The sequence below is a fragment of the Kogia breviceps genome, chromosome 1 (assembly GCF_026419965.1).
Source record: "Kogia breviceps isolate mKogBre1 chromosome 1, mKogBre1 haplotype 1, whole genome shotgun sequence".
NCBI lineage: Eukaryota > Metazoa > Chordata > Mammalia > Artiodactyla > Physeteridae > Kogia > Kogia breviceps.
In genome coordinates this window covers 163,701,288-163,842,344 of record NC_081310.1, presented here as the reverse complement: position 1 = coordinate 163,842,344, position 141,057 = coordinate 163,701,288, and the positions used below count along the sequence as shown (strand labels likewise).

The window sequence follows — 141,057 nt, the reverse complement described above, 5'->3', positions numbered from 1 at the left end:
TTGGGTGCCCCCAGCCCAGCCCCATGGTTATCCCAATATGGCTCTCAGGGAGTTAACTCCAGGAGCCCAGGGATCCTGGAGCCTTGGAGTCCTGCTTCCTGTCCCTCTCCCCCTCCCCCCACCAGAGCTCCAGCCCTCGGTGAAGCCCACACCTACGCCCTCTGCATGGCCCTGCTTGGATCCCACGGAGGCTGAATGGGGAGGAGGTGAGAGGCTGGTGGCCCCAGCTTTCAGTGAGAGGCTCTCTCGCTGGCTAGATCCCCACCTCAGCGTCACCTCCTCCCATCCCTCCCTTCCTCCCGTTCCGTCCCTAGTAAGTTTGTGTGTGGAATGTGAGATATGTAAAGATATATTTTCAGGCACCTGCCTGCCCCAGGCCCCCTGCCCTGCTCCATCTCTTCTCTGCTGCTCCTGCCTCCACCTGCAGCTTCCACATCTCACTCTGGCCTTCCCTTCTCTCTCTCTCTCTCTCTCTCTCTCTCTCTCTCTGTCTCCCCTTTCCTTCTTCCCTGACCGCTCTCTCCCTGTCTCTGTCCAGTTCCCCACCCCTTCTCTCCCCAGCCTCTGTCTCCCCCACTCTGGATCTTCCCCCATGTCTCTCCTCCCTGCCCGTGCTTTCTTTCTTTGGTGCTGGCTGTGTTGGTGTTGTCAATTCCCAAGCTATGTTGTGTTTGGGGTTGTGGCTTTTTAGTTTTAGTAATTTTGCTTCTTCCTGTTCCTCTCCTTTTGCTTCCTCCCTGCCTGTCTCCTCCCCGCGGGCACCCTCTTGAGGCAGCTGTTCCCTTTGCATCCCCAGTAGAGGTGATACAGCCCTCACTGGAGACCCTGGAACCACTGGAGCTACAGACAGTAGGGGGCACTAATTGCCCCCTCCCCCCAGCCCAGAGTCTAGAAGGGCATGTTCTCTTCTCTCTCTTTTCTAGCTTTGAGACACCCCCATACCCCTGATTGAGGAGGAAGGGAGTGGAGGCACGAGTCAGACTGGGGCAGGCAGTAGAATGGCAAGGCAGCATCTCTGGCTGCCACAGCGTTCATCCAGGCCTGACCACAGGGCTCTAGACCTCTCTTTGGTGAGACTTCCCTGGGTGGAGGGAGGCAGCAGGGAATGGGTGCTCTCAGAGAAGTGTCTTCAGAGGAGTGCGTTCCCACGCCCTGGGCCTCCAGGTTCTGCAGTTAGTGTCCAGGGCAGGGGTGTGGCTAAGCCAGGAGGGAAGGTCGGACTCCAGCTCCTGATCATGGTAAGCGCAAACCATGCGGCAGTGCGGAGTCTCAGGCTTCTTCTGCTGGCGTCCTGTCCCAGGGCCAACTGTCGAAGTAAGGGCTTCTGTCCAGGTAGTCACTGGCTCGGAAAGGTATGCTCCTGCTTATGGCCAGGAACCCAGCCCAGCAAACTTCCTCTCCAGGTGGAGTGACCTTGAGTCAGCCCGTAGCCTCTCTGGGCCCGTTTCTCCACCTGGATTAGATGGCCTGTAATGTTCTGTCCAGCTCTAACATTCCGCACGTCTGTGCTTACAACCTGGCGGGGCAGAAGATTTTAGTTAAATTAATAACAACCACGAAAAGGCTCTCAAAAGCACAATGTATGAATTAGAAAATGACTGTTGCCTTGCTGTGGAGCAGTGGGTGTCGCACGCACAAGCCTCTCCATGGGTACAGCCACAGTCTCTGCATCTCAGTTTCCCCAGTAAGTATAATGGGTCCTTTCAAGTTGAGACAATCTGGATTTGATCCCGTTTTTCTTGAGTTTTAGTCCAGCTTCTGTGCTCACCCCATCTCTAAGCCTTCACATGGTCTCAGGGGCTCAGGGTAAGGGGAGGGAAATGGCTTGCACAGATTCTGGGTCATGATGCCCAACCCTGTGCAGCTCACCACTGAAGCCTCCACACCCTGCTTAGGGAAGTTGCATCTGAAAACCAGGGTAAAGATTCCTAAGGCTTACCTCCTCTCCCAGTGGGAAGAGAGGGGGGGGGTCTACTGGCAAGATTGCTTTGCAGAGTAGTTGATGCCCATTACCCTTGGGGAGTTTGTCTGGCCTAGGGCAGATGGAGAAGGCTTTGGATGGGAGCAAAGTGAGGGGGATGGTAGCTGTTTGAACAAAGTAGTGGAGTGAGACTTTGTGGATGATGGGGAAATGGTGGCTAGCTTCATGAGAGGTGGGGCTGAGGGTCCTGAATCCAAGATCTCACCTGGATATGGCAGGGACCAAGGCAGGCAGGTGAGGGTTTCTTTTTTCTTTTTTTTTTTTTTTTTTTTTTTTTTTTTTGCGTTACGCGGGCCTCTCACCTCTGTGGCCTCTCCCGTTGCGGAGCACAGGCTCCGCGGCCGTGGCTCACGGGCCCAGCTTCTCTGCGACATGTGGGATCTTCCCGGACCGGGGCGGGAACCCGTGTCTCCTGCATCGGCAAGCAGATTCTCAACCACTGCGCCACCAGGGAAGCCCCAGGTGAGGGTTTCTGAACAGAGGGATCAGTTGAGCCAGGATCAGGTATCTGAGATTTGGAAGGTGAATCCAACAGCCACAGGAGATCAGAGAGACTTGGGCAGGGAGACAGGAGGGTAGCAGAGACTCTAGGAGACAATAGGGATTTCTGGTTTATCCTCTGGGATCAGCTCCAGGAAGTTCTGTTTCTGAAATGAAAGCAATCTCATCTAGCCCAGGCATGGGGACTGAAGCTTTTTGCCTGTCCCTGGAGGCAAATGACTGTCACTGGACCTTGGAATCCAATAGCTCTAGACATTACCACCTCCTCCAGGAAGCCTCCCCTGACTTCCCAAGGAGCAAGTCCACCCCGGAGTCATGTTCTATTATGGCAGAACCAGGCCCACCTCCGTCTCAGCCCAGCTTCCCTCAGAGCTTTGTCAATACTTCCTCATTCAATTGACCCAATTCCACCAGCCCAGAAAAGGCAAGGAAAGTATATGTGGTCCCCTTCCCCGGGTAGATCTCAACGTAGCTTAGGGGACCAGCCTCAGTGACTGAAAGCAGCTAGAGAGCAAGAGGGGAGAGTACTTGTAAGCAGTACCCTGCATCTCCTATGAGCTTGGGGCGGGCCTACCACACCTGAGACTGAGGTTGAAGTCTCTCCCAGGTTGGTCTGGTCATCTCAAGGCTGAGAGCCAGAGGCTCTGACTATTCCTTCCAGGAAGGCCTCATTCCTCTTCTCTCCCTCCTGTTTGAGGTCTCCATTTCCCTGCTTCCTCACTTCCCCAGAGCATGATCCAGGGGCCTGGGCCCCCACCCCGACTCCGCAGAAGCGGGCTGTACAGACTGCTTTCCAAACCAGCTGTTTTGTGACCTTTTGTGCTTAGAGGTCGTGCCAGCCCATGGCAAAACCACTGTGTACCGTATTTATTTATTCTGTTAGTTGAAAAAACAAGACTCAAATGCCCCTCCCCTGCTCCACCCCCTGCATGACACTCTGTCCTGTGTATCCCTCCATCTGTCTGTCTGACTTCCTGTGACGTTGTGACCTGTTCTTTGTCCTACTTGGCTAATAAAAGAGAATCTGGCAGCACAGCCCTCGGTCCAGGTTCATTCCCAGAGATGCCCATGGTGGGCTGAGCAGATGTCGTCTGCTCACGGTGATCCAGCGCTGTGGCCAGTGGTCACGGTGGCCTAGCGCTGTGGCCAGTGGGGGAGGAAGGCAGGACTGCCTTGTGATTGGCCACTCCCTCCAGGGCCCTCACCAGTCTGTGGCTGGTGTGCCACTCTGGGGAGGTCATGGGGAACAGAGGGACAAGGGTGGGGAAGGGGTCCCCCATCTTTTCTGGGCTGCTTGGTCCTCACCCAAGCCTTTGTGGCAGGGCAGCTGGGGGCTAGGGCCAGCTGAGAGTATTTGGGGTAGTCTGGGGGATGGGTATGTAGGACGGAGAGGGGTGGGGGTTCTGTGGGAATGACAGGAAGGCACACTGGATCTAAAGCCAGAGCTGTTCTCCAATGGGGTAGGCAGCTTATGGAGGGAGGGAGCCCTTTGTCCTCAGAGGTGAGGAAGCAGAGGGACTCTGCTGTGGTGGCTGGTTGGATTGGAGATTTATGAAGCTCCTCCTTTTAAGAAAAAGACGACTGGCAATTTCCCCTACTCAGCCGTCATGGCCCTTCCCCGGGGTTCTGCACAGAGAGTCTGCACAGGGCCCCTGAGCCAGAAGGGGTGGTGCAGGCTCGGGGTTGGGGTTTGGGGGTGAGAGTACCCTCTGGGGGTTTCCTGGGAGGAGAACACCAGCAGACCTGACTAGTGTGCAGGGAGCTGCTTGCTGGGCTTCCCAGGGAAGGATCCTCAGGCCAGAGGGACCCATGGGGCCCTGACCCCCCCCATTTCCCAGGTCGATGCTGGACCCTAGGAGGCACATTCCTCTCTCCCCAGTGGGGCTGAGGATTAGGGCGGGGAGCACCCCCTTCACCTTGACTTCCCACCTCCCTGATCAAATGTCTGCCCCAAATCTCCTTTCTGCCCCTCCTGGACCTGAGCCCCACCTGCCCCTACATACCTCTACCCCAGGTATTATACACCTTCCCTGGTGGAGAGGGCGCCCCGGGAACTCTGCAGTTCAAATCACTCATGCACTCAGCACTTACTGAGCACCTACTGTATGCCCGGCCCTGTGCTGGGTCCATAGAAATGAATAAGGAAAAGATGGTCCCTTCTTTCAAGACAGTACAAAACAGGGTTATTTGGCATTCAAAAAAATAGAGAACCATGGGAGTTCAGAAGAAGGATCCCTAGCTCAGCCCAGGGAGGTCAGGAAGGCCCCTTGGGAGGGGGACTTTTGAGCTGAGTCCCATAGGTCCAGTGTTCACCAGGAGGGCAAGAGAGAAGAGTATCCTGGGAGGCACAGCACACACAGAGCTGCAGGACCGACGGCTGGTGAGCCCCGAGCCCTGGGGCAGCCAGGGCCTGTCCAGGTGGGGCTTGAGAAAGGTGGCAGGTAGTGTCAGGGGCTGAGCAGGGAAAGGGAAGCTGGGAGCTTAGACTCAAGCCCAAGGGGCGTTGGGAGCTATTCCCAGTGGGGGAGTGGGGTGATCAGATTTGCATCTTAGAAAATCCCAACCCCCCATGCCTTTGCTGCATGGTGGTTCGGGAGGAGGTAAGGAGATGGGAGAGGAGGCCACTGGCACATCCTGGTGGGAGGAGGGTGGCATCAATGTGGACTAGGGGAGGAGGGGTGGGAGGAGGGGTCAGACTGATGAGAGATTTAGGAAGTAGAATTACTATGGTTACTGCAGGCTTGGGAGGGGTCAAGGGTGCTCCTGACTCTCTGGCTTGGTGGATGGGGACCCTTGGGCTGGGGTGAGGGGAATGAGCCCGAGTTAGACTGGTCTTTGGGGCACCTTTAATTTATTCAAGGGAAGATGTTAGGATGTACTAGATCAGGGCACAAAAGAGGGGTCTGTCTGCGCTGCTTAGACTTTATTTAATAAGTACTTACAAAACACTTTCTCCGTGACTGGCACCTCACAGATATTGTCATTTAATACTCACATAACGCTATGTGGTATTATTATCCCCAGTTAACAGATAAGGAAACCGAGGCGCAGAGAGGTTAAATAACTTGCCCGTGACCACACAGCTAAGTGTTGGGCAAACCAAGGTATGAACCCGGCCAACCTCAGAATCCATGCATTTCACCTTGGTGGTTGTCAACAAGAGACAGAGAATGAAACCATGTCACTAAGTAAGATCACACAGGGGACTCTGAGGATGGGACCTCAGGGAAACACTGACTACAAAGCAAAGAAAATTCTGTTATGGATTTGGGACAAGCTGCTCCCGGCTTGCTGTTGACTTTGGGCAAATAACTGCCCCTTTCTAGTCCTCAGTTTCCTTTTCTGTTGACTGGGAATCATTAACTATGTCCAGCCTGCTTCCTGGGAGGCTTAGGTGAGACCAAGAGGAGAAGGGTCTGGAGGAGGCCGAGGGGCTGAGTGGCCTGTGGCCAGCACGCAGTAGGTGCTCAGACAGCCCACGGCGGGTGAGATGAGAAAGGCATGGGGGCTCCCTGGAGCTTCTCCCTGGATCCTCATTTCCTTAGACCTTGGCCCGTGTTTTCCTTCAGTCTAGGGTTCCTTGGGGGCCCTGTGGAAGGGGCACCATCTGAGAGGGTCCTGGGGGATGGATCCCTTTAGGGCGGGGCAGGGCGGGGTCCGCCCCTCCCCAATTTCCCACAGAGCTGCCGGGCCTGGAGCTCCCCCACCCCCACCCCGCCCCATCTCTCATTCTCGGCTCCCTTCTGGGAAAGCCGATTAGGAGGCAGCCTCCTGCCCGCCCCCCTGACAAGTTTGTCTGAACTTCCAACAAAGGCCCTCAGAGGGCTGCGGAGGGAGGGCCCGGCACCAGGAACCTGACACCACTGGCCCAGGATCACCCGGGCAGCCTAGGAGGCGGCTGTGCAGCTCTGCTCACCCTATGCAGGCAAGAAGGTCTCCCAGAGGGGACCTGGCCCCTCCAAGGCCTGGCGGCTGGCAGGCTGGGAGACATCTCCCCCTGGGAGCCCCTCCTAACGGGGACAGGGCCAGCCCCAGGAGGACAGGTGGGGATCTGCATACATTCTCACCCACAGTCACACACATACACTCCCAACTCCCAGGGACACTCGTACCCTCCCCTGCTCACAACCACACACACACACAGGTATCCTCTCTGTGATACACATGGGACGTGCTGACTTCTGCACTGCACCACACAGTCTCAGGGTGTCTGTGTGTCTGTCTCTGCTACGCTTGCACACACCACCCATACAAGCCCACAGTCTTGCCTGGAGGTTGCACACTTGCCCCACTCCCAGATGTGCACTCTTCCTGGCTTACACTCCGGACAGCATCCTCCCAACGCTGGGATAGTGGCTCCAACTCCTCTCTACACACAGGCCTCCAAGCCACACTGCCAGCTTGGTGCCTGGAGGTATTCCACGATTGCTGCCCTGGGCCTGATGAAGACACTGCCCAGATACCCGCACGAGAGTCAGATCCGGGCCCGAGCTGCCATTTAATACCCTCGTTCCCTGACTCCATGCATCCATCCTCACACGCCATCTGCTCTCTTGAGGACACCCTGGGGACACATAGGCCCCTGGGCTCAAAATCCTTAACTTTTAAACAAAGGACCCCGCAATTTCATATTGCCCCGGACTCCACCAATTATGTAGCAGCTCTCACTCCCTCATCACAATCTCCCTCAGTCTGACTCACTCGTCCCTTCTGAGGCTTTAGAAACTCAGAGTCTCCAGAAAGCTCTCAACTTCTCCCACCTGCCCAAATGTCTCCACTTCATCTTACAGCTGAGCCTTCCCTGTCCACCCCCATCCCTCACCAGGCAGCTGAGTGTGATGGGTGGGGGGAACTGCTAAGAATATACTACACACTAGACACCTCCTCCTAGTGCGATCTTGGGGCTCAGCATCCTCATCTGTAAAACAGCCTAATGATAACGCTGACTTTGGGGTTCTCTGTGAGGTTTAAATAACATCTGTAAAACAGCACAAAGCCTGGCATTTAGTAAATACTCAATAAATACTTACTGTTGCTATGATTACATTCTTATAAGTGCTGGCGAACAAAACTAGACTGGCCCTATGATTGTCTAGTGGGTAAAGTAGAGATCACTCGAATAATCACACATAACATAAATGTGAAGTAGCAGCAGTGAATGAGGAGCACAGGTCTCTAACCTCGTGAGGTTTACAGCTTACAGGAGAGGCAATCTGAGGCAAGGATCAGGGATTGGTCTGGAACAGGGCCAGGAATAAGTCTGAGGCTAGAATCAGGGATCAGCCCGGGGCACATCGGTTAGGGGACAGAGGTGGGGCTCAGAATGGGGCCAGGGTCAAAGCTTTGTGTGTGGCTAGGATCAGGGATCATTTGGGGCCGGGGATAGGGCTCAGTCTAGGGCAAATCACAGCTCAATTAGAGGTCAGAGTTGGGGCTCAGAATGGGGCCAGGGCAGAACTCAATTCGGGGCAGGGCTGAGCTAAGTCTGTCACTGGTACCAAGTCAATTTCATTTCTAGCAGTGACTCACTGTGGGGCTGTTTTAATTAGCTGCTAGGCTTCTGTGAACCTCTGTTTTATCATCTGTAAAATGGGGAGATCTCTGTCTACCCCCCAGCCCGTGGGAATCCAGTGAGCTAATAACGGAGGCGGAGGATTAAACCGCTGCCACAGCTGCTAATGATTCTAAGCCTGGCCCCCTGGGGTCCTCCTCCCCCTGCCAGGCTGGGGAGGCTGTGCCATCCTCACCTAAGTCCCCAGCTGTGGGGAAATCACCACCCCAGCCTGGAATCCTTTCCAAGAGGAGTCTGGAGATTTCGCAAAGCCCTTTGAACAACAAAGGCCACAGGAGCGATATTTCCTCCTGGGGGCTGACTGCCCAGAGGTTCCTTTATCTTGGCAACGAGGGTTGAAGAGCCATTCTTGGAAAGAGCTCGTGTGGTGTGTGTGCAGGTGCATGTGAGTGTAAGCATGTGCTTACAAAGCTGCTCTTTGTTGCCGTCCCCCACCTGAGCGGCTGCAGACCTGGAAGCCTGGGTCCTTCAGAGTTCAGCCCACCCATCCCTCACCTCCACACAGATGTACTGGGCAGCCAGGAGGGCGGGAACACTTTTTTTTTTTATCTTAGGATTTTCCTGGAGGAGAGAACTCCAAGAAACAGGAGCCCTAGTGCCTCAGGAACAATGCAGGCTAGGCTGAGGTGGATACTTGACAACATGGGAGAGATGAAAGGGAGTTTTGGTTCTTTTAGCAGGGGCAGGGCATCCTCGGTCCTGGGGTCCCTCCCCAGCAAACATGGCCCCTCTGGAGGCAGGGCCAACAAGATGCCCGAGAGGCTTCCCTCATTCAGACTTACCTTCAGTCTGCTCTTGGTAAGCCACCTAGAGAGAGACCGTGCAGCCAGCAGGCCCCGACCTGCCTCTCGGACTATGGGACATGGGAGAAGTCCCTCTCTGGGCCTCAGTCCCTGGGTTTAAGTTGGGCTTGGGCTGAAGCCCCTGACTGCACTGGGTGGAAGCTTCAGGTATACAGGCAGGACCTGGAGTAGCTGGACCTTCAAAAGTCTTTCTGCCTGTCTTTTCCTCTCCCTTTCTCCTCTTCTAGCTGCCAGGATCCCAGTAAGCCCAAGTGAATGGACAAGGGTGGGCTGGTGGTTGCCTACTGGAGGGCCTGGTGTGTGGATGGTCTGGGGATTCTTGCTACAGGTTCTCAGAACAGACATCCTCAGGGGCCCTCCAGTTCAGTCCCCATTTGGGCAGGAGTCACTAACACCCAGTCCCTGCCCACAAACCTGCAAGGACGGGAAGCTCGTTACCTTGCAGGGCAGCCTGCTCCGGGTCTGACTGGGAAGTTCTTCCTCATTTGAGCTGAAACCTGCCTCCTCCTCATCAGGCCAGGCCTGGGGGGTGGGGTGGGGTGTGCACACAGAAGACATCTATTCACACTGTTCTGGGACATCCAACCAAACTGGACCACGTGGCACCTCCCGCACTCACTGTACCCCTTCCCACCTGTCTGCTCTTGCTGATCAGGCCTTCTGGGGAAAGCCTGTTCACTCTTCAGAACCCATCCATAGGCACCCTCACCAGGAAGCCTCACCTGATCCCTCCTTAGCCCCTCCCTCTCTTGACCCCTCTTGGCCACCCAGGGACACCCAGATGGAGCTCCCTGAGCAGGACTTGGCACGGGCAGAGCCAGGCTCAGAGTGGTTGTGGAACCAATACTGCACCTGTCTAACTGAACTGGAGGTGCAGTGTGAGGGGCAGGCTCTGCATGGGACCCTGGGAGCCCAGTTCCTGTCTGGCCTTGCTTTGTGGCCCTGGGCAAGCCCTGGCCTTTTCTGGGCCTCTGTTTCCTGTGTAGAGGTTGGAGGGTAGTCTATTCAGGCCACCTGCCTGCCTTGGACGGCCTTGCTTTCTGAATGTCCTGCTGAGTTTTCTCTTCTGTGTGATATTCACCCCTCAGTTTCCTCAGTTGTTCCATCCAGGGCCTCTCCCCATGCTGGACCACATGACCCGCTGTGGGTGCAGATGGGGCTTGGAGGCACTCATGGCAAAGGCCCAGCAGCTGCCCAAGGAAGTGGGATGAAGGGGTGTCCAGGGATGGTGCCCAAGGACCAGTGAGCACCCTTTGGCCATGCAGGGACTCGCCCTTCTCCTTTAGAGATGAGGCTGGGCCTGAGGCTGAGGCTGTAGCCCAGTCCCTGTCTCTTCCTGTCTTTTCTCTTCCTGAGGATGTGGCCCTCTCTTGGCATAGGCTTTAGCTCCCTCCTCTCAGTCTTGAGCCCCAGTGCCCACACTTTAGGGACCACCCACCACCAGTCTTTGTGAGGTGGATGGGAGGGGCCTCAGTCAACTAATGTTTATTGAGCACCATCTATGTGCCAGACACAGCCTGGGAACTGGGGATGCAGTGCTGAACGAGACTGTCCCTGCTCCCAAGGCACTCATTGCTGGTGGGGAGACAGACAACAGGTAGATAGGTGCTGAAACAAATATGTTTGGGGTGCTGATTAAAGGTTATGAAGAAACTCAGAGAGTGGGGTCAGAGTGCAGCTGAGGAGATGGTTGGAAGGAGCAGACCAAGAGTGAGGCCAGAGAGGACCAGACAGATCAGATCGACAGGCTGGCGCAGGCCTGGAGGCTCCACTGAAGGCTCCACTGAAGGCTCTGGGGGAGAAGGGGTGTGGGGGGGGTGGGATCTATTAAGCTGATGACTCCAGGCCCTAATCCTGTGCCAGGCCTAGGCGGGTAGTGTGTGTATGGGGGAGGGGAGCACCCCCACTGGGGTGTAATTTCACGCTGAAGGGCCTGATGGGACGTCCCAGGGACTGATCCTTTCTGGATCAGAAAACTCACTTCCCTTTGTCGCATGCAAGGGCGATTAACGCCTTAACCCTTTGTGGGCTGGCCTAGGGCCAGCCCTGCCACCCCCACCCCCACCCCCTGCCCAGCCCCTTGGGACCTAGCTCAGAGCCCTTGCCTCCAGCCCCATCAGCTCCTGGACCTGGTCCTGTCTGCAGAGAGGGAGAAGTTGTGACTGAGGACAGCCAGAGGACAGCTTTCCAAGCAGCTTTTCCATGTCCCTGTTCCCTGGAATGCAGCTGCCCAGGCCCTGTGCCCCCAGAGACATGAACTCCCCACCCCTATCTGCAGGTTCTCTTATAGTTCAGTTCAAGTCCAGTCTCCTTCAGGAAGCCTGGGGTCTAGTCCACTGGCCACCACAGCCTCCCACATGTCCTGCGAAGGGGCTCCCACTCTCTCCCGCGGGGCCCCTCCCAGTGGCCATAAGCAATACAGCCATAACCGCCTAGTCCCACTGACCTCGCAGCGAGGAATGAACACTGCTCCGCCCCACACCCCCAGAAGGCCAGGTCCCCTGACCCTCACAGTCCATGCCTCTAGTAGCACCTCAGGGATAGCCCTGGCCATTCTGTCCAATGGTGGCATTGCAGGCCTGGATAGTTCACCACGGGCAGCCCCTGCCTCTCCGCCCGCTCAAGATCGCGCCCCCACCCCCAGTCTCTGTTCAAAGCCCCACCAGGAAGTTGTCGCACCTTCTTTGGCCCCTCCCCTCGCTCCTCGCGGCCTAACTTCTCCGCATCCCGGGGCAGCCCCGGCGGGTCGCCCCTCCCAAGCTCCCCAGGGGTGGGGGCAGAGGGGCAGGGACCCGGGCTGGGCCTCCCCTAGGCTCCCCGGGTCTCTGAAACCCCAGCCCCATTAAAAGAAAGCCCCTAAATGTTATTTACACTTCGGAGTCTTAAAAACCATTAACAAAAGCCACTTAATTCAATTATCTTCCCGGCTGGCTCGGTTCTCAGAGCTGAGCGCGGGCCTCCCCTTGCTGCCCCCCCCCGCCACCCCCCCCCACTGTCATTGTGTCGGGCTAATGAGGTAAACTGAAGCGAGCCCTGTCCCCCCTGACAGGTTTATGAGAATTTAATAAAGCGTGGCCGGGACCAAATGAGTTGCCTCAGCCTGGGAGAGCTCATTGTCTTCGGCGTCAGCGTTTTTGACTCGAGCCGCCCCTCCCCCGCCCCGGCTCCCGCCTGGCTCGGCCCCCACCCCCGCGCCAGTGCCGCCCAAGGTGAGCCTGGGGAGGGCCCCGCAGGGCCGAGGCTCCCCGGGCCGGCCCTGACCTGGGCTGTGTGCCCTGCGGAGGGGCTGCGTGGTGCCTGGCGGACCTGCCTGTCCTCACACACACACCAGACCCCGGGAGGGTACGGGGACATCCGGGACTCCTCCTTCCTGTCTCCCTGCTCCTGTCTCACCCACCACTGCCAACCTGAGGCTGAGGCCTGGCTGGAGCCGCCTTGAGAGTGATTCACTTTCTCTTGCTTGTCTGCAGTGACCGGCCAGAGCGAGGGGGCTTCTCTTTCTGACAGGGTACACGGTGGGGACACGGGGCCCTCAGTCATGACCTGGTCACCTTCTCCCTTTTGCTCTGAAAGGTAACAAGGGGTGGAGCACAGCCCAGTGAGTGGAAGGGACTTGCCCAGGTTTAAGCGGGAGTCAGAAGTGAAGATGGAAGAGGCCCACAGGCTGGAGGCCCCCAGACGCACAGGCAGGCGGGCAGGCCTCACCGGAGCTCCAGGGGTATCTGAAGAAGGCCCAGCTGTCCTTTGTCCCTCATGTCCTGGACAGCCTAGAACCGGCCTTTCTCTGTCTGGCCTCTCAGGGATGCAATGTCTAGGAGTTTCCGGACCATTCAGAGACCCAGAATTCCTTCTTTCCCCTTCCGAAGTGTTTCCAGAAGTTACTTTCTTCTGGGGCTGAAGCCTGGCCTGAGAACCTCATCTGGAAGGTCCTGAAGTCAATGGGGTGTGTGGGAGCCAGGCTTAGGGATCAAGGCTCAGTCTGTGACCATGATGAAAGCTCAGTCTTAGTTCAGGGTCAGCATTCAGTGTATTGATTAGGGTCAGAGTTCAGGTTGGGACCAGATTCAGGACTCTGTGACCAGCGTCAGGCTCAACCTGTTACTAGAATCAGGCCTCAGTCCATGCATCAGGGTCAGGGCTCAGTCTGTGACCAGAATAAGGACTTAATGTTTGTCCATGACCAAGACTCAGTCTGTGCCCAGATCAGGGTTCAATTTTTGATAAAGGTCAGGGTTCAAGTCAGAACTCAGTCTAAGATCAGGATCAGGGTTCACTGTGTACAGCCCAGGCAGGGTCAAGGCTCAGAATGTGATCAGGATCAAGCTCAGGTCAGGACTTAGTCTAAAATCAGAGTGAGGGCTCAGTCTAGGACCAGACCCAGGACTTACCTGTGTCCTTGATAAAGGATGTCTGTGTCCAGCATCAGGCCTCCCTCTGTCGTAAGGTCAGGTTCCAGGGTTGGAGGTGTCACTTAGTGAATCTGGGTGACTTTAACACCCACCCCCTTCATGCACACCCAACTCCCTACTCCCCACCTTCTCAGAAGAGGAAAAGGCAAAGTTGTGCAGTCTGGCTGGGCTGTCACCTCTATCCCCTGTCATGTGCCCAGGGTGCCCTCTGGTGGCACTCCCTAGCAGTGCCGGTTTCCTCAGTCTTAGCCCATCCATCTGGCCATCTCCTATTTAGGGGAGCCTGGCCCTCAGGTGCATCCATTAATGCCCATCTAGCCAGCTCTGTATCCCTGTGTCACCCCACCTCCCCACAAAGTAGAAAACAGGAATTGGCCAGGAGAACTCCCACATGCATAAGGAGCTTTTCTCCCTTCCTGTCCAGAATCAGGCATCTTGATAAATCCCTATTTCCGGCGGCCCAGAACCTTAGTCGTGTGATAACATTCACACCCTTTACTCATTCAGTCGTTTGACAAATATTTATGGGGCACCTACCTTGTGCCAGGTAGGCACTGAGTGCACAGCTGTGAATAAGCCAGAAGTCCCAATCTCTTCGAGCTCACATTCTACTCACTTCTCCCTGATCCCCAACTCCAAGTGCACAGACCTCATCAGAAAGGCACTGGCATCAGCAGAAGGTTAGGTGAGATTCAGAACTGGGCAACTTCAAGTCCCTTCTCTCCCCCAGAGTCAGAAGTTGGACTACTCTAGGTTCTGGTTCCTGGTCTTTATCTCTCCTCATATGCCTCATCTGGCCTCATGGCTTCACCACCACGCACAGGTCAATGGCTTCTGCATCTGCTTCCCCAGGGCTCTCCATCTGGAACTCAGGCCTGCGGCTCCAGCTCCTACAGGACAGCTCCACTGGGTTTACAGACCTTTCATCTGACCACAGCTCTTGCTTTTCCTCCACCATGTGCCCAGCTGCTCAAACCAAAACTCTAGAACTTCCTTCCAGATTCCTCTCTTTCACTCCCTTAAACTCCCCTGACAGGGAGACCTCAAAAATGGGTGTCACATCAGCCCGGCTCACAGCCACCACTCTGGTCCTGACTCCCAGCGTTTCCCACTGCAATGACCTCCTAACCTGGCCCCTCTTTTCCCCTCGTGTCCCTCAACATCTATTTTCCACGTAGCAGGCAGAGTGAGCTGTGCAATCATAAATCAGATCATGTCACTTCCCTGCTTAAAACCTGCCAGTGGCTCCCATCTCACGGAGAATAAAATCCCAGCTCCTTACCCTGTTTACTAAGCTTTACAGGAGCTGAGCACTACGCCCGCTCCCACCTTCTCCAGCTTCATCTCCCACCCTTGTCTCTACAGCCCTTCTTTCTTGGTCTGACACATGGAAGCCAAGTTCATTCTCACCTTAGGGTTGCACTGGCCATTTTCCTGAGCTTGAAATGTTCTTGCTCTAGACCCATGCATGGCTAACTCTTGTCAGTCAGAGTTCAGCTTAAATGTCACCTCTCAGAGACCTCTCCAGCCATCGAAGTCCCTCTGTCACACCTTCCTATTGTGATTTTCTGCACAGCACTATCAACTAGCTAGTATTTTTTGTCTTGTTTGCTTATTTAATTCTTTAATTCTTCCCCAAGTAGAACGTAAGCTCCGCCAGAGCTTGTTCACCAAGCTATGGGTTCATAGTAGGGCTCAGGAATTATTTGTTGAAGTAATTAGTAAAAAATGGTCCTAAGTGGCCGCCCTCATTTCTTCTAGTGGGAAGAGAGGGAGAGGATCCGAGTTCCCGGCCCTTAGTGGGCTCCCTTGTCTTGGCCCTCTTTGAGGTGGCCTCACTGTGCCACCCCTGAGTTCCCCCAGGCCCCAGGCGGCACCCCTCCTTTCAGAAGGACCAGCTATGTGTCCTCCACTGCAGCCCCTGGACCTCTGAGGACATACCCTGGTGCCTCAGTTCTGAATCTCAGGGCCAGGAGTGGGAGTGGGAGGGGTTAGCCTTCATCCCAGGACCCCTCGGCAGTGGGGTGAACTGGCAGCCGGAGGTGCCAGTCCCTGCTCAGATTCCTCAAGGTCAGGGAGCTTGCTGCCTGTGCCGTCAGAATCATCTCCTCTCCTTCCACAGAAACCTGCTCCCCACCCGGTGGCCCCCTGGAGCCCCTCTCTGCCCTCAGGGCCTGGAGCTGCCTGGGAGGGGACTGCAGACATGCAGGGGCAGGGCAATCCTCCAGCCTCCTTCTGTGTGGAGACTGAGGCTGCCCTTGGGCCTTGCTGGCTCCACGGTGGATGCACTGCCCTAGGGGGCCCTGAAGGGATATGAGGGGAGGAGTCCCCGGGTGTGGCAGGCCTGGAGGGATACTGGGAGGCTTTGCTAGGGCTGGCTGATTGGAAAGTGGGTCCTGGGGTATAGAGCGTATCTCCTGGTGTGCCTGGGGAGGGAGAGGAGGCACAGACGGGACAAAAGAAGATCTTCAGCTGGTGGTGACAATGCAAGGGAGACTCCAAAGAGCCATGCCCCACAACCTGCCCTCTGCTGCCACCTTGATCCCGTTCTATTCACTCACACCATCGATCTGTGGCCCAGTGCCTTGAACCCTATCACATGCTCACTCTCCTCCCCAGCAGCCAGGCTCCAAGACAGGATCTGGAAGTCTTCTTGTAGAAGAGGAAGAAACCCTGATGGTGCAACTCCAGGCCTCTGCCAGCAGGAGGGGGAGGGGTTTGGTCTGGGCCTGGCATTCCTGGGCTAGAATCTGGGGTGCCTCTTCTAAAGAAGGTGGGGGGGGCTTCCCTGGTGGCCTAGTGGTTGACAGTTCGCCTGCCAATTCAGGGGACACGGGTTTGTGCCCCGGTCCGGGAGGATCCCACATGCTGCGGAGCCGCTGGGTCCGTGAGCCATGGCCGCTGAGCCTGCGCGTCCGGAGCCTGTGCTCCGCAACGGGAGAGGCCACAGCAGTGAGAGGCCCGCGTACCGCAAAAAAAAAAAAAAAAAAAAAAGGGGGTGGGAGAAGGGTGGTCCACACCCCAAGGCGGCATCAGCAGTGGCCCCTCTCACCTCCTACTCTTCCAAGGCAGCAGGTGGCGTCTGAGGCTGCCAGTGGACCAGAAGAGATAGGCCTGGAGCCTGGGGAGGTGGCCTTCCTTACACACACACACACACACACACACACACACACACACACACACGCATGCAGGTGGGGGTGGGGAAGTGCTCTGAGAAGAGGTCATCAGCTCCAGGGGCTAGATGCTTCAAAGGTCAGGACCATCGACCCGTGCTAATTAATAGAGATGACCTGCTCAACGCCCACTGAGAGGGAGTCACTGTTCTTCAGGTCAGTGAGAGGGAGACAGCAGGAGACGGCAGAGAGAGGGTCAGAGGAAGGGGGGAAGAGCCCCAGGGCTGGTGGAAAGTGCCTGCGCCAGGGCAGAAGAGCAGCAGAACCCAGCCTGGAAAGAGAAAGGGAGGCTGATGAAGCCAAGGGCAGCTGGGCAGGGAGTCATGTCCAGCCAGGGGTGGGGGGCCAGTGCGTGCCACCATCACTGGGCACTGCTTGCCTGGGTCCCTGAAATGAGAGGAGGGGCTGGCCCAGGGTTGCAGTGTCTTCCCCCCCAGCCCCCAGCCCCTTTGTTTCTTCTTGCAGGGCAGCCTGCATTTCTCTACCAGGCACTCTCACCCCCCTGTACAGAAGACAGGCTGAGCCCAGACTGCAAGCTCAGCCAGGCCAGGAGAAAGGTGTAGGCTTTGCAAGACCTGGGGAGCCCTTCTTGCCTCACCATCCCTGCTGGGTGACCCAGCCCTCAACCACCAACACACACACACACACACACACACACACACACACACACACACTCCCACGCAGGTGTGATGTCAGACAGTGTCACCCAAAATACTCCCACACTCCCCATCTCATAACGCAGCCAGGCTGTCTCACCCACAGTCACACTCATATACTCATCCAGTCCCCCATCCGACACCCTGTTTCCACAGATGTTCACAGGCACCCACAGTCTCAGACAGTCTTTTGTTCACAGTCACACACTCCACTCCCTGGGGCTTCCTTCCAGGTCTCCAAGGGGGGCTGGTGCTGGGAGGATGAAGCACTCCGCCGCAGGGTGGAAGGACGGAAGACTCCAGGGTGCTGGGTCAGAGGCCCCGCAGCCAGCTCCTCCCTCCTGCGCTGCACAAGGGCAGAGGACGACTCCAAAGGTGATTTATTAAGGAGCGAGTGAGGTACAGCGGGAATACACAGTGCGGTTCACACCGAGACTTTCAGGGTGGGAGGAGCCCCCTCACCACGCCTCCCTGTCGGCGCCCAGCTCAGCTCCCCCTGCTCTAGTCGGGCAGAAAGGGTGGAGTGTGCTCAACACAGCTCTGTCTTAGGGATGATCTGGCTCAAATCAGCTCCTCCCCCCATTAACCCCAAAAGGTCATGTTGGGGTAGAGACAAGGAGGGCGGGGAGGGACAGCCTTTCACAGTAGGCGGGGACAGGAGACAGCCCAGGCTGAACCCGTCCTTTCTCCCCCTCTTCCTCCCACCCCTTGGGGGCGCGGGCCTTGCTGAGAGCCCCTCGGAGTGGCTCTGCTCACAGTGCCCTGGGAGGGAAGGGCCAGCAGCCCAGTTTCCGGACGTCTGGGGAGTGAGGTAAACTAGGGCCCAGCAGACCCCACCCTTTGAGGGCCGTGCCTGGACACCATCATCACACTCCCCTCTCCCTCCCCCGGAAGTTCCAGAGATGGGACAGAGGAGGCCACCTGTGCCCAGCACCGGACCCGTGTGAAAATTTTCTTTTTCTTGTCTCTCCTCCTCCCTCTCTTTTTTCCTAATGGCACTGATGGGAGGGAACCGGGACAGGGGAGTCAGGGCCGGGGACCCGGGTGGCTAGGGGGAGACGCGCTCCCGGGGCAGGTCGAGCCGGACCCCGTCGGTGCGCGGCGTGTAGACGGCTGCGGGCGCGGGAGCGTCCAGGGCGAAGGGGCCGGGGCTGGGGCTTCAGCGGCCGGACGACGCGGCCGAGGCGGCGGGGCTGAGCTGCACGGCCGTGGTGTCCTGCGCCGTGCGCTCGCTGCTCTCCATCTCCAGCGCCACCCGCCCGCCGCCCCCGCCCTGGCAGGGACCCGCGGCCGCCGTCGAGCGCGAACGGGGCGCGGGCCCGCGGCGGAGGCTACACACGGAGCAGGCCGCGAAGAAGCCGAGCACCAGCACGAGCAGCGCCGGCCCCACGATGAGCGGCGCGTTGTGCCCCGGGACGAAGGAGGCGAAGGCCCCCACCAGCGTCACGTTCACGCCCGCCAGCAGCACGCACAGGCCGAAGGTGCAGAACAGCGCCGGGCAGCCGGCCTTAAGCACGGCCCGCGGGCGCCCGGGCCGGGGGGGCCCTGGCTCTTCTCCGGGGGCGGCGTGGGCCTGGGGGCTCCGGGCACTCATCCAGCTCCCTCCTGCCGCCGGCCCCGGCCAGCCCACATGTCAGGGGCTCAGCTCACAGTAGTCCTGTGGGCACAGATCAAGGGAGAGGTCAGCAGGGCATCTGGGCTTCCAACCCCACTCTCGGTTCTGTGGCTACATTCAGTGCCTGGGAGTGCAGAGGCCATGCCGTCTTGGCCAGCCCCTGTCTCTGCCTCTGCCTTTGGGAAACAACAGCTCACCTCCCATGGGAAGATTCCCTTATCCCACCAGGTCCCTAGAGTTCCTCGTGGCTAATCTTGCCATCTTCCCTCCCTCCCCACTTCCTTATGTCCTCCAGACAGACACAGGTCCTCCACCTCCTCTCCTCCAGGAAGACTTCTTGGGCTAATTGAGTAAATAGGTGTAAAGTCCTTGGCACAGTGCCTAGGTGCTCATTGATTGATAATCATGATCAGTAGTTCTATTCAGAGGCCAGGTGGCAGCTCTTGGGACTTAGACAGCTTCCTCCCTTGAGTGGTAGAGGCCCTAGAAATCATCTGGTCTAGCCCCAGCTCGTCCAGAAGAAGAAACTGAAGCTCAGAGAGATCTAGTGATTTACCCAATATCCGGGACAGGGACCTCATGACCTGCTGCCTGGCCTGGGCGTCGCCACCCTAGGCTCTGATAGGCAAAGCAATGACATTAACTTTCCCGAATATCAGATGAGGCCCTGGAGTGAGTGACCACATGAGAGTGAGGAGCTCCTGAAGTTTTAGATGGTCAGTGAGAAGAGACAGTCCCTACATGGGTTGGGCTGGAGCAGACCCAAGGCCCCGCGTCCTTCCCAGACTGGTCATTCTATTAGATTCCACTCCTACCCCAACCCCATTCCCCAGGAGTCTAGTGTTGAACCTGGACTCAAAAGCCCAATCACTGGGTACTGGGATCCCTTTCTAGGATTTTCTCATTGTATCTGGTTGTGGGATCTATCACTGGATTCTATAATTCTGGGAATGCATACAGAAGCAAGGGTAATGTCATCAGAGTCTGGGGAGTTTAAGACTTCTATTTGAGAATTCTGCTCTTTAACATGAAATCACAGGTATTAAGGCCCTCGAAGGATGAGATCATAGCCATGGAGCTGTGTTAGAATTGTGAAAAAGTGTCGGAAAAGGGCTCTGAGTTGGGGTGGGAGGGGAGTAATTAGATGGGACTACTGGTTGGTACGGAGCATGCTGGTTGAGTAACGGAGCATGACCTGGACAAGTGGCCTAACTCTGTGCTTCAGTGTTAACACCTGTAATGTGGGGCTAATAAGAGACACCTGATAGGGTGTGGTGATTACTAAATGCTGTAAGCTAAATCAAGTGCTTAGAACAGTGCAGGACATAGTGAGATTTTCATGTTAGTCATGTTGTAGTGGTGGCCGATAAAGAAGGGGCTCTAAGGTCTCAGATCTGGGGGGGGTCAGTCATGTCAAGTTTGGAAACAGAACAGTTAGTCTGTCCCTCAGATGGAAGTGCCTCAGGGACAGGCCCCGAATTATCCTTCCCGAGTCCAAAGCCTGTACACAGAGGAGTTGGAGAGAATTTGATGATGGGGTGTGTGAAAACGAGGACTAGTGCTGGGGAGGGGCAGCTCAGGTTGTCACTCTGGACACAGGTAGGAATCAGCTTGGTGCAAGCAGGTCAGAGGGTCTGGAGGCCACCTCCGGACCTGCCCCATGTGACGACTCCAGGGCTTCCTCCCCTGGCATCACAGTGGGAGGTGGCACCAGGGGAGGTGACAGCTCTCCTGCAACTCCAGTGAGAAGCTCCTGGCTGACACAGTAAGCTGGCAGGAATTCAGAAATCCCCAAATCCTGGCAAAGAAAGCATGTGTTGACCCTTGAGGGCATCTACCAACCACAGATTCCTCAGGAAGCTCCATATTTGCACAAACCATCTTTGATCTGCAGCTGTTGGTTCTGCCAGGCAGCAATAGCAACCGCTGAAGGAGTACAATTTACTTTTTTTAAAGCAGCTTCACATCCATGACATCACTGAATGATACACCTGCTTTATACTTATTAACGGCCACATCTTACAACTGAGGAAATGGAGGCTCAGAGAGGGAAGTTGATCTGGGTCTAGTGGCTGGACTAAAAGGAAGACCAGAATCAGAGAACACATGGTCTAGTTCACACTGTATGCAATCATGCTTCATTTTAAAGAGAAGGGTTTGATCCCCTTGGTGTTGGTGTGGAGGTAAATCCCAATACTTTCTTCCTGTTGCCCTCAGGAGGGGCTGTGAGATTCCCAAATCTCACCCCTTCTGTACCTCATCATTATCTGACATTGTCCTTCCTATGGGGAAGGCTCTGTCTGAGGCTGATGGAGGGAGCCCCTGATGGAGGGGATAGTGTCTGGCCTTTCACCTTATCTCACAGCAGACTCCTGAAAGCTGACACTGGACAAGGGTCGGGGGGCAGGGGGGAGGCCTAGGTGGCTAGAGGATCCAAGGCTCTCCTTTCTTTTCCCTTAGAGAAGACTCTTTATCTTTGGGTTTTGGCAGTTTTACTATGATGTGCCAAGGTGAGATTTTCTTTGTATTTATCCTTTGTGGGCTTCCTGATGCTTCTACAATATGTGGCTTGATTTTTGCCCGTTTTGGAAAATTTTCAGCCATTATCTTTCCCCCTATTCTCTCTCATCTCTCCTTCTGGAAACCTAATTGCATACATGTTCAACCATTTGACATTGTCCCACACATCTCTTATACTCTGTTCTGTATTTTCTAGCCTCCCACCCCCTCCGCCCCACCCCTAAGTTGCCCAACCAGACCAGAGTCAAGAACCCTGGTTATCTGAGGCCCAGCCCCTAGTGTCTGCCTCTGCCCCAAACTGCTTATGGCCTGGACTCCCAAATAGAGTCCACAAGGTCTCCCAGGCCAAGGCAGGGCAGGGGGACTCTGGCTGCCTGACCAGGGTCATATGCAGCTGAATGGCAATGGTCAGAGTCCTGGCTTTGTGGGAAAAAGCCAGGTTCTGGTCTGGCTTGGCCACAGACTCCCTCCATGAACTTCCTCACTCCTAGCCTCGGTGTCCCCCCTCTGTAGATGAAGGAATTGAATGAGATGATCTTTACAGGTTCAGCAGCTTGGGGTGCTCACTAAAGAGAAGGTACCAATTCTAAAACTCAAGATTCAGAGCAATGACCTTCCCTCCTGCTCAGGCAATGGGGTTGAAGACTGGCCTTGGGATGAGGTAGAAAGGGTTTGGAGGAATATTTGAAGGGATAGCAATAGCACCAACTCGGAGGGTCCTGCTTCTGAAATTAAATACTCCATCCTAGAAGTGATGAATGTCACAATTCATTGGCCAGAACTAGTCACACATCCCCACCTAATCACAAATTGGCCAGGAAGTGCAATCATAACATGTGTTCAGAAGGCGGGAGTACCAAAAAGATTTAGTGAACAGCACCAATGACATCCAGAGCAGAGCAAGCCAGAGCACTCGCTGCAAAACAGTATCCAACAGCCCCAGCTGGAGGGCCACAGTCCACCAGATGGAAATGGTGCTGCAGACTGAATTGCAATAGCTGAACGACCTCAACACCTCACCCCTGCATGCTCCAGATCCCAATTAACCAGGGTGGAGGCAACTTCAGGAATCAGCCCTTAGCCTGTTCTCTGCCTTGGGTGGAGACTCTGGGAGTAGTCTGTCTTCCAGAGTCAGTTCTGCCTCCTAGGAGCAGGCAAGAATCATTCTTTGGCAATTAGCCCCTGGAAGCTCGGCCCTTGGGCAGTTATTTGCTTTAGTTTAACTGAGTGTGCTAAGCCAAGGAAGGGGCAAAGTGAGTTTACCTTCCTTAAGAGACACACAAAACACACCCTGTCCTCTGCTGTTGATATTTGAGCAGCATAAGTACTGATTACAGGAGCTTATCTACAGAAGCCTGTGCCCTGTGCTTCTGTCATTCAACAAGCACTTAGCAAACCTAGCGCTATACTGGGTTGAGAACTCAGGCTTTGGTGTCAAGACACCAGTTTTCAAATCCTGGCACCACCACTGCCACTCAATGGTCTTGGGAAACTTGAATCTTTCTGTTCCTCAATATCCTCATACACAAAATGGGGATATGAGAATAATACTTAATCTCATGCTGTGAAAATTAAATTAGATGTTATTGCAAAGTGCCCAACATAACACAACTAACTTGGTTAGCAATCTGAAAGTGCTAATTTCAGATTCTCATCTAGACTTGTTTATGGCTAAGAAAGACTAGCTTGTATCAGACCAACTCACTCACTGAGGGTAACTAAAAAGGCTGGATTAAAGATTTAAGAAATCTGTTTAAAGGCATGGGAGAGCTACCAAGGCAGTAAGGACCTGAGGGGCCAAGATCTTGGAGAGAAGAGAAGTAATATTTTATTTCACTCTTTCCCTTAAGGCATTTTCCAGTTTGTAGGGGGCAGTGGCCATGGAGATGGGAAGTCAAAATTGGAATTTAGGGCTTAAAAAGGGGAAAGGCCCTGTTAAACACCTCCAGATTTTACTTGGGGGCCCCAAAAGGCTATTCTCTGGGAGTACTGGTTAACCAGATACAGACCAGACTCAGGAAGACTGAAACACAGCTCCCAGTCAGTGCAGTCCCAGATTGGGCCTGTCCCTTCCTCAGCTGCATGTCAGAAGCAAAAGTAAATCTTCTCTAAAGGAAGATAACATCATCTAGGGCCTCAAGCTATCTCTACAATGTTGGGCGTTTAATTAAAAAAATGATCTGGCATTACAGGAGATAAAACTTAATGACCCCAAACCAAAAGCAATAAAACAGACAATAGAAACAAGAGATCCAGATGTTGGAGTTTTCAGACATGGACTTCAAAGAGTTTAATATGTTCAAGAAAATACATAAGAGGGAGTTTTTCAGTAGAAAACTGAAATCTATGAAAAAGAATCAAGTGGCAATACTAGAACTGAAAAGTTATAACAACTGAAATTAAGAACTGAATAGATGGATTTTACAGCAGAGAAGACACAGGTGAAGAGAGGATTAGTGAACTTGATGACAGATCAGTAGAAAAATAGCCCATCTGGGCCTCAGCTGCTAAATGTAAAGGGAAAGGTTTAAACAGATTATTGTCTCTGAATCTGTCCTCCTGCTGCTGGTGGTTTGTGAAGGTGGACATGGAAACCAATCAGAAATTACTGCCAATATAGCAAAAGATCTCAAAAAACTGTACACTTATCTGTAATATGGCTGTTATTTGCTTTGGGCTGGGATTAAGGCATTCCCCTCACCCTGCCCTGCAGAAGTAACCTGCTGCTCTGTTGTTCAGGGTGGGGATGGGGTGGGGGGTAGCTCTGATTTTGGGGAGATGGGTGCTCATGTTGAACAGCAACTCTGTGCTAAGCACTTTCCCTGCACTCACACATTTAATCTTTACTATGACCCCATGAGCTGTTGCCATCCTGAACCCAGTTCACAGTGAGAAACTGAGGCTGGGAGAGGTGAAGAACATTCCCTGGTTTACTCAGTTGTGATAGGTAAAGCTGGGATTTGAACCCAGTTCTGTCAGATTGAAAAGCCATGTTGTTTCTGCTACACCAGAATTTCTGCTTATGGAAGGTATAGAGGTATTTGATTATTTTTAAAATTAGTAATTATTACTATCCAGCCAATCATCAACAAGCTTGGGGCCCAGGGAGGATGGTCCTCCATAGGTGGATGCAGAGCTCCTGGAGAGGGGGGTCTCCGTCTGAAGCCCCTCAGGTCAGCCTGACCCACCCAGTCCCTGAATGTGGAATGTCTGTGTTGTTCTAGAGCGGTTACTTGACCAGGGGCAGTTGCCAGGACTCCTGGTCCCAGGTTCCTGCTGCAAGGGCCCAAGAGCCTCTGGGCAAGGGGGCTGGGGCTTAGGTCCAAGCATCAGGCACTGGTCCCAGCCCCCTGTCTTCCATGTGAGATTGAGCCTCTCATTTGCTCAGTCTGAGCTCTTTCCCCTCTCTGTGAAACCCTCTGTTTCCTTAGCTTTGGCCCTTCTGTTCCCCTTCAGTCCCAGAAAGTTTGGGCCAGCCCCCTCCCCTGGCTTCCCCATCCACCCCCCTCCATTCCACCCCCATTCTCAGGGAACCTCCCACATCACCATTACTCAGTGCCAGCTTGTTCACTACACTGGAAGCTCTCAGCTTCTGGCAACTGAATTCTGCTTCCTGGGAGACCCCAAAGCTGCCACCACCCCCACCCTAGCCAATCCCACGGCTCCCCTACTTCTTCCCAGGCAATAGATATGCGAGACAGCATGCGCACGCGCACACACACACACACACACACACACACACACACACACACGAGGCTCACCCAGATTCTCCAGGCTGGAAACAAGAGAATGAAGAGAATGAAATCTGGAGGTGTGGCTTCCCAGCTACTGCATCCCATCTATACTATTTTGTCTAGCAAACTCAAACTACGAACGAATCCACAGCCGAACTATAATCCTGGCCCGGGGCTTACAAATCTTTCTCCCATTAATAGCATCTTGATGATTACTAGCAAGCCTAACAAACCTCGCCCTACCTCCTACTATTAACTTGATCGGAGAGTTATTCGTAGTTATGTCTACATTCTCATGATCAAACTTCACTATCGTCCTAATGGGCACGAACATCCTAATCACCGCCCTATACTCTCTATACATACTAATTACCACGCAACGCGGCAAATATACCCACCACATCAATAACCTCACCCCTTCGTTCACACGAGAACACGCCTTGATAGCCCTACACATCATCCCCCTCCTACTCCTATCACTCAACCCTAAGATCATTCTAGGCCCTCTCTATTGTAAGTATAGTTTAAAAAAAACACTAGCTTGTGAAGCCAGCAACAGAAGATAAAAACTTCTTGCTTACAGAGAAAGTACCGCAAGAACTGCTAATTCCCGCCCCCATGCCTAATAGCATGGCTTTCTTAAACTTTTAAAGGATAGTAGTTATCCGTTGGCCTTAGGAGCCAAAAAATTGGTGCAACTCCAAATAAAAGTAATAAACTTGTTCACCTCCTTTGCCCTACTCACACTACTAATCCTAACTGCCCCTATCATAATATCCAACACAAGCCTCTACAAAAACAACAACTACCAGCTTTATGTAAAAAATATCGTTCTCTGTGCTTTCACTATCAGCCTAATCCCAATGACAATATATCTCCACACTAACCAAGAAGCACTCATGACACCTGGGCCCCATGATGCTCATCCCTGAGTGCATGTGCGCACACACACATCACACGTGTACACTCAGTGGCCAGACATATCCAGAAACACACACACAGATGCATTACTCACTGAGAGTTGCAAACACAGGCCAACACATAGCCAGACAGAAAGATACTCTCAGTTGCCTGCCTATCTGGTAGAAAGAAGCTGTTGCCTAGCAGAGGTACCTCTGAAGACTTCTCTTTGCCTGGGAGTGTGGAGGTGGACTGCAGATTGACTGCAGTGGAACTGCCCTTCCTGCCCACCTCCTTCCAAGGCTTTGGGAGGCGCTCTTTCTCCTCCAGCCCAAATCCCCTGAGGGACTTCAGCATCCTTTGCACGACTGCCCCACCCTGCACCCTCTTAGTTCCTTGGCTCCTCATTTCCAATGCCCAGTTCCTCTGTTCCACCCCAACTATGCTCCCCCTTGTTACCCCAAGGACCTCATCACCCCTGTCATCACCCTGAATCCTTCCACCTCTGAGAAACCCAGCCATCCTACTCTTGACTAAACCCCACTGTTACCACTATAGAAACACCTGCACAGCACCTACTATGTGCCAAACACTGTTTTAAGCCCTTTATATTATTAACTCAAGCCCTATGACAACCCTATAGATAGATGCTATTGCCATCTCCAGTTTTGGATGGGGACAAAGAGGCTCAGAGAGGTTGAATCACTTGCCCAGGGTCACAGACATGGTGATAATATGCGGCAGAGCTGGGATTCAGACCTAGGCTGTGTGTCTTCTAAATCTGTGTTCTTCACCACGACTCCACAGCCTCTTGCTGTAACAGTGCTCTGATCAAATGCAATCCTGGAACTCTCTACATTTTCTCCACGAGCCTCTTGCCTCTGCTTCTTTCTGCTTCCACCCGAGAACCCCCACTGCCTTACTTCGCTTACCCTCTTGCAGTTTACCTTGTCTTGCAACTTGTTCCTTTGTCCTTCTGCCAAAGCTGCCCAGTGATGCCTCGACCCTGCATCAGTCCAGCTTTCTGTCTCCTCCACGTTTGTGCCCAAACTGCTAAGCTTTGTAGGTGAAAAGAAAATCACCAGCTGGGCAGCAGGGCCCCCGTGCATCCCTGTCTCTGGCGCGACTCAGGCCCTCAAGGCTCCCGGGGAACGTCCCCCTTCCCAGTCAGTGCTCAGCCCTTCTCACCGGCACCTGCACCTCCTGGAGGCACTCGAGCCTCTCCTTCTTGAAACCAAACAAAGCCCCCACCTCCCCCGCACCTGCCTGCATCTTGAGAGCACTGTCTGCGCTCCCTACTGTACCTCCTTCTCAAAGGTCAGTCCACTCCCATCGCGCTTCTGTGCCACCACGCTCCGAAGATGCTTGCTCCAAGGCCGCCAGTCACCTCCTCGGTGCTGAATTCAGTGAGGACGGTTCAGTCCTTAGCTAACTTGACCTCTCCACAGCTTTGGACCCCTGAACCCTCCCCCCTGGGAACATTCTCTTCCTCTTGGAAACAAGCCCATTAAACTTCATCTTCTCCCACAAAGCCCAGACTCCCAGCCAGAAACCAGCCCTACAGATTCTTCCCTCCAGAGGTCTAGAACCCATCCCTTCCTCTCTAGTTTCACTGCTACCCCACTCCACTCTCCTCCTTCATCGCTCCCTGCTGAAACCCCTCCTGGGCTCTCCCAGACCTAGCTTCCTCCAGGCAGCCCTCTAGATTTTGCTGGAGCAAAGCAGAACTCGCCAGGTGTGGTCGGGTGGCCACGCTGCTCCTGTTGCCTCTACGTTCACCTGGCTAACTACAGCTCAACCGTCAGAGCGCAGCTGGGACGTCGCTTCCTTCAGGAAGCCTTCCTTTGCCTCGCTGATGGGGAACTGCTGTGTCCAGGTCTGTATCCCCGACTGGTCTACCTTGAGGACCAGGATTATATCCACCTTGTTTGCTGCCACATGCCCACTGGAGTGCCTGGGTCTCCCCAGGTGCCCAGGAAATATTGGCTAGACAAATGGCTAAGGCCAGAGGGGCCACTGCAGCCTGCCTTTATCTGTCTCCTGGTTTTGAAGTCGCTCTGTGCCCACTTCTCTCTATTCCCTCCTCACTTTGGGTCTTGGGAGGGTGTGGTGGACAGCTGGGTGGGGACTGGAGGTGGATTCTAGGGCAGATTCTTACTGAGTTAAAGACGGGGGAGGGGGGCTTCCCTGGTGGCTCAGTGGTTGTGAGTCCGCCTGCCGATGCAGGAGACACGGGTTCGTGCCCCGGTCCGGGAGGATCCCCCATGCCGCGGAGCGGCTGGGCCCGTGAGCCATGGCCGCTGAGCCGCTGGGCCCGTGAGCCATGGCCGCTGAGCCTGTGCTGTGCAACGGAGCCTGTGCTGTGCAATGGGAGAGGCCACAACAGTGGGAGGCCCGCATACCGCAAAAAAAAAAAAAAAAAAAAAAAAAACCACAAGACGGGGGAGGGATCAGGGTAAAGCAGAGGGGCCCAAGGCAGCCTCTCCATGCTGTGTGTCCCCCTTCTCCTGTTTCTCTCTCTGTCGTTCTCGTCTCTTTTCAGAGAATTGTGCTCAGGGCTACATGTGCTTGGCCTCTTGTCTGGGCACTACTCAGTTCCCCTGGGGTTTAGGGCTGGATATAGAGTATCTCCTCCACTCCTAAAGCTACCCTCCCCATCGTCTCCCTTCTCCTTTCATCCCCTTACCCTCCCTCCTGTAGCTTGCACTTGCCTGAGCCGGTCCAGTGGACACTTCTCTGCCGGTCCTGCCCCCGGGAAACCCAGGGGAGGAAGAATCCCTAGAGAGGAGGGCAGCCAGGGGTGTGCCGACTTGGAGGGGGGTGCTGGGGCGAGCGGCGGCCGGCTCCCCTCACTCACCCGGCAGGCGGCTTGCAGATCCCGGGCTTAGCGGGTGGGCGGGGGCATGAGGGCGGAGGGGCTCCAGGGAGCAGCTCCCGGGGACCCAGAGGTGCCGGGAGGGCCCTAGCTGTGGGCTGCGCCGGTTCGGAGGGCCCATCTCAGCTTCCTTGCGGCCCCTCGTCTCCCTTTGACCCCCCATGGATCAGCGTTCCCACCAAGTCTCCTCTTCTCTTTGGTTCCGGCTCCGCACCGCCCTTCTCCCTCCCCGCCTCTAGGTTTTACGCTTTTCAAGCGCCTGGCAATGAACTCCCAGCCGCCCACACACTCTCCAGTCTGGACTTTGTGAGTTCGGGATGGACACATTGCCGTTCACTCTAGAGCGAGGGGTGTAGGTCTCACTGGCTCTTTTCCGGCGGATTCCCAACCCTGGGCGGGGGTGGGGCTTGGGGGGTGGATGGGAGGGGGATGGAGCGGTGGGAGCAGGAAGATTTTTCCAGGGATGGGGCTTGCTTTCAGCAACCCTTCTCCAATCACCCTCCACAAATCTTGCATCCTAGAAAGAGGTGTGGCCACGAGCCCCTTATACAGCTCCTGGTGGGATTTGTAAGGGTTTCTTTGGGGGTGGGAGCGGGGAGGGAGTGCTTGGCCTACCTCCAGGCTAGATTGTGTTGGCGAGGACTGGGTGGGAGTCTGAGGTGCTGATTTTCCAGGACTGGGGGGGAGTTCAGCTGGAGGAGCATCTCCAACCCCCTCTTCATTCATTCACTCATCCATTCATAAATCGACCCTGATGTGAACCACGTGCCAGGCAACCTTCATCCTGACAGTGGCCTGGGAGGGACCACTCATCTTCCATCTGCAGATGAAGAAACTGAGGCTCGAGGCCTCACAGTCTCTTGCCCAGGCCCTGGAGCTGGGAGGGGGGTTGCTGAACCAGTACGTGAGTCTTATCCCTAGACTCCAGCTCCAGCCTGGTCAGTCCTCCAGGTTGGCCCAGTGGGAATGTGACTTCCAGGGGGCTGCCTGGACCAAGCACTCCCCACCTTTGGTATAGTCTCAGCACTCAGCCCAAGGCTGGCTAGGCACATCCACAGTTGAGGTCAGAACAGGGCTATTGGATAGAACTGATTTCATTTATTGAACAGACTGCTGTCCTATAACCTGTCCCTGGCCCCCCACCCACCCCCACGCTGAACGGAGGGTTCCGGACCTGCTCGGAGGGGAGAGGGCGCTTTCCCCTAACACTACCCACCGCACCACCCCTGCCTGCTTGGCCCAACCTCAGCTTCTTCCAAAGCATGGATGGGGAGAAGTTACGTGTCTCCACATGGCCACTACTGGGACCAGGTGAAGTGGGTGGGGGTCAGGGGTAGAGATGCAGTTGGGGAGGAGGTATCTGGACACTCACCTGGACTGGGAAAAGGGAGTTCTCAGGAAGCCCACGGCAGGGGAAGGAGAGGAAACAGGCCCAGGCCTTGAGAACTCCCAGAGTTTCAAGGGTCCTTGGAGCCCCACCCAGTTCTTCCCCAAAGGACACAGCTCTTGCCTTTTCATGTGTTCATTTCCTAATTTAATCCTCTCTGATGCCCAACGCTGCTCTGTGCCTGGCCCTGCCAGCCATCTGGGATACCATAGCCCTGCCTGGGGGAGATCATGGCTGGGAAGGGTTGATGGTGGGCGAGGGGGGGACCACAATCCCTACAGCTCAGGCACCACCTTCCCCACTTCCACCCCATCCACCCCTAGGCATCCCTTTGGGGTGCTGCTGGTGAGGATGAATATGGACCGGAGGAAGCGTTTCCTTACGGATCAAGGAAACCAGGACCGAGTTATTGTTGATGACGATGATGTCGAGGAAAAGGAGAAGGGAGAGGGAGCAGGCGGGAGGGAAATGCAAGGAGGGGGACACTGACTTCCCTCGGGCTGGAGGAACAAAAGTCTCCCCAGCCCACCAGCATTTGTGAAATTTGTTCTATCCATGGAGGTCTGTCCCACTGCGGTCAGGGAGTTGGTCCCTGGGGCCTGTGCAGAGGGCAGCAGAGGGTAGAGCCGTGGGTAGGGAGAGAGAAGAGGCCTGGATGCGACGTTTGGGACAATCTCTCACCATGGGACTTGATGAGTCCTTTTCCTGCAGGGCCTCAGCTTTCCCATCTGTACAATGGGGTGCTCTCTCCCGCTTTTGGTGTGGTTTTCCAACATCCGCTGGGTACCTTCCACGTGCCTGGCCCTCAGAGCCCCCACTCTCATGAGGGGGAAATAGACAGAGGCCACTCAGAGTGCTGGGGGCTGTGATGGAGGGGAGCCCTGGGGCTGTGGGAGCACAGAGAAGTCAGGGGAGGCTTCCAAGAAGAGGTGTCATCTGCGCTGATTCTTGAAGAATGAGACTCTTCCTAGCTTGTCTTTTGCTCATCAGCCAGGACAGAGGCCACATGGAGAAGATGTCTCCACAGAGGTCATACAACTCTGCTTCACCCTGAGGTCTCAGGTGTATGAGGAGTGGCGTGGAGGGGGAGCAATGTTTCCTATACAGCCTGGCTCCAAACCCTGTACCTATGTGGAGCCTTGAAGTGGCTCTCCCGGGAAAGCCTAGGGAATTGTTTTTCCACTAAATGTAAGCCATTTAACATTTATTGAGCACTTACTGTGCATCCTGATGGTAACTGGAAAAGGGCAATAGACAGTAGGTTTAAACAGGATTAGTAACTGTTTTGTGAAAAAGAAGACTTCAACCTGCCTGGAGGGTGTTGAGAGAGGGAGACAGAGGCTGGTGGAAGAGGATGAGGAGGGCATTGTGGTTAAGGGGACACTTGGAAGGAGGCCTTTAAGGGTGGGGGATTTGATAGGCAGAGAGGAGCAGAGTGGGGGGCATCCAGGAGAACACAAGCCAAGGCTTGGGAGCTGGAACGTGTTTAGACGGTTCAGGAGCAGTGAGAGGGTGGGGAGGAGAGGAAGGCTGGAGGTCTTGTTTGCAGTCAGATCATGAAAAGCCTTAAATAGTGGAGTCAAACCCCAAGAGTCTCAGCGCAGGGCTCAGCTCAGGAGACACCTCCTCCTGGAAGCCTCCAGGCCCATGCGTCACCTGGGCTCCTGTCAAGGCAGCGACCATTTTGTTTTTCTAGGCTATGCCGCTGTCTGGTTCACTGCTGCTCAGGGCCAGTTCCTGAGGATCTGCCTGGAGCTTTTGATATTCAGGGGAGTCTGGTCCAGGCCCTCTATGCAGCCAGTGAGCTCCTGAGGCCCAGGGCCAGGCCCAGACCCGGTGTGGTTCCTGTGAGCGTGCGGTTCACTTCCCTGGCCAGGCTGGAGCAAGAGACTGGGGTATCACTGGGCCCCAAATCCCAGAGGATCCAGCCAGTAGATCAAAAAGGGAAGAAAGCCGAGCTGCAGTTCAGAGAGAAAATCCAGGTCAAGAGCCTGAAACCAGAGACACTGTGGTCCAGGCCCCACCCCACCACAGGGAATCCATTTCCAGCGGCCTTGGTGAAAGCAGGTCTGGCATCTCCAGGACCTGGTTCATCTCTGGTTTGGACCCAGGCAGGCTCTGAGATTGGGGTAGCGGGGGGGAAGAGAGGGAAGGGCAGGGGGCAGCCCGTCAGCCCCTGCCTCAGCCTTCTCCAGCCCCCCGGCCCCCTGGCTTCAGCTTCTCCAGGGTTCTGCTCACGGTGGACAGGCTGCTGCGGGCTCCTGCGGGAGAGACCAGGACAGGGCTTGCTGAGTAGATGGGTCCCGGGTCAGAGCCACCCAGAGGGACCCGGGGTCAGAGCAGGCTGGAATGGGGAGGGAGGGAGGCGCGGATGGTGAGAGTGGCCCTTCTGGAGGCCAGCAGCACGGTGTGGGTGTTAGAGGCAGGACTCGGGGCTGAAGGCCTGGTTTCTGGCTGCACCACTTCCCGGCTGCCTCATGTAATCTCCCTGTGCCTCAGTTGCCCCATATATAAAGTGGGGCTAATTATAGCACCTGCCTCATATGGCTGTTCTGAGAATGAAACAAATTAACATGTAAATTGCTTGGCAGGGTGTCGGGAATGGAACCTTCTGCTGAGTACTAGGCACCACCACTGGCAGCAGACACTGAGGGTGGAGGCATCTTTGAGAAACTCTTGCTCTGGCATCTTCCAGTGTGTGGGGATGAGGGAGGAGGGAGATGCCCAGTTTCAGGTACCAGCTCTGAGAGATGGATTCCACAATGGCAGAGGAGAGTGAGAAAATAAGCGGGCATGGGGCCTAGGGGAGGGAAGGGGGCAGTGTGGTGCCATGCTGAGCCTGACAGAGAAACCCTGGGGACCAGAGGAGCTGAGCTCAGCTGAGAGCAAGAAGGGTTTTGACTAAGCTCATGGAAGAAATACCCAACGCTGCTGCCTCCCTGTGACTGGAGAAGTCCCCTCTGCACTTCCCTCAAGGTTTCTCTGGGGCCCCACAGAGCTGTGCACCCAGAGGGGGAAGATGGCAGATGGACTCTGGGATTTCTGGAACTTACCTTCTTTATTACCATTGGCGCTGGATCTTCCTTCCCCGTGGTCTGGCCCTGGCTGGGGGTGGATTCTCAGGCTCCCTGTAGGATGAGACCACCCCAAGGCCCCTGGTTACCAAGATATTCTCAAATCAAGTCCAGCTTTGGGAAGGGAAGTCCTTCCTGTTGTCTACTCTCCATCCCTGCTGCTGTCTTTGCTCTACTACATTCCTTTACATCTCCCACATGATCTGAGCTGATCTGGGGAGAGGAGCGAAGGTGGAAGAAATGGGCCCTGGAAGGAGAAGGTGGCAGATTTTTAAGGAGGTGGAGGTCCCGGGGAGACCCAGGGATACGTAGCCCCACAGGATTGAGGGAGATGGGAGCACGTATGTGGGGAGCTGAGAAGAGGAGGGGAGCTGTACAAGGGTCCTAAGGTCTCACACACAGCCAGTACCAGTGACACACGTGGGCTCGACTCCACTGCAGAGCGGGCCACAGACTTACAAAGTGTCTCACCCAGTCCTTGGCAGGGGAGTCTGCTGGGGGCCGGGGAGAGGACTCACCTATTGTAGGCAGGATGCGGTCCAAGTTGAACCGAGCCTTCAGGAAGGGGTAGGCCAAGACGAGGAGCCCTGAGAAGAGAGACACAGAGGGGTTCCGTGATGAGGAGGGAGCCTGTTTAGTCTGAGCTGCATGAAGCTGTGGGCTGTGAGCCTGGGGGTGGATTATGGGTGAGCATGGGAGGAACCCCAGTGGCAGGGTTGGGACTGTGGGTGTGTAAATGCAGCCTGTGAGTGTGCGCGTGGGGGGTTCCCCAATACCCGGCCCCAGGAGGGGTTGGGGAGCAGTGCCTTCCGCAGAAGGGGCTACAGGCTGTGAAGGCCCAGGCTCCTGGCTCCACACCACCCAGGTGATGAGCAGGTTGGCTTTCTTCCTTCCCAGCTGGCTGGAAATGGGCCCATTGACACTCCCCAACTCTCTGATGCCCCACCCTCCCCTAGGGCCCCGCGGGCAGGACTGGGGGTGCCCCTCCGTGTGCTCCTTTTCACCCAGACCTGGGGAGGGGGTAGCAGAATAGCGGGTCCTGCTCTGCCCACTCCCAAGGGTCTGTGGCCCTTGGCCTGAGTTCACAGGTACAGATGCCCAGAGCCCACCAGCCTCGTGCTTCTGGTTCTGCTTGTGGCCCAGGGTGGTGGAGTGGGGCGAGGGATGGTACCCAACACCACTGAGGGGAGGTGAGTGGGACTGGCCCAGATAGACGGATAGATGCCTGGACAGACAGGTCTGCTGCTGCGACATTTGGGAAAAGAGAAGGAAGCCCTGTCTCTGAGCTGGATCCTGTCCTGGCTCAAGGAGGGTCCCACAGAGAACTCTGTCCTCTTCCACCTGCCCCCATCAACTCAGCCCCAACAGGCTTAGGAGTCCCAACACTAACCCCAGAGCCCAGGGCTTGGGACTGGGAGCCCGAGCTGGAGTAGCTCCAGAGGAGCGGTCGCCAGCGCCTCCTCCACACCTCCTGGCCCCTGCAGTGCGCTGCGGGAATCTCACCCCAATCTCCCGCTCCCTCCCCGTACCCCCGATGGCTGCCTTGCTCACACCTCTTGCTTCCATCCTCCCCAACCAAATTCCTGATGGCCCAGCTCTTCCCTCCATTTCTCATTCACCTGACCATGGCCCCAGCTCCCTCTCCGAGCCCAGCACCTGCTCACCCAGAGCAGCGGCACCAATAAAGATTCCACCCACGGCAGCTGCAGCTTTGGACACGGAGACACCAATGATGATGCTGCCGGCCAGCAGGCCGAGGGCCACGCAGGCCAGCTGCAGGCAGCGGAAGTCTCTGCTGCTGATGGGGATGTCCATGCAGGCCCACCCGGGGCACAGTCTCCAGCCAGCGGAGCCTTTTCCCCTGAAGAGCCCTGGAGGTCTCAGTCCTCTTGGATGTCTCCTTGCTGGAGCCTCCACCTTTAGGGAGGGAGTTTCTGGGCAGTAAGATTCTGGGCTGGTAACCCTTGGCTTTATCTGCAACCCTATCCGACAATAGTCTTAGCTAGGATCTCTCCCAGGTCGCGCCAGCTTACTCTTCCAACCCTAAAGGCCCCTGAAGCTGGAAGCCACTCTCGGAACTTCTGCCTGGTCACATCCTGCCTTGGCTGCCAGAGTTCTGGAGAGCTGGGACTGCCCCACGGGGTCCTCCCCTGTCAGCCTCCTCTCGGGAGAGCTCAGCCCAAGCTCCGCTGCCCAGGACCTCTTGCCCCAGCTCCCTGGAGCCTGCTCAGCTGCCACTGAGCCTCGGCCTATTAAAGTTTAAAGCAATGGAGGTGGGCGGGGGGGGGTGGTGTCCAGAGGACGTGGCTTCCTCAGAGATGCAGGCGGCAGGAGGTGCTGAGTTATTTATGAGGTTGCAATGTGAGCTGCTGCCCACAGGCCCACTAGGGCAGTCAGCCCAGGTTCCACTGTTGGTCCTGAACGGGGCAGGATGAGCGGGTGGCTTCACATGCGGCTCAGCAGCCAGAGATGTGAGGAGACTCCTTGGCCACATGCTCAGGACCCACTCTGCTGTCCCTTTGGTTGGAGGTGCACCTGAGGGCCTCTGCTTGGGGACTCAGAGACAGAGGCATGGAAGGAGACCTGGACGAGGCTCAGGAGAGAGGAACAGCGATGGGGACAGGAGGAGGAGTGGGAGAGGGTCCTTCCAAGTCCCCTCGCTAACCCCGCCTCTCCTCCCCTCCCCCCTCCCATCAACCTCTGGGCCCCCAGGCAGGGCTGAGAGGTCCTAGTTTGAGGACGATCTCAGGTGACCCTCTTCTCCTCAGGTAGGCTTCCTTTCAGTTGCCAGTGGGCTGAGAAGGTGAGCCCTTCCACCTGCCCTGGGATCCTGGGTGGGGGACTGACAGGGAAGAGCGGTGGGTGCAGGGGTGGGAGGAAACACATGCAAACTAGGGGTAGGGTTGGGAAGAGGAACTGACAGGAGCTGGGTGTCAGCAGTCGGGGTCAGGAGACGGGGACAAGGCTGGCGCCTCCTGACCTCCGGGCTGAGCTCTGCCCAGCCTGTCTGACCTACTTGCAGAAGCCACCAAGTCAAGGCCGGGCAGCGGTAATCCCACCCAGCCTGGCCCCGCACCCCAGCGCCAGCCCTCATCACTAATTGCATTCCCTGGCCCTTAATGAATCAGCACAGTTCCCAGGGTCCCGTCACCAGCCCCACTGGCCTCTCTTTGGATCTCCTGTCTCTCCGCTCCATGTCTGCCATCCGATGCAGCCAGGCCCAAGGCCTCTGGCCTCCACCTGCCTCCACAGCTCCTCCTGCCTCCGGCCCCACCTTTTCCTCTGCGGCCCTTCTGCTGAGTTTGTACCTGGCCTCTGCCATCTGGAGAACCCTCATCCTGCAGGACCCTGCTTGGGCAGCCGCAACTCTGCAGAGCCATTCCTGATGGCACCCGAGTGGCTGCATGCCCACGCTGAAGTGCCTGCCACCCGTCCCTGCACTCTATCTCCGCTGTAGACGGTGAGCCCCCTGAGGGCAGGTTCAGGGAGTGAGCACCACTGAATGGCTAGTGGGCACCTGGGCTGGGCTTCTGGACACAAGGACAGAGCTCGGGGAGGGCTTGGACCTGTACGACCACCTCGGGTTGGCAAAGAGGAGGGCCGCGGGCACCATGGGACCTCTGTCTCCAACAGGAGACTTTCCTGGGTGGGGGTAGGGGCCTGGGAAGGCCCGGGTCATCTGACTGAGCTTCAGCTGAGGGAAGGCCCTGTCAGGAAGCTGGAGTGAGGCCTGGGCGGGGACACGTGTGAACTCAAAGGTGTGAAGAGAGGAGGGGTGACCGCAAAGCACCGATGGGCCCCAGGGCCATGTTCCCGGCCCCCCCATACGAGGAAGGCCCTGGAGGTGGGCATCTCAGCCACAGCTGCTGCTGCCAATATCCCCTGTGCCTCTCGCCAGGATGAGGTCTGATTATTCCTCTAATTAGGCATCAAATGACAACCCATGTCTCTGTCACACATAATTTATCCCCCACTGACTAGTTTTAGAAAGAGCCATCAAAATAGTTGTCCATGAAAACGTGTTCCTGAGACATGAAGCTTTGGGAACCTGAACACCCTCCCCAATGCCCCCGGCCCCTATTAAGTGTTTGCATAACTCTGGCCCGGCAGGGCCTGTGCCGGCTCCTCTCCTGGTGTCAGGCTGAGGGCGACGCTCCCATATCATCAGCAAGACAGAGGCTCCCCGGCCACATCTCCGAGGTGGGAACCTTGCACTGTGGGACTCACTTTGCTCATCTGGTGAATGGGGATGGGGATGGCAGGGGCCAGAGTCAGGGATGCCTGTGCATTGTGAGTTTCAAAACACCCTGACCTCTAAAAACTGGAGACAAATTCTAAATTAGAGTTTTCCTTTGACACTGTAAATCCTTCAGGGCACAGAGGCAGAGCAGAGCATATGGAGGAGAGACACATTAAGCCACTATCAGTTACAAGATCACAGAACCTCCCAGCTCCTTTCCAGAACAGATGGGGAAACCGAGACACGGGGAGGTGGAAGGACAGCTTCAGAGTCCATGATGGAACCCAACGTCCAGATTCCCCGCTCAGCTGGGAAGTACGCTAGCACATCTCTAAATTATCTTATTTGAGGTGGGAGGAATTGGCAACCCCAACATCAGAGGGAGACATGGTGTTCAGAAGAATCAGTCGAGGCCTGCGTCTTTCCTGCATGACAGGAGTGTCACTAAAGGCTACTGGAAACTTGTGACACCGGCTCCTCTGTTGATTACAAATGTAGAGAGGGAGACTTGCCAATTCTTTCCTCAATACTGGCCGTACCAGCTCTGAAAAAGAAAGTGCATGCTTGCCCTTGGGTGATGAGCTTACCGGCACAGGTGGATGAGATGGGAGCCCAAGGCTCTAGAGCCTGACCACCCCACACTTCCCCATCCCCAAGCTCAGAGCCCTCCTAGCTGAAGCCTCGGTCCTCCAGGCCCCTGGATCCAGAGTGTGGCTAGGCCATGAGTCACTGCTGAATTCTGTCACAAAATCTCTTTGTCTGACAGGGAGGCCAGGGCTGGAGGGTGCCTGCCTATGCTCTTTCCTTCCTTGAAGCACCAAGTCCAAGGGTGGCATGGGGGTGGGGAGGAAGAGTGGGTGAAAAGGGCTCAGCTTGGTTTAGTTCTGTTTATTTTCCTTGAGGGGTGAGGACCCTGGAAAAGAGCTTGATTAATTCATCGATCCCCTGGGGGACAGGCAGCTTTCCCGGACTGTTTGGAAGCTGAAGTCAGGGAAGTGGCTTCCAAGGCAACTGCTACCATGGCAACAAGAGTGCCAGCCGTGGGGGGACCTTGCTTCTCGCTGCTCCCCTCAGACCTCAGCAGCTGGAGCAGTTGGCATGGGACTAGGGCACTGCTGTTCACCGAGCTGGATCTGGAGAGGGGCAGTCAGCCAGAAGGGAGGAGGGGCCCTCAGAGCTCAGGCAGGTGGACACTTGGAGGGAGAAAAACTCCATCCCTGTACCTGAGCCCCCAGACGGAGCTCAGACAGGAGTCCTCAGGGTCCACTTGAATCAGGATGGGCTGGGGCCGAGGCCTAGGCCTGCCCAGACTGGATTTGAGGCAAGAAGCCTGAGGTCCAGGACACTCCAGCCCTCTCCTAAGGGCAGCCCGCATGTGAGCCCTAGAGCTGGGGCTCTGGCTGCCACAGTTCCAGGCCCCAGAGCCTCCCTCAGCATGTCTGCCTCTGCTCAGCAGAGCCAGGCACATGGCCTGGTCCCCAGAAAGGGCAAGGGACTTCCCAAGGTCACCTAGTGAAGAGTGGTAGAGGAAGGACTAGGACCCAGGGTCCCAGCCCCCAACCTGGCTCTTCCCGTGGCATAACAGCTGCCCCGTGGGGACAGGGACCCCCACCAAGAGGGACAGAGCAGCCTGCCAGCAGGAGGATCCCACAAAGGGCCAGAGGCCTGTCCCATGTGGAAAGGCCAGACACATCTCCACCCACACAAGCCAAGAAGAAGGTTTCCTCATCTCCATCACTGGGGTCCAGTTGAGCAATTCTGCCCCAGGAGACAACAATAAAAGTAACTACAACCATCATGGCTGGGCTTCCCTGGTGGCGCAGTGGCTTAGAATCCGCCTGCCGATGCAGGGGACACGGGTTCATGCCCCGGTCCGGGAAGATCCCACATGCCGTGGAGCGGCTGGGTCCGTGAGCCATGGCCACTGAGCCTGTGCGTCCGGAGCCTGTGCTCTGCAACGAGAGAGGCCACAACAGTGAGAGGCCCACGTACCACAAAAAAGAAACAAAAACAAAAACAAAAACAAAAAAACCATCACGGCTACTGTAGTATTTATTGAGCACTTACTATGTGTGCTTGGAACTGCTCTAAACACTTTACATTTATTAATTTGTAACTTTCATAGTAGCACCATGAGGTAAGCACTAGCCTCCCCAATTTCTGGTTTGAGAAACTGAGACCCTCAGAGATTATGTAACTTGCCCAGGGCCCAAGGCCAGTTAAGTGGAAGAGCTGGGATTTGAACCCAGGTAGCACAGCTCTGGGTGTCAGGTCTCTCTGGGAAGAATTCCAGTTCTACCTTCCTAGCTCTACAGCTGTGGGCAAGCTATTTTATTCCTTTTTCTGCTTGGTTTTTCCTGTTAAGTGGGGGTAAAATAGCACCTTACCTCATATAACTGCTCTGAGAATTAAATGAGATAATGCCTGTGAGCTTCTCAGAAAGTATTTGTTACTTACTAAGTGCACAATAATGCCATCAAAACCAAAGTAGGCACAGTAGCATTTAAGCAGAGCTGTGGATGAGAGAGGCCTCGTCACGTGGGCCTGGCGAGTGGGATGGGTGGAGTACTCGGTCCAGGAAGCTCCTGTAAGTCACATCCCTGCTGGGCCAACCTGGAGGATTGACCAGGGTGGGGCTGGAGTCCAGAGACAAAAGTCACACCCTGGTTCCCAGTCCCCAGGGACAAGGAGACTTTGGGTCAAAAGGCTCAGATTCTGCAGGCCAATTTATCCAGCCCATCCCACACCGGGTAGATGAAGAAGGGACGTGAGGATGCTAAGGGTTCCTGCAAAGGAAGGACCATCAACAAAAAGTATGTCCTCGCTGACATGGAGGATTCACGGTGCAGAACACCCGGCAGCCTGGCCCATGACCTACCCCCACAGGGAAGAGCCCCACACCCCATCTCGGCTCTCTGCTCCCCCAGGGAGCAAAGCCGGCAGCAGCGCCCAGCCTTCTGCCCTGACACTCAGACCTCCCTCTGCCACCTCCTTGGGAATTTCTGAAGGGCCTCCCCATACAGTCCAGAGTCTGGTTCTGAGGGTTACGAAGACAATGCGCACAGAAGCCTTCTGCTCGAAGAACATGAGGACTGTGGATCGAGGCGCCATTTTTCTTTGTTGCTAACTCTGGCAGGACAAGCACAGTCCCAGGTACATGATGGAGCCTCAAGAAAGGCTTAGTGCTGCTTCAGAGAGACGGGCCACTGCTCCACTTGCGTGGGTGGGCTGGGCTGGGTACAGGGCATGCCTGTTAAAGTGCTTTTTGAAGCCAGCTTGTGTGACGGTTGCTGACACGGCCTCTTCCACTGGATAGGGAGATCCTAAAAGGCAGATGCTGTTTCCCACTTATCTCTGGGTTCTGGCACAGAAAAGGAGATTGACAAATGTTCGATGAATTTCATTTCCTCACCTAAAAAAGAGAAGCAATGATCTCTCCTTCACCTTGTGTTATGGATCCTCTGAAGTGCTATATTCAGAGGTCTTGGCAAGGGGCACCCCCCCCCCCTCCTCGGCTGGACCCAGCCCCTCTCTAGAAGGCCTGTCTCCTCCTCAGGGTTGCAGGTGAAGAAAGGACCACCGAAGAAAGGACCACCAGGAAGGCACTAGAATTTAAAACAGTTTTATTAAAATAAGCACAATGCATAATAGCATCCTTGTGTTGTAAAAACATCTGACATATGCAACTCGATTTTCTTAGATAACTAAGCAGCTCAGCTGATGCTCAGCTATCAGCTCCCCAGCAGAAGGCACCACACGGCTAAGACCAGGGTGGCTGGGCAGCCTCCGGACTCGCTCCACATCAGGCACAGAGCTCCTCAGTGCCCCATACCTGCGATGCCCTCCACACCAGGCTTGAGGAAGGAAGCAGCAGACACACTGGTCTCTAAGTCACTCATCATCTGAACAGCTTAAAACCAGTTAGAGTAATAGGAAATAGCTCATTAAAACCTTCCAGATGCATGGAAATTAAGGAGAGAAGAGTGAACCCTAAGAGCTCTGGAAAGTCCATGGGCTCACAGTGGGAGTTTAAAGTCTCATCTTTGCCGGAAGAGCACGGTTAGAAAAAATGCCAAATATTGTAAAAAACGAAAGAATACTGACGTTATCAGCAGTCCCAAACAAGGAAGAGGATGATAAATGATGGACACATTTTGGTCATGGCAAAGAAAGATTATGTGCGTCTCTGCACCATTGACTGGAAGACTGATCTGGCTTCCTGAATGCAGAAGGCTCCTTGCCCTTCCCTGAACTGAGGGGATGGCTTCCCTCAGCCAAGGGGGAGGACGTCCGGAGGACAGAGGAAGGTGGAAGGACCGCCAGAGGGGGGTGACAGTGCAGAGAGAGGGAAGAGCCTCTGTCAACTGACGCTTCTCAAGGCTGGCTCCCTGAAGGCCGCAGCCCCAGCCAGTGAGAGCGGGCTGGATCCTCGATCAGCAGGCGGGTGAGCAGGTGGGCAGGAGCCCAGTAAAGAGATGTCCCTGCCGCAGGCGATTATGCAAAGTGACAAGTGATAGTTTCCCTTTCAAAGACAACCCCTTCGGAAAAAGCTTTTTCCTTGAGGACTCTGGGGAAAGGAGGACGAGAGCCTTTGTGGATGAAAAGGCCTGGATGGAGCCGCAGAGCAGGCCCCTCACAGGTTTCCAGTGGGGCAAGGCCTGGGGCCCGGAGTGGGACAGAGCGCTGTGGGCGTGGGGCTCGGTTGCGTGTCTCCACTGCGGCCTGCCTGGGCCAGCGCCCTCCGGCGGGCCAGGCGTGACTTGGAGGGAGGGGAAAGCTTCACGGAGCAGAAGCCCTCAGCCAGAGCCTCTGACTCCTTCGCCAGTTCTTTCTCCTCGTGCTGAGACAGCTGGCGGTTAAGGGCGATGGCCTCGGCCGCAAAGAGCGTCAGGTCCATTGTGCTGCTATTTCTGCAGGGATTGGGAGAGCAGAGAAGAGAGGGAGGCAGGGCTCAGTGGGGTCCACCAGCCAGCTCCTCGACACCTGCACCAGTTGCTGTGGTTCTATGCTCCCACTGGATTTTTCTGAGCTGGCACAGGCTGCTCTCTGAAGAAGTTCTTGCATGGGTTTGGAATCTGACTTCTCTGGGGCTGGAAAGGCTTTGAGCCTCAAGGACTGTCTCTGGACTTAAGAGTTGGGACAAATGCCGCCTTCCATCCAGAGCCCCCTCTTCTGAGCCCTGCACACGCTCTACCAGAGCAAGGGTCACAGCACTTGAAACTCACCCATGTACATCCCTCTCCCCCGTCAGGACAGGGAGCTCCAAGAGCAGGGGCTGTGCCTTTACATCTGTGTCCCTAGAACCCAGCTCAGGGCTAGCATGTAACGGGCACTCTGGGTTTGCTGAATCCGTTTTCTAAGGTGGATCTGAGGTTTGGAGCCTCAGGGCATCTGGATGCAGTTCTAGAGAATCAGGGAGGAACCCAAGCTGGGCTCAAATGAACTGTGACTATAAAGGCGTAATACTTTCCTATTTAACTCCCAGAAACTGGCCAGGAGGTTGGTTCCCAGAGGGCTTCCCATGAGGCTTTATTTAGCCCTGGCCCTTGGGGAATAGGGAGTGCTCACTGGGAATATGATCTAGTGTTAAAAGGCACTAGAGTCAAACACATCTGGGTTCAAAGTCCCACTCCCTAGGCTACTGTGTAGCCTTGAGTAAGTTAACTTGATTTATCTATTCCTCAGTTTTCTCATCTATAAAATGGGGCAATAGGAGCAACTCTCTTTTAAATGTATCGTAAAGCTTGTAAGATTCAATATATGTAAAGCCCTTAGTACGATACCTGGCGGGTGGTTAAGTATTTCCTACACAGGGGCCATTATTACTGTTTGTCTAGTAGAGTGTATATGACACTTGGTCCCTCTGCCTTACAAGGCCCCAGGTTCCTGCTACTTTCACCAACCGGCAGCAGCAGAAGGAAACCTTGGTGTGCCTTCGGGCAGTAAATAGTGATTTCCAGTTAGGATTCATGTGGATCTACAAAACAGGTTTTTCCTCCTGCAAACAGCCTAAGGCGGGATCTTAAAGATACTGGGGCAGGGGAAGCCATCCAGGTGGAAGAAAAGAAACGAGGGAGCCAGACCTAATGTAGAGGGAGACAAGGAAGAGGAGCGAGGAGAGGGAGACCAGGAGCCCATTCAGGAAGAGGATACCTGAGCCTAGAGATAGGCTCCCAGTCCCCCACAGGGGGATGGGCCCCAGTGTGGCTGACAGCTTGAGGGGAAAGTCAAAGCCAAATGAGGAAGGGCGTGGAGTGCAGCAGGAGCATTTACCTCTGGAGGACTTGCGGCGTGGGGAGTCCCCTTTCTGGAGCTTGCTAGAACGGGAAGGACAGATGTGTGGGTAAGCGCTGCTCCCTCTTTTCAAGAGCTGCCCCCACCCAGGCCAGCCGAGTGGGTAGGTTACTAGAGGCTCGGGCCCAGCACAGGGACTTGCCCATGCGTGCCTGCAGGGTCAGACCTTCCAAGGAGACAGAAAGCAAGGTACAGCCCCCAACCCAGCTGCCTCTGCAAGGAGAGCCCTCTCTTTACCTGGCAAAGTCCTAATCACCCTCCAGGACCCAGCTCCAGGGTCACTTCCCCCATGAGACAGTCCCCCTTCCTTGCTGCCCCCCAACCCCTGTCCCAAGCAGAGGTGGGTCCTTGTCCTTTGGTGCCCTGAACACTTTTGATAACACTTTTGTTGTACTAGCCTATCACTTAATCCCTTGGTTCCCTCTCCCCATCAGAACATGAAGACAGGGCTTGGGTCTCGCTCTTCCTGCTACTGCCAGAGTCTGGCATGTGGTAAGTGCTCAGTAGTGCAGCACTTGGGTGGCTGCAGCAGCTCTTGGGTGGTTGGGAATCAGCCACTTGGAGACCCACGGATTGGGTTCCTGCCTGTAACTGGGGCTGGCAACGCTTGCTTCCTTCCACTGTCAGGGCCACTGAGGCTGGCTAGGAAATGGCAGACCAAGGAGACGCAGTACATCACGGGAGATTTGGCAGACCCCTTGGAGGGACAGAGGTCTGGTATCATGATTAACTGAGGAGGATGGTTAAAAATGTTTTCTAGTGAAGACTTGGAGCCTTTCTTTGGGGAAAACACCAGCCTTTGCCTTTCAGGAAAGCTGCAGCCAGATCCCAGCAGCACAAGGGGAACCTATGAGCCCCCAGTGCAGCCGCACAGCAAGCAGGGGGGAAAGGCCTTGTTTCTGCGTGCTCTCAGCTAACGAAATTTCTGTATGAGGGGATGGTGCTACCATCCAGGCTGCTCTCTCCACTGTGTGCCTCTGCCAATAGTGGGACGCACACTGAGAATCTCCCAGAGGCCTCTTCCATTCCAGAGGGGCATGGGCCGCCTGGGGCTTAGTCTGTGGCCAAGGTTAGAGCCGAGTCAGTGATATCTGTAAGGCGCTCGGTGTGGGGTTAGGCCAGGGGTCAGTTCAGTTCTACGTGCACAGGGGTTGAAGCTGCCATCCGGCTCCCTCCAGCTGAGATCAGCCACCGGGGTGGTGAGAGCTTCCTCATGCCTTGCTGCAGCCCTGAAGAGGTGGACGCCCCCACCCCCCCAACAAGTCACTCACCCCCTGCACCCACGGGTGCTGCAGAACTTGGGCGGCACTCAGTCTCTGTTTCGTATCTCGAACCAGGAGCTTGGAGATGAGGTCTTTGGCCTCATTGGAGATATGAGCCCAGTCCTTGTCAGGAAACTCATACTTGCCTTCCTGGATGCTCTCAAACAGCTTGTTCTAGGTAAAGAAGATTCCTACTGAGGCCACACTGGCCAGGGGATGGGCAGGGTGTGCCTGTCATGGTCTGATCGCGTGGGTCCAATCGACCTCAGCTGCACCTTGCAGCTAGTGGCCTGGGTTATTTCCCAGAGTAGGGCCCCTTCCCCAACCCCCACCCTCCCCTAAATCATCCAACCACATAGAACGCCCTGGGTGGGTGGGATGGCGATGCTACCTGGAGGGCCGGTGGGTGACGAGTGAGGAATGTCAACTAGAGAACAATGCCCAATTCCTCAGCCCTTCATCCAGGGCCCTCCACCCAGATGACTGGGCTCATCTCCCGCCACCAGCATCCTTATCCTTCCTCTTCCTCCCTCGACATACACCGCTGTTTCAAACCTATCTTTGCTCGTGCTGTTCCTTCTACTTTCATTGCTTGCTTCTCTTCCCCTCCTGGAGGGGGCCAGACTCCTCCTTTGAGACTCACTCGGCTCAGGAATGATATTCTCTAACAATCCTCCCTTGAACTCCTCTCTGGGCTGAGGGCCTGATGATCTCCATCTCACCTGTTGGCTGCTCCTGGACTGAGAGGGAAGGGCACGATACACCCCATTCCAGAGCAGGCACAATCACCAAGCCCAGTCCTGCTTGGCCTCCCCCAGCCGCCTGACCTCTCAGCAGGCCCTGTGCTCACCTGGCACACTGTGCAGACCTCTCCCCGGTCCCAGCCACAGTCGGCTCCACAGTGACCCACAAAGGGCGGGTAGCCACTCAGCATGATGTAGAGGACCACACCCAGGCTCCACAGGTCACAGCGCTTGTCGTAAAAAGTGGCCTCATCCGTGAAGACTTCTACCACCTCAGGGGCCATATATTCTGCAGAGCCACACTGGGCGGGGCCAGAGGTGGAGAGGGGGAAATGGTAGAGAAGAGAGAGGCTTAGTCACAGGGAGGGGACCATAAGGGGACTTGAGCAAGAGGATGGAGTTGCAGAGTAAGAAGCTGTCAAGAAAGTCAGCCAGAGAGCTTGACGGGTGCCACCCAGGCACTTAGAAAAGCTGGGCCACTGGACATTTGTAAACTGAATCCTATCATTCCCCACAATCCCCAGGACCAGTTAGTTCCACGTCACCTTCTTATCTTCTCAGGTCCTTCTCCAGTAGGCAGAGACCCCTGGTCAAGAAGCTCCAGGAATCTCTCCCTGCCCTGGCTCTCTGTAAAGTCACTCAATGAGCAGGTACTTCAATGTACCAGGAGCACAGCTCTTGGGAGGAGATCCAATTCCATAAAGCAAGGATTTCTTTCTTTCTTTTTCTTTTTATGCATTTATTTATTTATTTATTTTTGGCCGAGTTGGGTCTTTGTTGCTGTGCGCGGGCTTTTCTCTAGTTGCGGCGAGCGGGGGCTACTCTTGGTTGTGGTGCGTGGGCTTCTCATTGCAGTGGCTTCTCTTGTTGCGGAGCACAGGCTCTAGGAATGTGGGCTTCAGTAGTTGTGGCTCACGGGCTCTAGAGTGCAGGCTCAGTAGTTGTGGCACACGGGCTTAGTGGCTCCGTAGCATGTGGGATCTTCCCGGACCAGGGATCAAAACTGTGTCCCCTGCACTGGCAGGTGGATTCTTAACCACTGCAACACCAGGCAAGCCCAGCAAGGATTTCTTAAAGTGAAGTCCTGCCAAGCTTCCCTGCTAGCTTTGAGCATGGAAGAATAAGAATTTAGAATTAAGAGACCATCAAAGCTAGAAGAGCTCTTAGAACAAAGCTGATCTCCTCACGTCTCCCATTTATGGATGGGAAAACCAAGGACTAGAATGGGACAGGGATTTGTTCTAGCACATCAGTGGCAAACCCAGGTCAAGAATCCAGGATTCCTTCCTCCCATACTTGCATAGAAGACTGCTGATAAAAACAAAACAAACTCTTTTTGCTTCCCTCTTCATTATTTCAGGCTCACCAGGAGGCAACCCTCCCCCTAGCCCTGCAACATACACAACTAATTTGATGGGAAGATGGTGAGTGGAGAAAGGACATTTTCTTTGCTGGCAATTAGAGTTAATAACTTTGAGAATAAGGTAGCTCAGTGTAGTAGAAGCTAATACAGAGACATCTCTAATAATGTTGCTTAGAATGAGACATGGGCATATTTAAAAACGTCTTAATAAAAGATTATTAGGGACTTCCCTAATAATCAGTGGTTAAGAATCCGCCTGCCAATGCAGGGGACACAGGTTTGAGCCCTGGTCCGGGAAGATCCCACATGCCGCAGAGCAACTAAGCTCACGTGCCGCAACTGCTGAGCCCGCGTGCTGCAATTACTGAGCCCGCATGCTGCAACGAAGAGTAGCCCCCTGCTTGTCGCAACTTGAGAAAGCCTGCACACAGCTACGAAGGCCCAATGCAGCCAAAAAAAATTTTTTTTAAAAATTAGGAAAACTCACTTTTGAAGTGTGCAAATCTCAAAAGAATTATAATTATAGAGTATCCAGTATGTACAAGAGATGTCTTAGGAAGAAATAGCTCCCAGCAGGACCATCTGGGCAGGAAATGGGAAGTGAGAGGAGCAACAGGATAACTCAGCCAGGCCCTTACGTGCAAAGACCTCTCAGTTCTTGCCACAGAGGCCACACTCCCTAACCTTCACCATAAGGTGGACGCGCCCCAACTCTGCCATGGGAATGGGAGCTGTCCACATGCTCATATGCAAAAGGGTGGGCCTGAGAGTAGTGTCTGTCTTCACCTGGGTCAGGAGTCAGGGCTCAGCCTGTTCTTATGGATATAATTTGTCTCCTCATTAGCAGTGGACCCACCCCAAACTGAAAGCTCTAATGTCAGTTCCACTAGCACCTAAGCAGGGGAGGGGTGGGGGATGGGGGTGGTTGTTAAGATGGGAAGTGAGGCCAAACAACAACTCAGGCAGCAGCAGATACACTCGGTTTCCCTTCCTTAGCCCTCTGTTCTGGTCTCCAGAGCATTAGGGACAGGAGCTCAGAAGGAGAGGGCACAGTTGCCCAGCCATACATACTGGAGTGGTCAGCTCTGGTGTGGTTATGGGGGTGCAGGAGCTGTTCAGTTTCACCCCACTGCCCAAGTCAAAGTCACAGATTTTCACCGGAGACACCTGAAATGGAAAGCAGGAAGCAAAGTTACAAATAGGAGCAGCCAAAGGGCGTGAGGAGACAGCGTGACTATGTGTGTACACTGCCACAGTGTGGCTGCCACACTGAAGCCCAGCTTTACCTGGCAGTCATGTTTCCTCTTCTTGAGTGAACTAGAAATCACCTGAGGATTTGTCCTAAGGTGTCCTCTTCTCCATGCTCTTTCCTTATTTCCCTACTAGGAGAAAATGTGTGCACTACATGGGGTTAGACTGTGGTTGTGAACTTCGTATAAGACAAGGAGCAAACCTATGGAACTCTTGCCAACAATGTAGGTTGCAACTCAGAAGTTAGAGAAGTTAGCACGTATTCCTGAAAGACTCCTTGTAGCTCACTCACTGCAGGGCAAAGGAGTTTTGCATAAAACCCTTGACCACCTCAGGTGGCTTAGGGTGACCAATCTATCTTTGCTTACTTGGGGTTTTGTTGGGTTTAAGCAACGAAAGTCCTGCATTCCAGGAAATCCCTTAGGCCCGAGCAAACTGGGATGGTTGGTCACTCTAGGCGGCATCAACATAGCAGCCCAGTCCACTGGGACTAGATGCTGCACCCGAGACTGCAGAGAGCATGAGTCATCTCTGGAGCCAAGTGGGAGGCGCTGTGTGCGTGCATGAGAACGCCCGAGCGGTGGAGTAGCACAGCGAGCGAGTCAAAAGTGCTAGTCCCCATTTGCCATTTACCTGCTGCAGCTCCCACCTCTTTCTGTCCTCCCTCCCTTTTCTCTGCCTTACATTCTAGCTTTCTTCTTTTCTTTTTCACTTAGCTTCTCTTTTTCATTGTGGTTAAAATATATATAACATAAACATGCCATTTTAACCATTTTCAAGCGTACAATTCAGTAGCATTATTACATTCATACTGTTGGGCAACCATTACCAGTATGTTTCCCAAACCGTCACATCACATCAAACAGAAACTCTACCCATGAAGCAATAACTCCCCATTTCCCCCTCTCTCCAGCCCCAGTAACATTTAATCTACTTTTCGTCTCTACGAATTTGCCTATTCCAGATATTCCGTATAAGTGGAATCACACTAAATTTGTCCTTTTGTGTCTGGCTTATTTCATTCAGCATACTGGTTTCAAGGTTCATCCATGTGGTAGCACGCGTCAGAACTTCATTATGTTTTACGGCTGAACGATATTCCATTATATAGATATACCACATTTTGTTCACCCATTCATCTGTTGATGGATACTTGGGCTGTTTCCAGCTTTGGCTAGTATGATTAGTGCTGCTATGAACATTGATGTTCAAGTCTCTGTCTTCAACTCTTTTGGGTATATACACAGGTGTGGAATTGCTGAGTGCTATGGTAATGCTATGCTTAGCTTTTTAAGGAACTGCCAAACTGTCTTCCACAGTGGCTGAACCGTTTTACATTCCCACCAGTGATGGGGAAGAGTCCCAATTTCCCCACATCCTTATCAACACTTTTTTTTTTTTTTTTTTTTTTTTGTGGTATGCAGGCCTCACTGTTGTGGCCTCTCCCGTTGCGGAGCACAGGCTCCGGACGCGCAGGCTCAGCGGCCATGGCTCACAGGCCCAGCCGCTCCGCGGCACGTGGGATCTTCCCAGGCCGGGGCACGAACCCGTGTCCCCTGCATCGGCAGGCGGATTCTCAACCACTGCGCCACCAGGGAAGCCCTCAACACTTTTTATTTTCTATTTTCTGTACTGTAACTATCCCAGTAGGTGTGACATGGTATCTCACTGTGGTTTTGATTTGCATTTCCCTGATGACTAAGGCTGTTGAGCATCTTTTCATGTTCTTACTGGCCATTTGTATACCTTCTTTGGAGAAATGTCTTTTCAAGCCCTTTGCCCATTTTTAAATTAAGTTGTCTTTTTGATATTGAGTTTTAGAAGTTCTTTATATATTTTGGATATTAAACCCTTATCAGACATATGATTTGCAAATATTTTCTCCCATTCTGTGGGTTGTTTTTTTCACTTTCTTGATGATGTCTTTTTTTTTTTTTTTTTTTTTTTTTTGCGGTACGCGGGCCTCTCACTGTTGTGGCCTCTCCCGTTGCGGAGCACAGGCTCCGGATGCACAGGCTCAGCAGCCGTGGCTCACGGGCCCAGCCGCTCCACGGCATGTGGGATCTTCCCAGACCCGGGCACGAACCCGTGCCTCCTGCATTGGCAGGCGGACTCTCAACCACTGCACCACCAGGGAAGCCCAGACTACCTTAGCTTTAATCTCTACTACTTATCAGCTGAGTGACTTTGGGCAAGTTTCTAAATCTATCTAAGCTTTAGTTTCCTTATCCCCATAAAATGAATATAATAATAGTGTCTACCTCATGAGAGTTTATAAATACTAGATAAAACAAGTGTAAGTGCCTGGTACAATGTTAAGTGCTCAAGAAATGTGAAACATAATTATTAATAATAACCATAATGATAATCATGATAAATTATAAAGTTTTATGCCAGTGCCACTGACAGGAAGTCACAAGATTTATTTGAGCGAATACATTTCTATTCCCCACAAAAGCGTTATAAGTAGCAGGCTGACTCACATGTTCCCTCACAGCCACTCCTTATTTATGAGCTCTCCCCTAACCAAGACACGTGTGTCATGCATATGCACATGTATACACACACAGCTAGGAATGTGGGCCATCAAAACCACCTGGGCCTAAGTCCCTCCTAACAAACAAAGACTTTGTCAAATTCATACATGCTATGAAGATGCAAACACTTCCATTTACTAGTAGATTAAGATAAAGATTAAAACAGGTTGCATTTGTTCAACACCAAGTATAAATGTCTTCTTTTTAATGGGCACCTTTGGAAATAAAAATGGAAGCAGAAACCCTTTTCAAGAACTTGCTTCCTAATTATCACTTCTAGTGGTGGACACCGGCAGGCATATATACCATAACATAAACATCATTTACAGGCAGAGATTTGCTTGATGTAAGATGGAGTTGCTGTCTGACTTGCATCTACTGCTCTAAAGGTAGGTGCATTGGATTAGAAAACATTCATTTTGTGCAGGTCTCATCTATTTTACAAACACTCAGGCTTAAGCCAATCTGCTGATAAAGAGCACAGAAGGGCCAAGGATTAGCCCTACTTGGGGTGTAGAAACACTACACGTTAGGTATAATATTCTCATGTGCCTATAATAATCAGTTCAACTTGGTACCTGAGGCCGAGAGAGCTGCTAATGATTTACATTGAAAGTAAGGTGGCTTCCCTGAGTCAGTATGAACTGTGACATCCCAAATCAGGCCCTAAGTACCTTTTCTGGAGATTCACACAATATATTTTCTGGCTTCAGATCGCGGTGAGCAATGCCTGAAATGACAAAGAGCAAAGAAATGGTTAACATATGCACTTGATTATCAAACATTCCACACACAATTAATTTTTTCCAAATGCTGTTGTTCGCAGATTAATTCCCAATTATGGTACATTAAAAAAATCAACGAGCTGCAGGAGGCAGAAGTAACCAGAGACACAAACCAAAAGCACAGTTGATTCTGCAAGTTCTTTTGAAGCGGAAGCTTTAGAAGCCAGTCAGGGATAAGAAGGGCTAAATGAATCCCAGCCAGGGCTACCTCTCAGCACCGCACTGACAACCCAGAATAAGCAGCCTAATAGGAAGCACAGCAAAGAGCCCTGCAAACAGCGATGCTTGGAACAGCAATGAAGAAATAATTAGTGCCCTGTTTAAGAGCATCTCAGGAGGCTGGGACTGCTCTACCTCATTTCTTCTTGTGTGGCCGATTCAAAAAAAATGATTCCTTCAGTACGACTCCCTGAATGTTCAGAGGATCAAGCGTTAGTTAACAAGTCTCCCAAAGCTTGTCTGGTTCCCTTCTCACCTGCTCTGCACGTCCAGGACAGTCCTGCCAGAAGCTCAGCAAGGACTGCTTTGGCCCAAGGGTGCTGTTCTTAAGAGAAACCTCTCCTGTATTTTGGTCAGACCTCCTTGAAGGAGATTGTGGGTTTACAGCCTACCCCGAGAGGCATTAAAAGTTGCTGACCTGGCCAAGAAGGCCCCTGGGGGCAAACCCCTTCTAACCAAAGACAGGGACAAAGAACCAACTCACGGCCATGGGGTTCTAGTGGTGGACACAGAAACCTCCCATTCCTTTTTCCTCCTGCAGAGTGTATGGCGCAGAGACAGAGGGCTATAAAGTCAAGCAAAAGCCAAACGGCTACTGCTTGGTAGTACTGGGAAGCAGCAGAGGATGCGTGGAATAATGGGGAAAAGCAGACTCTGCTTCACTACAACTCCCTTGCTGATCAACTTCTCAGGCAGGCCTCTAGATCCCCAGCAGGAGGCACTTCACTAGGGAAGAAGAACCTGAGCTCCAGCAGGCTAAGTAACTGCATCAGTCACCTAATTGAATGAGAACCCAGAGTGACTACGTCCAGGCTGCACAAATTGAGCTGGGCTGCAGCTCGCCGCGCTCAAAGTGAAAGATATTTTCCATTACAGCAAGTGCTCCCACAGAAGGATCACGAGCCACACATGGAGCCTTACTCTCCGAATAGGTGCCGATGGCCCCGCTGTCCCCCAGCCTGCAAACTGAGAGCCAGGCCGTAATAGTGGGCCTGCCTGGGTGAGCACACCGGCCATCGAACTGCTCTGGTTCATTTCCCAGAGGTTGAGCTGCAGTTATGTCCAGTATTTAAAAGTATGGAACTTGTTTCAGGCTGACCCATTCTAGCCCAATTCATCTTTCCAGCATGAAGTTATTTAGAAAACAGCCAAGTTCAGCTGCAAATCGTTTTTCATCCCCTCCAACTTCTAGTCACATGGGCAGCTGGCCAGCTAGATGTTAACTAGCACTTCAGAACTCCTAAGACACCACCAGCCTCTGTTCCCTGTAGTGCATTCTGGTTAAAAAAAAAAAAAAAAAAAAAAAAAAAAAAAAAACGCACAAAAAAACCCCCGCCTTTCCCCCCCTCCAAGGTATGGATCTTATAAAAAGCGTGACCCAGTTTTGCAATCTACAGAGGCAGCTTGGGGAGCAGTTGTAAATCTCTGTCAGGCAGGTGTTACGTACATGCATCCCAGCTTTCAGAAACAGAACTACTGCTATTCATCATGCTGTGCCAAGTACAGACACCCCCTTCTAGGAATTTTCATCCCATGTGCAAGTCAGGTCTCCAACATGGGCAGCGTCAGCATGGAGCACTCGCCACCGGAGGAAGCGAGGTGGACTGATGAACCTCCCCTCCGGCACATGTCTCACCAGTCTGCACGGTATCACTGGCACATAGCGGTACGCGGGAGCAGCATGCCTGCAGGTGGACCTGAGCGCTCACAACCAATGAGGCTGGCCAACCTCCATGGAAGTGAAGGGAGCAGAACTAAGCCTCAGAGCATGCGCTCCACCCTCACGCCTGCCAGGCAGAGTGCGTAATTTTGAGGGCACCAGTATGCGGAGTAAAAATGCCTTCTGCCTGGTGGGGGAGGAGGGTGGAGGAAATGTTACTGAAGAACTACTATGTGCCGGGCACTATGCTCCACCTGTATACGTTATAAGTATACACAAGAGACACACAATTATGTAAGCGAATCAATATATATATATAAGGCCCAGGATAGTGCCTGGCACATAACAAGTGCTACGTTAAGTGTTAGTTATTGTTGATGATGTCATTATTATCTCTCTTAATTCTCACCATAGCTCTAGGAGGTAGGCATTGTTACTGAGAGAGCACACAGCTGGTAAAAAGGTGAAGCCAGAATTCATTTTTGCCATGGCACTGCTGTTAGGCAAATTGCAAAAACGTATGTAATAGTCAAACATATTTCTAGAAATGCAAAAACATATAAATTGCAAAAATGTTTAATTTACTACAAAAGTTCTAGCTAAGGAACTGTAAACTGAAGTGTAATTCAAACAATAGCAGCTTGCTATTTACACAATGTTCAACAGACACCTCAAACTCACCATGTTAATAGAAAAATGCATTTCCCATTTATTGTGAACAAGATATAAAACTACAAGTATACTACCACGCCAATTTTGAAAAGAGAGATACAGGTGACACATTTTAAAAGACTAGACTGAATAATACCCAAATATTTATACTAGAGTCTAGGTCATATTATGCATGATTTTTGCATTCTTCATTAGTAAAGGAAAAGATCATTCACATACACACAATCAGACATACCTTGTTCAACATGAAATTCATTTTTTTTTACCCCCTGCTCTTTCTCCTGTATCCCTATCCTGCTTAATAGCTCCACATCTACCCACCATTCACATCAGAGATCTAGAAGCCACCCTGGCCTGCTCCCTCACCCTCCTGGGTGGGCCTGCCACCTGTACCAGCTCCTGGCCCAGCCCTCTACCTGGCCTGCCCCTCTCCCTTGGTCCTCAGAGGCAACCAGCCCAACCCACCCACCATGGCCAAGGCCTGGCTAACCTTTGGTGTGCAGGAAGTCAAGGGCTGCAGCGACATCCTGCACCACTCGGCTGGCTTCTCGCTCGTTAAAGTGCTTCTGCTTCTGGATGTGGGTCAGGATGGAGCCTGGAGAGAAGAGGGACACAGAGGAATGACTTTTCAGGCTCTAGTAAGTATAACTTCTCAGAGGCCAAGTTTTCAAAAGTTTGGGGTGGGGACATAGGCTTATTCATCGCTAAATGTCCAGCACCAGTGTGGTACCTGGCACAGAGCAGGTACCAGCACAAAACTGGACCAAACAGAACTGGAAGCCTATCTTCTGTATGATGAGCACAGGAGGGAGAGAGAATACCATTTAAGTGACCAAAAAATATTAATGCCACTGGGGCAGATTCGGCTTCTGGAATTGAAAAGAACTAAAAGTGAATCCACACGGGGTTGGGGGCCTCTCTAGAGGAACTTTTCCTCCCTTGCATCTGATCTCAGTCCAAACAAAAGCACATGCCTTCAAATGGAAAAGCCACACCTTTATGCGTTATGTAAAGGTCTAGAAAAGGGAAAAAATGGCTTTCCCCCAGAACTTTCCCATTTATTATTATTATTGTTATTATTATTTTGTTGTCAATGGCTAACATTTACTGGGTAGTTAACTACATACCAAGCACTATGTGATACTCTTTAAATAGATTATCTTATCCTCACTGCAATTGTACAAGATGTACAAAACAGAGTCATCCCCATTACATAGCTATAGATGGGGAACCTAAAGCCAAGGCAGGTTAAGCAACTTGCTCAAGATCATACACCAGGAAGTGGTGGCATCATCAGGACCCAAGCCCAGTAAGACAGGTCTCGGAGCCTGTGCAGACTTCTCCTCAGCAGGACCTATGGTCTGACTCCTGGGGGGATGGGTTCTCCTGAGCCAACCACACACTCTCTTTACCCGCTGAGTCTGCCCTCAGTAGAGCAGCACTCTAAGTGATATAGTTACTGATGACCCCGGCTGCATCAAGCATCTCAGATAGGTAATTCATGGTGCTAGTGTGGTTGGGAGGGGCGGGGTAGACACAGGCACAAACATATGGCTTGGCTCCATGTGGTCTGTGCTCACCACTGGAAGCCAGTTATTTTTGGGCAGAAGGTATCATCTCTGTATCCTAAAAATGGCACATGTTTACTTATTATCTCTGGTTTTTGTCATGGGGAGGGGATGAAAGATCTTTCACTTGCCAGATTAAACAATCAAAGGATCCCAACACGCTGTGGAACATTCTGAGAAAACTGGCTCTTGGCTAGGTCTCAGGCTTGCTCTACTGTAGTGAGTCTCTTGTTTTCAAATTTGTTAAAAGGGAGAGTGGCAAGTAATACTCTACACACTTCTAAGATAGCCCCCAGGATACCCAATTGTTACAGCTCACCTTTATTGAAGCCTTAGTGCCTATGGGGCACTGAGCTAAGCATTTCACATGAATTATCTCATTTAATCTTCACAGTGTCCCAAGGAGGTAGGTGCTTGTCATTATCCTTATTTACAGATATAGAGAATACTGTTGGGAAAGATTATGTGACTTGCTCAAGGTCACACAGCTAGTAAGTGATGGAGCTCCCTTAACCACCAAACCCCTCCGTGTAGCCCTCCACTAGGCTCCAGACATCCTCCCTAACCCTCACCTTGCAAATGCTTCTTAGGGCTGGGTGAGTGATGGGGAGAGAAAGGGCTTCTCTATGTCAGAAAAGCAACTTAAATATATATATTCCGGGGATCATGTGTGTGGGTGATGGCGGTGATGGTCGAGAATGGCATCTGTCCATCTGAAGGATGGCACCTTCTGGTGAGCCTTTTTAGACTTCCCAATGAATGCAAGAGCTCCCACCCCATAATTAACTTCATTAAATAGTGAATGTGTCAAAACAATGGATTGACAAACTGATGACTAAATGTATCTATATATGAGTCCTATTATAATGAGAAGGCATTTATAGAAGTCCACACAGGTGACATTCTGAGTTCGGCTAAATGCTAATTACATCCTTCCCTCCGGCCTCCCTTCTCCCAAATCAAGGGCAGTTTTAAGTCCTTCATCCTTTCTATTAGCTTGACTCATTTTAGAAGTCTCTGGGACTCATGATGGATGATCACCACCCTGGGTCTTAATCAGAAGTCCAAACACATACTCAACAGTAAGTACCTCCTTGCAATTTCTCAAAGACCAAGTAAAACCTTGTGTCGTCTTCAAAGAACTCAATCAGCTCCAAAATGTTCCTTAAATAGGGAAAATAGTATTATATATTGAAGCCTACTTACAAATACACAATGAAAAAAAAAACAAAACAAAAACAAAAACCAATGCCCTGTAACAGGGCAGAAATCAACTTGAAATCAGAATGCTTATTAAAGCCCCATGTTTGCGAAGTAGCCAATGGTGTTAGCAAGATTCAGGTCACCTTATCTTTCCATAATGTTTAGTCCCTGGTGTTTTCACCAAGTCTGTGCTGTCAAACCCCAACCCTAAAACCCACTAGGTAGAGTTATAAAAAAGTCCCGGTCACATTAAACTGAATAAAATCTGCAGCCGACTGGAAGCAATTGCGGCTAATAACACTGAATAGTAGGTGTGTGTCCTGGAGGCAAGCAGCAAATAATTACCTGCCCTCCCTCTTGCCCATAAATCACGGGGCAGTATTTACATTGCCTGGAGAAAATGGAAACATCTGTCAAATAGACTTGGGGCCTAACGTGGGCACCGCTAGACCCTAACTACTAAGCGCTACTTAATGAAACGGCCGCGTTCCCGGCCACTGTAGCACTTGTGGCCTTCCCCAGTGAGCACTCTCTGCCTGCCTGAGCATTACTGCGCTCTGCCAACAAGGTCGTCTTGTAACTCAGTAGGGAAGCCACCAGCCTGGATACTGGAGGTGTTGGGGGCTTTTTTTCTTTTAAAGAACGAAATAAACCAAGTAGAGTCTGTAATGCTGAACTCAGAAGCTGCAGGGCTGAAAATAAAAATTTGTCCCTCATAAAAAATGCTGACCATTTTGGGAGACACCGGGCATTTACTAGCAAAAAGGCGTCTGAATAAGATGGCCAAATGGCCTAATTTGAAAGAAGATTGTAGAGGCAGTGCCTGGAGTTAAATCAACAGCAGCCCCCTTCCTCCAAGCTTAATGACAAAGCCATCAATACTGGCCACTGGCTCCCTGCTGACCCTGCCATGGAGGGAGAGAGAGGGGGGAGTGGCGTCTTAGAGGTCACCCTGATTTAAAGCCACAGTGGAAGAGCCATTCATTTGGAGAGGGTGGTGAGTATACTAAGACGGGGCTAGAGACCACCTTGGCCCAGTTATCAAGCAACGAGTGTTAAACAAGGTTTCAGGACCCTTAGTAGTAGCTGCACGTATGTAAATATGCTAGGAACAGAAAACAGCACAAATAGTCTTAATAGTTCTCATCATCCTCATCTATTAACTAAAGCAGGTCACTATAGATTTCTACTAGGCAACACTCAGTCAGCCTGCTTTCCACAGGCGCTTGAAAGAAATAAAACCCCATTTTTTCCCAAGCAGCCACTGATTCAGATTGCTTGCTCTTCTAACTTGCATAAATTCCTGATATGTACAGTATTTCAGCCTAAATAGAAGACAGCTTCTTTGCTGCTGCTGCTTCTCCTTTCTCTCTCTCTCTCTCTCTCTCTAAACACTGAAAGATGGAAGGAGTTATACACAGTTGTGGGCGAAAGAGTGAGAGCTAACTGCTGGGGTCAGGAGACGGTAAGAATAACTTCCTTTTCTGCAGCCAAGCATCCCCCCAGAGAAGCAGCAAGTAACCCAACACTATACTCACTTGTTTCCTTGACACTGATACAGCGTCTCCACCTCCCGAAATACCCTACTCCGACTGTGTCCTGCATGTTTTTCAATGATCTGTGTGAAAAATAAAATCTGTCATATACACCCACCTGGTCAAAACACCCCTCAGCGGGTGCCCTCTGGGAGTGTGCCAGGACAAATTCAGCCCAAATCCAGTTACAAGCGCAAGTCTGGAGTAGGCCTTGTGGCTCTGTCAGCAAAGCAACCGACTGGCCCCAGGGCTTTCTAGCCCACCTGGGCTTGTTTGACTCTGGCTAAGTACATCACCATCGAAGCCTGTGAGGTTGCTACACCCAGCCGCCCAGGGGAGACCGAGGCAGCCAGCAAGACAAAGAACCAGCTCTACCAAGCTCCTACCCTGAAGGCATCTCTCTCTGCTTTAAGGGTAAGAATTTACAAGCTCTACTAAAGGATCTTCTAGTGCTGGAGGAAGAGCAAGGGGAATAAGGGATACAGTGAAGAGGAACTAAAGCCCCAAGGCCCAGCTCAGATGCCACCTCTGCAATTCTTCTGAGAATCTACCTTTGGCAGGCACCGTATTAAGTCATTTAGGTACATAATCTCAGTTAATTCTTAATCCTTAATCCTTACAATCCTGAAAGATAGGCAGAGGTAAAACATTTTGCCCACAGCTCTGGTAAGTGGCAGGGCTGCAATTTTAAGTCCAGAGCTGCCTACAAAGCCCTCGCTATCCTATACCTGCTTATATCCTACACAGCTTTTTCTCACAGAACCTAGAGGCTCCGTCTCTCCTACGATACTGTGGGCTGCTCCCCCTCCCCACCTGTACCTGGAGATGCTTGGCAAGTACTGACTGAAGGAATGGGGGAGCCAACAGCTGAGCAGGTGGTTTACACAGGGACTGGCTGACCGTGCGCATCTCTACAGACCCATCCAGAGCCCCAAACCGTTGCTAGTAGAGCCTGTGGGCAAGTCTTCTGCAGAGCTGGCTCTGCCTTATAGTCCCATGTGCAGAGTGGGCAGACATCTGGTTCCTTCATTCCAAGACTGCTGTCAAGGACACTTCACACTTCTCCAATATGCAGCAGCACAAACATCCACAATCAAGTAGTTTTCTAAATAAGTACATGTCTGTTAGTAGACCATTGGACCCATTTTCTGAGCTGTGAGAGAGGTGAGGTGCTGGGGCACAGAAGCTATTCAGCTCATTTGTTCACCAAGCAGATCAAAGTCAGGAAGAACTTTCTAGCAGGCAACTCTTCAGCAATGGCATAATTTTCTGAGGAGGTAATGAGCTCCTGCTACCAGAGATGGGGGTGGCAGGTGCCAAACACGGAAAACTATGTGAAGAGTTACAGGGGAGGCTGAGGACCAGATTACCTTGAAATTCCATTCCAACCGTGAGACTCTAGGATTCATCAGTTGGATGCCTGTAGGGAAAGTTCTAGTAAAACCAAGCACTGTGGAGCCAGGCTGGAGAAGTAGCCCACGTCTGGGGAGCTTTCAAAGAACAGAAGAGATGTGAGACAGGGGCAGAACTGCTGAAACCGAAGAATTGCCAAGCCCAGGTCTGGTGTTTGCCCAAAGATGCCACGGAGCATGAAGGAAGGGCAGCCTTGAAGAAATAGTTGTCATCCGTAAATGTATTCACATCTTTTTTGTTTTTTTTTTGCGGTACGTGGGCCTCTCACTGTTGTGGCCTCTCCCGTTGCGGAGCACAGGCTCCGGACGCGCAGGCTCAGCAGCCATGGCTCACGGGACCAGCCGCTCCGCGGCATGTGGGATCCTCCCGGACCGGGGCACGAACCCGCTTCCCCTGCATCAGCAGGCGGACTCTCAACCACTGCGCCACCAGGGAAGCCCCTGTATTCACATCTTTGAAAATCAATTTACATTTGTGTTTTTTACCACACTGAGGCATATTTTTTTAAAAAAAATTACCTGTAATTTATACTGATCTGTTTCCAACAAGGAATCGAGATAATGCTTTTGTTACCATGTGAAGCAACACTCCAGCAAAAAGGGACATGGCTTAGCAGAAGTGTTCTCCTTTATAAATCCAGCTGGGACTAGGACTATGACCAGTTGGTTAAGAGAAGAAACATTTCTTTTAGGAGCCAATTTGGCTGGGTTTGCCCATATGAGGCAGCACTTAGACCTGGTGGCTCCGGCAGATGATTTGAAAACTTTGCTGGATACCAGAATCACCCAGACAGCTTGTTAAAATTAACGTTGCTGGGGCCCACTCCTAGTTTCTGATTCAGGAGGTCTGGGATAGGGCCAGATAATTTGTATCTTTAACAAGTTCCCAGGCCATGCTGGTACTGCTGGTGCAGGGACCACACTTTGAGAACCACTGCTCTAGATCCATCCCTTCTTCCATGTAGAGTCGGCAAACGGAAGCTCAGAGGGATACGGTGAGTCTCTCCACGGTCATGCAGCTGGAAGTCACCTCTCCTGCCACAAAGCTGAGTGCTCGGTCCTCATCACCACATTGCTGTACATCACTTGTATGGCATCTTGTAATTTATAAAATGTTTCTACTTCTACCAGTTCATTTTTGTTTTCATCTTCATAACTACTCCATGAGACAGGAAGGGCAGGTATTATCTTCATTCTAGAGATGTGGGAACTGAGGCTGAAAGAGGTTCAGTGACTTGCCCCAAGTCAAACAGTAGTAGTTTGTCAAAACAGAGATTCAGATAGGCCCTCTAATTCCAAATCTGACTGTCTGCTCCCTGAAGCTAACTTCATTCATTAGAGGCATTGTTCTAAGCACTTCACACATATTAACTTATTTAATCCTCATGACAATACTATATACTATATAGGTTCTGTTATTACACTCATTATACAGATGAGGAAACTGAGGACAAAGAGGTTAAGTAACTTGCCCAATGTTACACAGCAAGTAAGCAGAGAAACCAGTGAATCCAGTGAATCCAGCTTCAGAGCTCCCATTCTTATTAAGCCACTGTATCGAAGAATATAAAATTTATCTGGTTTAGGACAAGCTAAGACTGACTACCTGCAAAGTAAAGCCTGGCATCCAGATGAGACACTCACTTTGACAGCATACTCCTTGCCACTCTGCAGGCTCACGGCACCTTGAACTTTGGCATAGGCTCCCTCTCCAAGCAGCTCAGAGGTCAGTTTGTATGTATCTAGAGGTGAAATGGGTGAGAAGAAGAACAAGATGAGTCACCCCTTTGCATAGAAGGAAAGAAGAGCTGTGTCACTTGGCTTCCCCAGTCTGACAGCGCAGGCGCACGAGGACTCCGCAGCGCTCAATGACGAGAGAGGCTGTGCTCCCAGCCGCCTTGGGACTCGGCTTCACACCAACCGGGCCACATCGCTGAAGGATCTTGTTCCTCATTTTAGAGATGAGGTCAGTGAAAGAGGTTCAATTCGGCACATGCTTGCTGAGTACCTACTATGTGCCAGACGACATATTAGACTCATGATAGGGACACAGCGAGCAATAAAGTATAGTCCCTGCCCTTTGAGAGTCACGATCCAGTGGGGAAGACAGACACGTACACAAGTGACCCCAGAATAAACCAGGCAGTGGTCAGCACTCCACTATCACAGAGGGACAAGACACGGTAAAAAAGAGTGGGGGAAGGGAAAGGTTAAATCTGTTGAGGGAGTCTGGGGGATCCTCACAGAAGGGATGTGATTTGAATGGACATCATTCATTCATTTACTCATTTGTTGAGCACCTGCTATGTGCCCAGCTCTGTGCTTGGAACTGGTGATACAAAGGGGAATAAAACACTGTTTTATTTTATACCACACACAATGGAAGTCGGAGGTTTTTGAGACATTTTCAGAAGTCACCGACAGGAAATAGCAGACAGAAGTAAGATGCAAACGGATGCCTTGAGGTTTTTAGGGTGCCGAGTCAGAGCTGTTCTAACACAGAAATAGGCCTGGGTGAAAGTATATTTAGGTGGCCTGCCCAAGGCCCGCTCCTCACAAAGAGCACACGCTCTCTGACCCCCTTCCAAAGGAAGCCACAGCTCTCTGCCGAGGCCTCTCCTCCCTTGGTCTCCATTCTTCAGCTTTTTCCTCTTGAGGCAGCCTAGCATGTAAACCCACAGACCACTGAGCAGAATACTTTTAACCATGAAATTAGATTTTATCACTCTTAGTCATGAGAAACCCCATAAATGCACAAGCCATCCTTGAATAACAGGAAATAGTCTCGTGTTCATTGAAAGAGAAAGACCTGTTAATTTGGAAACTATTCTTAAAAACCTTGGGACTTTTGTTCATTCCCCAACCCCCTCTGCCATACACACACATCTACTGTTAAAGACAAACAGACAAAACCTACACTAAGCACCTCGTTGGTTCTATCAAGGTTTGGTCTCACAGCTATTTGTAAAAAAAGCACACTGCTGTTTGTAAGTATTTTAAATGATGTGCTTCTCTTACAATGGACACTTGGGTATTAGCCTTTGCGTGTCAGGATAGGTTGGTGGCTGGAGGTCCAATATTCCTGACTCGTAAAGGGCTTGTTTTTAGGATCACTCTACAAAACAGTCAATTCACTACTATGTCTGCACTGTTGGAAAGAGGGACCGTAAAGAGAAGCTATTTCAAGTTTCACAATGAAAGAAACAAAATAGATGATGGGGGCTCGGTCACTCCTAGGAGTAGCTACTTATCCTTTCAGTCGTTTGTAGGAGTGTCCAATGAGTCACTTCATCCCATCTGGTGCCCAGTGATAACAGGGCCAGCACTGAGCCTGGTGTCTCACACACACTGTTCAAAATGTTTGACGACTCAACATAGTGTCCCCTGAACACAACATGCACTACTAAAAGAGTCAAACTCATCCAGCACAAGTAGTTGCAATCTCTATAAGCTGAATTCTCTGCTTACAGAAGATTGAAGTTTCTTTCCTTCTTTCTTTCTTTCCTCCTTCCTTCTTCCCTCCCTGCCTCCCTCCCTCCCTCTTTCTTTCTCTCTTTCTTTCTTTCTGCTGTGCCACGTGGTTTGCGGGATCTTAGTTCCCCAACCAGGGGTTGAACCCTGGCGACGGCAGTGAAAGCACAGAGTCCTAACCACTGGACCATAAGGGAATTCCCTAGAAGATTTCAGTTTCATTTGCAGCCATGGCCCTTGATGTTCTCTCTTCCTCTGACATGGCTGTTCTACCTCTCGGCAGCTCCTCCAGGACCAGCTGAGGGAAAGATCACATCTGAAAAGCGGCTAAAGCATACCAGGTGATCTCACTCCATGTGCAACTGTGACACATTGGCCTTTCTGTTCCCTGATGAAATGCTCAGACCATTCAGAGGAGGCTTGGGCACCATCCAAGAGCTTTTCCCATCCCTGCACTCTCTATCACCCCTTTCCATAAACTCTCTCACCCCTATCTTTCACGTCTATCACACGGAGACCATGAAGCTGGCTCTAAGACGATGCATCCTGACCTTTACCCCTGGGCTACCAGGACACTCCTCCCATGCCTGGGAAGCCACCAACCCAGCTCTAAGAGACCAAAGAGAGTGACCAACCTTCAAACTTTCCTGGCAAGGAGTCAGTGGCCCGGGACTTCCGCTTCTTCTTCTTCCTCTTGTCACTTTCTGTGATGGGAACGGGTTCACTGCTGCCCATCTCTGGGAGAAAAGAGGAGATAGAAGGGAAATATCACTGGACTGATCAGGCTGTAAGTTCACCCAAAAGGAAAAAAAGGAGGGGGGGACCCAGGAGCTTTACACTCACGTTTTAAAAATATCTATGAGGGCTATTTATCTGTTTTGACCCAAGAGGCAAAACTAGAAGCAAAACCATTATAGATCATTAACTGTGGAAAGGAACTCAGACAGGCTAGATTAAAAGAGGATAGCAGAAGCCTGCTGTAACCAAGCTCATTAGCACATGGATTTAGATCTGCCCCCAAACGGAACAATGAATCCTTAAGCAGAATCCCACATGTGACATCCTCCTTCAGCCTCAGCAACAGAAAGGCAGGACCCAGGGAGCTTAAGCAGGAAGGGAGGTGGGTTTGTGGGCGCCGGGTGGGGGTGGGTCCATGCAAATGGAATCACATACTGCTCAGTAACATCCTTGTGGATGTGCATAGGGACTCAAAAGGCCCTCACTGGAGGCTGCCTCTGTGATGGTACAACAGGGCAGGGGGTGGGTTTGAGGATGGCCCTAAATTCCTTCATGTCCAAGAGCAAAGACTTGAGTGCCTGGGAGGCCAGCGCATACTCTCCCTCCTCAGCTCCTTATTTGAGAGGAGGCAGGTAGGGTCCATTCAGAAGCCTGCAGTTGACGGGTCTACACCGAGTTGCTGGATGCAGTCATTTATTGCAAAAATATTTTTATCTCTCTGGCAAGCACCTGGCTCCCCACCTTAAAGGGAGGATTTGTGAGGCAGACATTCAGACACTGGACAGATTGGGCAGGAAAGGGTGGGGACAGAAAGAATAAGCATGAAGACTGAGAGGGGGAAAGAGAAAAGGAGGAATAAGGAACCAGCAGCCAATCATAGTCCTGTTTCTAAGACACTCAGTAAGGGCCTTCCCATGTTAAAGATAAATTACTTATAGAACATGCCATGCCCTTGATCCAGAGTGGAGCCTTAATACTCTTTGCCTGCAGTTAGAAATAATAAGATTTCTCTGAAGTCTCTGGGTCTAAATCCCCACCAGGGTGATTAAACCTTTACATCCTTCTAAAATAGAGGCGGTCGAGCACTGAAGGGGCATACAGTGTGAGAGACTTTTAGACCAACCTTCAATAAACACAGGCTCTGGGTTGCTGGATTTTTTTTTCTGAGATTTTGAAATGGAAGCTGGCTCTCTGCCCATTGAGGGGAAAGGCCCACTCTCTTCTCAGAGGACCCCAGCTGAACATGATCAGAAAAATGGCAAGTCTGCTCAGGAAGATTGATTATAGCCTATGCATGTCTACTGCACACTGTTCTCAAAAGCAAGTACACACAACCATTAGGAGAAAGCACACAGAACAATGGCACGTTTCAATACCACAATTCAGAACCTGGTTAAGCAGCCAAGTGTCTGACAGCTCAATTGAGGTGCATTCTTCCTCCCATTTTTAGGGTCTGATGAGAGCAGACTTTCATTTACACTTTAGAGAAGATAAACGTGTGGAGAAAAGGAATCCACAGAGGATCTCAAAGTATTACTCTAGCCAACACCTTCAAGCACAAGATATACCTGGGGACTGTAACATGCTATGAATTCAAAGAACTGAACTTAAACATCAGCAGCCAAAGATCCACCCTCACCAAGGGAAATTAAAAGGAAAAAAGCTGCCCAACATAGTGAGAAATTCTACAGAAATAAAACACAGGGTCACTCATCTCCAGGACCCCAGGAAAGGGGTACTGGCCATTGGGACAGCGGGCTGAGAAAGAGGGACCACTGTCCCTCTTACCCTGCCCTTGAGTGCATCCAGTGGCACCCCTCCCCACCCCATCTATTTTCTCAGCAGCACTGCGAGCTGAGTGCACAGGGGACAGAGTTTGGATTCACTTCTCTTCCTCCTTCCCCTGCCCACACTCTGAAGGAGGGCCAAAGTACAAGCAAAACAGCCCAAAGGCAGCAATGGAGAGGAGCAGCAAGACAGCTGGTGGTGTTATAGTTCATAGGGGACGCTCAGACATACTTATGACTCTAGCTAGAAAACCCCGTTAGCTGCAATTTATACTTGGTTTTCACCACAGCAGGGCTGAGGGAGCCTCTTGTGGAAGAAGCATACCTCTGAGCACTGCCGCATACACGATATTAGATTTTATGGCTTCACACACAAAAAGATCAAGTACCTGGTCTATTCTGCATGGATTTCAATGGAAGAGGGTGCGCCAGAAGGGACAAATGGTTAAGACTTTCCTTGGAAACAGAACTTGTTGAAGGAGAGTTGTTTTTGAAACTAGGAAGAAAAAAATGTAGGAAGACAGTGAAGTGAAAAAGACATGCTTAACTTTCCTGTTTACAGCGGGGGAGCGGGATGGAGATGTGTCATAATCTTACCAAAGGGCTGAAAGCTCTTCACCTGGAGCCTGTCCATACACTCTATTGGGACCTCAGTTTATTATGCATGCAATCATTTGAGGAAGGCTTCCTCAGGGTGTGAGGCTCCACAATCAAGCTGGCTTACCTCCTTCCCTTGGCCCTAAGAACTCCTCTCAGCCATCAAAACCCAGCTCAAAAGTCTCCCCACCTTAGAGTAAGTTAAGGTTTGCACAAACACTTTTGAAATCTATACAAATAGATGGCGTTACTGCACAGAACTCGAATCCAGTGCTCCATCCTCTGTTCCCAAACACCCTGCTAGCAGCTATACTAGAGCACTGGTTTTATTTGGCCTTGAGCTCTCTCTACTGTTCCAAAAGGCCAGGGCTATCCCTGCCTGTTTATCTCTGCATCTCCTATAAGTCATGGTGTGGTGTCAGACATGTATCATGCATCAGAAAACATGCACTGAAATGAGAATGAGAGGATGCACATCCTCGGGGTTAGGTGCAGGCCTGTCACCCAGGCCCTCTAAGTAATGAGTGCACACACTGAAAGAAACGTAGGTACACCTTTGCCCTGCAGGCAGCACAGAGTAAGGCTTTACTCAGTCTATGAATTCCCTGATAAACTCCCTCTAAACAAAGCCCTATGACTCAAAAGGTCCTTAACTTTCTAGCAAGAAGCCTGGTCTTTCCTATAGGATTGGGCGATGTGTCTGCTATTTCAGAGGAGGGAGTGAGCACTTCCTTCATGTCTGTAGACAGACCTCAGCTGGCGTGGAGGCTCCCAGCACTTCACTGCCTCCAGCCCTTGTTTTCCTCTTGGGCCAGGCTTGGCGGTCAGTCCACTACTTGTGGACTTGTATCCGTGGAGGTAGAGCTGGAGAGGAAGCACACTGCTGACAGGGAAGGCTCGTGGGCTTGGCATCAGGAGACCTAAGTGAAAGTCCAGTTCAGATATTACCAGACATAGCACCAAGACCAAGTTACTTTGCCTCTTAGAGTCTCCGTTTCCTCATCTACAGGTTAGGTTTAAAAATAATGCCTGCCCTTTCCAGCAATGCTGTGAGGACCTAGTGAGCTACTTAATATAAATGCACTTCAAAAAAACATATATGTATGCATAAGTCTGTATGCACATACAACAGAGTAGAAAGATTAGACAGAAATACACAAAATTGTTAAACTACTACAATCTGAAAGAGTGCCTATTATGTGTCAAGTGCAGGTATTTTATATATATTATCTCTAATTCTTACACTAATCTCCAAAGTAAGTATTTCACCATATTTCAAGTGAGGAAACTGAGGCTCAGAGGTTAAATTATCTACCGAACACCAAACATCTAGTTAGTGGTTTAAGTTGGATTCAAATGCAATGCTGCCCTTTCAAGTCCAGGTCACATCTGATCTATAGTAGTTTTCTCTGTGTGATAGGGTGATTTTTATTTTCTTCTTTATATTCTTCAGTATTCTCCAAATTGTATACAATGATGTTTATTACTTTTTTAAAGTGCTATTATTGTTTCAGTCAAGTTTCATTTTTAACAAAATACACAGTAACATTTCTCCATTGCACACTGGAATTTAGAGTCCGATTGTACAGTTTTACAAATTATACCTAGATTTCTTTATATTGAAATTCAACAGTAGGTAAAGAAAAAACATTTCAGGAATATTGGGGCCCTGATTTTTTATAATCTTGGAAAAACAACAAATGGCATTTTAACTTTTATCTTTATAAATGCTATTTTTTAAAAGGAAAAACTTTGTGAAAAAACCCCCAATAATACATTGAACATCTGCACCTGAGATACACCCTTTTAAATCCTGGTCTTCACACTGTGTGAGCTTTGGCAAGTTGCTTAGCTTCTATGAGTATCAGTTTCTTCATATACAAAATAAGGTCAGAGTAAGGCCTGGACTCCCTAGATCACAAGGCCTTTGTGAGGATCAAATAAGAAAGAAGAAGTGAAAGCACTGCTGACTTACTCATTCAACAAATACTGTTTTTTTTTTTTTAATTTTTTTTATGGTACGCGGGCCTCTCACTGTTGTGGCCTCACCCATTGTGGAGCACAGGCTCTGGATGCGCAGGCTCAGTGACCATGGCTCACGGGCCCAGCTGCTCCGTGGCATGTGGGATCTTCCCGGACCGGGGCACGAACCCGTGTCCCCTGCATCGGCAGGCGGACTCTCAACCACTGCACCACGAGGGAAGCCCCAGATACTGTTTTTTATTTGGCACCTACTGATTGTCCAGTGCTAGACAGTGAGAACATAAGAGAAGACACAGTCTCTGCCCTTATGGAATTTAAATCCACTGACATGTAAAATGGTTTCAATTCAGTGGGACAAGTGCTATGACAAGGGTACCAGGTGCTGTGGAGCAAAAGACAGGCAGCTAACTCACTATAGGTCACTAGTGACCAGTTTGGTCACTAGAAGAACGGACAGCTAAGCTGACACCTGAAGGATGAGCAGGAACCAGCCAGGGTGGGGGGTGGGGAGAGAGACAGAGGAGGTGCATGAGCTAAGGCCTGAAGGAGAGGCAGCGTGGCCGGCTAGTGCCACTGCAAATTGTTCAGGCTGGCTGGAGCATAGAGTATGTGGGGAGTGATGACAAGCCAGCTGAAGGGGTGAGCAGGGGCAGATCACATGCAGCTTCACCACCATAGTATCATCACCATCATCACTATTATGTGTTTCTATTCCTAGGCATACGTTTATCTTGTTTTCTCCATTAAAATAAGTGTAGGGATGCTTGTTCTCCTTTCTTTGTAAAACACGTATTCATTGGAGGCGTAGTAGGTGCTAAAGATACATATCCAACCACCAACCTGGCTCCTGCATGGGGAGAGGGCCCAGAGGACTCATGTAGCAGATGAGGAGTGGCCGAGGGGGTCTCACTCAGTGGGACTACCAGAGCCACAGATACTCCTAACATGCCAGTACCGAGCCACTGTTCAGTCCACAAGCTGACCTCAAGGCCCCCCTTCTGAAAGATCTGTGTCATTGCTCCACGAGGTCTTATGAGCCACATCACCCCAAAGGCACCAGAACTGTTCTCCACCTTTTGGTAGAGCTTAGAGAGAACTAACCAGCTCTAACATATGGTATGTCACACCAAAGACGAACATTCTCCCCCAAGAACATGAGTTTGCTGGCTAACTCAGCTTGACAAACTTAGCTCATGTTCCTCTCCCAACCACTCTAGAGTTCTTTTCAAGATCTATGATTCACTTCCCAACGTGTGAGAGCTAGTTCCCTCAGTTGCTAGAGAAGGAACAGTGATGACAGTAAGCTGATGAGGGTAATTATCAATTCATCTGCCTTCTCAGTCATCAGCTGGCTGAGGGCTCCCAAACAAATGGAGAACTGAGAAAACAAAAGGAAACTGAGGACATGAAAAGAAGGGGGATGGACACTCCTAAGGAAGAGGCCAAGACTAAGAAATCTGAGCAGAGGAGGAGGCGGTGAGGAGGAATGGGGAGACTAGCCCGGGACACTTCCTTCTCTGAAGCAGTAGTAATAGTAGTGGTCGTACACACACTTACATGGTGCTTACCCCATGCCAGGCAATGTTCTAAGCATTTTACAAATACCACAGTTTACATATACTGACTTACTTAACCTTCACAACTCTATGAGGTAAGTAGAATTATTATCCACATTTTACAGATGAAGAAACTGGGTGCAAAAAGATTAAGTAAGTTGCCATGATCACATCGCTGGTAAGTGGCAGAGCTGAGATTTAAATCTAAACAGTCTGACTCAGAATTCAAGCTTTTAACTATTACAGCATACTTAAACGTTAATGCTGAAAGGCAAAAGGGGACAGCCAGTCAGTTGGCTGGACACCAACAAGAATGCTTTTATTTAGAAACCTTAGCACAGAGCCTCCCCACTGATATGCTGTGAGTGAGATACTGATCCTCTCACCAGGCTAAACAACATCATTTTCTCTATGTGCTACGACGTCCAAAAGGTTGGGTGGCACTGCTCCAGCTTAAAACACAAGGGCATTATGACCACATTATCACTATTATATTAATCTAAAATCTAATTTATCAGAAGTTTCTTTCCCTTGCTCTGAGATAGCTTTGTATTTTGGCCTGTTTTGTAGGATGAGCTACAAGCCAGTCCAACCACATTATTCCATGGCAGTTCTGGTATCAGGACAAGGCTACTGTATTCTTCTTTTGTCTGACCATTAGTTGGTTGATTTGGTTTCTGATGGTATCATTACCACGTAGGGGACAAGGTCAAGGGTACACTCAAATGGAAGCTAGTCAAATTTAACACATGGTGGATGAAAGGAGCCCCCTGTGAAATCAGCTTGTCCTGATCAAAGGATGGTCTGTTCATGTGATTCCAAGGGGCTAAGGTATTTCATAGGTTTGCCACAGAGTCCAGTGTGTAGTGGGGCTGGGCAGCATTACACAGATTGCAGTCTCTCACTCAACTACAGTGAAAGCAGCTTGAGGCCCACTAAGGTGCCAGAGGGGTGGTGATTCACAACAGGCCTCAAACAGGGCTGGGATGGTAAGATTCCCACGGGCAAAAGGTCTAGCTTCAGGCCCACCTTCTTCCTCGGGCAGCCTTCAGAGCTGTCACTGCATCACCTGGTGGAAGGAATGAGAACAGGAAAGGTGGAGGGGGTAAAAAGAGTGTGTACTTAAGAAATAGCAAGCAGGAAAACAGAACTACCATATGACGTAGCAGTTCCACGTCCGGGTAGTTTTCTGAAGAAAATGAAAGCACTAACCAGAAAAGATATCTGTTCCCCCATGTCCACAGCAGCATTATTTACAATAGCAAAGATAAGTAAACAACTTAAGTGTCCACTGATGAATGAGCAGATAAAGAGTGGGAGATACACAAATACATACACATATACATAAAATGGAATAGTATTCAGCCATAAAAACGAATGACATATTGCAGTCTGCAACAATATGGATGGTCCTTGAGGGCATCAGGCTAAGTGAAATAAGTCAGACAGAGAAAGACAAATACTATATGATCCGTAGGATTTCACTTATATGTGAAATCTTAAAAACAAAACCAAAAAACAAGCTTATAGATACAGAGAACAGATTGGTGATTCCTGGAGGTGGCAAGTGGAGGGTAGGTGAGATTGGGGGTAAAAGGGGTCAAAAGGTACAAAATTCCAGTCATAAAATAAATAAGTTATGGGATGAATGTACAGCATGGCAACTACAGTTAATAATACTGTACTGCATATTTGAAAGTTGCTAAGAGAGTATATCTTAAAAGTTCTCATCACACACACAAAAATTCTGTAGCTATGTATGGTGATAGCTGCTAATGAGACTTATTGTGGTGATCATTTCACAAACATCAAATCATTATGTTGTACACTTGAAACTAATATAATGTTGTTATGTCAATTATACCTTCATTTTTTTAAAAAAGAAAGAAATAGCAAGTAGGAGTAAAGGACTGGATTTGTGTGAGCAGGACAGTATAAAAAGCTGAAAAAGGCTGAAGTCAGCTCATCCAAGCTTATTAATACGGCCTACAAGGCCCTCCAACATCCAGTGCCTGTCTACTTTCTAGCCTCACTAACCATCAGTCAGTCATTCTTTCGAGGAAAAATGAATAGTAGGTAGTTCAGCTTGCAGTTCACAACCTCACAAGTGCTTTTCCTTGAGACAAGTGCTGTGCTTTGGTATGCAGCAGGAGTGCTTTCAAGCATTTCCACTGTGTCACACAGAACATTAAAAAGATGTGTACTCAAGGGCTGAGATTCAATAAAATTAATAATTTTTACTGCTTCATCAAGGACATACTTAAGTGAAAACGGCATTTTTTAATAACTGTGAGTGCACAGCAATAAGAATACAATGACTGCTAGTGCAGTTCAGCGCCACTGCCTTGATTTGCGCTAAGGCATCAGCAGTTTTGCCCACTGTTGCTTTGCAACAACAAATAGCACTATTATGACAGTAGTTTTGACCTTGCAGATACCTGAAAGGTTTTCAAGGATCCCCAGAGTCTGCAGGGCACACTTGTGAACCACTATTCTAGGCAATGGGGAGGGACTGGGCCCCACTGGAGCTATGCTTTAGGGCCATCAAACCAGCTGTGATGGCAGAACAAACTGGAGGCTGGAGGGGGACCAGAGGGCGGAGCGAGGCTGTGGCAACAACCTGGAGGAAGGCAGGGAAGGTGTGTGGCTGAGGTGGGTATAGAAAGGAAGAGGAAGAGGTGAGGGGTGTGATGGGGAGAGGGAATGAAGCCAGAGGCAAAGCTGGTCCTGGTCCTGACCAACGACTGGAGATGGTGGAGGAGTCCAAGACCACTATCCTCCTTGAAGGGAAGGCACGGAGTCTAATTTCTCTCTATCCCCACTGCCCTGTATGGAACCAGGCACAGAGGGGGACCTCGATATATGTTTATTAACCAAAATCAGGTAACTGTAAGAGCAGTAGTACCATCAAAGAAGGGGAGAATTCAGGAAGGGAAGCTGGTTGGGGATGGGGAACAGGGGAAGACTGTGCCCCTGGAAAGCTTCAGTTGAAGGAGGATGACATAGCAGCAAAGTCTGAAAACTCTCAGAACAGGCTAGAGCCATTCTCACCCAGCCCTCATCTGAGACAATCTACAAATGAGGCATTGTTTATAACCCACCAGGCATGATGAGACCCTAGGATAATATGTGATATAGAATACTTCAAAATGTCCTCAGATATGTCACAAATTTTTAAACCCTGGAAAGATACATCTCAAGCCATTATTAACAACAGTTACTTTGGGAGAAGGAAATTGAGTGGGTACAGAATTTTACTTTTTATACTTCTGTTGTATTTGATTTTGTTTTGTTATGATACAGTCATTTTACCTTTATAATTAAAAGGGAATAAATATATTTTCCTTACTGCATAGTTTTCCTTATGACCCTCTCTGCCAGTTAATTCTGGTAGAAATGTGCTCCACCCTACTGAGCAACTGTCTTAGGCATGCCAGAAAGCCCAGCTAATCCTAGCTGCCCAACTGAACACTGGCGTCTCTGACTCACCCCTTCCTCTGGAAGTATCAGACACAGCTCTCCCAACTTTTGGAAAGTTCGCTTCACACCACTTTGCTTTTATGAAAGACCTACATCAGTATGTACCTGTTTTCAAGACATACTAAGAGGATTTTCATATTTACGAGAAAGGGTGAAAAGTGAAAATAGGGTTCAGCATTTGTCTTCCAGTGAACATTATAGAGGCACCATGCACCACGAGCAGTGACAGTGGCACTGCCACGCTCCTCCCCCAGGAACTACACTCAGCATCAAGGTGACAGAGTTTGGAACTATGTCTGTGAGCACCTGTGCTTGACCTCTGTTTATTTTGTGCATCCGTCAGCAAGGTGTGTCCTAAGATAATTGCTTTATACCATTTCTGCTTAAGAAAGGTTTCATGGGAACACTCACTTTCAGATAGCGGGGGAACCTGAAATTTCAACCTGATGCAATCTAAAAGGTTAAATAAAATGTGCATCCAATTTTACCTATAGGTCTGCCCAACTTTGCGAAGCAGACCCTCTGTAAACTTGAAATTCCAAATGCAACAATGCTCCTGTCGGGGCTGCTGTCTTCCAGCTGCACCAAGTGTTTCAATGGCCTCTGTACATAGCAGACATTCTTCAGTTTTCCATTGGCCTCTGCTTCATCATACCTGGCATGAAAATCTTCAGAAAGCAGAAACAGAAAGGATGTAAAAATGCTGACTTAAAAAAAATGACCAGAGAAGATAAAGATCAACTTGTGTTCCCCAAATCTATGTGTTATACCAGTAAGTAAGTAATCACAAGGCAATCACAGATTTCCCCAGTCTTTAAAACGGGAGCATTTAAAATGCTGACACAAAGCATTTGAAGATTTAACAAGGGTCTGGGTAAAAGTTTTCAGATTATGCTTCCACTGTGAGATTCCAGAACCAAAAAGATGTAACTGGACCTGAATGACAGATATGGGCACCTCTGTTCGCTGAGGAGACTCACACAGAAGGTAAAAGCTGCCACTTTTCTGTTGTCCACTTTTTTAGAGATGAATGAGCTCTGGTTTCATCTAGCGGTTAGGTCCAAGACTCACAGGTAGGAGGCACCAGAGTCAGAAAGGTAAAGTAGATGCTGAGAGCAGCAGGTGGCATGAACAACAAGGTTTTATGCCAAATGCATAACTATTGCTAGTTTTCCATCTGATGACTTCATTTTCTGTATGTCCACTGCTACTTTTAATCTAATGGCTCTAGGTACCATGTGTCAAAGTTGATTTGCCAATTTCTCTACTCAATGAATATGTACTTCCCCTTTTCCCAATGGAAAAGCTCTAGAAATGTAGTTTAAATCCGAATTCTAGGCCCTGGAAGCCAGATGTGTTTCACCATTACCTCAAATCACATGTCCCAAACTGGACTTATCCCCAACCCCCATCTACCACCTCCTTCCTCCTTCCTCTTCTTCTCTATCAGATTATATCATTCTGCCAGTCACCCAGCCACAGAACCTTTAAATCATTTCTAATGTTGCTTTCTCCTTGAACCTCATAAACTCTATATATTCCCATTGGCAGGCTCTCCCTCAGCCTGGTATATAGTTCCTTGCAAACAACACCTATTCATCCTTCCAGGCCTATCATAAATTATTGAAAGTAGTGCCACAAATTACAGGAATAGTCCCTCTTTTTTCTTACTTCATTCTGCATTTAATTGAAACCACATCTAAATACTATTGTAATACTTAGAGTTGGCTATACTCATGCACATGTGGCTCTCCCATGAGGCCATAAGCTCAAAGGCAAGGACATGGCTTTTTCATCTTTGTATTTCCAGCACCTAATGTAGTATCTGGCACACAAAAAGGGCTCCAGTAAATATCTGAATGAATTACTTCATCCACAAAATATTTCTTTATTGCTCAAAAGAGAAAGTTAGCACATAGAATTATCCTTCAGATTGTGCTTTTTATTCCCAAACAAATCTCTGTGGCCCAATGAAACTATTTCTTGGACCCAAAGAAGCTCAGGTTGCGTTCCCTCTCCCTATGGCCACAATGCTTCCAGGGACAAACTTGAACACCTTGACTTTAACTCTTTGCCCTCAGTCTTGCCACAGGTTTAAACCCCTTGGTCCCTTCTTGTTGCCTATAGTAAAGGTCGGCAATTTGTTTTCTGTAAAGGGTCAGACAGTCAATATCTTATACTTTGTGTGTCACATGGTCTCTGTCACAACTACTCAATTTTGCCTTTGCAGAGTGAAAGCAGCCAGAGATGATACGAAAATGAGTGACTGTGGCTATATTTCAATAAAACTTTATTTATGGATGCTGAAATTTTAATTTCATATGATTTTTGTGTCACAAAATATTAATTTCTCTTGAATTTTTCCCAGCCATTTAAAAATGCAAATGGCTTGCAGTCCAGACACCACATATCTGGTGGTGAGCCAGATATGGCCTGTAGGCCATAGTGCGCCAACCCAGCTTATTTCCTTTCCTCACCAACTCCATTCTGCTACACACACACACCCCTCTAGTAGGCCTACAATAAAAACAACCTTCACAATTTCTCTATGGACTTTGTTATTTTGCTGTTTGGAGCCACTCTAGGGCTGGGGGGGGTAGAAAATGCATGGGCTTTTGGGGCCTAGATTCAGAGTCTGGCCTTACCAAAGACTAATGCAGTAGCCTTGGACATAATATTTAACCTCTCTGTGCTTCACTGTCATCATCTATAAAATGGGGGCAGTAACACCTACACGACAGGGATTTTGTGAGAATTAAGCGAGCTGATGTGTATCAAGTTCATGGCATAGTGAGTGACTGGTTTATAATAGGCACTCGATAAATAGTAATTATTACTCTAGCTTGGGATATGGCTTCCCCAGATCAGCTGTGACCCTGGAAAGCAATCCAGACACTCTGTAAACCACAACTGGGCAGCAGGAGAGAATGAACTGAGAGTAAAGTACAAAGGCAGGGATAGAATTTGGAGGCATTCAGACACATGACCCAGGATTCTAAGTGCCTCGTTTGCCCCCATTCCTTCTGACACCATTCCAAATTCCACTGGGCCTCTTTCCCTCCTCAGAAAGAACTTCTGGCTCTCACACTACCTGAATCTCCTTAGCATTCCTTACCAAATACCCATATGAGCCCTCTCCTCATTCCTGCACCTCTTCCTCGTATAGGGCTGGGAAAGGGTGAATGCGGCCAGACCAAACCTCACAGACTGGCCTGCCACTGGGTCTTAAATAGGCCAGGCACCCAACTCTCTCTCAATTATTCATGAATTTCCTGCTGTACAGAGAATGAACTTTTTTCAGAGGTCAAGAACTAGTCTCTCTATAGAAGTTTTAGAGCAAAAAAAAACCCCAAGTATACAAACAAGGGTTCCCCCATAAAACATCAGCAGTGGGCAGATAGAACAGATAGGCTTGTGGTATCTCTGTCCTTGGTACAAAAAGCCAGATTTGAGCCTGGTACTTTCTTGCTCCAACACGTCTAATGGGGGTCTACTGCCTCTGGAATGACCAAGCTCCTGTGCTGTCACTCAGGGCCTCCACAGTCTTGCCCTAACCCACCCCTCCTGCATTATATCTACACTCCTCTATAGAAGTCCTCACCTATAGCCCAGGCAAAATGGACAGTATCTACCTAACTACCCTAAACAATTTCCAGCTTCCCTCACTTGTGCATAACTCAATCATAGCACCTGTAACATTTTACTGCACATCTCCCCCTAGACTGTGAGCTAGCAACAGGGCAGAGACTGTGTCTGATTCATCTCTGAGTCCCCTGCACGTAGCACAGTGCCTGACATGGGGAAAACATCCAATAAATGTTAATGAATGAATGAAAACACCTGAAATTATTCCTCCCTTAAACTGTTTTAGTTGGACTTTTATTAGCAGCTAAGCACAGTCTGGGTCACTGCCAAGAAGTAGAAAGACCTAAGAAAAAGAAAAGAAGCATGACCAATGTGATCCAAGCAATGGAAAATAGGTTTTAAGAGTGAAGTAAAAGAAACCAAGGCTGTTTAGCCTGCAGAAGAGAAGATGAGGCCCAACTCGATTCTGGCTTTAAGTCTACAAAAGGTCCTCATGAGAAAATCTTGATTTCATCCTCCCTTTATAATCAGAGGGAACTTTTCCATATTCATGGAAAATGGAACAAGAAGAAATAGCTTAAGTTAAGGCCAGAGGGGCTTAAGCTAAAGAGAAAGAAGAACCAAATTAGGCACCACTTTTCCAAAGATACTGTTATTGTACTTTTTGACGAGTGAATTGGAGGGGTTTCGCTGAAAACTTTTTTTTTTTGGCCGCACTGTGTGGCTTGTGGGATCTTAGTTCCCGGACCAGGGACTGAACCTGGGCTCTCGGCAGTGAGAACACAGGGTCCTAACTACTGGACCACCAGGGAATTCCCGCTGAGCACTTTTGTTGAAGGTTGTGCAAAAGGAAATGAATATGCTGCTCTGTTCCTGTTTGCTGTGGAGACCAGGTGGGTGGAAACACAAGTTGGGTAAGATTTTCTAATAAGCCACTGACTTTTAATTGACCCTTTTTTCTATAGGCACTTTCTGTCATGTCATGTTTTGCAGTCCTGTGATGGAACAACCTAGTACAGGCATACCTCAGAGATACTGCAGGTTCAGTTCCAGACCACCGTAATAAAACAATTACAGCAAAAAAGCAAGTCACACAAATGTTTCGGTTTCTTGGTGCATATAAGAGTTACATCTATCCTATACAGTAGTCTATTAAGTACGCAACAGTATTATGTCTAAAAAAACCAATATACATACCTTAATTTAAAAATATTTCTAAAAAATGTTAACTATCATCTGACAACGCAGGGTTGCCACAAACCTTCAATTTGTAAAAGACGCGGTAATTGCAAAGTGCAATAAAATGGAGTATGACTGTATTTCAAATTTTCCTGAAGGGACAATGGAAAGAAAGAGAAGGCAACAATGTCAGAGTAAGATAGTAGGGAAAATGTCCCTAAAAAATATACTTTCTATAAAAACAATACCTAACTGGATATTAATAATAATTTTTAATAGTATTACTATTAAAGCTAACATCCACTGAGCACCTACTATGTGCCAGGCACTGTGCTAAGTGTTTAACATAAGCTATCTCAATCCTCATAACAACCCCATAAGGTAGGTTATATATGTAGCCCCATTTTACAGGTGAAGAAACTGAGACCCAGGAAGGTTATATAACTTGACCAAGTCACACAGCTAGCAAGTGTCAGAGCCAGGACTCAAACCCAGGCAGTTCAACGTAGAGTCTACTAACTACTGTCTCCCTGTAAGAAGAGTGACAGGCTGGAATTTAAATCTCAGCCCCTCTGAATCCAAGTTCATATTCTCAGCTACTTCCTTATACTGCCCCAAGCCAGGAAGAACAAAGCAACACATGACATCAGCAAGAGAAGAGATCTCAGATGTGAACCAAAAATACCCCCCATATTCCAGAGAAAGAAGCTAAGATGTGAGGATTCACAGATGCTAATGAACACAACCAGGACTTGAATGCCAGCCTCTTGACTGCAAGTGGAGTCCTCTTTCCTCCATTATAGATTCTTGTTGAATTTGAGGGTGAGAAAATGAAGGAACAGTATGTGCCAAATGGGCTCCCTCCCCAGGCACTGTTGTAACGAACTGTTAAACTCACATTAGAACCTGTGCCTGAAACACCAAGATGCCAGCAGCCTCTGTAGACTGATTCTAAGGTTCTAGTAGTTGAGATGGTAATGAACTGATTAATGGTACTACAGGAGCTGCCAAAATGCTCACACAGTAAACCAATCAAGCAGATCTAGACCAGGCAGCTACCATACTAAGTCAGTGGCTCACAGTTTAAGCCTGGACTGAACTATTCCAACAGCTTCCTTGTTGATGTCCCCATTCTTAGACTTCCTTTGCCCCAAACTAGCCTCCATTCTGCAGCCAGAATAAACAGAGCCTGTCATGGCATTTAGAGCCTTGCAGCATAATGAAAAGATAATGGATCTTTGAACCCAACACTCATAGGTTTGGACCAAGCTCTGTCACTTACTAGCTACATGACTTTGGGCAAATCACTTTAATCTTTCTGAGGTCCAGTTTCTTCATCTTTAAATTGGGGCTAAATATCTCCTTGTTATAGGATTCTGAGGATTACATAAATTATAGTGCATCTAATATACTCTTGGCCACAAAGCAGAGTAGAGACTGGATAAATGTTAGCATTTTTCACACACCCCTCTCTACATTTTGGCCACAATCAATCATTTCAGTTTATTTCCCTTCCTCACCAACTCCATTCCTCTTCCCCAACACACACACACACACACACACATCACCTCTAGACCCCTGCTCAAGCTGTTCTTTCTCACAGGAATGAACCTCCTCTAAGGCCCAACGTAAATTTTCCACGTTCAGGAATCCTTTCTAGACCCGCTTTGGTCGTGTAGGGATTGATTTCTCCTTTTCCCGAACTCCCACTTTGTTTACATTCTTTACTACATTTATTAGTCAGTCAGATTTCAGTTATTCATGTACTTACCTATCTTGCCAACAACACTGTAGGGAGAAGGCTCTAAGAAGAGAATTACTGGGGGTGGTGGTGGTGGGATGAATTGGGAGATTGGGATTGACATATATACACTAATAAGTATAAAATAGATAACTAATAAAAAAATGAATGTGCATTGGAAAAAAAGAGAACTACTTATAGGAGGGCAGGAAATGCGTTGTTCTCCTCTGTGTATATTTCTCAATACCTGGGTCTTGTACATAGCAAGAGCTCAATATGCGTTTATTAAACTGAATCTTGCCACCACTGACTGGGCATCTTTACAGAAAGATCCTGGACTGAGTTTAGTCTAAAATTCTGCTTTCACTGCCTGACTTGATCAACATGCAATTTTTAAAGTATACTAATATTCCTAAACTAAGAGCTACCAATACTCATGTTGGTTTGCTTCATTTTTTCATCCTTTCTTTCAACACACTCTGGACTCCTCTCAAGATATCTCTTCAGGATACAGGGAGACGTGGCTGGGAGGACGTCTCTCACTCATGGAGGTAGGGTGACCTTGGAGAACTGTTCCACCCCACTGGTTAGGAGATGACAGTCATTAAAAGCATATTAAAAAGCAGAGTTGGGGAACCCGAAAATAGATCTGAATGATTTCTAGCTGTCTCAGTTTCTAAGTCTGTAAAATATACAGTTTTGAGATGTTATATAAAAAGCGCTTAAAACAGTATCTGCCGCATAGTAAGTACTCAATAAATGTTAGAATTTTATTATAATGTAGTAGACTGGAAAAAACAGAGTCAGGACTTTTCACTTCTGGTACTATCTCCACCACTGACTGATGTCTTGTCCAATCTTGATCAAGTCCTTTCCCCTCTCTGGGCCTCTTCCCATCTGTAAAACTGAAGTAGAACCAGATGGTTCCCAAGCTCCTTCTACCTTCAACGAGGTATATTTTTCTATGATCAACAAAGAGCCTTCTGTTCCAGATGCTGAAGCTGTTGGCAAGGAAAAATTGTAGCTGCTGGTTCCCAGAGAAGAGCGGCCAAGACCAAGGCAAGGCCAGGACAACTGATTAGTAAACCACCTGTGCACCTTCCCCTGTGTGAACTATAACACATTCAGTGCAGGTTCCTGAAGAGAGCACCACCTCCCTGCCAACAAAACTCACAGCAAAGGCAAGACAAGAGCCTGAAAACACTAGCAGCAATGAAGAATCCTGCCTTGTGCAGAATTCCTGCACTTTCTTACCTTTGATGCCTGTAATTAGGGCACCATCAATCTAAACTAGGGCCCTCCTTAGGCACAAAGAGAAGGAAGAACACAAAGGCCCACTCTGAACATGAAAGCTTGTAAAACAAAGACCAAAGCAAGTAAATAAAAAATGTCACTGACTCATTCGACTGAACACACTGCAGAGGCCTACTATGTGCTAGGCAAAGGAGGTATGAAACAGACATGACCCCTTTCCACCAATGTAGTCAGAGTACATATGGGGTGACACATCCCATAGCAGACTGTAATAAGAGCTATATTTGAGGTGTAGCCTCTGCTACAGAAGATGGGAAGGGGGCAACTAATCCAGTAGGGGGGACCAGAGAAGCTTCAGTGACAAGCTACATGAGACACAGGCCTTGAAAGATGGGGAGGTGGGAACCTCAGGAAGACGTAATATAGACAAAGGAACATGCAGGGAGTACCTGAGAAAAAAAAAAAAACTAGTTTATTTTGCCTGGGCCACAGGGTGCAGGTCTGGGAGAAGAAAGGGAAACAGGGAAGGAAAGAGATTTGGGAACAGATTATGGAGGAACTCATCCACGAGGCTGAAGAGTCCAAAGTCTATATGGCAGGCAATGAGGCCCACCAAGGTTTCTGAGCAGAGATATAACATGATGAGAACACTGTCTCAGGAAGATCACATGGGCACCCATGAAAAGGATGCAAAAGGAACCAGATTACTAGATTATTATGGGAAACTTCATAAGTATGTGCCAGAATCCAATAGCTCCTGTTCACAGAGCTTCTCACTGCCCAGGTTCAGCTTCATGTAATCTGAGTTTAAGAGGTGTTCCCTTGCCAGGCCCTTTAACCGTCAAAATCTGCTAGCATAACAGGCCTTCCAGACAAAGTCAAAAACCAATTAACCCTATGGATCACAGAACAGGAAGAGATGATGTGGGAGAAGTTGGGGAGGGAGCACCAAAGTCTCCACCTGGCCCAGCTCCACATAAAAAACCAACCCTGGATCTCTTTACATCACTTCCAACCAAGCCTTCTTTACAGGGGCTGAAGCTAAGTACAGTGGGGCTGAAAGCACTTGGTCAGAGGCTGAGGATCTAGTGAAACAATATATATGAAATGCCCAGCACAGTGCTGGGCACGTGGGCACTGGTCAGTAAGCACTGACCCAACCTGCAAGGTCAGTTCCACCTATAAATACCACTGAGGCTTCAGACCGAAGGCACCTTAACTCTTCCCCCAAGGCCTCTCTAAAGTACCCCAGTCCAAAATGACCTAATTCCTAGATATCACACCCATTTCATGCGCCAAATATTCAGCACCCAATTCATGACAGGTGCCATACAAGGTGACTCATGTAATCCCATTCAACCTTCACAATGACTCTCCTAAACTCTTTTTATACAGGAGAAACTAAAGCTCTGAGAGGGGAGATGACTTTCCCGAGAACACACAGCTAGGAAGTGGCAGAGGTGAGATCTGAACCCAGGCCTGACCCAAACTCAAGCACTTCCAACACTTCAATCCTGTTACCAGCGATGGCCTCTGATCTGCTACTGACCATCTGACAGGTAGCCTGGAAACTCCCTAAGGAGAGAGACGGTACCTGACACTATTCTCTCTCCTCACTGTACAGCGACCCACTTATGTTAGGAGCTTTTAAATGAAAACATCTAACTTTAAAATAATGGAGTACACAGATATGATAAATTCCTCACATGAAAAACTATTCATGACGTTGGACTTCCTGAGCCCTGAGCCCAGCCATATAGCCCGATAGGGACTGAGTCTCAAGCTGGCCCTAGGCTGAGCTCCGACCTCAGACACCTGTCAAAACCCAAGCCCCGACCCTAGGCACAGGCTGAGCCCGGACCGGAAACACACGCTGCACCCAGAGCTCGTCCCAGACGGAGCCCAGCCAAAGGAGAGCCCTAAAGAAGTGTCCCCTTCGGCTGTCCCCGCCCCCTCCCCCGCCCCCCGCAGCAGAATCTGGTCGTGACCTCGGGCCGTTCTGAAAGCCCCGACTGCTCCGTCCCAGGCACACGACTCATTCACAAACCCACCCCGCTCCCCGCACCATTTCACTGGCAGGGAAACCTCGTTGTCTGGGCTTTACCTCAGCTGACTCCCGGAAGGGCCGGTCGCGCACACCAAGCCAGCAGCTCGCTCAGCCAAGAACACGGAAGAAGCTATACTAGCCTCGAGGGGTGGGCCCGACGGCGTGCAGGGAGGAGCTGCGCCTGCACCCTGATGGCTACGCCCAGCGAGTGTGGGGGCTAAGCAAACTGCGCAGGCGTGACGGGTGAAGGGCGGGGAGGTTGCTGGGATGGGGGCGGGGCTTAGCTCCTTCTGGCGGTGCCTTTCCTGAGTGGAAGTCGGGAAACCCGGGAAGCGCCAGGAGGGAGGAGGCCTGGCAGTAGCAGGTATAATTATATTTACCGAGCGCTTCTGCATGCCGGGAAGGAATTTTTAAAATCCCTTTTACATATGGGGAAATGCTGCCAGTCATTTTAAAAACGAGAACGAATTCTGTAAAATTTCTTAAAAGGTTTGCGTGCCTGTAATTTCACCGTGAGAGTTTCTCCCTGAGTAAAGTATTACCCCCAGTGGGTAATGGTGGTTTAAAATGAAAAACGTAAAAAGTTCATTTCTTGCAGAAAACCACCTGCAAATAAATTAATATTTCAACCAACCCCCGACCCTCCCCCAGGCTGCAAGTGTGATGAGGGAGTGAGAGTGCTGATTTGAGGTTAAGTCAGGCCCTAACTGAGTGTTTCCTCCGTTGTGAAATGGAAGTAAACATCCCTTCCCTGCCTGTCTCAGGATTGCTGTGAGGGTCTGGTGAGCAATGCTCGTGAAAGAGCCTCTTGGACTTCCTTCCCATCATCCACCCGACAAATGTTCGTTCCTTTCCCCTTCTGGGCTCAGTCTTCTCATCTGTATGATGGAAGAAGGTCTGGAGGTCTGGAACAATAGGGAACAGTCAAGCCTTTGCTAGATTTCCCAGTCTGGGTGACGGCTGGAGGTGGGGCGGGCTCTCCCAAGCTTCTGTATTAAGTAAGTCACTTCCAGAATCTCTCAGTTCAACCTGAAAGCCCCTGTGTAAGTTGACCTCTCCCACCATCGCCTTCCAGGCCCATCCAAGCTTCAAATCCTCAGAGGCCGCGCTGGCCTGTTCCCATCTCTGTTCCCTGAATGTCTCAATAGTTAGATGATCCTGTCATTCAGGTCCGTGTTCCAACCCAGGTTCTCAAAATTGCTGTGTTCCCTGCGTGGCAACCAAGTTCAGTTAACAGCAGAGATGAGGGCTCTGGGCGGCTCAGAGGAGGAACGGCTTAAGGAAGGGCTCCCCAAATCAGATGGAGCTCCAGCCATGCCTGTGGCTCCCTTCACCACACACTCCACACAGCTCCTGATGGTGGGGCAGTGGGAGTGGCAGCAGGAAACTTCCAAGAGGCTGCAGTGTTCCTGGGGGCCAAGGGTGGTGGGGCATCCTTTACTCAGCAGGTGAATGCTCTGCTCCAAGGTGGGGAGAATGGCTGGGCAGCTAGGCTGCAGACGGCTTTGTTTTCCTGTTGGCTCAAGATCTGTAAAAATATTTGGAGCAGGGAATGAGGAAGTGAGCCAAACTAGCCCTCTACCTTCAATACATTGCCTCTCCCAGGATCCTCTCCTGCCCAGTTTTGCCCTATGGGGGGCTCTTTTCTCTGTGTAGCTGAGGCCTCAGCTCTCTCTTTTATCTTCTCCTTTCTCTGTCTAGTCCTCTCCAAGCATCCCTCTCTGAATTTCTCAAAGTAGTTTTGTGAGGGCTTCCTGATGTATTCAGACATTCTCACGTAAGGTGCAGGCGTTGGCCACACAGTTCTGAGATAAGTCTACGCTCATATCATATATTCCAGAACAACTATGATCCCAGAGCCTGAAGTTTCTAAGAGTCTAAGCTGTCTAGTAATTGAGGAAGTAGTGCATGACCTGTCATAGGAGGTATGCAAGCAGAGCCACCTTTTAGAATGCTGGACTGGGGCCTCCTCTGGTAAGCCAGAAGAAGGGGCTGCAGAGTGCAGGGCCTTACAGATCCTACAGCAATGAAAGGAGGGATACCGGGCACCAGGAAGGGAGCTAGGCAACTAGCCAAAGAAAAACGATTCAACAAGCTATTATATGTCAAGCATCTAGAGCTGTACCTAACACATAGTATTAGTTATTATTGTGAATGATCCACAGACTGTAATGAAGGAGCTTAGAGATCAGTAAGTCCCTCACTCCCCCACCTGATCATGAAATACATGCCAGGGTACCTTGGGGGCTGGGCTGGGACTGTAACTCAGGTCTCTGTCTCCCAGGAGAGGCACTGCACAAAGCTGGGCTGTCTCCTTCTCAGGTAGAAGGAAGAGCTCTAGGTGGGCCTTTGCTGACTCTTAAGAACCAAGCTGGTTTTCAACTCTTGGCTGGGCAGTTGAGGGTAAGGGGCAGTGGACTGATGGCAAGACCTGCGCTAAGAGCGTCAGGTGTCTCCTGGGGAGGAAGCTCAGGAGTCAGCCCCATGTCTTGCCACCACTTGGAGCTCTAGCCAGCACCTGACAGACAGCCTTCTTTTGAGAAGTGTTTCCTCTGCTGTGATTACAGTTAGGGCTGTATCTCTGCCCTGTACCTTAATCCATTAGCTCCAATAAACCACCCAGATTAAGGGGGTGGAGTGAGAGTAGCCAGTGCCAGGTGACCTGAGCTGAAACAAGGAAAGACTTTCCCAAGAGACTGTGTTCCCCAAAGGTAAGGGCCAGCCCTCCCCACTCTGAGGTTCCTAGCCTAACCCAGGAATTCTGGGTCTAGGATTCTCAGAGCCCTGGGAAAACCTTGGTGACTCCACCCTGGGGAGCTGGGCCAGACATGACCACATCAGCCAGCCCTCCACATGGCCCAGCATCTCAGGACAAAAAGCCCTCCCTGCCCCATTCTGGCCCAGTTCCTTCCACAGCCTGCCCAGGAGCCATGTGGCACCCAGACCACAGCTTCCCACCGGAGCCTTTAGTTTGCCTCCTTTATTTTACCAAAAATAACAACAATAAAATTTCCCTCTGTTTCACAAAAAAATACATCCCCCGCCCCCTGCCGCGTAATCAGCACTGGCCATAGCCTTAGACTCCATCTTCCAATCCACAGTCCTCCTTGGCAGAATCTTTGACACACGCCCCGCCCCCCACCGCCCCCCTCACACCAGAGCTTCTGGCAAAGCTGCTGGGCCAGTGCTTCCCTCGGGAACTTCTCTGAAGGCAGCTGTCCCAGGTCCAGCTGGCTGGACCCAGGAGCCCCATCTGCTTCCCCAGAGATCTGGCAGCTGCGGGGCCATGGAGAGGGGCATGATTTTGGAGGTTTGGCTCAGCAGACAACCCCAGCAGACCACAGGGGTGGTGGAGCACTCTGGCATCAGGCTAGAAATCCTTGCTCAAAGCAGGAACAGCTGTATCCTGGAGAAAGGCGGTCAAACCCTCCTTTGGAGTGCATCTCATCTCCCTGGGTAGCAATCCACAGGCCAGGGGTGGGAGTTAGAACCCCTGGTTTCCACTCCAGCTCCACAAAAGCTTTGCTGGGAGGCCTTGGACAGTTTCTCCCGCCTCTCCTTTGGCTTGTTTCCTCCCATGTACATGGATGATTCTGTGAGTGAGACTGGATGATCCTCAGATTCCTTCTGGCTCTCCATCCTGGCCCCCCAGCCTGGAGTCTCCAGGAGAGGAGGGCCTTGTCCCTGCCTCAGTTTCCCCACCTGTGGGTCTGGTCGCAGGGCTGGGCATGGCAGTGCTGAGTAATAAGTGCTGGATGAACATGCCAGTTTCTCTGTGGATCGGTGATCTCTATGCTCTGAGATCCAACCAGCTGTAATGTTTCAGGGATGGTTGGGAAGGAGGTGGCAGGTAGTTGCAGGATGGGGGCTCTCCAAGCCTGGAAGAGTCCATTCACAGCTATGTGGTCCTCAATGTCCCAGGCGGGAAATAAGGCTCCGGAGCTTCCCAATTCAATCTCACTAGCTTTGTGGGTTGGAGGATTATCTTGTGCTGGGCTTCAGAGTCTCACAACCACATCTGGAGATTCAGGAAGCTAGACTGGAGTATATGATTCTTGATTTAAGGACTGGGGATCTTTGTGGACGTGAAGAATCACCCCTGACGCCCATGAGGCTATCTATAATCAGGCCTCCTGGAGGCAGAGGGGTGAGGGAAATGACAGCTCTTGGGCATCTCTAGCTGAGCAAATCAGAACCTATGGTGGGCCAGGATTTTAGTCAGGGCAGGGCCCCCCTTCCTACCTCCCCCCATCCGTAGCTCCCCAGAACTCATGCTGATGGAAGATGGTAGCCTGGAAAATTCAAACATGGAGCTACATCTACAACCACAGTTCGTGCACTTACACACATAGTCAGACACACCAAATGGGAAGACTGACTTGTCATCATTCCTAAGTGGTCATGGTCCGATGGCCCTAATCCCTACTTCCTTCCTTCCTTCCTCCCTTCCATCCATCCATTCATCCATCCATCAATTTACCTAACATTTATGGAGGGCCTGCTATGTGCCAGGAACAGTCTAAGGCAGGTAGCTCTCACAGACACACCCCACAGCCAAAATCATACACATACACACTGATATACACATGCCATCCGTGTCCACTCACACACAGGCTGCTCATGCTCTTGCATCTTTCTTGCCATCACTTCAGCCACACCCACGTTCCCCAAACAGGCTTGGCAACCACCGTGGAAGGGTCAAGTGTCAGAGCAGACTAGACTTCATGCTAAGGGTTTAGCTGCTCCTTTTTACCTGTCTGCCCACCTTTAAGCTCTTCTCTGCTCCACTCACAAACAGTCAGGGGGACATGTGGGCAGACTCCTGAGAACCAGAAGTGCAGGGGCTTTGGGTGTGTGGAGGGGCCCCAGGGCCTTCAGGTCCCTCTGCTACCAGACTTCTGAGGGTCCCCTCCCTGGCCACTCTGTGTTCAGATGGTCCATCTGATGGGCAACAAGGTCCAGGTCTGGGCTCAGTGACAGATCCGCTCTGTCATCTCCCTCTGCAGAGACACAAGGTGGGGAGGGGTCGGTCAGAGCTCAACCTGCCAGGCAGCCCGTTTCCAAACCACAGGGCCCGGCTACTCTTCTGCCTGAGCCTGGCCCCTTCCCGCCACCACCGCCTCCCAACTCCAGGCTGCAGATCTGTGTTTGTAAACTGATACTTGAATGAAGTCGCTATTAAAGTACAAAATCCATTGTTAAATGAATTGCGGTCCCCTAACATACCCACTTGGATATTGGATTTTCTTAAAGCAGGTAGCCTTCGGATCTGAAAACTCAGAGGCTAGCCCTGGTGGGGGAGGGCAGTGGGGGCTTGGCCTCACCAGTGGCTCCAGCTCCCGCTGGTCCACCAGGCTGAACTCGCGGATGAAGTAATAGAAGTGCTTGTAACAGGTGTTGACATGCGCCTCGGCCCCCATGCTGAGAATGCTGTCGAAGTGGTGGATGTAGACATGCACAAAGACGCGGAAGAGGCGGGTCAGGATCTTGGTGCAGACCTGCTGGAAGTTCTTGGGGAAGGGAACTCCTAGGGGGCGGGATGGGCAGATATGGGGCATCAGCAATCTGATGATGAAACTCTGCCCAACCCTGTCCTCCCCCACAAAGGCAGCCTTCGCCCAAGATGGCCTCTTCCCTAGCACACTTCCCTGTGGGAAACAGAGATCAAGGTTTGCTTTCTCCCATACTTTCCTTTTTAATGAAGCACTGTGCCTCTCCTCTGCTGAAATACAAATCATCTTCTGATTTTCCCATCACCCTGAACAGGACTCTGCAACTTTGTTGGGTCACTGACCAACCCGTAGACTATAATGGAAGTTATGCCAAAGCTCTCCCTAGAAACATGTGCATCTGTAGGTGCTCGCACACAACACCCTTGGATGCAATTCCAAGGGGAGTTCATCAATATCCGGGGTCCATTTTTAAAAATACGGGCCTTCAGGATTGAGTCCTAACTTCCCAGCATGGCGCCTGCTCAAGGCCTTTCATGATCTGATCCTGACCTGCCTCTCCAGCCCTACCGACTCCTTCCCCTTCGCAACATTCACACGGCAAGCCCCAGATGCCAATCCTGAGAATTACTAAATCTTCATGAACAAGTTTATATATCTCTCAGTCCTTCAAATAGTCAATAAGACTCACAAGAACCTTCCATCTGTGAGCCAGGCCCTGTGCTGGGTCCTTTGCACCTTTAGCCTGGTATGATAATGGGTATGGCAGCCATTCTAGATATGATAAAACAGAGGTGCATAAATGTGGAACCACTTGCCCAAAGCCACACAACTATTAATTAGTACAGACTGGAGGCAGGATTCAAGCCCTCTTTGCACTGCACTGCAGCACCCCTCAGGGATAAATGCCACAGACTCTGCCAGAGACAAGGTCCAGGACCTGTGAAAAAGGCACAATTTCTGTATAGTCCCCCATGCTCACGGTGGAGATCTTGGTGGCTACTCCCTCTTCTCTGCTGTGGCAGAGGCACCTGGGATCTCACAGGCCTGGGGGTGAAGGCTAGAAGGGAACAAGCTGTCAGACACAGTCCCACACTGACTCACCCCACTCCACAAGGTCCTTCCCCTTCCTCACTGCTCTCGGGTGGGGCTGAGCCCTGTCTCCCTGTGAGCTCTTCCAGGCCCAGCCCAGGTCCCTCAGACTTGTCCTATCCATCTAGACGTGGGGCCCTGGGCCTCAAGAGACCTGAGCTGGTTCTGAGTCCCTCCTGATTCAGTGCACTGTCCCTCTCTCGGCCTGTTTCCTCTCATGTGAAATGAAGATACCCATGTTGGACATGATAGTACAGGAAATGGAAGGCCACCGACTGGGGGGTGGGGCATAGGCACTGATTTGTGACTCAAGGCCCTCAGCATTCAACTTCTCCCCTCCAGGCCTGACCACCCTGTCCCACCCATCTCTGATTCCCATAGCCTTAACACAGATGAACAGGAGGCCAGGTGGGGTGGGGCTGCTATGATGAACACAGGGTCATGTCTGTTCAGCTCCTGAGCCAATACCATCTCTTGCTGCCCTTGGGTGGGGAAGCCGGGCTAGGATGACATCATTCATCTCCTCTCCCCACCCTTACCTGCCCAGGCTGCCCAGCTGAGAAAAGAAAAGGCTCCATGGATTGGGCTTGACAAGGGAAAATTCTGCCTTCAGAGCCCACTGAGGAGGAGATACTGTCTCGCCCCCATGGGGCCCCACCCCCTTCCCTTTCCTGGGGCCAGGAGTCAGAGGGGACTCCCAGGAGGCAGCAAGCCAGATCAGCCCAAGCAGGGCGACCTGCTAGGAGCACCATGAGGCACTTGTTCTGGAAGGTTTTGAGAATCATAGTGGTCTTGCCAGTGTGTTCCCTGGAGGGACACTCAAGCTTCAGACAAAAAGAGGCCCCAAACTGGGAGCCAGGCAGCCCTAGCTCAAGATGCCTGATCTTGAGCAGACACGATCTCCCTGAGCCTCTGTTTCCTCTTCTACAACATGGCTGTATCAAGCTAAATGCCTCATCTGCGCGATGGGCCCCGCTGGCTCCCTTCCTCCCTAGCCAGGCCTGACCTGCCTGCCAGGCGGCACTCACCCACGCGCGTGGGAAAGACATCCTCGTCGTTGATGAGGCCCTCAATCCAGTCCATGAGCAATGCCATGTAGCGCGGCGCCGAGAGCTTGGCTGGCCGCCGGTACTGGCGCTCGTCCTGCCAGCGGTACTCGTAGCGGGGCCCGCCGGCCATGACCGGGCAGCTGGTCTCGCTGCAGCGCTCGGCCATGGTACCGTAGATGAGGTTGATGCGGTTGAAGAAGTCCACCACATGCACGGCGATCCAGTCGTCGATATTCTCTCCCGGTGGCAGCCTCACCACACTGCGCAGGTCCAGACCCGACTTGAGCGACGCCTGCGCCTTCTTATACAGCTCAAAGCGCTGTGTGCCCGGCTCGAAGCGCTTCCGCGGCCTGAACGTCTTGTCCTTGGCGAACACCTGCTTCAGGCACAGCGCCATGGCCAGGATGGGCCGAGGGCCAGGGGTCCAGGGGCAGGCCCTGCGGATGCCCTGCCAGGGCCAAGGTCATGGGGGAGCATGGTGGTCAGGTCCTTACCAAATGGGCTTGACATCCCAACACATTTCCCTCCCACCTCTCGGCTTTTGGCCTGGAATTCTCTTCCTGGAATCTAAATCCTCCTCATCCCTACGGTCCAGCATCCTGCCCTATTTCTAGATACCCTAGCTCCCCCTGCCAAGCGTCCACAGCCCTCCCAACTTGTTTAGTTTCCTCTCCATTTTTATTGTGTCTCAGAGAGCGCTGGGCCTGGGCTCCAGACAGGTGCTCCTCAGACTTGCTGTGAACCACTAGAGAGCTGGCAGAGGCTTCCTGCAGGCAGAGGCCCCTGCAGGAGGCAGGGGCCTGGACAAGATGACCTCTGGGGATCCCATGGGCTAGTTGGTAGAGCGTGGGAGAGCCGGCCTGCATTGTCCTGGGGGTAGGGGGAGAGCCCCCGCCCTCCACTTCCTCTGAGATATTCCGCAGTCCATCCGGCCACCGGGGATTCCCAGGGAGCAGGAGGGACTTTTCTACCAAAAATGTACTTTCCTTTTATTACCCTGAAAGGAAAGAGCTCTCATATGGCCAGCTGGGTGGCCTCTGAGTGTGGCTGCAGGCACTGAAGGGAGGGGGAGGTGGCAGGTCTAGAAGGGCACTACTTCCTCCAGCAGTGGCTGAAGATCCTTCCTCCCAAGCTAGCCTCCTCCAGACTGAAACACAAACCAGAACAGCCGGTGGCCCCTCCCACTGCACCTGACATTCAGTAGACATTCCTAGAGCACATACTATGTGCCTGGCACTGGAAGGTAGGAAAATGCAGTCAAATCACCAAGCTGGGCACATCCAGAATTCAGAAGGATTTGCTTTGCCTCTTAGAATTGAAGGATCTCAGTCTCCAAACAGACTCTGGGGACAGTGATAAGAGCCCCAGGCTTTGAGGCTGGAGACCTGGGTTCTAGTCTCATCCACCACTGCTGGGTGACCCCTACAGCAGGCATGGATTGGACCATGCAACTTCCTTGGTCACTCACAGGCCAAGTTCCTGGGACTTCCAGGGTAGTCACCTCATCTCCCCTGTGAGTGTGTGAGCTCTTGGGAAATGCAAAGCCAAGTACCCACTGGAATTTAGCCACATGAGCACTGATCCTGACCCCAGACTGAGCACTAAGGCTGAGTGTAGGCTAAACACTGAGCTTTTTGGCTGCAGGCTGAACTCTGACCTGGCCCTGACCCTGGTGAATTTGAGTCCTGGACTCTAACCCTAGACTGAGGCTTCAATACAGCCACAAAGCCTGGCCTTGACCTCAGAGCTGACACTGGAGTATTTTCCTTTTTCACATCTCTAGAAATACTGGGACAGGTTTGGGGAAGGGAGGGTGGGAACAAGGTGACAATTGGGTATAACCAAAGGTACATGTGGGTCATCATGTCAGACAAGCTAGTAGAGAAGTCTAAAGCATACAACACACAGGCCAAGAAGGGGAAGTCAGGTAAAATGAGAGGAGTTTGGAGAGTAGGGGCAGGTCTCCCAGCAGGATCTTGTCCTCTTGAAAAAAACTCAAAGATGTGGCAGGTCATCCATCCCCTACCCCTCAACTTCTCACCCAAAGAAGTCCCCAGTGTGGGACTTCCTGATCCAAGAGGAGATTTCCATGCTTGAATTGCAGCCTGCATTCTAAACTCTGCTTGGGGCAGGAGCTTCCAAAATCATTCACATTGCAATTAGGTTGGGTCCCTGGGCTCTCCACCTTTGCACAGCCCCCCTCAGTGACAGCTACCCACAGACCCTCACCCTGGCATTCAACACCACCTCACCCTAGCTTTCCTGCCTCTCCTCCCTACAGAAACCACCCTGGGCTTCTTCCTGATCCCTGAACACACCCCCAACTCCTGCTTCTGTGTGTTTTCTTACACTGGTCCCTTGGCTTGACTCACACTGTCAGGTTGAATGCTACCTCCTCCCACCGCCCCTCTACTGAACCCAGATCTCTTTGTCCTTAGGTGGAGATGACTCTTTGGCCATTTGGTCCACCACCAGCCCCACCCCCCAGCCTCGGTCAGGGCCTGGCACATAGCAGGTGCTCAGGCTTTAAGGAAAGCTCAAAATCAAGAATCATAGGGTTGAAATAGCCCTGAGAAATCAACTGGCCCAACCCACTTCTTGTACGGATGGGGAAACTGAAGCCCAGTAAGGGGACTTGAGGAGACTGCATTCGCACAGCAAGTTACAGGCAGGGGATCCCCAATGGCAGAACTGGACACTGGGATAAGGTGGGGCATGACAACTGGTAAAGGGCCATTTTCCTGCACCGGCTGGTCGCTGTTCTGGTGGAGATAAGGGGAAAGGAGGGGAGTGGAGGGAAAGGGGAAGCATGTTCCCATCAACTAGACCAACCTAATTCCTGTTCCCCCAGCACACTGAGCCTTCCCCACACCCCACAGCAACTTTGGTGTCCTAACCAGTGAGCTAGAGTCTCACCTTCCTGCTGCAGAATTTCAAGGCCTGGGTCTTTCCCCAGAAAAATGAAAGCTTGGGGGTGGGGGGATGGATAGATGCCCTTGTATCCATGCCACTTGTTTGTCTTCACTTCCCACTCCCATCCCTTTACTGAGTTTCTAACTCTCACAGAATCTCTGTCCCCTCCCTGAACTTGCGAACCACGGCCATTCCCCTTCTTGGCCCCCATTTCCTAACTCTGGATGTCTTTTCACTCCTAAAGTGTCTAGTGATGGCTCGCTCCCTGGGTGAGCATCTGGGTTTCCCAAATGAGGACCACAGAGGGGCCCTGCCTGCTTCTGATGCTCAGCCACACCTACCACTCCCCCAGGCCTGACCCAGAATCTTGGCCCCAGTCTGAAACCAGAATCCAGCCTTGAGTAGTGCGTGTGTGTGTGTGTGTGTGTGTGTGTTGTGTGTGTGTGCGTGGTGTGTGTTGGTGTGTGTGTTGTGTGTGTGCGGTGTATGTGTGTGAGTGTGTGTTGGTGTGTGTGTGTTGGTGTGTGTGGTGTACGTGTGGTGTGTGTGTTGCTGTGTGTGTTGCTGTGTGGGGTGTGTGTGGGGTGTGTGTGCGTGGTGTGTGTGTGTTGGTGTGTGGGGGTGTGTGTGTGTATGGGTGGGTGGGGGTTGGTGTGTTGGGGGTGGGGGCAGGCGGGAGGGCTAAGGGCAGAGATCCAAGAGAAAAGTAGAGGCGAGGACTCCCAGCTCTTCCCCGCAGCGCTCGGCCACCTACAGACCACTCCTGGCCTCTCCCAGGACCCCTGACGCCCCTCCCTCCCCAGCCCAGCCGCTAGGACAGACGGGTCGTAGGACCCAGAGGAGCATGCCTGAAATTTCCGCCTCAGAAGACACGCCCTCCTCAACCAACTCGCCTCAACCCCAGCCCGACTTTCCAGCTCAGAGCTTCGGACCCGGACTGAGGGCTGTGGCCAGCCTGCTCGGGCACAGGTCGCCTCGGGATGGTGCCACGCCGGGACGGCCCAGAAATGAAAGTGGAAACGAGGCTGGGCCGTGTGCGCGGCGGGGCGCGAGGGGCACTCACTCACGGGGTCCGCCGGGTGGGCTAGCGAGAGTTCGGTCTGGCTGCGAGGTCACATCCCCAGCAGGCGATCCCCTCCTTTTGCTCGTCGCCGGCCGCGCCGGTCCTCTATCCCGTCTGCTTGCCGAGCCCGCGTCGCCCTCCCGCCCCCAGGCGACGCCAACTCCGCCCCGGCCCTCCCTGCCCGGCCACGCTGCGGCCCGGGGGCGGGGAAGGGGCGGGGAGAGGGGACCCCCCCAACCCCAATACCCCCGCCTTTCCGGAGAGTCTGTACGCTCCCCCAGCTTCCCAGGGGCAAAGGATTCTAAGAGCTGGCCCTCTCAGGAGGGGTAAGGAGGCAGCCTCAACTTCTTCGACTGTAAAATGGGGACAAGCCCAGCTTCTGTCTGGAGCTGGATAATGGTGGTTTCCTTGCCCTCCTAGAATCTTCTGTGTCTCGCTTGTCCCTGAGTCGAGATCACTATGCACTCCCATACCCTCAGCTCCTGGCATAGTGCCTGGCACATAGCAGGCACTTAGTGAATGAATGCCTTGGGTACAATGAGCTGAGTCCCTTACCCCAGCACTGAAAGGACTGGCCCTCAAGAGTGCTCAAATCACAGACTTTCACCTCCCCCACCAGGGCTGGGGTCTTGGCTCAGGCTGGGCAGATTCTCCTCACTCTTGGGCGGAAGTCACCCCGTTTCCCCCCACCACATTTTTCTTCCAGCTGTTCCCACTTTGGGATATCTTCTTTCCTTCCTTTCTTCCAGCCAAATCCAAAGCCTTCAAGACCTGATTTGCTTTTGCTACTTTTCTACTTGGGTTCTTCCCCTGAGGGCAGACAAATATTCTGCAGCAGCACAAAATGCACACGGTGCACCCCAGGCCCAGGGACCAGTTGGCTGGCTCTGCCCTAGGGTGGTAGGGAAGGTTCGAGGCCTTCTAGGGTGGGAGAGCCAAGGCAGACAGATGGGCTACAGAAGTCACCTTGGAGGGGTATGAGAGGTGAGCAGGCAGGGATAAGGGAGAGCTCGAGGCAGGAGATGGGAATTTACATGGCACAGAAGCCCCACTGGGCTCCCCTTGTGTCTGGATCTACTGCTTGCTTGATAGCATGAGAACACACTGGATCCTTAAAAATCTTAGCTCATAGAACTGAAGATTCTTTCTTTTGTTGAATACCTATTTTTATCCCAGTCTAAAGCTCTCTTTTTTTTTTTTTTTTGATGTCTGAGTCTTAACTCAGCCCCAGATCCTCTATAGGCCAACATTTGTATGCTCTAGTGTATGCAGAAGGAATTCAAACCTAGTCCTTCATTTGTTTGATATCCTAATTAATACCATTTATTGAGCATGGCTCAATAAATGCACTGAGAGCAGGGGATCAGGTGACGGAGCTGATCCAGTTGCTGACTTCAGGTGCTGACAGGTCAGCTGGGGGGTCAACACACAGAGATAACACAAGGTCAGAGCTTAGTCATCCAGTTGTAAGAACACGGTTATGGACTGACAGCGAGCACTTGGCAAGTGTGGAGTTATCGATGTGAAACACATGGAATACCCAAAGTGCGTGCTTTGAGGAGAGTTTAAAGAAAGCAGTGTTTAGAAGTATAGTCAGGGTGTAGGGAAACCACAGGGATAGCATATCACCAAAGGACTAGTAGCCCTTTGCTGTCTATCCTAGGCTGGAGGGTGGGGTAAAAGTGGGAGCCATGAGGATGGTACTACTGACCAGAGCTGTGGCCTGAGCTCGAGGGACAAACCCAGCCCACAGCAATCATACTGCAAAGGACTGGGGGTAAAAAGGGGCCCCACTTCCCTCCCTCTGATTCCTGGCAAGATTTCCCCATTGGCAAATCCTACCAGAAGCCAAGGACAAGGGAACCAGTTGATGCAGCCCATAGAGGTCAGCCTCCTGTGACCTAGAGCTTGGAGGAGGAGGTTGGAGTGCATCTGGAGGGGCAGCGGAAGATACTCAGCACATGGGCCCAAGGACTTTGACTTCATAAAGGAAGTAGAAACTGCTTGTGCTTTCCTTATTCAGTTCTAAATATTTCATAATTTCATTGTCATTTCCTCTTTAACCCATGGATGATTTAGAAGTGTGTTTTTTAGTTTCTCAACCTATGGGAGGTTTATGTCTCTTGTTGACTTCTAATTGTATTTCATTGTGGTCAGAGATCATGGACTGTAAGATTCTTTGGAATGTGATGTGACTCCCTCTGTGGCTTTGTACATGGTCATTTGCTGTGCCTCTGAGCTGGGTTTTATAAGATAGGCAGGAGTTTGCTTGCTGAAGAGTGAAAAGCATGGAATCTTACACTGTGGGAAATTTAGATGGTCCATTTTGAAGAAACTTCAGAAGTTCCCAGCTTATCAACAGAGCCCCTGGGTGTCTGCCTCAATACAAGCTGACAGGCTGGCATGTGGGATGGGAGGCAGGTAGAAGGGTTGGGAGAAGCCAGAGATAGCCCAGATCCCACAAACATCTGTACCCCCTTCCTGTGACTCTCAGTCTGGGCTAGAGAGACTGTGTTCTTCCAGGAGGCTCTGTTGGGGCTGAGAAGACCCAGACCTTGGAGAACAAGGTCCAGGCTTTATCATGTATTAGCTGTGTGTCCTTGGGTTACTCCTGCCCTCTCTGATGGCATGCTGTAATACCACAGCACTGCATACCTATACAGGACAGGCACTGTTCCCTGACACTGTATCCTGAGTATGATAAGTGCTCACATAAGGCCATCTCTGAAGCTTGGCAGGAGTCGTCAAGGACCTAGTTGAAGATGCACCCTCTCCCACTGCACAGCCCAGGCTCCTTGATGGGAGAGCCAAGTGGCAGTGGAGTGGTGTCCACACCTGGGCTCCTGCCCTGCTCTGTGTCTCTGGGAAAGCCTCTGCCCCTCTCTGGGCCTCACTTTTCCCCATGTGTACCACAAAAGCATCTTCCAGCCATACCATTCCAAGTGCCTTATCAAGACCAGCTTCCTGCTCCTGCCTCTGTGGGCCTGTACCCACTGACTCCACTGATACAGAGTGACCTCTCCCTGGGAACTCCCCAGCCCCTCCTATGCCAGGAAAGGCCCCCCAATCCCAAACTTCTCCCAGAATGAGCAACAGTAGTCCCAGCTCACCCCACCAGGCATCTGGCTGCTCCTGTAGTCTGATGGGGCCCACCTTCTCCTCACTCCCCCAAGAAAAGGTTTCTATTTCCGTTTCTGCCCCGCCCTGCCCAGAAGGCAGGATCTCCCATCCTGGGTCTTCCATCCTGGCACACTGAGGAAAAGCAAAGGACACCCTCATGGCAGTAAGAGGAATTAAGGTCGGACTTACTTTCGCTTGAAGAAGACAAGTTTCAAGGGAATGTGACAGGGGAAGACAAGGTTGAGAAGCATGTACATCAAAATTCTGTGGAACCTCTCTGAGCCTATTTCTGCTTCTGTAATACAGAAACAACAACAACTGGGACTTCCCTGGGGGTCCAGTGGTTAAGACTCCACGTGTCCACTGCAGGGGGCATGGGGTTCGATCCCTGGTCAGAGAACTAAGATCCCACATGCCGAGTGGCATGGCAAAACAAAACAAAACAAAACAAAGAAACAACAACAGTAAGAGTAATAATAAGATTCCCATGGAAAAGCTGTGAGGATCAGATATGCTAGTCCTTGTAAACAGCAGAAAGCTGCAGCCAGTCTTTCTGGGGGTGCTGCCTTCAAGCACCCTGCAGGCTTTTGTGTAGAAGAGGGATTGCACTTATTTCTCTGGTCCTGGAGGGCACGGGGCAGAGACCAGGATAACACAAGGAGACACTTGGCACATCAGAGCTCTCCAACCATTCAGCCTGGATGGCTACACTCACTTCTCCGGAGGGAAGTGTGCAAGCGAATATGGCACAGCCCCCCTGTGACATGGGCTTCAGAGGGTTTCGGTCCCTTTGAAGAGCAGGAGTGCCCTCTTGACCTTGAGAACCTTTCCCATGCTCCAAGGTCCTCCTCCCTCTCAGCTCCCCATCCACCTCTTGAGTTGGAGGCAAGGAGACCTCTAGAGGCTGTGGTGGAAGCCTGGGGTGCATAAGGGCCTTAGGACAATTTCATAGCCCTCCGACCTGACCCTCAACATGGCCCTGCTACGCACTGCCCCCTCCCCCAGGTGCACACCCTCCAATCACTTGGGTTTGTTCTCAGCTCAGAAGTGTCCCAGGAGTGGAGTTGATAGTCGGGTTGGGGGAGGTTCACCAGTGTCCCAGGCTCAGCCTTCCATAGAACCCACCACGAAGCCTGCACAGGACGTTCTGTCCAAACCTAACCCCTCCTCTGCCACAGTGGTGCCTCACATTCAGCCTCTGAAGCTGCCTGCCTGGAGCACCACCCCAGTTCAAAGCCCATCTCCTACAGGCAAGCCTCCTCAGACTGCCCCAGTCCCTATGGCATTCTCTTCCTTCCTCCGCAGTATCCTTTCTCCAAGTGTGTTCAGTAACATGTGCCTCAGAGTTGCCAGTGGGGATGGAGGTTCCTTACGGAGAACCATCTGATTCTGACCAGGCCTGGAAATCTAACTATCAGTTATAGGAAGGACTGGGAATAGAAGAACAAGTGAAATGACACTGGGGATGAAATCAGCAAAATCCAGAATGAGGAAAATTCTATAGGATAGATTCTCAATAAATAAATAGCAAGAAAACAAAAGAGATGAGGGGACACCTATTAGTTAAAAGTGACAATATGAAATATTACTCAGCAATAAAAACAAATCAACTATTGATATTTGTAACAACTTGGATGGTTTCAAGGGCATTATGCTGAGTGAAAAAATTCAACCTTAGGGCTTCCCTGGTGGTGCAGTGGTTGAGAATCCGCCTGCTGATGCAGGGGACACAGGTTCGGGTCCCGGTCTGGGAGGATCCCACATGCCGTGGAGCGGCTGGGCCCGTGAGCCATGGCCGCTGAGCCTGCGCGTCTGGAGCCTGTGCTCCGCAACGGGAGAGGCCACAACAGTGAGAGGCCCACGTACCACAAAAAAAAAAAAAAAAAAAAAAAAAAAAAAGACATAGCACAGAGGATTTTGTGGGTGACAGTTCTGTATCCTGACAGTTCTGTATCCTGACAAACCTATGCATGTGATAAAATTTCATAGACTTATATACAAAAGGAAAAATATGTAAAATGAATACATATAAAAACTGGTAAAATCCAAATAAAATCTGTAGTTTTAATAGTATTGTACTGATGCCAATTTCCTGGTTTTGATAATTCTACTATGGTTATGTAAGGCTATCACTGGAGGAGGCTGGGTACACAGGAATTCTGTATCATTTTTGCAACTTTTATGTGCGTCCAAAATTATTAAAAAATAAGAGTTTAAAAAAACTGACTTAAAAGACTATCCAGTTGCAAGGTATAGATCTTATTTGGATCCTGATTTGAACAAACCAACTGTAAAAAGAAAAGTTATAGGACTAACAGATACACACTACTATATGTAAAATAGATAAACAGCAAGGACCTACTGTATATCACGGGGAACTATATTCAATATCTTCTAATAACCTCTAATGGAAAAGAAACTGAAAAAAATACATATATATATATAATTTTGCTGTACATCAGAAACTAGCACAGCATGGTAAATCAACTATACTTAAATTTTTAAAAAAACCACCAAAAAATTAGGAACACTATTAACAAAATTCATCATTAATAGATCTAGGGTGAAAATCAAATTATCATCTCCATATGTATTGGAAAAACATTTGACAAAATCAACACTTGATTTTTAAAAGTAACTCTATAAGATAGAAATCAAGGGCATTTTTCCTAATGTGATAAAATATATGTTTTTCAGAGCCAAATGGAGTAGTTATGGTACTAATATTTATTTTTTTTAAAACTGCTAATTGTTAAGCGGTAATTCAAGAATCATTTCTACTAAAGTCACAAACAAGATGAGGATGCCCACATCTATTATTTAACATTATATTGGAGGTAATAGCCAATGCAATTAGGTAAGGAAAGACATTAGAAGTGTAAAAATGGAAAAGGAGGAAAATGCTATTATTTGCAGACAATACCATTGTCTCCCTAGAAAATGCAAGAAGTCAACTAAAAATTTACTATAAACAATAAGAGAACTCAGTAAGGTAGCAGAGTACAAAAATATACATAAATTAATAGCTTTCATATATTCAAACTACAGCTAGCTAGAAAATATAATGGAAAAAGAAAAGTCCCACTTACAATGGCAACAAAAAATGATAAAATAACTAATAATAAATCTAACAAGAGACGCAAACCTATATGAAAAAACTTTAACACTGATGGATACAAAATAAGATGAGCAAATGGAAAGATACGCATTCTCAGATAGAAACAGTCATTATTAAGGATGTTGGGACTTCCCTTGTGGCACAGTAAAGAGGGCACCTGCCAATTCAGGGGACACTGGTTCGAGCCCTGGTACAGGAAGATCCCACATGCTGCGAGCAACTCAGCCTGTGCGCCACAACTACTGAAGCCTGCGCTCTAGACCCCAAGCTCCACAACTACTGAAGCCCATGCGCCTAGAGCCTGTGCTCTGCAACAAGAGAAGCCACTGCAATGAGAAGCCCACGCACTGAAAGGAAGAGTAGGCCCCGCTTGCAACTAGAGAAAGCCCGCACACAGCAACAAAGACCCAATGCAGCCAAAAAATTAATTAATTAAAAAAAAGATGTTGATTTTTCCCTTAAGTTAATGAATAAATTTAATCTGATTTCAATAAAAAATTCCTATAATGTTAAAAAAAGTTATGAGACAATTGGGGAAATTTGAATATGACTGCACTTTTGATAGTATTAAGGAATTATTGTTATTTATTTTAGGAATTTTTAAGAAGTACTTGTCTTTTAGAAATATAAATGGAAGTATATATGGATGAAACAATATGATATCCAGGATTTGGAGGGAAAGTGGGTGGGGATATAAATGAAACCAGATTGTCATGTGTTGAAATTTTTAAATGTTGGATCATAGGGACCTGGTTTCATGCTATTATTGGCTCAATGTTTGAACGTTTCAACAATAAAATGTTTAAATAAGGAACCACACTAAGGGCAGATTTCTGGGCCTCTTCTCATAAAGATTTTGTTTCAGTGTCTCTGGGGTGAGCTAATGAATCTACCATTTAGCAAGCTCCCCAGTAGTGTATATATAGAAGACTAAGGTTTGAGAACTTCTATTATGGACTGAATGCTTGTGTCCCCCCAGATTCATATGTTGAAACCTAACCCGCACTGTGATGGTATTTGGAGATGAAGCCTTTGGGAGGTGATCAGGTCATGAGGGTAGGGCCCTCAAGAATGGGATTAGTGCCCATATAAAAGAGACCCCAGGGAATTCCCTTCCCCCTTCCACCCTGTGAGGACACAGTGAGATGACAACTGTTTATGAACCAGGAAGGAGGTCCTCACCAGACACTGAATCTGTGGATGCCTTCTTCTTGGACTCCCCAGCCTCCAGAACTATGGAAAATAAATTTCTGTTGCTTTGTAGGTGATGACAAAGCCTCAGTCTTCTGAGGAACTTCCACTGGGCCCAGGTGTCCCACTTCATAGCTCATAAGACTGAGGCTGCAGAAGATGCTTAGTAAGCAGCAGGTCAGAGAGGGGGTGGTTCTTAAAGGGGAAGGGTCCTTGGCTATCACTCAGTCTAATCTCAACAGAGTACATGAGAAAACTGAGGAGCAGGGAGCAAAAGGGATCAGCCCACAGATAAATACTGATGATGATAGACATTCTCTGAACCATCTCTACGCCTGTGCTGGAGATGCATTTTTTCTCTTTTCTTCCTCTCATCGACCCTGGGAAGGAGGGAGACTTGTCTTTCTGTAGCTGTTTAAGTTGTCCTTCCCTCCAGAGGGAGGGATGGAGGGGCATGAAAGAAAGACAATCCCCCTAAGGGGGAAGAACCTCTTGGACATGTTAGGATGACACCCCAAACTCTGCCCTGCAGTTCTCTTTGGCAGAACCCCTAGGTGCCATTGTGGCTTCATTTCCTGGAAGTGGGAAAACTGTGTCCCCCACATCCAGGAAGCAGCAATTCAGGCAGTGGGCAGGAACTACTTCTTGGTGGAAACCCACACTGCACTCCGTGGAGTCTGGATTCCATGGCAAGTACAGCCTGTGACTTCCCGAAGTTGTTATCCAGCTGGTTATGGGCTGCATTTGGGCCCTTTTCAAGGAGCATCTGTAGGAGCAAAGCATTGCCCAAAGCTAAGAGAACTAAGGGCGTGTGCTCTTCTCTTCCAAGAAGTCTTCCTGCCTTATGCCAGCTGCCTGGAACCAACCCTCCTCAGGGGGGAGACCTTGGCACAGAAAGTTCTTAGTGCTTGGCAGAAATGCTCCTTGCTTAAGCCCATGAGATTAATGTCTTCCCTTTGGATTGTAAACCCTTAAAAGTGGGTTCTTATTTATTTTACCGTCTCCCCTGGAACACTGTAGCAATAACTGACTGTTGTATGGAATTTTCTGGTTTACAAAGTGCTTTCATCACTCCAGGTTTTTGAGTCCTGCAACAACCATGGGAGGTGAGTATTGGCAGCAAAAGGTGAAATGACTTGGCCAAGGGGCACAGCATGAAAGTGGCAGAGTTGGGACTCAAACCCAGGTCTCCCAACTCCATTCATGGTCCACCCCCTTGCCCAACATTGCCTGACCACTTAGCAGATGTAGTCACATGAACCACCCTGTAAGTTAGGGAGAGGAGAACAAATTTGAAAGGGGGTAGGCACTTTTCTAAAACTGTTCTGGGAAAGTAGATGAACGCAGACATTTGTACCTGGATCTGTGTTAATGCAATTAACAGCATTAAGATCATCAGCCATCCTCAGTAACCTTGACACCACCTTAGATTTCTTGCTTACTCTTTGATACCCTGGCAAAATCTGCTGGGACAGGTCATACTCCATACAGATAGCACCCAAGAAAGAACGTCATTTAGTGTGAGCCGAGGGTAGAAAAGGAGAAGGAGATAGAAAGGAGACCAAGTACAGAGAGAAGGGGTTGAGGAAACAGAACGCTACTGGAGGGTCACTTGGCTTCTAGGGTGGAGGGTCGCCTGCCTCTGGGAATAAGGCATGTGGTAGATCACCTCTGAGATACCCAGAGCTTCCTTGACCTTGAGAGCAATTCCTTCTCCACCGGGGCACCCAGAGGACACAGTGCAGGCTGCTGTCTCTGAGAAAAAGTGAGAAGGGCGAGAAAGTTCTGGCCAATCAATCCCAGCTCCAGTGGGGTGTGAGTCTCCCAGCTGAGCTTTGTAGCTGAGTTTCCATCCATTCTCCATCATTGCTGCCTGCCCAGCTCTCCATACATCATCCGCCTCTGCTCCCTCACCACAGGCGAGAGCAAATGCACATACAATGGATGGAGAGCTTCAGCCTACACAGGCAACACACAATTCTCCATGCAGCTACAGGGGCCAGGCACAATAATCCAGTGCAACAGATATCCAGCATTGGGCTCCAGGGGTCATGGGCCTGGGGAATTCTCAGCTCTCACAACTGAACGAGGAAGCTATCTGGACTTCAAGACTCAGAAGGCCTCTGCTTTCCTCTGTTGTCCCTCAAGGTCCTCACCCAAGACATGCTAGGAACAGCTAGCCTCTTCCCAGAAATTGTCCCCAGAAGCAGACAATAATCAAATTCTTATTTTTCAGATATCTTCCACTTGTGTTGCCTGGGACGAAAATGCAGAGAAAATTTGCAACAAAAGGAGGGAAGGAATGTTGCTACCAATACCCTGTATGATGTAGGGGAAGTCATTTCATCTGGTTTGGGGTCTTTTTCCTTGGCTATAAAATCATGAATTTTTGCAGGGGTTCCCAAACCAGGCTGAGCCTCAGAATTACCTAGAGATTTTTTAAAAATTGTTTTCCAGGCCCCACCCAGACCAAAATAATCCATATTTCCATGGTGGGGCCCAAGAATCGACATCTTTGGCAAGTTCTTCAGGTGTTTCCGATGCCCAGCCAGGTGGGTAAATTACAGACTTTGGTCTCTTTAAGCTGTAAACTGTTATGTGCAGTGAGTCGACAAGGAATTAAGTAAGTAGCGGTCTCTAATCAGGAGTAACTTGGTCTGATAAGCCAAATAATCTGGCAGGCCCTGCACCTTGGCCTGGAACTTCAAGTGCCACCTGGCTCCTGACCCAGATGTCAGCTCCCGGGCTCTGAGTCCTGCATTCACGCCTCCCTTTCTTTGTCCAGGTATGGGCTCTGGGTCCAGCCAGCTGGTGGTTAAGGAGAGAGAAATAGTGGTCACTCCAACTTGTATGCTCTGGTCTGGGCTTAACCCAGCCTTCCCCTCCTTGCTCCCACCCGCCAGCTTGTGAATCCAGGCTTGAGATTCCCCAATTCCTAATGTCATGCTCTCTGGCATGATTACTATTGCTCAAGCCTCTTTAAATTCTTGGAAGAGAATTTCTTAAAATGGCAATACAGTGCAGGAAAAATAGCACAACAGAAACTTGTGTTCTAGAAGTAGAAGATCTATGTTCCAGAAGCAGAAGTTCCCACCTCGTCTATATAGAAGACATGTGCCTTGAAAAGGTAAAGTACTTAATCTGACAGCTACTACTCTGTACTTTTATTATGTGTGAAGTATAGAGCTAAGTATTCTACATATATAATTTAATTCTTTTCTTAACTTTTGAGATAGGACCATTAATTTTTAAATTTACAGGTGAGAACACAAAGGCTCAGAGAGGACTTCCCTGGTGGCGCAGTGGTTAAGAATCCGCCTGCCAATGCAGGGGACACGGGTTTGAGCCCTGGTCCGGGACGATCCCACATGCCTCGGAGCAACTAAGCCCGTGTGCCACAACTACTGAACCCCGTGTGCCTAGAGCCCATGCTCTGCAACAAGAGAAGCCACCGCAATGAGAAGCCCCTGCATTGCAACGAAGAGTAGCCCCCGCTCTCCACAACTAGAGAAAGCCCGCATGCAGCAACGAAGACCAAACATAGCCAATAAATAAATAAATAAATTTATTTTTTAAGAAAAGGCTCAGAGAGATTGAGTAATTTGTCCAAAGGCTTAGTCCTTACTCTTAACATTTACGAGGCTGTCTCCCCAGTGTCCTCATTTGTAAGGTGGGAGTTACGTTTTCCTCATAAGTATTGTTGAAAAACATCAAATGGAAGAAACTTAGGTAGTGGAAGCAAATATCTCAGTCTGTTGGAAGTCGGGCACCAAGTGAGACTCAGGAAAACACCTCTGTGCTTCCTCTTTTCCCCTGTGAAATCAGTGTCAAAATATAAGATCTGTCAGCTTCTTCCCACCTGACCAGAAGCAGGGCCAAAATGCGAAAATAAATGTAGATTGAAGAAATAAGAATGCAGGGTGGGGATTCACGCCAGATCATGAATGTCGGAACAATAACAATAACAACAAAAGTGATCTGGGGATCACAATGGACCAAAAGTCAAACATGACCCAGTAGTGATGCTTCAAACCAAGGCAAGGATTTGTGTGGGGGGGAGGGGGTGGAGTAAGTGAAACACTTGAGGGGACACCTCTGATTACCTCTGATTACTGCCATGGCAGATGTAGAAGAGCACCAAGGAAAAGCGAGTATCACATCTGTAGGGAGGGACACGGGTTCCGGGCAACAGGCAAGGTTCAAGTCAAGATGTGATGGGAATGCTGGGCTGAAACCAGCCAGATGAGATGATATAGGGGTAAGTGTAGAGACCCAAAGGTCAAGAGTTCCAGGTAGGAAAAGCCATGTTTGACAGCAGATCCTGGGAAGACAGCTGAGGGTGGAAGTGCGGACGAGGGGGAGGGGAGGGCACGGTGGAGAGGCCAAGTGGAGAGGTGACTTCGGAGTGGGCCAGGCCAACTCCCAAAGGACTTCCATCCTAAATCCACTCTGGGCACCCCACAAGATTATCTTTGGCTTAACTCCAGGCCCCAACGGTGAGGCAGACACTGGTGAGTTTGTCCAGAAGCAGGGGCTGGGGTTTGGGGTCATATAAGGAAAGACAGAAGGTTGCTCCATCTGCTGAAAAGACTCCAAGGCAACCTGAGAGCTATCCTCACACATCAGCAGGAGATGCTGTGGGGTAGAAAAGCCAACAGACTTTTCTGGGAGGCTCCAGCCATGTGGGGCAGAACAAAGTCCAGTGAGGGGAGGGAGAGATGGTTAGATTTCAGTGCGTGGTGGGGACAAACTTGCAATCACTCAGAGCTGTCTCTGCAGGGCCCAGGTCAGCTAGCAGGGTTGAGAGCTTGCAGTCCGAAAGTTTTCGAACAGTTGCCCGATGGCTTGGAGATGCTGTAGGCAGGGCTGCTGTGGTGGGTGGGAGGTTAAACTTGAAACGGTTTCTTCAAGTGACAGCTTATGGGAAGCCCAGTAAAAAAACAAAAACCTTGCTTCTCTCTGGTTGAGTTGGGGATAAGGACCAGGCTCCCAGGATCCCCACCTCTAGGAACTGTTGGGATGTTCTTGAAGTACAGTTGAAAACTAGTTACTAGATAGCGTATGAGATCTTTTTAATGCTAAGCCCTGGTAAGCCAAGACAGGAGCTTGAACGTGCCGGGCTGGTAAAAATAATTGTTTTGCTCCCCAAGCTTGTTCGCTGTCTCAGTTCCTTCTGCTTACAAACCCTGGACCGGCTGCCTCCTCTGATGGCTCCTTGGCTTTGTTTTCACATGCAGCCTCTGCAGTAAGAACAAGCGAAATGGCCACTGCCTGGGGCTGGCCTGGGGCATAATCGCGATGGGTTTGCCAGGGCTGGGTCTCATTGTACAAGGGATGTTTGTGGACACAGGTGGTCTGAGCTGAGCAGTCATCCAAGAGGAATTTATTCAACAGTCACTGGTATCTTCTCTCTCTGTGCTGGGTTTCATGCTGGACCCTGGGAATACAATGTCCAGTAAGATATGATCTGTGTCTCTGAGGAGTGTCCAGTCTATAGGAGTGTCCAGTCTATGGGAGAGACAGCCTTGTAAAGGCAGAGCACAAAATGCTGGGGAAGCTCAGGGGAGTACACAACCAGGTGGGGACAGCGTAGAGGGGGTTAAGTGCCAGGGAAGGCTCTGGTAGAGATGCTTCAGTGGAGCTTTGAAAGACAAATAAGAATTAACTTGATGAAGGGGGAAAAGCTGGCAAAGTCTATGCTGAGATCAGAGCAGAGGGAAGAACAGCACAGTGTATTTGGGGAACTGCCGGCCATCCGGACTGACTGGAGTTAAGGGAGTCAGAGGGGCCTAGCAATAGACGCGCCTGGAGAAGCCACCAGAGGACAGTTCTTAAAGCTCTTGTGAGCTGATCCAAAGGGACTTTGTTCTGAAAGCTCTAGGCAGCTTGGGAGGATTCGTAAGTCGTATGAACTGATGTTTGTTGGGGCTCTTCCAGTTCCTGAGGCCCAGAGGGCTCAGAGGTCGCCCTGTGAATTTGAGGGATGAGCCTGCTCAGTGGGCATTACAAATGATACCATTAAGTCTGGAGCACAGCCTTCTATTCCTGGCTTGGTTCCTGATGCAGCGACCTTCAAGTCATCTCTTGCCTTTTCGGGCACCAAGTCTCTCCTTTAGCAGAATAGAGATAAAAATGCTGCCACCACCCTGCCACATTAAGAGAATTGCCAAGACCAGAATGTTCCATGTGGTATGAAACAGAGCACAGAAAGGTCCTCCTTTAGGTAGAACATGATGTCTCTTGAAAGAAAGTTTGGATGAATCAGAAATGTATGATGAGTTGGCAGGATAACTGGCACACCTGTTTCTCAGAGCAAGGGCTTGTTCAAGAGACACCCATGACTTCTTAAAGCCTGAGCTGGCTATTGGAATGGGTTTGGGGTGATTGGGAAGCTGCCCTCTTTTCTGAGCTGGAGGTGGGGGAAGGCAGGCGGTGCAAGGAGAGCAGCAGCACATCCCACCAACCAGCAGGTTCCTGCCGATCTCATTGGGTTGTTAGAAGGACTGAGACAATCCAAGTAAAGGGCTCAGCACCATGTCTGGCTCATGGTAAGCCCCCAATAATAGATGGTAGTGGTATTGTTAACGTGTATATATTTTGAGACCAACTCTGAACTCAGAGCGCCTCCTGTCTCTTGGATGGAATATATATTCTTTGAGATTTTAATATCATCTACCTTTTATTCCCTGTTAAGCCATGGGTGCTTCAGGGCAGGTACCATGGTCTAGCAAGATTTGCATTCCCCACAGCACCCAGTAGTGTTCTCGAACCCTCCTTGCCCCTCTTCTGAGATGGCACTGGTCAGTTTGCCTTGTATTGTAGTTAGTATTCATGTCAGTGTCTTGCCTCACTGAACTCTGAGCTCATCAACGCTGGACTGAACCTTTAAATCTGTGCCCAGAAACAAGCATGCTTAGCTTGGCCCTGCTTCAAGGCCTCAGCACTTGCTGATCTCTTTACCTGGTACTTTCCCCAGCTCAAGCATCAGCTGTCACCTCTGCAGAGATGGTGTTCCTGACCATTAAGTTATTGCCTTCACTCCACATTCTATCATATTTTAAAAATTTCAGTATTTGGGGCTTCCCTGGTGGTGCAGTGGTTGCGAGTCTGCCTGCCGATGCAGGGGACACGGGTTCGTGCCCCAGTCTGGTAAGATCCCACATGCCGCGGAGCAGCTGGGCCCGTGAGCCATGGCCGCTGAGCCTGCGCGTCCGGAGCCTGTGCTCCGCAACGGGAGAGGCCACAACAGTGAGAGGCCCGCATACCGCCAAAAAAAAAAAAAAAAAAAAAATTTCAGTATTTGAAATAATCTTGTTGGTTTATTCATTTGTCTTCTCCACAAGAATATAAGCTCCATGAGAAAAGGGGCCTTAGTTGTCCCCTTTATTGCTGTATTCCCCAGTTTCCTATAATTATGCTTGGTATATAATAGGTGCTCCATAAATATTAATGAATGCTAATTGATTCTAAATTAAATGTCTGGGGGAGTGGGCCTTTGTACCTCTTCTCCAAGACTGAACAACAGGTCAGTATAGCAGAGACTGCAAAAAACAGAGCATGTGGCTCCTGCTTCCCAACTGCTTGGGGAAGAAAGAAACAGCAGTATAAACATCATCAGAACAAGACAAGGCAAACTCTTACCAGGCGCTAGATGTGAGGCACAGAATCAGAGGCAAGAGACGCAGGTGGTGGCTGGAACACAGCTTGAGTGCAGGGATCATTGTACTCACTCCACTGTGTCAGCACCTAACTCAGAGGTTGTAGAGGAAGTGCTCTGTGAGCGACTATTGAATTGCACTGAGCAGACAGCCCACCAAAGAAGTGCAGGAGGTTAGCTGAGATACAGAGAATTTGTGTTTAACTTGCTATCTTCCTACTCAGTTAAGTTTTCGACCTGTGTGTGTCAAGAGAGCCTCTTAAATTCAAACTATTTAAATATAAGCATATACAGAACAAGATAATGTTTTGGCTAAAATCCACGTCATTTATTTATTTAACAAAAACCTGAGTATCTTCTCTGTTCCAGACCATGTCCTTGGTTCTGAGAATGGAGATAAACCCTGGCCCTCAAGGAGCTCACAGTCTGGGGGAAAGATATATACATGAGTAAATATAATGTAGCATATGCCGAGGGGACCCCTACAGGAGGCAAACAGCAGAGCAACCGGATTCTACGGTTCATGTCCACAGGAACGAGAGACCTGGCTAACAGGTATTCTTTGTGAAGAACGGATAAGGTAGTGGTCCTCAGAGTGTGGCTGGCTAATTATCTACATCAGAATCATCTGGAGCACATATTAAAATGCAGATTCCCAGCACTCTAGCAAGTTGGGCTTTGGGACCTGGGAGTCTGCATTCTAAAGTGCTCTAGGTAATTCCACTGCAAATTAAAGTTTGAGAACCTGTGAGATAAGGTTTGCTTATAAAACTGGAATGAAGAATGATCTGCACATCTGAAATGCTAATTGGTGTTGGCATTTGGTGAGAGGCAGGGCAAGAAGGGAGGAAGAAGGGAGTTGACATTTATTAAGCTCTATATAGTCTCTATATAAGTTAATTTAATTCTCACAATAATCCTGTGAGGTAGATATTATTACTCTCATTTTACAGATAAAGAAACAGAATTAGAGAGCTTAAATAATTTGTTCAACATTTGGAGCTAATGAATCCCAACACTGAACCTAGATTCACTTAACTGTAAAGCCTGTCCACTTTCTATAACACCATGTTGTACCAGGGGACTGACTGATGTAACAATTTTCTTTTAGTTCTTTGCCAGATCTTGCTAGGTAAATATAAAGAACAGCCAGGTGGTACTCTGATCATGTCCAATGTAACTGGCCATGGATACATACTTCTCTGGCGAGTGGGGGATTCAAGGCAAAGCTGGGAGGAACAATAAAATGAGCAGCCAGTTCTGACTTCTTTCCCCATCATTTTCTCACCTTCTGGTGAAGGTGTTATGAAAGGTACTATAGCTAAAGCCTGGGTCCATCTGGAGGGAAAAGGAAACATATCCATGAAAGTAACTCCACCTGATATCAAAGATTCCTGGGACTGCAAACATCCAGACTCAAAAAAATTAACTGTCAGGAACAGAGGCCTGAATTTGCATTAGGAAACAGTTCAACCTTAAGAGAAATTGTGAAAGACCAGCAACTTTTCCAGGTTAAACAAACACTATCTGTCTCTTTCTACACACAGACTCAGAAGTACAGCAAAATAAACACAGCTCAGAAAATAATGGGAAGTCCAACCCCATTTAAAGGACTTGGGGACAAGCCCAACTTATAAAAATCTCCTGTAATAAAGAAAACACACACACAAACTGCAAATCCTGGTTACATTCCCACTCACGATACTGTGTCGTTCGCCAGACCATAGGCAGGAGCAGCAAAGTGGAGCACATTAGATGAAGAAAAGGAAAGGTATTATAATAGAGGCGGCTGACAACAATACCGGGGGCGGGGACACGCTCTGGGGCCAAAAGTTCAGAAGGCAGGTGTGTAACCGCCACCGGCTTCTATCGCTGAGCTTGGAGCCACAACAGTAGCTCTACTAACCAAACCTGAGTTTCCTGTACTGGAGAGCTTTCTTATTTCTGGCATTTCAAGCAACTGCTGAGTCCAAAGATGAGTTTTGATGACATCAGCCCACAGTACTGACGCTATGGATAGCGCACAGCTTAGATTTCACTATTTAGTGTAACAAAGATTATAAGCCAGACTTTATTTTATTGCTACATTTTCCCCACACCCAATATGGGTACATTTGCTTCTGCCTACCTTTTCTACAATACTGGCATGGTTTAGGGTTGTTAAAAAAACAAAAACAAAAACAAATCTGGATTCATCATCTCTTTACAAAAGTGTTGATTTATTTATACTGCACTTGATTCAGCCCCTCCAAATACACAGCTTCCAACAGGCAGAGTTAGAGAAGCAGGCGCCACAAACCATAGTTTAAAAATATGCAGGCAGCAGGCACTGTACCCGTTTAACTATAACTGAAATCTGCTGATACTTCAAACCAGCTACACTAAAGCCATCTCTGGGGGCATCTCGACGGAGTCTTAATCCTGATGGCAATATCTGGTTGTTCTAGAGTCTAACAGGATATCTGGGTTATGCCTTTGGCCAGCCAAGTAGGAAGAGTATGTAAAGCCCACATCTAACTACAGCAGGTCTTCAAGCTTATTGTCCTGTCACAGTGTATAAAGATGAGGAACTAATCATTTGGGAGCTGTGCAGTCAAAATGTCCAGAAAACAAATATACTATTACAGTGTGTAAAATCAAGTCAACCATCTTGTGGATCCTTGGCTGTCTCTGGTTATGACCTCAAACACTTAAAAAGGAAACCTCAAGCATGCTGGGAGATAATGATCAGAATGCTTGGGTACCTTGGTTCCTGACTATCAAGTAACAGGGTTACTTGATAGTACAGGTTACTTGATGTTACTTCTTGCAATAAGCATACAGGGCAACTCCTTAGAGACTGCTCATTATAGATGCTGAGCTCCCGAGAGGTCAAGGGGTGGGTAGGCTCAGGACTATCCAGGGCTGAGCAAACTCTGTAAACCAACCTTACAGCTCTAAGTCTTATCCTGGTCCTGAAAACATTTCAGTTCTGCTCCAAGTCCACTTTGTTCCAATTCAGCGATGACAGACATATATTTGAACTCATTTGGTCTGAAGTTAAAGGTCTCCACTAACCCGTAGGTCTCTTTTCGATCAGTGGCATAGAAGAGCTGAACTTGGTTGGCAATGCACTGTGCCTCAGCAACATTCTGAAAGGTAAAAAGAACAGTCAGGTCCTTTCCAGCACAGGGCTATGAAGCTCTGTGTCTAAGCCCTCTGGCAGTTGGGGGCCCTCACCCAGGAGTCACTGCTTGCAGAAAGCTTCCCTGACATCCCAAGTCTTGGTGAGGTGCCCCTTTTCTGTGTATTCAAATTACCCTACACGTCCCTCTAACATAGTATGTATCACACTGTATTGTATCTGTCCTTTTTTTCCTCTTTTTCTTTTTTGTCTGTCTTCCTTTGTGTGAATTTCTCAAAGTATGTGCTTCTTTTACATCCTGCACCCAGTGAAATCTGGTGAATGTTTGCTAATAAATTAATGCATATGTTAAAAATTTCCTTCTTCATTCAGTTCTTTAGTAACTGTTAAGTTTATCTCAGGGGGGAAAAAAATAGCAATAGTTACCCAGCTCCAAGAACCAGTATGTGAGTTACTACTAAGTTCTTGACTAACCAGACATACTCTTGAATAAAACCTGTTCCTCATACCACCTCAGTCAAAAAAGTAGTGCCAAAGCCAGCTGTAGTTTTACAATTTGTCCATAAAGTCTATGACGCAATGCTTTTTTCTTTTTTCTTTATGGCTGTGCTGTGTGGCTTGTGGGATCTTAGTTCCCTGACCAGGGACTGAACCCAGGCCCTCGGTAGTGAAAGTGCGGAGTCCTAACAACTGGACCGCCAGGGATTCCCTATGACACTCTTTCTTCCCTGTGATGGAGCCTCGTTTCTCTTTCCTTGAGTGTTGGCTGTACGTAGTGACTTGCTTCTAACAAATGGACTAAAGTGGAATGATGAAAAATGACTTCTGCTATTCAGTCACAGAGGACATTGTAGCTTCTGTCTTGCTATCTCTCTTGAATCATCACTTGCTTTGGGGAAAGTCAGTTGCCATATCATGAGGACATTCAAGTAGTCTATGGAGAAGCCAGTATGGCAAGGAAATGAGGCCTCCTGCCAACAGCCATGCAAGTGGGGTCAGAGGTGAATTGTCAAGTCCAATCAGCCTTCAAATGACCATAGTCCTTGCCAACATCTTGACAGCAACTTCATGAGGGACTCTGAGCCAGAAACACCCAGCTATGCTGCTCCTGAACTCCTGACACACAGAAACTGTGAGGCGATAAATATTTGTTGTTTTAAGCCACTAAGTTTTGGAGTAGTAATTTGTTATGCAGTCATTTCTAACTAATCCAGCCGCAAAGCCCCAGGGAAAAGAAGGGCCACCTTGTCTAAAGCTCAGTAGCAGGGAAATGGTCACCAGACCACTCTATGTAACAGAAGTGGGATCAGGACACAGGCTACACTCTTAAAGCCTTACAAGAGATTTACTTCAAAAACTCTTAGTTTTGCTTCCTATACATTCTCTGGTGCTAGCTGATCAGAGGCACTTATTCACGATTACAATGTTCACACAGCCAAAACCCAACCCCAAATGATAATGGAAAACTCCTACTAAAACTGTCAAAAGTGTGCTATGTCTAGCTACAGTGATGAAAATAGGTTTATAAATACCACAGCCTGCTTCACCTCCATTCCCTCCCATGGGCCTTGCAGGTCATTTCTCACAAGCAGGCACTGATCTCTGAGACTGGATCTTCAATCAAAAGCCATTTTCCAAAATGCTGGCTATTTCAAATTAATAGAATTTTAGAGCTGGAAGGGGCCTTAGAGATCACCTGGTCCTCATTTAATGGACCAGGAAACCAAAGCAGATGAGGGTCAGGGACGGACCCAAGGTCATATGGCTAACAAGTGGCAGAGCAAGGACCAGACCTCTGGACTCCCAGGCTGGTACTCCCTCCCCTTCACCCTGACAGTATTTCTGGTGGGGCAAATAATTAAGACTGATCAAGGTCGATAACTCTACTTCATCATTTTTGCCTTTCTTATATTCAAACATGCCTCAAGAACAAACCATCTCTAAAGCAAGTGCATAATCTGAGGCAGATGCCACCACTCTCTGAGGCCCTGAAATGTAGGGCCTGTGAGTCAACTTTTATTTGAGGCTTAGGATGGTGGAGGTAAGGGTAATTTCAGTTGTGTACATTCTAGAACAGTGCTGCTCAAAGTGCAGAGTCCTAGGTGGAGGTGCCTCTGGTCCCTTCACCTCTCTTTCAGCTGTTGTATCCTAGGGTTTTACATAATAAGATTCTGTGTGGATAAAGGGCTCTGACCACTAGTTTGAAGACCACTAGAATGGTGGGTAGAGAGTTAAGATATGGAGATATGTGCAAATGTCTCTCATGGAGGATTATGGAAAGCTCCCCTGCACCCAACCCCTGCCCACTTATTCACCTCCTGCCTTTTATTCTCTCAACATGAAACAGTAGTCTCTTCCCTTTCCAAGACCCAAGAAGATAAACAGATTAATTCCCTATGTTGCTCAACAAGGAGGTTTATTAACAAACCTGATTCCTCCCTCTCTTTCAATTTTAATAGCTACAATCAAATTACCAAGTCTTGCCCATTTTATTCCCTATATATTTCTGGAGTCATTCTCCTCCATCCCTACTACCACTGCTCTAGTTTAGGTCTTTACTACTTCTTGCCCAGACTATTGCAACTGCATTTTATTTTATTTTATTTTATTATTTATTATTTTTTTTATTTTTTGTGATATGCGGGCCTCTCACTGTTGTGGCCTCTCCCGTCGCGAAGCACAGGCTCCGGACGCACAGGCTCAGCGGCCATGGCTCACGGGCCCAGCCGCTCCGCGGCACGTGGGATCCTCCCGGACCGGGGCACGAACCCGTGTCCCCTGAATCGGCAGGCGGACTCCCAACCACTGCGCCACCAGGGAAGCCCGTGCAACTGCATTTTAAATGATCACACTGACCAGGCTAGAACTAAAAAATATTTAGGAAGCAAATATTTAAGGTTAATGGTCTTAAAATCCAACTCTTTATGGGTCAACCCCCATTCAAAACCCTTTAATGACCTTTTTGTGCCCGCAGGATAAAGCTGATCCTTTAAACACAACCCACCAAACCTCCTTTTTAAATATACCAGTGATAGCAAACTGTTTGTAATACCCCAAGTCATTTTATGTCTCCTAGCATTTATGTATTCTATTTCCATCACCTGGAACATTCCCCTCCCCCTCCCCACTTTACCCTGCTAAACTCCTGCTAATCTTTGAGGTTCAGCTCAGGTGTCATCTCTAGGAAGGCTTCTTCCTCCTTCTGGGCCAGGAACGCTCCCCCTGCCCCCTCCCCCAACGCTGTGCATGTCTCTATCCTAGCACTCACTACATTCCAGTGAAATCATCTGTTGACACACATGTGGACCCAAATAAGGCTTTTTAATACTATACTAAATTTTCATCATTAAAGTAAATCATTTCAGAAGAAACCTCTAGTTTCCAGGTATTTCTATTCATTTGCTTTACTGTATTTGGAAACACTATGCCTAAAGTGCAAATTCATGCATGAGTGTGCAGGGGATCATATATTTATATTACATTTCTAGGTTTCCCATCTCTGAATCATGTATCTCTACACTAAATTCTAACATGTCTAATTCTGTACTACATTAGAAACTCAGAGTCAAGTTGACTTATACAAGGCAAATGTATGTTGTCTGGTATGATGTTAAATGTTATAAGGCTAGGAAGCGAATTTTAATAATTATGGGTCTGAGACCACTAGGGTGAGGTGGTATAAATGCTAAAACAGAAAGGGTCTCCTCTGACCTCTAGAGTCTACTTCTAATACAGTCAGATATTATGCTTTGCTTAAGATCAGAAAATGCAGTACAATCTCTATGTCACTCACTCCTGTGGTCAAATTTTAAACCTTATCATTATTGATAACTATATCCCCTCAAAATCTCAATTTGAAACATCCATACTTTGTCTACTATTTCCTATATTTAACACTCACTCCCAAATTAAAAAATCCTTTAACTCAAGTAGGACTCGCAGTTCTGTCTCTAACCTTTCTCATGTTTCCACTTCCCTCTTTATCCAACTTGCACTCCATTGTCAATAATTACAATCATTCCTTTGCATTCACTTTTTTTTTTTTTTTTTTTGCGGTACGCAGGCCTCTCACTGTTGTGGCATCTCCCGTTGTGGAGCACAGGCTCCGGACGCGCAGGCTCCGGACGCGCAGGCTCAGGGGCCATGGCTCACAGGCCAAGCCGCTCCGCGGCATGTGGGATCTTCCCAGACCGGGGCACGAACCCGTGTCCCCTGCATCGGCAGGCGGACTCTCAACCACTGCGCCACCAGGGAAGCCCCTACATTCACTTTTAACTTCCTGTCCCTATCTTCACTACATCGCTTGGCTAAACCATAACCCTAGTTAAATCCAACTCTCGGTCCTCCTTCTCTGTGCTTGTACCTGCACACCCATTCTCTTTTCCATTTTCCTAGATCACACGTCAACAAACACTTTCTAGAAAGGGAGACACTGTTACTATTTTAGGCTCTACGGCCCTATAGTCTCTGTTGCAGCTACTCAACTCTCTGTTGTAGAGGTAAAGCAGCCATAGATAACATGTAAATGATAATCATGGTTGTGTTCCAATAAAATTTTATCTGCAGACACTGAAATTTGAATTTCATATACTTTTCACAGGCCATGAAATATTATTCTTTTTTAGTTTTTTGTTTGTTTGTTTGTTTCCTCAACTACTTAAAAATGTAGAACACATTTTCAACTCATGGGCCTGTCCTAGAGAACAATTTCACACTTTCTCTTTTCCACTCAAAAGTCCAACACCTATTCTTCCATCCTCACTCTCAGCTGACGATCTTTCTTTTCACTAAGCAATCTGAAGAGAACTTCTTACAAGCTACCACCACCTCTATTCGTTTAACTGTATTTGTGTCATTATATCCTGGCTTCTCTCCTGTTGTTACGTTTCTGGCAAAGATCAACCCCTCATTCCCAAGACTCACCCCACTCAAAAACACCACTTCAACAACTCTCCAGCCTCCTTCTCATCCATTATCAATATTTCCCTCTCTACTGGATCTTTCCATCAGTATATACATATAATGTTATTTCTCTCATTTAAAACAAAACCAAAAAACCACTCTCATCCCCACTTCTTATACCCCATTCTCTCCTTCCCTTCTCAAAAACATCCCTTGAAAGACATGTTTATGCTTACTCTTTCTCTTCCCATTCTTTCTTAAATGTACTCCAATCATGCTTCTGTCCTACCACTCCTTTGAAACTGCCCTTATAAAGGTCCCCAATGACTTCCATGTTGTGAAATCTAGTAAATTCTCAGTCCTCATCTCATTTGCCCTACAAGCAAGTGAGATTTGGCTAGTTGAGCACCCTTGTTCCTTGAAACATTCTATCTTAGCTTCCAGGGGATTCTACCATCTTAGTTTTCCTCCTATCTCACTGACTCTTCCTTTTTAATCTTCTTTGCTGATGCTTCCTCATCACTCCAGGGCTCAGTTCTTAGACTTCTCCTCTTTTCTACCTTCATTAACTTCCTTGGTGATTTCATTCAGCCTCATGGCTTTAAATAACAACCTGTATGCTGACTACTCTCATTTTTATCTCTCTAGCTTGGACCTCTCCCCTGAACTCCAAACTCATATATCTAACTGCCTACTACTTGGATATCTAATAGGCATCTCAGATATAACGTGTTGAAAATTGAGCTCTTGATCTTCCTCCCAAACCTCTTCCACCTGCAATCTTGTCTGTCTCAGTTAATGGCAACTCCATTCTTCTGGGTAGGATTTTGGGTGACTTCCAGTTGAGTGTGATAGGTAGAAGGAAGAATGGGAGAAATGGGACCGAACAGTTACAGGAATAACAGACAAGGAAGTAGAGTGTCAATTATGTCCTAGATTTGGGGCTTACTGCTACTATGAGATACTAGCTGAGTACCATAACTTTTCCCTTTCTTGTATGCAGCTGATTAAGAGACAGAGGAAAAATGAGTGGGTGTTGTAATAAAGAACCTCAGGAGAAAGAGGCACTAAAGTGCCCACTATCTTGAGGACATCATGAACTTAAACCCTGCCAGATAAATGAGACTGAAATGAGCAAGGACTAGACAAACAGGCTGAACAGTAATCATACAACTGCTCCTGGCCCTGGATATGTAGAGAACAAACACAACAGACGTCATTACCTATGGGCATATGGTCAATGCTCTATCCCAGGAAATGGGAAAAGGAGGAAGGAAATTTACTATGTATGATGAATGCTGTACGTGTGAACAGTGTGGAGGAAGATAAAAGATTAAGAACTATTCTAGACTTTGAACTCTTCCCTACATTTAAGAAGCCATTTACTTGTCCATAGTCTCTTGCCTGAAACCCCTAGGGCCAGATGTGTCTTGGAGTCAGAATACTGGATTTTAGAAAGGTAACAAGTGCAGATACTATATAACTGTATCTGAATACCTTCAGGGTCACCAGGTAAATTCAAAAAGGTAAAAGTTGATTCTTACCAGAAATGTGGAATCCATTTCTGCTGTCATCAGCACTATGCCCTTTTCTTCCTTAAGTTCAGGGTAGTGATATAAAATCAGCTGGCTGGCTGCAGCTTCCCCTCGGGTCTGTAAGGAGGAACACTTAATCAAGGCTCTATAAGGTGCCACCACAACAAAACTGCGACTTCACAGCAATAGAGAGTCTGGAGGGAATTCTGGCTCTTAACAGCCCCTTGGGTGGCTGGTGAGTCGGAGGACTGGCACGTGGTGGTGGCCAGGTCTGCCAAGGCACATCGAAACTGACAGCTTGCACAGTGTTATTTTTGTCTTCCATTGAAAAAGGTTTGGCTTTTCTCCCGGAAAATGTTTACAGTAGGCAGTGAATCCTTCATCACGGCCATATATTTAAAAACAAAACAGCACAAGCAGCTACCAAATCAAGTCCTAAAGAAAGCAATATGCCTGTGTAATTGCCACTTTTATGGACTAGTGCATTTCACAGTTGAAATCTACTCCCCTTGGCTGGCTCTGAGGACTGAGCTCTTTTAAGCTGTAGCAAACAGCTGGAGAGTTTGCACATGAGCCAGATTTGTAATGTGCAGTTTTAAAATATAATCTGGGTGGGAAGAAGGGGGGAAAGAAGAATGGGAACATCATAATTTCATGAAGAATGGACAGGGCAGTGGTGACTAGACCTCACTCCAGACTAGGAAGAGAGGCTAGGTTCAAAGCCTAAGACCTCATATAGTATAGAAGGAAACAACTATACATTCAAAAGATCTCTGGGTTTCATCTTTAAAATTTCAGCGAAAGTCCTTTTAATTATCAATACATAATTATTGCTAGGGTACTCTTAATAATAGTTCAGCCTCAGTTCTCTCGAACATACTTCAAATACACATCATTTTGGTCATAATTATGTTTCTGGATCTTTTTCCTATACTTGTATACGAGCTTCATGAAGGCAGTCCTAGCATAGTTTCCAACACAACAGCATAATGGTTAAGTTCACAGACTTTGAAGTCAATAACCTGGAGTCAAGCAAACCCAGCTCTACCACTTATTAGCACTGTGAACTAACTTCTCTGAGCCCACTATTTTTTTTCTTTTCTTTCTACTGTTTTTTTTTAAAAACAAACACAATATAATTTTTGGATACAATCACAAGGGCTACAGTCATGAGCAAATTCTCATTCTGTTTTGTGCTCCCTTTACCCCAACTTCAAAGCCATTGTAACACATTCTTGTTTTTGCCAGATTCAGCCTCCAAATATAGAATGTCAATCCTAGTGATGATCTCATTTAAAATATTTTTATTTTAAAAGCTTCAAATGCTTTGGATCAAACTTCTTAATCTAATACTTGGGAGTAAAACAAAGAAAAAGGAAGGAGGGAAGCAAACAAAACGACATCTGTGAAATGAAAACTATGCATCTAGCACCTTAGAAAGCGCTGACTTGGTTAATAAAACACATGTAAGACACAGAGCCTACCTTAAGGTTATAAAGATAACCATCATCACTCACCCATGTTTGTTAAGTGAGGTACATGCAGTAAATGTTATAGATGTATGGGGAAGAGAGGAGAGAGCCAGAAATAGTCAGAGAACATGTTTTGGGATCTTTTCAATTTCTAGGTAGTAAGTGGGGCCTAAAAAGCTAGCCCAACAAAGTATGACAATTCATCAGTGCTACAGCAAATCCTGCCGGTAGTTAGCACATATTCTGTGTCCTCAAGCCTCAGCAAGGGCTCATAATACCACAAAGGGTAGGCCTCCTTCATCTAGGGCCTGAGCACAGGCCACCTACCTGAATATTTATAAGTGCAGTGAAGTGGAGTTCAGTACCTGTCCACTGCCCGACAAAAAACTCATAACCTTCCCTTCTTGGCAGTGCACATAGAAACTGTGGGAAACAAATACATGAGGAGACAGATGAATAAATAAAATCATTTGCTCTATGTCCAACCACCTGTGTCATTCACTCCATTTCTTCAAAGTTTGGTTTTTAAAAATTTTTTTAAATTATGAAATTCATATGTGATAATGTAACAAGCACTCATACACTACCCAAACCACCTAAGAAAGAAAGCATTAGAGATCCAATTGAAGCTCTCTCTGTAAACCCATTCTAATTCCATTCCAGTATAACAGGTAAACTGCATTTGGTGTCTGTCATTCCCTTTCAGGTTTTTATACTTTTTTTTTTTTTTTTTTGCCGTGTGCGGGCCTCTCACTGTTGTGGCCTCTCCCGTTGCGGACCACAGGCTCCAGACGCGCAGGCTCAGCGGCCATGGCTCATGGGCCCAGCTGCTCCGCGGCATGTGGGATCTTCCCGGACCGGGGCACGAACCCGTGTCCCCTGCATAGGCAGGCGGACTCTCAACCACTGTGCCACTAGGGAAGCCCTATCTATCCTTCTTTTGATGAACTTTTGGGTGTTTTTCAATTTCTAAACTTTCTAATGCTGCTGCATTAATTTTTGTCACAATTATTGTAATCACTTCATATTCTACTATCTGAGGCTGATACTGAATCATGTCTCTAAACACCAAGAAATAATTAGTTTTATGCTCAAGATGAACTGGGGAGGAGTGGTGAAGACAATGGTGCCAGAACAAAACAAAGTATAGTCAGTCCAATATGCATTAGTCATGGAATTGTCTCCTTACTGCTAACCACTAAGGCTCTGTTTTATTATTATTACATGAGATAACCTCAGTGCCTAATGGGTAAACATTTTTTTTAAAGCTTTATTGAGGTATACTTGAAGTATAAGTTGCATATATTTAAAGTGTACAATTAGAATAGTTGTGACATATGTATACAGTGAAACCATTACCACAATCAACACAATGAACATATCTATCATCTCTAAAAATTCCTTTGTAATTCATGTCTCCCTCTCTCCAACTGTTCCTAAGCAGCCACTGACTTGGTTTCTGTCACTACTGGTCAGTCTTCATTTTCTAGAATTTCGTATAAATGAAACCACAGAATCTATACTTCTTTTTGGTTTGGCTTCTTTCACTCAGCACAATTGTTTTGTGATCTATCCATGTTGGTGCATATATCAATAGTTCATTCCCCCTTATTGCTGAATCTTACTCCATTATATACGTATTGTATATGATGTATATGTACACACACACACAATTTCTTTATTCTTTCACCTGTTATACAGCTGGGTATCTTCAGTATTTGGTTATTACAAATAAAGCTGCTATGAACACGTGTGTACAAGTCAGTGAATGGAGATATGCTTTCAGTTCCCTTGGGAAAATATCTAGGAGTAGAATGGCTGGGTCTTATGGCAGGTATATGCTTAACTTTTAAAGAAACTGCCAGACTGTTTTCTAAAGTGGTTGTACCATTTTACATTATTACCAGCAATATATTAGAGTTCCAGCTGTCCCATATCTTCACCAACACTTGGGATGGTCAAGCTTTTTAATTTTAGTCATCTTAGTGGTATCTGACTGTGGTTTTAATTTGCATTCCCATTATGACAAATGATGTCGAGCATCTTATAACTTCCATTGCACTTCATTGGTGAATTGTCTGACTCTTTTGCTCATTTTAAAATTGAGTTGCTTGTCCTCTTATAAAGTTGTAAGAGTTTTTAGTATATTCTATATACAAGTCACTTGCCAATATATGTTTGCAAGTATTTTCTCCCAGTCTGTGGCTTACCTTTTCATTTTCACAACAATGTCTTTCGAAAAGTAGAAATTAAAAATTTTTTTTATTGTGGTAAAATAGACGTAACAGTTACCATTTTAACCATTTAAAGTGCACAATTCAGTGGCATTAAGTACATTCACAATGTTGTGAAACCTTCACCACCATCCATCTCCAGAACTTTTTTCATCTTCCCAAACTGAAACTCCATACCCATTAAACAATAACTCCCTACCCTGCCTTCCGCTCATCCCCTGGCAACCACTGTCCTTCTTTCTGTATATGAATCTATTCTAGGTACCTCATATAAGTGGAATCATACAGTATTTGTCCTTTCGTGACTGGCTATTTCACTTAGCATAATGTCTTTAAGGTTCATGAATGCTGTAGCATGTGTCAGAATTTCCTTCCTTTATAAGGCTGAATAATGTTCTACTGCATGTATTTTTCACATTTTATTTAACCATTCATCTATCAGTGGACACTTGTGTTGCTTCTACCCTTTGGCTACTGTGACTAATGCTGTTATGAACATGGGTATACAAAGAGAAAATTTTAATTTTGACGAAATCTCATTTATTGATTTTTTTCTTTTATGGTTTTGTGCTTTTTCTGATGTATTGATACTTAAATCTCTGCCAAGCCCAGGTCACTAAGATTCAATCTAAGATTTTTCTTTTTTCTAGTTCTTGAGTTAATTTTTGCATACTGTGTGAGGTAAGAGTAGAGGTTCATTTTTTTGCGTATGGATACTCAAATTGTCTTGCACAATTTGTTGGACGTGTTGAAAAGATTATCCTTTCTCTATTTAATTACCTTGGCACCGTTGCTGAAAAACAACTGACCATGCATACATTGGTTTACTTCTGAATTCTCTATTCTGTTCCATTGATCTATTTGTCTATCTTTATGCTGTTACCAGACTGTCTTCACTACTGTAGCTTTATGAAAACATAGTCTTGAAATCAGGTAATGTAAGTTCTCTAACTTCGTTCTTCTTTTTCAAAATTGTTTTGTTATTCTAGGTCCTTTGGATATCCAAATAAGTTTTTAAAATTGGCTTGTCAATTAAAAAAAAAAGAAAAAAAAGCCTATTAGGATTTTGATTGGGATTATATTTTATCTAGAGATCACTTTGGAGAGAAATGACAACAATATTGAGTTGTCCAACACAGTATATCTCTCCATTTACTTAGATTTTTTTTTTTTTTTTGGTGGTACGCAGGCCTCTCACTGTTGTGACCTCTCCCGTTATGGAGCACAGGCTCCGGACACGCAGGCTCAGCGGCCATGGCTCATGGGCCCAGCCGCTCCGTGGCATGTGGGATCTTCCCGGACCGGGGCATGAACCTGTGTCCCCTGCATCTGCAGGCAGATTCTCAACCACTGTGCCACCAGGGAAGCCCTACTTAGATGTTTTTTATTTTCTCTCAGCAATGTTTAGAAGCATTTTTTGAGAATCTTAGAAATTAGTATAGACACCAAGTCAGCTGATCCATCTCATCTATTCCCTTTCTCTTAGGTCTTCTGGCAGCTCAATACCCCAGCAACAATTTCATAATTCCTTTTAGGTATATATAATCAAAATAGCATGGCCAAAACTGAAAAGAAAGTGTTAATAAAAGAGAAACTTAAAGGAGGCTGAAAAGATTAAGGTCTCAGGTGTTGCTTCCAACATTCACTTATATTAATAAATTAAGATCTACATCAGAAAGGGCTGAGACGTTTCAGAGAGCTAAACAGCCACAGGCTTATTGGGCCAAACCCACATGATTTCATAAGGCTAAAAATCTTACTTATCAGTACAATCAACATGAGAGCGTCTTTGTTAAATAACTATAACATGTGAGATGGTAATGGAGCATGAACAAATTGGTTAGGAAACATCCTCGTCTGGCAGCACTGATAAGCAAATCTCATATGGTCACTGGACACTTACTGTTGGACAGGACTGAGCTCGGTTCCAGATCAAATCAAACTTCTCTTTCTGTAGGTTAGAAAAGAATAAAATTCAAAACCAAGAAAACATAAAAGGCCACAATCACAGTTAAATTCACCAAGACTGAACTCTAGACCTAAAATACAACTAAAACAATCCCAAGTTCCATCATTTACAAATGCCTCTTACAACAAAGTGGAAAAGGCAGAGGTATGCTTTCCTGTTCAATATCAGAATTATGTGCAAAGAGTGGATACTGCAAATGCTCTAACTCTGCAGGGGACTCTGCCCAGTGTTAGAGACAACAGGTCACTGAGTTTGTCCAGGTAGAGCTAAGAAGGCCTGTTCAAACAATGAGTCAGCATTGGAGACCTAAAATATCATGAAAAGTGTCGACCCTTCTGAACGCTGGACTCATGAAAGGAAAGGGTATATATGTAAAAGAGGAAGAAAATAAAAGATAGCAATACTCTCACAACAACCAAAAGGCCTGGCTTTATTTTTCCATCTGTAAGTTTTCCTCCTTAAACTTACACGTGTAAGCTCAGTATATATTTGGGTGCTTGATATAAACTTAACCTAAAGCTACTTCCTCTTCAGAGAAGAACAATTAAAGAACTAGCTGATAACCCAGTACATTAAATGCTTTCTTCTGGTAGAAGGCAGCAGGACATAAACCAGAAGAAGTTGGCAGCATTCCTTCCCAGTCATAGATCTTAATGGTCAAGCAGTGGCCCGTTACAATCTCCAAGAAAGCAATTCTGAGAAAGAAAAAATAAATGCCACTTGCTAAGGGGAAATGCCAGAAAAAGACTAGGAGGAAGCTCCAAGTCAGCTCAGGTACAGGTCACTCATAGACAGGAAGGGAAGAAAGCTAGGCCAGAGGCCCTGTCCTAAATTCCAACAGCTTGGCTGGAAAACACCAAAAAGAAATAAAAGACACTTGGAAATCGCTCAGCAACGTAAACTTACACCATGCTCCCTTGTCAGAGACTTGACTCAAAGAGACATTTCTAAACCAGAAAGATGAAAAACAAAAGCCATAAATATACCATATGGAGCTCCCAATCTTTGGTGCTCAGGCCATAATAAAAACCCTCAGAGCTATAAATGTAAGTTCTCAAGAGGCAATAAACATAGGAAAAGTAAAAGCAACTGTGTGCTAAGGTTAGAGTCCTGACCTTCATGTTATAACACTTTCATTTTCCCCTCCAAACTACTTACAGGAATAACTGCGTAGACTGTATCTTTTGCTGCAAAATACTGCTGCCAAATCTGTACAAAAAAGAGAGAGCGTCTGTGACACATCAGTAACCTTTTCAACCCGTACCAAGAAGTGGTGACAGCTTTCATTGCTCAGAGTAATATGCTATTTGATAATAGGGAGGAAAACCCAATGTAATACTTTTATTACTAGTACATGATTACAAAAAAAGATTTAATACCACCTATTCTTCTAGATGATTAAACTGTAACTCTTAATAACAAATTCCTATCAAAGAAACGGATTCTGAGACCTTGTTAATCACTTCTCCCAAGGTGTGCCTTGTGTGTAATAGACAAGCTTTTTTTTTTTTTTTTTTATCATATCTTCTCTCTTCTCTCCCAAAACCCGCACTGTCCGGCCACCTGTGGGCCCTCTCAGAGAGCCAGGATCAGTCATTCGGAACCCAGGGTCTGAAGTCAGGCAGATCTGGATGCAAATCCCAGCTCCTATCATTTGCTGGCTATGCTACTTTGGGAAAACTACTGGAAATCACTAAATTATATCAATATACTCATCAATAAAATAGTAATATTAACCTTAGAGGATTACTGTGAAGACTACTGAAATAATGTTTGTGCTTAGCACAACAGAATTACAATGCAAACCAAAGCCAAGGTGCTCTGAGGGCAAAAAAGAGGCATTTAATCTAAGTTAGGGAACAAGTGCCAGAGGAAGGGACACTTGAGCTGTATCCTGAAGAATGATCAGGAGTTAGCCAGGTGAACAGGGAGTCTGGGAAGATACACAGGTAGGAGAGAAGATAAGAGACACATTCTAAGCAGAGAATGACAAGCAGTAGCAAAGGCATAGAGGTTGGGGAAGGCATCATAGCCAAGGTGACACCTGAGGGAGCTGGTGTTGAAGACTGGGTCACCTTCCTTTAGAGCTGCTCTGCTTTGTCAACATTCCCATGAAAATGGGGGTGGAGGGGGGCAACTGAAGATACTAATCAAAGTGTGATCTCACCAACACAAAGCACAGAAGGACTATTACCTCCTAGGACCTCGGAAAATCACTTTATCAATGCAGTAAGGTTGCTTTTCTTTTTTTCCTTTTTTTTTTTTTTTTGCATGTCAAAACACTGTCTCCTCATTTTAAGGACAGCATATCCTGCTTATTTTTATTTAATTTATATTGGTAGATAGTTTATGAATCAACACTGAATTTATGAGACTGACAGACGTTCCCTAACATAGTTGACCTTGGTTACTCAAAATTATATTAATGAACACAAATTCGTATCTAAAAATATAGGTCTAAATGATATTTGTCATATGATGATCAGGCCTCCTGGGCCTGGCTCTCTCTCCCCTAAAGGACATGCCTGGTATCCACCTTCTATTGGCACTTCTTCCCAAAGGCAGTTTGAGGTCTCCTGGAGACTTTGCATTAAGCCTCTATGAACAGAAGTTAGAACTCTGCACTGTTCTCTTTTTGTTTTTGTGTCTGTCTTTCCACTAGGCTGAAACCCCTTGAGAGTTGGGAATTCTCTCATTTATTTCTATGCCTGGCACAGAGGCTGACATTTAATAACTGTCTGCTGAAATGAATGACACAGCGCTCAAGGACACCCACAGCAATTGGCACAGCTTCCCATAAGGGAATATGATGTAGAGTCAAACAGACAAGGGTTTGAGTCCTAGCTCTGCTGCTAAGTTGCTTCATGTCTTTAAGTTACAGTTTCCTCAGCTGTAAATTGGGAATAATAGCACCTACTTTATAAGGGGGTTATTAGAATACAATGAAATAGTGTATATAAAGCACTAAGTACAGTACCTGACACATAGTATACTGCTTTTATTATTATTTTGATTCTCTCAATATACCTAAAATATAATTCATGGAACTATAAGGAATGCCAATAAATAGCTTATTGTATTCTAATTAGAGAGAAAAGAATCAGATGTGAAAATGTAAATAGCATTTACAAATGCTAATTCAAGCAATATGGAATGCTTGGTATATGGAATGACCAAACAAGTGGAATAGATCACATGTGCTTTGAAGGAAGGTGTCCAGGAAGCTTCCTGCAGAAGGTCCTAAAATAACGGAGGACTCTGAATGTCAAGCAAAGGAATATGGGAAGTCACTGAATATTTGAGAGCAGGTTACTAACATAATATTTATTTTTATTTTTTATTTAAAAACACAAATATAGCACTTATTCTGTGCCAGGCACTGTTCCAAGTACTTTATAAAGATTAACTCATTTAATTCCCCAAATAACTCCATGAGGTAAGTATTATTATTATGTCCACTTTACAGAGAAGGAATCTGAGGCCGCCAAAAGTTAACTAACTTATCAAAGTCATTCCACTAGTAAGTGGCAGAGCTAGGACTAAAAACTGGTAGCTTGGTCCTAGAGTCTGTGTTCTTAACCAATACACTATGTGAAGTAGAACTTTAGGAGTATTGAACTGGTGAGGATATGATAGGGGGCGAGGGGGTGGGAGAAGTAAGAGCAGGGAAACCTATTTAGAAAGGTAGTCATCCAGGCATAGAGTAGTGATGATTTTAAATAAGATGTGGACAACAGGAATGAAAAAGAAAGGGGAAATGTGAGTTGATTAGATATATAGGAGTGAGACCAAGTTTTTGTATGCACTATTTTTCATGTAATTCATCACTTTTGCTTTCAATGATTGCCTTTCATTTTGGCTAGAAAGAGATGTCAGGAAATGTATGCTCCTTTCTACTTTCAGATTTGGTTCACAGAGCACACATTTTCATAAAATATGCCAATTCATTTTCATTCATTACCTGTTTTATTTCTTCTGCAGTTTTGTCTTTCACCATCTCAATGTTAAAGATTGAACTGAGAGTCTGAAAGAGAAAATAAAAGGCAATTAACACCCACAATTAAAAAAATAAAACAGTTTAACTCTATCTGTAAGCCTTGTGGGAAGCAACATGGGAGGACAGTAAAGCAGATCTTCAATAAGTGGAGAATGAGTATAAGAAAACCCACATGCTCAGAAAAGGGAGACCCCAGGGCAGGTTTCACAGTTCTATTTTCAGGGAATATCTACTGGTACTTCCCAAATGTTTCACTTTCACTAATAAGTGTTGCAGCACTTTGCAGCTCCTAAGAGAAAGTTCGGTTGTTACCTTTAACTGCTATTCTGCCAGAAGTGCCTCCTTATTTGCAAGTTAAATCACAGAGTAAACATGTTTTTATTTGATTTTTAAAAACTACTTCCTGGGACTTCCTTGGCAGTCCAGTAGTTATGACTCCACATTTCCACCGCAGGGGGCACGGGTTCAATCCCTGGTTGGAGAACTAAGATCCCGCATGCTGTGCGGCATGGCCAAAAAAAAAATCTACTTCCTATAGAAAGTAGGAAGTAGTACACTACATTTCCTTCACATTTCCTCTAGCACCCCCAGGACCCACACTATACTAGGAGTCATATCAAGGTCATAACAAAAATTCGTAGAAACATCTCTCATCTCCACAGTTAGAAAATCACAAAATCACTGAACCACAGTAAATATGTTCAAACTTGCAGCCTCTTGTTATAGATGTTCCATATGAATTCATGCTTGGATATTTAATTAGAAACCTACCTTGTCCTTGGTGAATCCTCTGCTCATACACTGTTTCCCCAATGTGTCTGTCTGAAATATACAATGGGACAGGATATTAATCTATACTTTACTCTTTTTTTTTTTTTGCAGCACGCGGGCCTCTCACTGTTGTGGCCTCTCTCATTGCGGAGCACAGGCTCCGGACGCACAGGCTCAGCGGCCATGGCTCACAGGCCCAGCCGCTCCGCGGCATGTGGGCTCTTCCCGGACCAGGGCACGAACCTGTGTCCCCTGCATCAGCAGGCGGACTCTCAACCACTGCGCCACCAGGGAAGCCCTATACTTTACTCTTAAGAAGACCACCCTCCCTAGATGAGGTGCCCAATACCTCATTTAGTAATGTGGCACCTCAGAACTCACTTCTCTCCACTCTATACAGTAACTGTACACATTTCTCTAAGAGTTACTGTTTGTGAGACAACTTTTCTTTGACTGATTCTGAGATACAGAGATGAGAAAGGAGCTCTTTGTTAGTAAACACCATCTATTGGTACTGAGAGTCCATTCTATCCCTGCCACCATGGATGAGGGAATCCTTCCCAGAACAAACCTACTTGGGTTTCCTGTGCTCTCCTTCCTTCCCAGTGAGCCACAGAGGAGGTAAGAATGGAATGATCTATTTTCCAAGCTGCTTCTTATCTGTGACAGCACTTCGGAAGTCAGGCAACCTCAGCAGACTATTGAGTCTTTCCTAGTACTCCATCTTAGTATTCCCTCCCTCAAATTAGACTCCCCCTCAAAAAAGGCCAGGAACAACTGAAAGTGATTATTTTCTCTCCTAGCCCACTCTCAGATAAAGGCCATGGCCAGGAAATCCAATTTTGAGTTGTTTCTGACAGTAAGGATGTGTTGTTCTGAGTTTTCCATTCAATTTCTGTGCCTTTCAGAGAGGAGTGCAATCCACACCTGGGATTCTGAAGCTGAAACATACTTTCTGCATTAAACCCTGTTTCTCATTACTCTGTGCTTTAATGAATCCAAACCTTTCATAAATGATGTCCACAGAACCAGTACCCACAAATTAGACAAAAGCGTGCTGTAGAAAAACCTACTGGATACACCCTATGTGCCCAAAGTCTCAAGAGCAATTAATGAAACATTTAAAGCATGTCTACTACAGATGCTTTGGAAACCTATGGGGACCTGTTTTTTTGTTATCACAATAATTGACTGGATGGTTTCACCTGCATTTATGGGAGAGGCAGCGGTGCTAAATGAGCTGCAATTTTGCAGATGAGTTCCCACACAACTTTCCAATTCTAGCCAGACCTTCCCTCCTTCCTCCCTCCCTCCTTCCTTTCCGTTCTCTTTCTTTCACCTTTTTAAAACAGTTTTATTCAATACTGAATTTTTCAGAAATGCAACTACTATGTAACTTAAGAGAAGACTGTACATTGTGGAATCTCATGAGGGTCACTGATAACAACACTGCTTATGGTTTGGGGTTTTTTTTAATTACCAACATCCCATACCAGTTTGCATTTGTTGCTTACATATTCATGATGATTTCATACAGAGGTGAAATAACCTGATGACTGTACTAGGTCTCACAGCATAGCTGTGCCCAAGAACTTACATGCTGAAATCTGTATTTTATTTAAAAAATACTTCCCTTTATTACAGTTAAGGCATTATATTTATTTTTTCCCCATGAAATTATGAGTGTAGGTGGGTTATATTGTCTACATTTCATTTCAGGGTAGAAGTAGAGAGAATTAAATACAATTTATTACAAAAAGGGGATGCTGGGTATCACGTGGTAGGGAACCAATGACTCAAAGTAAAGAAAAGGCTTTAGAAATGGAGCCATTAGCTATTAGCCTTCCTCTAGCTAGGTAAGAAAGACAGTAAGTGAATATTTACCTAAGAGTTGCCATAATTTAAATTAAATCTTTACTTATTCTGCTCTTGTCATCATAAAGCTGAATTTCTAAGTCTTGTTTCAAAAAGGGGCAAAAAGCTTTCCCAGATAATATTGGAAGTTTATAACACAGTAATATTTCCCATAGCTATTGATTTGTAATCTTGACACTATAAATGTTTGCTAAAGGAAATTACATTTGATAAAATATTTGTAGTAGAAAGTTATTTGTTCATATAAAATTGTAAACTACGTTTATCACAGGTTGAATTTGCTCCCCAACCTTGTAATGATTAACCCATTAACTATTCTTATTCTAATTAACTCAACCAGTTATTAAAAGACTGAGTGGATTCTCTGAAAATTTAGGATACCCAAGGCAAAAAAAGTTATTTTCCAAGTAAAATAAACATCTCTCCTTTTACAATGTAGAGCCCCAATTTTCCACTGTAACTACCTTATTTCAGGCCCATGCAGCCCATACCTGGATATATTCTCCCTGGCTTTGGCCTCTCCCACTCCAATTTGTTCTGTGCACCACCTTAGATTAGTATTTTTCAAATCATAGGTTGTGAAATCAATTTAGTGGACTGTGGCCAAAGGTTTTTAAAAGATGAAAATAATAATAAGAGTGCATTGCATGTATCAATAGTAAAAGTAAGCATTTGTTTCAGTTATAATTATATACATATATGTGTAATGAATTACAATGTAAAATATATTTCTTACCGTGGGTCATGGTCAAAAAGTTTGAGAAGCACTGCATTAGATTAATCTTCCTATACAATTGTCCCTTGGTATCAGTCAGGAATTGGTTCCAGGACCCCTGAAGACACCAGAATCTGCAGGTGCTCAAGTCTCTTGTATAAAATGGTGTAGTATTTGCATATAACCTATGCACATCTTCCCATACACTTTAAATCATCTCTAGACTACTTATAATACCTAATACAAGGTAAATTCTATGTAAATAGTTGTAAATACAATAAATGCTATGTAAATAGCTACCTGTAAGTGGCAAACTCAAGTGTTGCTTTTTGGAACTTTCTACAGCTTTTTTTTTTTTTCCCCTGAATACTTTCTATCAGCTGTTGGCTGAATCCACAGATGCAAAATCTGTGGATGCAGAACCCGTAGATAGGGAGCGCTGACTATACACAGCTTTCAACATGCTTTGCCCCAGCTCTGATTCTTGTTTAAGGGTAATATGAGCTAACATGTATTAAGCACTTTTTTCCTCCCTGATTCCTACATGTGTGCCTTGCCTTGACCACTCAACTATACCCACTGGGAGCAGAGATTACCCTTTTAATCCCCTTATATCTCCACCATAACTACAGTACCTTGCCAGAAAGAGCAGAATACCATTTATGGATGGAGCTGATCCCCTCAATGAGCCCACTCCCAGGATAAGGGTCAGGGGTGGGGATGTAGAGCACTGGTGAGCCAACAACACCCAAAGGGGTAGGTCTTACCTTCTGTTCCACACATTTGATAAAGTCACCTTGCTTGGAGTGCCCCACTGGCTGCTTCCGAAACTCACTGCACTTCTCCAGTCGGGACTCAAAAGCAGTTGGGTCAGACCTGATCAAAGGTAAACCAAAGGATAAACCACCTGGGCCTTTCTGAACGTTTTTTAAAAAAAATTAATTAATTTATTTATTTTTGGCTGTGTTGGGTCTTCGTTGCTGCATGCAGGCTTGTCTCTAGTCGTGGAGAGCGGGGGCTGTTCTTTGTTGTGGTGCACGGGCTTCTCATTGCAGTGGCTTCTCTTGCTGCAGAGCACGGGCTCTAGGCGCGCGGTCGTCAGTAGTTTTGGCACGTGGGCTCAGTGGTTGCAGCTTACGGGCTATAGAGCGCAGGCTCAGTAGTTGTGGCGCACGGGCTTAGCTGCTTCGCAGTATGTGGGATCTTCCTGGACCAGGGCTTGAACCGTGTCCTCTGCACTGGCAGGCAGATTCTTAACCACTGCACCACCAGGGAAGCCCACCTTTCTGGATTTTGAAATAACAAAGCACCATGTTCCATTTTCACAGAGAGAGGACACAGTCAGAGGCTGAAGGATTTGTCTTAATTTAGTTAGGACTGAGCACAGGCCTACAAATCAAAAAAGTAGAAAAAGAAATCCACTTATTCAACTGTTATTAATCCTCAAGGGGCCTGTGTAACATTTTTCTCCTGCAGGATATTCACTAGGGTGACACAGGGCTTGCTCCCTCAGGTACTTACACTCCGGGTATTTGGAATTTAATCCTTAAGATGGGAAAGGTACTTTTTGGTCATCTTGCTGGGTTAGATGCAAGAATCCTCAGGCAGGAATCCCAGGTGTCAAGCTTTTACTGGAACACATCTAATTCTTAGACATCTCCCTTCCCTCCCCGACTAGGGCAAATCTCTATTTATTCAGATCCCGGCAATTCAGAGGCTTCAGGCAGTCTATTTTGCAGATTTAGCACCTAAGTTCTCCCTGACCCTCTCTCCAAAGAACCTGCTCCAGTTGATGGAACATCAGAATTTGTCCTTTATGTTAAAATGGGGCTGGTCTTCAGGTGTGAAGTCCAGGTTGGGGCTGCCATCTGTTAAGAATGCTTCGGGCCGTGTAGCTGACAATATTTGGTTGTGTACACTTTGGTGAAGATGTCATTCAGGGGCTCCAGCTCCTGGGCCATGAGACCTGTAGTGTCATGGGTGACGTCTGCAGGCTCCAAGGGCATCCTGGTCACCCCTCCGGTCCTTCTTGGTCAAGGCAACGTAGGGCGCTCCTCCTCCATGTAAGTCCTTTCTGGAGGTGATGTCAAGCACCGCTCCCTCCACTGCCATGTACTTGGATAGATCTTCCTCCCTTCCAGAGAAGGCCAGCTCCTCCTCGATGAAGAGCTGCACCAAGGGCCTCACCTGGTAGGGTGTGGCACCTGCCTGGCCAGGGCCGCAAGTACCAGGGCCTAGGTCAGTGCTGCCAGTGAGCAGATGGAGATGGTGAGGGGTGGCCCAGGCAGTGGAGCCCTGTGTACTCTCACCCTGGACATCTTTTATTATTAAAACATTCTGATTCTAAGTCTACCTCTCTGTATCTTTCACTCCCCCAGGAACAAGAGAAAATGTCTAGTTCTTTTTATGAGTACCTGAAAATTGCTCTTATGTCATCTCCTAAGTTTCTCTTCTCTAGGGTGAATTTCTTCAGTTTTTTCAGCCTCTCTTCATATACATGATTTGTAAATCATTCCTTACTGTGGACCTGCTCCCTGGGCATGTTCATTTATGCACACTCAAGATACAGTGGGCCTAAAGATCTCACCAGTGTAGAGTGTGACGCAAAAACCCAGGTACTGGACTGGAGTGGGGTCAGCAAGGCACACAGCCTTGTCTTGCCGTTGGCTCACACTGAACTGGGGTTATAAGTGCTCCAACATCCCAGGTTTAATGAGTATGCTACAGCACTAACCAATCAGGACTATAATTCCTTTCAAAATATCTCACAATATAGCCTACCTGTTGGTCTTGGGCCTCATGGCGAAGCTCTGTCTTGCCTCTTTCCTTGACTTGGCCCAGGTTCTACTGATCCTTTTTGGCCCTGCTTTCACTGCATACCTCCCTTTTCGTCTACTTCATGTTTTTTTGCCTTTTGTAGCCACAGTTTTCCCTCCCACCTCACTCAACTTCTTCTAGGACTTATTCCTTCCTCTCTCCCTTTCACTCATTTAACAAACTTGACTTGTTCTCTCTTGCCTGTTGGTTAACTTGCTGGGCTTCAGAGATACAGAAATAAATAAGAAAGAGTCCCTACCTCAAGGAGCTTACTATCTAATAGGACAGAAAGACATGTAAATAAGTACATGAGAGTGCTACAGGTATTATGATGAAAATTTGCTCAGATATTGCCAAATGGCTGAGGTGGTTTCAGGCTCTGTTGCTCCCCTTACCTGGAACACCTGCCCCCAACATCAGTCCTTTATTCCTTTGTGCTGGGCCATAGAGCTAAAAGAAAGTTTTGGTATTAGATAAAGCTTGGGAGACTGGCAGGTACTAGAGCACAAGGGCCTTGCATGGAACACTAAGGATATGGAGTGGCCTTGGAAAGCCACTTTTTAGGAGATAGCAGTAGTATGTGTAAATACTGACACAGGAATGATCTAGTGGGGAAGGAAAGTAAAACCAGTCATTCATTTGTTCATGAATAAGAATGAACAGGAGCTGTGAAGTATTCAGAATATTAGTAGACCACTCTTCTGAGATGCTTATCTGTGAAAAGGATCAGTGAGAAAAGGCTGAAGGGGAATGTAGGTCAAGAAAAGGTTGTTTGTGGTTTTTTTTTTTTGCGGTACGCAGGCCTCTCACTGTTGTGGCCTCTCCCGTTGCGGAGCACAGGCTCCGGACGCACAGGCTCAGTGGCCATGGCTCACGGGCCCAGCCGCTCCGCGGCCTGTGGGATCTTCCCGGACCAGTGCACGAACCCGTGTCCTCCGCGTCGGCAGGCGGACTCTCAACCACTGCGCCACCAGGGAAGCCCAAGAAAAGGTTTTTAAGATGACAAATACTTGAGTATATCTGAATGCTGTTGAAGGAGAGCAAAAATACTCATTCATTTATTCTGTCATTCTTTCAAAGAAAGATCATTATAGTAGCAGTGACATGGACCGGGGGTAGATGGGTCTAAGACCAGAAGTGAGGAAGACTAGTTAGAGCAGGGGTCCCCAACCCCCGGGCCACAGACCGGTACCAGTCCGTGGCCTGTTAGGAACTGGGCCACAAAAGCAGGAGGTAAGCAGTGGGCAAGCGAGCGAAGTTTCATCTGTATTCACAGCCACTCTCCATCCCTCGCATTACTGCCTGAGTTCTGCCTCCTGTCTGAAGAGCGGCAGCATTAGTCTCATAGGAGCGCGAACCCTACTGTGAACTGCGCATGCGAGGGATCTAGGTTGTGCGCTCCTTATGAGAATCTAATGCCTCATGATATGAGGTGGAGCTGAGGCGCTGATGCTAGCGCTGGGGAGTGGCTGCAAATACAGAGTATCATTAGCAGAGAGGTTTGACCGCACAGACCATAATAAATCGCTTGCAGACTCCTGTCAAAACCCTATCAGTGAGTGGCAAGTGAAACAAGCTCAGGGCTCCTGCTGGTTCTGCATTATGGTGAGTTGTATAATTATTTCACTATATATTACAATGTAATAATAATAGAAATAAAAGTGCACATTAAATGTAATGTACTTGAATCATCCCGAAACCATAACCCGCCCCCCGCCCCCCGCAGTCTGTGGAAAAATTGTCTTCCACAAAACTGGCCCCTGGTGCCAAAATGGTTGGGGACCGCTGAGTTAGAGGATGACTGCAATATTCTGGGTGAAGATGATAGAGTAAATTAAGGCTGTGGAAGTAGAGATGAGCTAGAACTCAAAGAAGTTACAGTATCAGTCTTAGGTTTCCTTTCCTAAGACAACTGTCTACCCACCCTGCCAGATTCTCACCCAAGTCCCTTCAATTTTCACTTTTGATCTCTTTCAGCTCTTCCCAGTTCAACTCTTTGGACCCTCCAAGGCCCCCTTATACCCACCTCAACCTCCTCTAATCTCTAGGTTCTTCTCTCTGGAAGGTGAAGGGTAGTGTTAGGAACCCCGGATTTCAAGTCAGACAAATCCCAACCAGCTGTGTGACCTTTGGCAGGCCTCTTACTCTCTCTGATCCTGTTTTCTCATCTTAATGAGAGAGTTCAACTGAGAGCCAACTGTAACACTATTAATCTTTGATGCCCCGCCCCCACCCAATCTCCTTTCCTTACAGTCAGGGTCCTCAGCTAGAAGCCTGGGAACCCGAGTCCTAGGACAGGGCTCAGCTGACTCAACAGGTGACCAGCAAGTCAAGTCCCTTCTCTGGAAGGCTCCATTTTCCCATTTCGATAATGAGGACAGGTCTCTTGGAGTTGCCTGCCTCTTAAGGGCCCTCGTAAGAGTTGACCTCAGCGTTTTGAGAACTAAAGCAGACAGAAAAACAACTGGGGCTTCGCAGAGACTCCCAGCTCTCACACTAGCTGTGTGATCTTAGGCAAGTGACCAAGCCTCTCTGAGCCTAGATAACCATCTGTAGAGTGGGGACAGTGCCAGTGATCCTCTGGCAGGGCTGCTGGAAGGGCTGAGAGCGCCAGATACAGATACACCAGGAGCGCGGGCTGAGCGCCGCCCCTCCTCCCCGCCCGCCGCCGGCCGGGCCCGCACCTGCGCAGTTGCTGGATCTTGTCGCGGTAGCGGTCGTAGAAGGGGTTGGCCTCGATCTCTTTCCCGACCCCGCTGCCTTCGGCGCCCCCCGCGGGCCGGCCCGAGCCGCGGCGCACCGGGAACACGCGCAGCTGCGCGGGTGACACGAGCCCCAGGCCCAGGGCGCGGCTACGCACAGCGCACAGGCCGCGGTAGAGGCCGGCCACCTGCAGGACGGCCGGGCCCGCGCCACCCACTGCCGCCACCGCGGCAGCCATGGCCGCGCCCGCCTCCTCCTCCTCCTCCTCCTCCCCGGGCACGTCGGCCTCGGCCCGCGGCCCGCGCGCCCGCTCCATCGCCCTCCGGGTCGGCCGCGCCCGCCCTCCACCAGCGAGGTTCCGCGCGCTCAAGGTTCCGGGAGCCGGTGAAGGGCGCGGTGGCAGGCAGAGGGTTCGCCGCTCCTGCCCCGGCCCCCGCCCGCGCCCCGCGTGTTCTGCAGCTCTAGCGCCCCCCGCCCAGCCTTCTCGCCGAGCCTGCGACCAGCAGCCCTTGCGGGCCAAGTCTCCTCTTGAAAGCTGCTGGGACCTACTGGTCCTCACCGAACTTGCTCCCTTTTAAATTCTTTAGGCACATGCTGGAGTAGTCATCCTTCAGCATCGAAGGCCCTTTCATCAGCTGTAATCACAGTAGCAGCTTCTCTTTATTGAGCGTTTCTATGTGTAGGACACTATCTGCTTCATACTGTGTGAGGCAGGTTTTATCCCCATTTTACAGACGAGGAAACTGAAGCTGAGAATCATTAAGAGACTTGTCCAAGACTTGTCCAAGGGCTGAATTCTTTTAAAGATGCCAGCGGCCTCCAAAGCCTTTTCTTCCTCTGCTTCCTGACACCCACCTTGAACTCCAGCCAAACTGAAACTACGCTTCTCCCCAAAGAGACACCTGGATTTGTCCTTGACAAGTCTTTATACCTGGAATGCTGTCTCTCCACCAAATGCCACCATCTTCTTCACCCCCTGAACCAGGTGTGAGTGAACTGCGGTCAAGGACGGTGACATCAACACCTGGTCTCACCTGCAACCAGCACAGGGCCAGGCCTGGAGCAGGCCCCCTGTGGATGGCACTGATCAGTCTGCCCTCAAGAAAGTCCTCTTATCTGGGTCTTACCTGATAGAAACCCCTCTTGAATGATGGACCTCTCAGGGTCAGGGACAGTGCCTTCAACTCTGCTTAGTCCAGCCTGCACTTTTGGAGATGGGCCTTGGGCCCTGGCCTGTGCTGGGAGTAGTGTGGTGAACCCTGAGATTAGCAAGTCCTTTAAGTGTGCCAGCCAGTACCTGCCTTAGCATCCTTGCACTGGCTGCTTCCTTTGCACGTGGCTATCTCCTCATCACCTAGGGCTCAGTTCACAAGTCAGCACCTCAAAGGGACTTTTCTTGATGAACCCCCATCACTTTATATTCTTTATCCCACTTCCTTATTTTATTTTCTTCAGAGCAGTTAAGGCTACCTGAAATTCTTACGTATTTATTTCCTTGTTTATATTAATTCATGGAGCTTACATTCTAGTGGGGTGAGACAATATGTATACATACCTACATACATAAATAAATAATGTTAGGTGATAATACATGTTATGAAAAAACAAAGCAGGCTAAGAGAGACAGAGATAAGGAGCCAGTTGAGCAGAGACCTGAAGGAAATGAGGCATGGTCTGTGTGGATATCTGGGGGAAGAGCCTTCCAGATGGAATAGCAAGTGCAAAAACCTTGATGCAGGAGCATGCTTGCCCTGCTTGTGGAACAGCAAGAAGGTTATTGTGTGAAGGAGGCATGGGGAGGGGTAGTTTGATCACTCAGGGCTTTGTAGGCTTTGGTTAAGGACTTTGGTTTAAAATCTGAGTGAGGATCCTCCTTGGTGGCGCAGTGGTTAAGAATCTGCCTGCCAATGCAGGGGACACGGGTTCGATCCCTGGTCTGGGAAGATCCAACATGTCGTGGAGCGACTAAGCCTGTGTGCCACAACTACTGAGACTGTGTCTAGAGCCTGTGAGTCACAGCTACCAAAGCCCGCACTTAGAGCCCGTGCTCCGCAACAAGAGAAGCCACTTCAATGAGAAGCCCACGCACCACAACGAAGAGTAGCGTCCGCTTGCAGCAACTAGAGAAAGCCTGCACATAGCAGTGAAGACCCAACACAGCCAAAAATAAATAAATAAACAAATAAAAATGTATAATAAAATAAAAAAGGCTCATTCTGATTGCTGGTGGAATATAGGGCGTGGGGGACAAGGATGCAAGCTCTCCCAAGGGTGATTAATTTGTCCTAGTTTACCTGGGATTTTCCTGATTTTAGCATTAAAAGTCCTATGTCCTGGAAACTCCCTCAGTCCCAGGCAAACAGGGATGGTGGATCACTCTAAAGGGAGACCAGGTGAAAGAGGGTGGTATGTGTATTAAAGTGATGGTGATGGAAAAATGGTCAGATTCTGGGTATGTTTTGAAAGCAAAGCCTAAAGATTTTGCTACTGTAGTGAATGTGGGTGTGAGAGAATGAAGGGAGTCAAGGGTGACTGTCAGGTTTTTGGCCTGGACAACTGGAGAGAGAGAGTTGCCACTTACAGAGAGTAGAAGGCTGGAGTAGGTTTTGGAGATGGACCATCAAGAGTTTGATTTTGGACATGGTAGTTTGAGATAACTTAACAGACTGGCAAGGAGGGATGTCAGCCAGGCTTTTGGGAGTATGAGTCTAAAGTCCTGAGGACTGGTCTGGGCTGGAGGTACAACGTTGGGAGTTGACAGTGTAGATATGGTAGATATGCTATTTAAAGCCATGAGTCTGGGTGAGATCACTGAGGGAATGAATGTGGACAGAGGGCTGAGGACTGAGCCCTAGGGCACCTGACATTTAGAGATCAGGGAAAAGAAGAGAAGCTAGCAAAGGATACTGAAAAGCAGAAGCCAGTGAG

At 48.9% G+C, this 141,057-nt stretch overlaps 6 protein-coding genes across 19 annotated transcripts in view; 1 reads left to right on the top strand and 5 right to left on the bottom strand.

Annotated features, from left to right (window-relative positions):
* Positions 1-468, top strand: part of DMBX1 (diencephalon/mesencephalon homeobox 1) — a 19,883-nt gene extending 19,415 nt beyond the window's left edge. Inside the window, exon 5 of the mRNA XM_059043157.2 lies at positions 1-468. This exon is cut by the window's left edge and continues 483 nt beyond it. The gene's annotated coding sequence lies outside the window, so the exon portion shown is untranslated.
* Positions 469-17,458: 16,990 nt separating this feature from the next.
* TMEM275 (transmembrane protein 275) lies at positions 17,459-20,984 on the bottom strand. The gene is given in 4 exon segments (XM_059079320.2): positions 17,459-18,588; positions 18,590-18,636; positions 18,638-18,668; positions 20,956-20,984. Coding segments are annotated over 4 exon segments (552 nt in total). The 3' UTR covers positions 17,459-18,143.
* Positions 20,985-31,317: 10,333 nt separating this feature from the next.
* KNCN (kinocilin) lies at positions 31,318-35,111 on the bottom strand. Its single transcript, XM_059043461.2, has 4 exons — positions 34,865-35,111; positions 33,719-33,787; positions 33,180-33,254; positions 31,318-32,387 (listed from the first exon to the last, which is right to left on the bottom strand). Exons 1-4 carry the CDS (start codon positions 35,013-35,015, stop codon positions 32,308-32,310), a joined length of 375 nt encoding a protein of 124 aa, XP_058899444.1. The 5' UTR covers positions 35,016-35,111; the 3' UTR covers positions 31,318-32,307.
* Positions 35,112-41,046: 5,935 nt separating this feature from the next.
* Positions 41,047-83,590, bottom strand: MKNK1 (MAPK interacting serine/threonine kinase 1). 12 transcript variants are annotated; one of them, XM_067008295.1, is made up of 15 exons: positions 83,420-83,572; positions 74,045-74,224; positions 67,289-67,457; positions 66,330-66,436; positions 64,051-64,152; positions 61,589-61,686; positions 58,536-58,615; positions 56,885-56,958; positions 54,717-54,821; positions 51,565-51,620; positions 48,174-48,269; positions 45,847-46,041; positions 45,006-45,170; positions 43,714-43,757; positions 41,047-42,350 (listed from the first exon to the last, which is right to left on the bottom strand). In XM_067008295.1, the coding sequence occupies exons 3-15, from the start codon at positions 67,447-67,449 to the stop codon at positions 42,074-42,076; spliced, it is 1,560 nt and encodes a 519-aa protein (XP_066864396.1). In that variant the 5' UTR covers positions 67,450-67,457; positions 74,045-74,224; positions 83,420-83,572; the 3' UTR covers positions 41,047-42,073. The 12 variants fall into 12 exon arrangements, with proteins under 12 accessions (XP_066864396.1, XP_058898987.1, XP_066864399.1 ...); XM_059043004.2 differs by lacking the exon at positions 67,289-67,457 and having other exon boundaries at positions 83,420-83,574; XM_067008298.1 differs by lacking the exon at positions 43,714-43,757 and having other exon boundaries at positions 83,420-83,541.
* A 2,734-nt stretch (positions 83,591-86,324) lies between these two features.
* MOB3C (MOB kinase activator 3C) lies at positions 86,325-95,119 on the bottom strand. Of its 2 annotated transcripts, none has more exons than XM_059043352.2 (4): positions 94,934-95,119; positions 90,933-91,401; positions 88,687-88,889; positions 86,325-88,362 (listed from the first exon to the last, which is right to left on the bottom strand). In XM_059043352.2, exons 2-4 carry the CDS (start codon positions 91,348-91,350, stop codon positions 88,333-88,335), a joined length of 651 nt encoding a protein of 216 aa, XP_058899335.1. In that variant the 5' UTR covers positions 91,351-91,401; positions 94,934-95,119; the 3' UTR covers positions 86,325-88,332. The 2 variants fall into 2 exon arrangements, with proteins under 2 accessions (XP_058899335.1, XP_058899344.1); XM_059043361.2 differs by having other exon boundaries at positions 94,930-95,092.
* A 17,094-nt stretch (positions 95,120-112,213) lies between these two features.
* Positions 112,214-138,460, bottom strand: ATPAF1 (ATP synthase mitochondrial F1 complex assembly factor 1). 2 transcript variants are annotated; one of them, XM_059043196.2, is made up of 9 exons: positions 138,111-138,460; positions 133,377-133,485; positions 130,020-130,070; positions 129,213-129,275; positions 126,410-126,460; positions 125,186-125,233; positions 121,376-121,471; positions 119,586-119,693; positions 112,214-113,146 (listed from the first exon to the last, which is right to left on the bottom strand). In XM_059043196.2, the coding sequence occupies exons 1-9, from the start codon at positions 138,443-138,445 to the stop codon at positions 112,952-112,954; spliced, it is 1,056 nt and encodes a 351-aa protein (XP_058899179.1). In that variant the 5' UTR covers positions 138,446-138,460; the 3' UTR covers positions 112,214-112,951. The 2 variants fall into 2 exon arrangements, with proteins under 2 accessions (XP_058899179.1, XP_066864395.1); XM_067008294.1 differs by lacking the exon at positions 121,376-121,471.
* Between the last annotated feature and the right edge of the window lie 2,597 nt (positions 138,461-141,057).

Coding starts and splice junctions, on each gene's coding strand:
- KNCN (XM_059043461.2), bottom strand. CDS start 35,015: ATGGACATCCCCATCAGCAGCAGAGACTTCCGCTGCCTGCAGCTGGCC. Junction 33,788..34,864: donor TATTGGTGCCGCTGCTCTGG/GTGAGCAGGTGC, acceptor CTCTCTTCTCAG/GGCTCCTCGTCTTGGCCTAC. Junction 32,388..33,179: donor CGCCAATGGTAATAAAGAAG/GTAAGTTCCAGA, acceptor TCTCTCCCGCAG/GAGCCCGCAGCAGCCTGTCC.
- MKNK1 (XM_067008295.1), bottom strand. CDS start 67,449: ATGCCAAGCCCACGAGCCTTCCCTGTCAGCAGTGTGCTTCCTCTCCAG. Junction 58,616..61,588: donor GCAAGGAGTATGCTGTCAAA/GTGAGTGTCTCA, acceptor TTTTTCACACAG/ATCATTGAAAAACATGCAGG. Junction 45,171..45,846: donor AGGTCTGCACAGTGTGCCAG/GTGAGCACAGGG, acceptor TTCTTTACCTAG/AACAAGCTGTTTGAGAGCAT.
- MOB3C (XM_059043352.2), bottom strand. CDS start 91,350: ATGGCGCTGTGCCTGAAGCAGGTGTTCGCCAAGGACAAGACGTTCAGG. Junction 88,890..90,932: donor TGTCTTTCCCACGCGCGTGG/GTGAGTGCCGCC, acceptor CCCGCCCCCTAG/GAGTTCCCTTCCCCAAGAAC. Junction 88,363..88,686: donor AGCGGGAGCTGGAGCCACTG/GTGAGGCCAAGC, acceptor GTGTCTCTGCAG/AGGGAGATGACAGAGCGGAT.
- ATPAF1 (XM_059043196.2), bottom strand. CDS start 138,445: ATGGAGCGGGCGCGCGGGCCGCGGGCCGAGGCCGACGTGCCCGGGGAG. Junction 133,486..138,110: donor AAGATCCAGCAACTGCGCAG/GTGCGGGCCCGG, acceptor ACCTTTGATCAG/GTCTGACCCAACTGCTTTTG. Junction 119,694..121,375: donor CTGCACTTATAAATATTCAG/GTAGGTGGCCTG, acceptor TCCTCCTTACAG/ACCCGAGGGGAAGCTGCAGC.